At 48.0% G+C, this 122,695-nt stretch overlaps 2 protein-coding genes and 1 long non-coding RNA gene across 4 annotated transcripts; 1 reads left to right on the top strand and 2 right to left on the bottom strand.

The window, feature by feature from the left end:
* Nucleotides 1–2,895: 2,895 nt before the first annotated feature.
* Nucleotides 2,896–7,618, bottom strand: LOC123377886. Its single transcript, XR_006582375.1, has 3 exons — nt 7,605–7,618; nt 5,716–5,758; nt 2,896–3,059 (listed from the first exon to the last, which is right to left on the bottom strand). It is a non-coding gene; the product is annotated as an uncharacterized LOC123377886 (long non-coding RNA).
* A 4,828-nt stretch (nt 7,619–12,446) lies between these two features.
* NUP62CL (nucleoporin 62 C-terminal like) lies at nt 12,447–30,930 on the bottom strand. Its single transcript, XM_045030997.1, has 13 exons — nt 30,778–30,930; nt 29,525–29,816; nt 28,674–29,056; nt 26,247–26,357; nt 25,249–25,374; nt 22,079–22,174; nt 20,565–20,676; nt 20,080–20,224; nt 19,562–19,611; nt 19,268–19,402; nt 18,447–18,558; nt 17,332–17,398; nt 12,447–13,330 (listed from the first exon to the last, which is right to left on the bottom strand). The coding sequence occupies exons 2-13, from the start codon at nt 29,800–29,802 to the stop codon at nt 13,239–13,241; spliced, it is 1,707 nt and encodes a 568-aa protein (XP_044886932.1). The 5' UTR covers nt 29,803–29,816; nt 30,778–30,930; the 3' UTR covers nt 12,447–13,238.
* A 91-nt stretch (nt 30,931–31,021) lies between these two features.
* Nucleotides 31,022–99,698, top strand: DNAAF6 (dynein axonemal assembly factor 6). 2 transcript variants are annotated; one of them, XR_006582458.1, is made up of 8 exons: nt 31,022–31,129; nt 34,027–34,138; nt 36,830–36,899; nt 45,389–45,494; nt 48,195–48,291; nt 49,472–49,557; nt 98,075–98,211; nt 99,314–99,698. XR_006582458.1 is itself a non-coding variant. In XM_045031621.1 (7 exons), the coding sequence occupies exons 2-7, from the start codon at nt 34,040–34,042 to the stop codon at nt 55,280–55,282; spliced, it is 588 nt and encodes a 195-aa protein (XP_044887556.1). In that variant the 5' UTR covers nt 31,022–31,129; nt 34,027–34,039; the 3' UTR covers nt 55,283–56,329. The 2 variants fall into 2 exon arrangements, 1 of the variants encoding a protein (XP_044887556.1); XM_045031621.1 differs by lacking the exons at nt 98,075–98,211; nt 99,314–99,698 and adding an exon at nt 55,153–56,329.
* Nucleotides 99,699–122,695: the final 22,997 nt, after the last annotated feature.

Genomic DNA, 122,695 nt, shown 5'->3' with positions numbered 1-122,695 from the left:
AAATGGCATCCCCCCTCGTCGGTTCAGCAACTACTTGATGAAGGAATTCATCAGCTATCACGTCTAGGAAAAGCTGAGCCCTATTATTATTACTAGCATTTGTTTCCCAATCTATATCTGAGAAGTTAAAGTCCCCCATGATCAAACAGTTCCTATTAGTATTTACCTCCTTAAAAACATTAAAGAGCTCTCTATCCATATCCAGGCTAGATCCCGGCGGTCTATAGCACACCCCAATCACTATCCCAGGGGAGGCTCTAGTAGTTTTCTTCCCCAATGTGACCATTGCCCAGATAGACTCCATATTATCCATTGCATTGCTAGTTATTTCGTTACATTTCACCTCATTATTGATATACAATGCTACTCCCCCACCTTTACCTTTGCATCGGTCTTTCCTAAACAGCACATACCCTTCCATACCTGTACTCCAGTCATGGCTACCGTTCCACCATGTTTCGGTTATTCCTACGATATCCGGTTTCAATTCTCGGACCAGGAGCTCCAGTTCCTCCATTTTGTTACCTAAGCTTCTCGCATTGGTGAACAAACATCCTAATTTTTGCTGATTGGCTCCTCTCACCCTTTTCACCCAACTTGGTAGGGACACAGTACTACCAGTATGACCTGTCGGTCTAGTATCCGTCCCCCCCACCCTCTTCCTTATACCTAACCGTCCCCCTCTGGCTATATCTGTTGTTATCCTGTTGTTCTCACTCCCAATGTATAAATTTGGCGTGGAGAGTACCTGGACCTCTCCCAACCGTCTCCCCCCAGTGTCTAGTTTAAAGCTCTTTTAATCAGATGAGCCAGCCTCCCTCCTAGAAGTCTACTTCCTTCCCTACTTAGGTGGAGCCCATCCCGTGAGAACAGCTCTCTGTCCCCAAAAGCCTCCCAGTGTCCATACATCCCAAAGCCCTCCTTGTAACACCAGTCCCTCAGCCAACTATTTATCGCCACGATCCTGTCACTCCTTTGGCGCCCTTCCCTAGGGACAGGTAGAATCCCACTGAAGATCACCTGAGCCTCAATTTCCTTGAGCGTCTTACCCAACCTGGCATAGTCTCCCTTGATTCTCTCTAGCGAGAATCTAGCCGTGTCATTTGTTCCTACATGAAGGATGACCAAGTGTAGTAACGGGAAACAGAGACGGTGTTGCAGTGAGGCGTCCTAGGATAGTCCCGGACCGCTTCTTTTATTCATCTCGTATACACACAGGTTATTCATTACTACATGATTGATACACCTGTTTACTTCATTCTGATTGGTTAAGGCTGGCTCTCCTCACCGGCCTCACCGGGCCATTGTCCTGAGTGACTAAAGCTAGCATAACAGAATGTGCATGCTGTACTGTTCTATTGAATGGTTCAATGCAGAGACAGCGTGGCTTGCCAGCACTTGTACCTACATCTCACCCTTTTTTGTTTTGTTAACATGACTAATACTTACGAGGGGGCCCTGGGTTGGTCCACGGACAGCCCTTAATGAAGAGAGAAACAAATGAGGGGACACACTGAATGCCGCAGCAAAATAGCACAAATAAGAATACAGTGAGTCCTCCAAAGGTGACAAGCTGATGCAACCACCCAGTGTTAGGAAGCCATGAGGAGAGCCAATCCCACCATCCCGAGAAGGGGTCTGGATTGTATCTGATTTGATCTGTTAAATTTTTAATTATCTTGAGTTGATTTTCAACTGAATGATGATGATCAGAAATATTAAAGCAACACATATCATTAACCTTTTCACATCCATAATGATGCAGCATAAGTAAATAATCTATAGCCGCTCGATTTTGCAATACCCCATGGCGGATGTCTTCCTGCTCATCATTAAGAAGGGCTATAGCGGTAGATGTTGCATTCAAAGCCTTAGTGGCTGCACAAGCTAAACCATTGATTCGCATACTATTTCCTGAGGCCAAACCGGGGACCCCGACAAGAGAAACAGCCAAAGCAACAGTCTCGGTTTTAGAAAGTAAATGTACATGGCTATCACAGGAAGCATCCAAAGGAAGGCTGCGACTAACTCGTGAAGTATTTAACAGTTGCCTTTTGGTTGGTAATATGAGCGCAAGTCAGCTTAGGCAACAACAAGTGCCATCACTAAGATTGGCGGGCATATAATTGAAAGTATATCCTGAGCATGTCCAAAACCACCCATCCGGCAGCTGTACATGCTTATATATATAAGAAATATTTGTTACAGCAGAACAATTCATAGCTGGAGCAGGAAAATGCTTACAATTACTCATAGTACAGTTAGTCATGTGGGCACAGGTTATGTTATGTGTGGCAGCATAGGGGGTTCGAAGGGCAAGCGCATTCCTAGGTCTACGAGGTGTTTGAGGTCCCCAATTATGATAGCCAGCATAACCCAAACCATGAATGGTGGAATTGGGCTCCAGATTAGAATAAAACCAAGTAGCATTTTCAACATCATTAGGATTATGGCATACAGGAATCAGACAAGTACCTAAAATCTCTCCCACCGTAACTTGCTGGGAGAGGCAAAAGGATGTCTGATTCAAGGTGTGAATAAATGTCTCCCACACATTGGTGGAAGGGAGAGGGGTTGCAACACCTTGCGGCAAACACAGAACGGTCACCCAAATATACATAACCCAGCAAAGAGAATTAGCATTTAAGCTGGCTATTAGCGCAAGAAAATAATTTTCTGTAGTCTTATCCGCCTTAGTTTGCTCTAATACATGTTCAGCCTGCCGTGATAAAGCTTTGACCTGCCCCCAAGTTATGGCAGTGTTAGGTGTGCCACGCTTTCGGGCCTTGTCAATCTTGTCTGCCCTATCCGTCAGGGTTAGACTGAAATCCGGAATGGGATTCTTTAGCCCCTGATGCCAGGCCATCTCTCCACGGCTTCACAAAGTGAGCGGGAACCCACACAGGGCCGGTTTCAGTTGACACTGCTGCGTAGCCCCGGCCCCAGGTGATGAGTGGCACAGGCAGGCTCCACTCTGGTCCTGGCAACTTGCGATATATCACCTTCGGCGCCGGAAGGGGCTCGGTCTGTCTATAATGGCGCTGGGCTCTAGATAAAAACTGATTATTAAACAAAGTTAAATTCAAATGATTCAGAGTAAACAAGACACGAGCCAGCCATTCTTCCTTATCTGGCAAGGACAGGGGCACTCCTCCTTTTTGTTTTTGTTTAATAAGGGCCTCCTTCAGGGTACGGTTAGCCCGCTCAACAATGGCCTGACCCCGGGAATTATAAGGAATGCCGAATTTGTGGAGAATGCCCCACCGGGCACAAAATGCGGCCATGGCGGAGGAACAGTAAGCAGGACCATTGTCGGTTTTTAACTCAGCGGGGCTGCCCATTACCGCAAAACTGCGAATCAAGTGATTACAAACATGTTTGGTAGCCTCCCCTTTTTGGGCAGTTACCCAAGTGTAGCCAGAAAACGTGTCGATGACAACGTGCAGGTATTTCCAAGGGGAGAAAGGGGGAAAAAGGGTGACATCCATCTGCCAAAGTTGATTGGCTCCGAGACCACGGGGATTTACCCCTATGGGAGGACCCTGTGGGTTAAGGGTACATTGAGGGCATTGTTGAACAATACCTCGAGCATCAGAGAGAGGGATCTGAAATTGTTTAGCCAATGCCTTGGCATTTTGATGGTGTAGGGCATGACTTTCTATAGGGGTACAAGGGAACGCCCTGAGTTGGGCATCCGCCTGGGCATTGCCTTCTGTCAACATGCCAGGGAAAGGTTGGTGGCTTCGAATATGAGCAATAAAAAACTGATCGGTACGGGAATGAATGAGATGTTGCAATGCTAAAAACAAAGCTAGCAAATTTTTATCTAGCGCTGGTGATACATAGCTACCACTAATATTTGAAACAACATTGGCTACATATAAACTGTCGGTGATAATATTAAACGGTTGCATAGAAAAACGATTAAAGGCTAAAATTACTGCAGCCAGCTCAGCACGCTGGGCGGAGCTTTGGGGTAGGGTAAACAGAGAACACCAGTGGGTAGTAGATGGGTCACGCCAAGAGAGAACCCCACGGTGTGGACTTCCGTCCGTAAATACTGTAAGCACATCTGGCAGTGGGGTTGGTGAGAGCAAATAGCAAAAGTTAAGGGGTAATCGCTGCGTCATGCCAAAGCGGGGGTCCTTTAAGGTATGAAAGGTAAAGGTTCCTGTATAACCCGCACACGCACATTGAACCTCAGGAGTTGTTTCACAAAGGGTTTGCCATAAATGCAGGGGAATTGGAAGAACTATTTCTGCTGGATCAATAGCAAAAAGCACTAATGCACGTTGGCGCCCTTTTGTAATTAGGGAAGCAAGCATGGAGGGAAGGGGAGTAAGGGTATTTGCTGGGGTGTGGGCGAGATAAAGCCATTCAAGGATTCGTACCGTCCCAGCCTCGGGTGCTTGAAAGAGGGCGGCACAAGGTTGGGTCACCCCTTGAAGACAAGCAAGACGTGGAGGCTCGTTATCCACGGCACGATCCACCCAAACCTTTGCGAGAGATTGATTCACCTGTGCAATGGCATCTAGTTGTGTTTTTGTGAGAGAAATGATATCGGAGGGGTGACGCCCCTGCCGAAGAGCTTCAAATAGAGGACTTAACATGTTGGTATCAAGGCGATAATAGGGACGTACCCAATTAATTATGCCGAGGACTTGCTGAAGGGTGACGTAATTAATGTTGGTTTTCAAGGCAATTTGCGGGATAATCGGAATGGAATAAGCGGCCATCATTTTATGTCCCAGATAAAGGAAGGGCTCTATACATTGTACCTTTTCTGGGGCTATCTGAAGGCCGTATTCCTGGAGCATATTTTGCAGGTCAGTTTTCCACGAGGGAGGGAGTTCTGGTCCTGCTATGAGGATATCATCCATATAATGGTAAACCTTAAGCATAGGGTACCGTTTGCGAAAAGGTAAGAGAGACTGATTTACGTAATATTGACAGAGGGTGGGGCTGTTTAGCATACCCTGGGGAAGAACCTTCCAATGGTAGCGTTCTGTTGGCTGACTATTATTCAAAACAGGGATAGTAAAGGCAAAGTACTTTTGATCACGGGGGAGGAGAGGAATAGAGAAAAAACAATCCTTAAGATCGATTACTGCTAACTGATAATCATGTGGTATAACATTCGGATTCGGGGTCCCACATTGAAGGGCTCCCATAGGTTCCATAATTTTGTTTATAGCTCGGAGATCATGTAATAATCGCCAGCGTCCAGATTTTTTCTTAATAACAAAGATCGGAGTATTATATGGGCTAGTAGTAGGCTCAATATGTTCCTCGGTTAATTGTTCCTGAACTAATTCCTTAAGGGCTATTAATTTTTCCTGAGGGAGTGGCCATTGCGCAACCCACACTGGGACGTGGGTTTTCCATTCCAGTGGGAGGGCAGTGTGTGAAGAGCATTGACGTGTCATGGCACCACTAGGGAGGCTCCCAGCTGAGACAATAGGTCTCGCCCCCAGAGATTAAGATCAATTGGCAAAATGCACGGACGAATTTTTGCAACCTCTCGCCCCTCTTCACTATCCCATACTGAGAGCCAATTGGTGCTTTGTCGGGAAGATTGCGGGCCTCCCACTCCCCAAACAGAGGGGGAAACTTCGGAAGGCCAGGAAGGGTCCCAATGCTTTTGTGCAACTACTGAAACATCCGCTCCAGTGTCTAGCAACCCATAGAGCTCCTTACCGTTGATGATATACTTACGGGTCGGTTTGTGGGTTCGGATGTGTTGTAATACTGCAGCAATCTGTGGATGAAAAAGGGGACCTTGCTCCAGATTAACGCGAGTAGAACCAAATCCGCCAGCACGACTTGCTTGGCTGGGTCCGGCCGGCGTTGTGTAAGGTAAGATTAGCAGTTGAGCCCATGAATCTCCCGCCTTTAGTTGGAGGGGAAGATGACTCCAAATTTGAACATAAATAATACCGGTGTAATCAGAATCGATAACTCCGGGCACAATCATAATAGACTGACTACTGGCAGAAGAACAAGGCAAAATTAACCCAAATGTGTCCGGGGGAAGCGGACCCGAAAGCTGCGTAGGCATGAGGAGTACGTCACCAGGAAGAGGGGATTGCATATCTACTGCATTAATAAGATCCAAACCAGCACTGCCTTTAGTGGCTGGTCGAGCGGCCATGGCAGGCAAGGCTCCCTCCTTTAAACCGGGGCTGAAGGGGGGCCCGGTCGAAAGTTTCCCGAATTATCTGGGGTTGAGGAGCGACATTGATTAGCCCAATGATATCCTTTATTACATTTTGGGCACTTTTTAGAAGGACGGCCCCCGGTGGTGTTAGTTCCGCCCTTATGAGCGCCACCTCCTGGGGCCCGGCACTCCTTTTTGAAGTGTCCAGGTCGCTGGCAGTTAAAGCAGTTACCTGTAGGTTTGTTACCTTGACGGATTGCTCCCGCCAACAGTGCCATAGCGTGGGTCTGAGTGCCCACTTCGGCACATGCTTGTAACATATCAGCGAGTGTATAATTAGGGCGGTGGATGATAGTTTGGAGAATTTTCCGACAGTCAGCATTGGACTGCTCATACGCTAAGCATAAAAGGAGTTCCGTCTGAGCATCTGGATTGTCAATTTGGCGTTGAACAGCCTCCTTGAGGCGATCAACGAAATGATGATAAGGTTCCGTAGCTTGTTGTTTAACATTTGTGAATGATCGAAGGGGCTTGCCAGAGGCCGGAACGCGCCGAAAGGCTCTTTGAATACACATTGCCGTGCGGTGAAAAGATTCCATGGGCAATATAGATTGTTGTTCTATGGTGGCAAAAGCTCCCGTCCCATATATTTGCTCAGCAGTATTCTGCGCGTTACCGAGTGCTAGGCCTGCCAACCTAAACTCATTATCCCATACCACGTACTGTGCAGGGGAAAGGATCATACGAAATAGATGTTTCCAATCCTCCGGGATCATGGTATAACCACTGGCGATCCCTTCTATCATACCCTGCACATAAGTGGAACGCAGCCCTGACTCACGTACAGCTTTGTTAAGCTCCCGAAGAATAGAGTACGGGATGGTGGAGTGTCGAGCTACCACTTCACCTGCCTCATTGGGAGGGTCATAAGACAGAGGAAACACCAAAGGGATTTCTCCCTCCCATTCTTCCAATAAGGGGTCCTGCCCGCTTGCCCGCGCCGCCGCAAGGGCGGCACAGACAGCGCCCTGATGAAGGGACTTCTGCCCCAGGGTGTCCACCACTGGTGTAGAAGTTTTTGGTGCTAACAAAGGGGCTGGTGGGAGCACTCGGGGATAGGTGGGAGGTGCCTCCACCGAGAGCAAGGGAGGTGCGGAGGGGGACGCCTCTTTTCGTAATCTCCCCACCGCAGCTGAACAGTGCTGCCACAACAGAATATGTTGGATCTCGGCTCGAGGTTCCCTAAACAACGCCTCTCCGATCTTTATCCAATCGGAGTGATCTAGGGAGCCTCGGTTCGAGTACCATGGGCACTTATACTCAATCACTCGGAGCAATTCCTCCAAGTGCCGTAACGATACTGCAGTACACCCGTCCTGTTTGATAAGTTTCAATAACTCTTTTGCGTGATCTTTTGCTCAATGGATAAGTCCCCCCCCATACTCACGAGGGAGCGCGTTGCGCTGTGATGCACCAAGGCTAAGCCAGCCGATGAGTCGGGGGTCTTGCGTCTGGATCACGTCGGGGTCACCAGATGTAGTAACGGGAAACAGAGACGGTGTTGCAGTGAGGCGTCCTAGGATAGTCCCGGACCGCTTCTTTTATTCATCTCGTATACACACAGGTTATTCATTACTACATGATTGATACACCTGTTTACTTCATTCTGATTGGTTAAGGCTGGCTCTCCTCACCGGCCTCACCGGGCCATTGTCCTGAGTGACTAAAGCTAGCATAACAGAATGTGCATGCTGTACTGTTCTATTGAATGGTTCAATGCAGAGACAGCGTGGCTTGCCAGCACTTGTACCTACAACCAAGGGGTTCTTACCTGCTCCTCTTAGGATCCTTTTCAACCTCAGGTCCACATCCCGTATTTTAGCGCCCGGTAGACAGCACACCCTTCTGTTCTCCGGATCGGCCCTGGTCACAGGCCTGTCCAACCTTCTCAGTATGGAATCCCCAATCAGATAGGCGCATGAGGATGTGGGGTATATAGGGCCTGTGGCAAACCCAGGCCAAATGGCTACAAAGGGAGGGGTAGGAATTAGTCCCAGGGGGGTTAAAAGGCCTCTCCCTATCCATTGAGGAGAGATAGCCATGAGAAATTAGGTTCAGCTGGAACAGGGGTTACCAGGGAACTAATTAGGTTCAGCTGGCCCCAATTGCTGGCAACCTTTTTAAACCCTCCCTGGCAGGGAAATGGGAGGGGGAGAAGCTACCAGCGAGTAGGTGCAGCAAGACTCTGCCCTCTTCCAGCAAGGAAGACTGCACTCTGTCCCCAGAAGGGGAGAAAAACAGCAAGGTACTGACCGAGAGGAGGATCAGCCAGACCTTGCATGACCGGGAAGGACTTTGCTTTGCCCAAGCCTGTGTCTCCAAGGCAAAAAGGGACTGAGCCAGCTGAGAAGCAGGTACTTTGCCACACGTGGTGTCAGAAGTGGGATGTGATAGTGAGTGAGGCTCTGTGGCAAGCCACCTCAGGGCAAGGTAAATCACACACACAAAAAAATGGAAGACGTAGTGAAGGCATTGTTACAGGCCACTGCGGCCCAGCAAGAGGCTACCAGAGTACAGGTGGCGGCCCAGCAAGAGTCAGTACATGTCCAACAGGAGACAAACCAGCTGCTGATGAACCAGGCGGCCCAAGATCGAGCCACCCTGAATGAAGTAGTGAATCATTTGAAAGCCCTGGCCACGCTGATGCACGAGGCCCAGGGGACCCGGCTGCTACGGGCGAGCAACTATTTACAGAAGATGACAACAGACGACGATATAGAGGCACATTTCCTTGCATTCGAGAGGACGGCCCTGCGGGAGGCCTGGCCCCAAGACCAGTGGGCAGGCTTCCTGGCCCCATTCCTGTGTGGGGAGGCCCAGAAGGCCTACTTTGACTTGACCACAGAAGCAGCTATGGATTACCCCCCAGCTGAAGGCGGAAATCCTGGCGAGGACAGGCGTGACGCCGGCCATAAGGGCCCAGCGCTTCCATGAGTGGAAATACCGGGATGACAAAGCACCAAGGTCCCAGCTATTTGACTTGATACACCTCGCCCGGAAGTGGCTCCACCCCGAGACCCATGGGCCGGAGAAGGTAGTGGAAATCCTGGTATTGGACAGGTACATGAGGGGGTTGCCGCCAGACATACGAGGGTGGGTCTGCCAAAATGATCCCTCCTCTTATGATGAACTAGTTGCTCTCGTAGAGAGACACTTAGCAGACCAAGAACTTTCTTGGACCACTGAGGAAAGGGGGCGCCAGAATCAGAGACCAGTCTCTGCGCCGAGGCCCCTTTTGCCCTAGCGCCAGGCCGGACAATGGAGGGGAGGAAGGAGGCGGGAGAGCAGCCGGCAGTCCCGGGGAGACTGGAGGACTGGGGGAGAAAGACTCGGGGGATAAATCCCAGCAGCCTGAAAAATAGGGGGCTGCCCCAAGTGGGATACCGATGCTATGCCTGTGGCAAACTGGGGCATATTGCTGCCCAATGCCCAAATCTAGGAGAGCCTATGCAATGTGAACTGGGAGATATAGGGGGACCATGCGATCTAATAAGTCTGGTCGGGGTTGCGATGGTCCCTCATAGATACACTAGGCCCGTTAAGATGAACGGTATAGAGACCACAGCATTAATAGACTTGGGGAGTGCAATCACATTAGTCTCGGGGAAGCTGGTCAGGCAGGATCAACTGTCCCGGGCCAAACGCTCGGGAGTATCCTGTGTGCATGGGGATGTCAACTATTATCCAACCATCCCCGTAAGCATAGAAGTTCTCGGAAACCCCACTAAGTTGACGGTGGGAGTAGTTCCGAAACTCCCTTACCCTGTCCTTATCGGACGAGATTTCCTGGGGTTTGATGGCCTACTCCCTGGGGACAAGGTAGAAGAAAATAATGACCCTGGGACCCAAGGTGTGGTCCAGATAGATGACCCTTCCCCAGCCTTCCATGAGTTTAGCCAGAATTTGTTCTCCCCGCCGGGGAAGCCCAGGAAGACTTGGAGGGAACGGAGGGCGGATAAAAGGAGGGGGACGAGGATCCTGACCCAGTACCAGAAGTCTACGCTGGCAGGGGAAAGAAGGGGCTCAGCTGACAGCGGGACTGGGTCGGCCATCAACAACCCTATCGTTGGACCTGGTTCCCCAGGGGCTTTCCCCGAGGGGGAGACAGAGGTAGACCCCCCAGGCTGATCACTTCTGATCGTTGTTCCGGAGTCTATGAGAAAGGGACCAGGCAGCAGTGGGAGAAGCGTGCACCACACAACACCTCAAAAGGCACCTGCTGAGCGCTCGCCAGTGGCACTAGTTCCTCCCATGTCCTATCCCAGCCAATGGGAGCTGTGCCTGTGAGCAGGGCAAGCATACAGACATCTTTCTCCCCCCCCTCCCCCCACCACGGCAGCCCTTAAGGCTAGGAGCTGGACATACCAGCTGCTTTTGGACCCGGGAGCCACATGGGCTGCAGCACTAGGAGGGAGCTTGCCAGCCCTGCTGCGGCAGCGCAAACCAGACATTCAGCGGTGCTGACCGGAGCCATCAGGATTCCTTTTCGACCGAGTGTTCCAGTCCAAAATTGGACACCTGGTCACCCTAGCCCCAGCGTAGGTATGGCCCTGCTATGCAGGCTGGCCTGCTAGTAATCATCACATTGATTATGGTAGGTCCTAGGCACCAACCACAATCAGGGCCAAGTGCTGTACAAAGACAGACAAGTCCCTGCCCCCCTTATTACACTAAATCTTCATCCAAATAGGGCAGTAAGCCCCTGGGGGCCGGGGCTGTTCCTTATGACATTTGTATAGGAACTGAAGGCCTGATTCTGACCTCACCTTAGTGAGTGGCAAGAATAACTGTTAAAGTCAGTAAATATCAGGAGACTTAGGCTCTTACTATATCGCAGGTGGCAACTGGAGCGATGGGGCAAACCAAGTGAGGAAGAGCAGCATGCATTAACATCTATTTTATTAGCATTGGTCTGGAGCAGGGGTAGGCAACTTATGGCACGTGTGCCGAAGGTGGCACGCGGGCTGATTTCAGTGGCACTCACACTGACCGGGTCCTGGCTACTGGTCCGGGGAGATCTGCATTTTAATTTAATTTTAAATGAAGCTTCTTAAACATTTTAAAAACCTTATTTACTTTACATACAACAATAGTTTAGTTATACATTATAGACTTATAGAAAGAGACCTTCTAACAATGTTAAAATGTATTACTGGCACGCGAAACCTTAAATCAGAGTGAATAAATGAAGACTCGGCACACTACTTCTGAAAGGTTGCCGACCCCTGGTCTGGAGATATCCATGTATACTTAGTAAACTGGAGTTAAAGAGAGTTGGGTAGGGAAGCTGCTCCCTTCTCCATCAGCAAATTATGGTACAAATTAAGATCAATCCAGTTTCACCACATTCCTACAAATAACAAAATCAGTTTAAAACCACATAAAAAAGATAGATGTCTACTGCCACTTACCCTCACAATCCATATGTGGTATAGAAGAGCTCATTGACCACTACAAGTGCTAGAAGATAAAGCCCAGATCCACAAATGTATTTAGGTTCCTAACTTCCACTGAAGTCAAATACCATTGTGAATCCGGGTTTAAGTTTTCCAAAGTGCCAATTTTCCTCTGGAGAGAGGTGGGTGAGCTTTTGAGCTACACCAAGACCTGAAGAGCTCTGTATAGCTTGAAAACTTGTCTCTTTCACCAACATCAGCTGGTCCAATAAAATATATTACCTCACCCACCTTGTTTTCTAGCATCAGGGAGCAACACACCTACATTTTCCCTGTAACCTGCTACACCATCTTTGAAGTTATGACACCTCAGAAAAGATTTGTGGAGTATAAGCAGGAAGGGAGCACCCAACTTACTGTAGACAGCAGAATGCAGACCACGTTTTCAGAAGTGAAACAGGCCCAATTTAGGATGGACTGATTTCAGTCTTGCACTTGTATTTTAGTTTGCTAAAGAAAGGTTTATTCTTATTAGTTGGCTAACCACTAAAACATGACTTGCAATAAAATACAGCCTATACACTAAACATTATACTTTTTGCTCAGCAGGATATGCTATATTTATACACATTTAAGTAATCTTATATCAAATTAATATTAATATTTACAGTTAGAAAATGATGAATAGTGTATTTCTTTAGTAGATTAATTTTTCACTTGTGATTTTTGTCAAGCTCCATTTGGATGGAATGTGGAATTCAATTATAAATGCCCGCTCCCCCCCACCCCAGCATTTTAAAATTTTATTTAACCAAAGAAAAAACAGACAAGCAAGCTTAAATGTGCTGGATGAATTTAAAACTTATTTATTAAAACAAAGGAAGTATTATCTGTACTTAATGAATGGAACTAGTTGTTTCTAGTCACCATCCACTCATACTTGTCATAGATTGGAAGAGAAAACAAGCTTCCCTGTTTTGTTTTTCAACTCCCAATCATCTTAACATTTAATGAACTAGTCATTGAACTGAACTAGTTGAATAAACTGAAATGAAGAAAATATTCTTTGCATCTGCAGAAGAGGCTATTGCTTTCAAAAGCTGGCTTAGCACTTCAACAAACTGGTTCCTGGTGCTTTGCCAGTGACTTCCACCAGTTTAATGATCTGACTTCCTTTAAAATTTCAGCAGCAAACATGTACTGCTTGATTTTTTTTAAATTTTACTAGCACATACTAAGTTTAGGTCTTAATATAGGTCAACATAAGTCCGATTTTAAAGCAAAATTGAGCTGGAGAGGTTAGTCATGTGACATCACTGTAGTTTAAAACACGCTAAAGACAGCAAACCAGAACTGAGTAAAATACATGAAACATATGTACAAAAACCACAGAACAAGGACACAGATGCTGCGGAACTAAGAAGCTCCATGCAATCTCTACAGTATGAGAGAATGTGAATTCCAGTAAGGTGGATATTGCAGACAATAGTAGGTTTGGCATGAAAAAGCATTTTATTGAAACAAAAAGAACAATGTGATATTACAATTTTTACTCCATTTTTCCTAAGTTTTTACATAAATGGCTATCAAGTGAATATTACAGCAGTAGGGATTTCTTGGATCACTCAATCGAATGTGATCCGAAAACTGCGTTCCTGTTCCTTTCGGCGGCTCTCACAAACCTTTGTCACCTCCTCCACCTTCCTCTGCAGCAGGGCTGTGGGGAAAGGGGAAAAAACATAATACACACACATGAGGATCACATGAACATCATAAGAGACAGCCCTAGGCAGTACAGGTCTGGAGGAGAGAAGAGTGTCTCAGAAAGAGTAAAGATCAATGGTTAAGATAGGTTTGGGAACAGAAGGGGAGAGAAAAAACCCAGCACGAGATTCTGCTGAACTGCAAAAGGCTCATCGGATGGCTATGATGGCAGAAACTCTAGCAACACCAAGAAACAAGTGGACAAGCCCAAGAGGACATTTTAGCCATCACTCCAATCTTCCTTGCTGACCCAACTTCAATTTGGTTTACGTTAATTTATGTTATTTCATTTACATTTTCAACAAAAGTTTTACAAAGTTAGAAACTAAAGACTTGCTGAACTTGAGTAGCTGGAACAGGCTCCATATTTGGAAATACACAAATCATGCGTGCGCACACATACACACACTATCCACTCTGCCCCTTCATGACCTAAAATCTGTTCTCAATTATTGTCTGTAAAATAAGTAAATTGCTTTAATAGTTCTGTACGCTGTAGGCACTGCACTGAAAAAGCCTACTCTTTCTGAAAGCCTGTAAATGACTCCTCCAGAATAATTTCACCAATCTTTATCATAAAGCTGCACTATGGGTCTGTAGAATGGAGACACTCTAGTCTAAGTTCTTGTAATACATCTAACATGCAATACCAGACTCTTCCAGTAGTACATTAAGTGACCTGATTAGCATTTGGGATGTTTTCTCTCTTTCCTCTTAAAGAGAAAATTATATATGGGCTTATTATATATACACATTTTAATGAACATAAAATATGCTATATGTTTTTATTAATGAAGGCAGGTTGAAACGCATTTTGCACTTGGAACAGAAAGCAGCATGTTGTGTGTTGGTACTTAGAGTCTGCAGGAGTTCATTCCAATCTTAAGCTAGACTCCACGAAAGCTCTGTCTCCTGGACAAACAAGCTTCCCTTTGCAGTTAATGTGCATTAGAAGCGTTAAAACACATGCAGTGGTCCATATTTTCAAGAAAAAATAACTCTGCAAATTTACATACCCTTTCAAAGCTCCATATTATACAGGGCACTCTTTTTGTACAGCAAGTTTTAGCCCCACTATCAGCTACACATATATGCATCTCAAAATTTAATAATCCCATTACAAAGCAGAGCTCTCACCAGTGTCCAGTCAGCTATGGTAACCCTCGAACATTTAATAAGAGAAATAGAAGAAAGTAAAATTCCTTGGAGTTCTTTTGGCAAGAGGAGAGATTTAAGATTATCTAGACTATACCTGTGTTCCCCCAGCTAAGATCTTGTCATCTTAGGGTACCATGGTGTGCCGAGAAGGAGTGGACTCATTGGAAATGGGAAGCAAATTAGCCAAAGATCTCAGATCTCAGCAACACGAGAGTTTGGAATCTACTAGGTTCCATATTTTAAACCCCCCACACATTTACTGAGCTGAGCTAATACAGCTCTCTGGATGCAAATGTTAAAGTTACATAAATCTTATTACAAAACCCCTCAGCAAGATAACAGATGTTACAATTATTATCTAGAAAAGCTACTTTGCTTTTATGAAGTGGCCCTGAATGTGTTTTAAGGGAATGGAATTTAGAAACTTGTGAACAGTTTCTATGTTTTACATTTTTTAAATCAAGAAAAATATAATCTTAGAAGCTCCACTTCTCCGAGTCCTGCCAATGGGACAAGCCATTCTGGCTGTTGCCGAAGGGGGGCACATAATGGGTAAGTGTAAATAGGAACAGGAACACTTAAATTTGCTAAACAGCCCAAGGGAACAAAGGAAGTACATGAATCATTTAGGGAAAACAGTACATTTTGTAACATCAACTGCTCCTACCCCTGCTTGAGGGACTTGCCCTACCATACTAAAGTTGGCAGGTTCCTCTTTGAAACTTGCATATCCCCTAAAAATAGACATTGGACTATTCAATTAATCTAGTGATCTAATTGGCTTAATAGCCATGATTTATAATTAGGACCCTACCAAATTCAGCCATGAAAAACGCATCATGGACCATGAAATGTGGTCTTGTGTGCTTTTACCCTAGGCTATACAGATTTCACGGGGGATACCAGAGTTTCTCAAATTGGGGGTCCTGATCCAAAAGGGAGTTGCAGGGGGGGTCACAAAGTTATTTTAGGGGGATCGTGGTATTGTCACCCTTATTTCTGTGCTGCCTTCAGAGCTGGGTGGCCGGGGAGTGGCAGCTGTTGGCCTGGTACCCAGCTCTGAAGGCAGTGCCCCACTAACAGCAGCACAGAAGTAATGTTAACACAATGCCATACCATGCCTCCCTTACTTCTGCGCTGGTGCTGACGGTGGCTCTGCCTTCAAAGCTGGGATCCCGGCCAGCAGCCGCCACTCTCCAGCTGCCCAGCTCTGAAGGGAGCCACTGGCTGCAGCAGCGCAGAAGTAAGGGTAGCAGTACCACAACCCTCCTAACCCCCAACTCCTTTTCAGGTCAATTACACCATGAAATTTCATGGTGTAAATAGCTGAAATAATGAAATTTACTATTTTTAAAATCCTATGACCGTGAAATTGACCAAAATGGACCGTGAATTTGGTAGGGTCCTATTTGTAATACAAGAAAAATTCTCACACTGATGGAACAAATTGCAACCCCTTTAATAATCATCTTCAAAAGAAACAGGCAACTGCTTTACACCAGACTGACATTTCCAGATACTTCCTGCAACTGGACCCACAGATCTGCTGCTACAGGCGACATCCCAGAAGCTGTCAAATCTCATCATGACGACAAGCACTGGGTACTGAGAAGTTAACACCTTTTAGGAATCTGGAAGCCAAATACAGCTCTGGTATAATCAGACAAGTCTATTTAAATCAAGGGAGTTGTGCCTTCTTTCAAAAGGGATGAATAATAACCATGGGTTTGGGGACATTCACAGCTTTGCAGGAGTTGAGAGTGCAGCAGAGCTGGTGTACCTGAGTCCTGGAAAGAGCAGCACCACATCACTCAACAGTGTCCCCTTGTGGCTAAGTAGGTTTAGTTAAGGAGAGTTGCAAACTAGCTAGAATACTCAGGATCCTTTACTGGGAGACAGATGGTTCCTGGTCATGAAAACTATGTGTAATAACTTTAGAAAAAGCAATTAAACCCTGGAAGCATCCCAATATTTTCATGAAAAAACCCAGTATCTGAAGAGCAATCTTTCTTTCTAATACCAAGCACAACATTTGTTCAGTATTATCTTTTCAAAGTTACTCTGCAACTTCCACAGTGTCCCTCAGAAAATGGAGTTACTGCACCTGCAGGGAAGGAACGTTTGACCTCAGCTAACAGTGTAAGAAGCAATCTTCCTGAGCTGAAACTCAGGAGAGAGGGGGGCCACAGGATAGATACTGAGGTAGGAAGGCCAGTGGAGGTGACCAGAGCATTTTAAAAATTGGCCTTTGTGACCCTCAAAAGACATTTTCCATAAAGAAAAGGTTGATAACATCGTAAAAGCCCATGCTCAGACTATCAATAGGGAAGTCATTTTCTACTGATAGTTTTAGAACACTGATTTTCCTAACATATTTAGCAAATGGCCAGGAACTTCATCCAGAAACTACTGAGTCTATAGGGCTTTAATGGAGAATGAAGAGAGAGGGGAATCCAAATTATATTAGACTAGGTCCTTGGGGAAGACTCCTCATGTATCTTTCTGAAGTGATCTATGGTCAAAAAACACACACACTAGAATTGCACTTAGTACTTTAACTTTATAACAAGTGATTGTTTTGCACAGTCCACTACCAGTACCTGTCAATGTCTAGCTGATCTCTCAACCTTCAGTCTCTCCACTACGCACTGAATAGAGAGGCCAGTAAGAGATTACACTTCCCCTCCTCCTTCAAGATATCCAAACTTCCTTCCTAAGTGCAGTTCAGACCTGACATTTTGGCCAGTTTTTTTTTTTTTTAAATGAAGCCTCTTTTTTTTTCCAAAAGGTTCTTACCAGAGTTCTGGTCAATCCACTGCAATGAATCCATGTGTGCATTCAAAATTTTACAGATCTGCTGGAGCTGGAGAGAAACAGATGCAAGATTTTAGGCGTGATTTATTCAGTTGTAACACGTGAAAATGAACAACAGTGAGAGAAATACCAGTTAGACACCAGTCTAGCCTGGTCCTCAGGGCTTGCTGTAGCAGTCAGGGCTAAGTACTCCATACATTTAGCAAATCTAGCAGTCACTTCACCCAGGTGAAGCTGGTACGGAAGTAGCACATAGCTCAGCTGTATGGGGGACCTCTGGTTTGGAAAATATCCTTGCGGCCTGGGCTTTCTTAGGCTAATAGGTCAGATACATCATATACCCATAAAAGGTTTACTCTCAAGGTGGTGTAGAAGAGGCTGGGAAAGCTCCCTGCTCTGCAATGTTCAGCAAAACGGAAGTTCTCCACTGACAAGCCTATAGGCAAAAACCATGATGGAGATTAAAATCAAGTTGATATATAGGAGAAAGATGAGAATTCAGGTCTGAATTAGAAGATGAAGTACAACAGAAGACGGAAATAATGACAGATGTACATAGGAGAATTCTGATCCGTCACAAGGAATATGCAAGAAGCATAATAGTAAGCAGGATTACAGCCACGCTATCTGTGGTAAACATACATAGTATTTAGTCCTAAACTCAGGCAAGAGATGGCCTGTTGTCCTTGGGGCAGCTGAGTGGCGCACAGAGGACTATCCAAAGTTCACACCCAAAATCTGATCGGTCTGCAAAAGTCTACAATATGGTGGGAAATATATATTTTTGAAGTCTGGAAGATATGTATATAAAAGATAAATACAACAGGTGAGTGTTTGCAAAACCTCCCCACGCAATCTCTCTGCTGGCAGCTTTTATAATGTTCATGTGACCCTAGAGTAAGCATAAGGGAGCCACATTGGCTTGTGCTGGAACAGGAGTTTGGCCAACAGAAAAAAAAAACTAGGGAGTAAAAGCTGTAAAATCCTCTTCAAATACTGAAAATACGAACAACAAGAGGAGTAATTCAGAACTACACAAGTTAAATGGCCCATTTGAGATTTTACCACCTTCACAAGAGTATTTGGCTCATACTCACTGGGTCGCTGGTATCGGCAGGGCCCCCAGATGTGTTCAGGTGCTCAATGATGTCTTTGAGATCCTGTGCCATACGCTTCAACTGGGCATCTATGTTTTCAGCCAATTTATAGCTGCAAAGTACATAGGAGTAGATGTGGTCAGAGTGTTTCAAATCAAACAGATATACCAGGTACACCAGGGGAACATTTTGCCCCACCAACTAGGCAACACCAACATTCTTTCATAGGAGAGAGACATGTGAAGACACTGGGAACAGAGATGTCTTCAATGCTCTTTGACATTTAAGATTCAACAGAATATTCTCCTCACACCCTGCCAGAGGAATGAAACAAACCAACTGGTCCAGATCCTGGAAGACATCTCTTGGGCAAGTCAGACACCCTCTCTGGTTGCCTTACTAGAACTCACCAGTCCTTGCCCTAAAATGCTTGCATTACTTGAATAATCACACACACTGCTTCCCTGGCTCTAATCAGCACCCATGGGACTTCACTTTCAGTAGTATTAGAGAGATCATTCCAAAAATGAAGAGACTGACCTCAAATAGCTAGTTAAGTCCACATCCCCCAAAAGAACTCCATTTATGCTATCTAATAAAATATATTGACAGCTCTACTTCCCCATTCCTCTGTCTACACTTCCAATATGGGAAATGCAAGCCACTGGGAAGACTATGTTCCAGAAAAAGCTGTTACTAGTTTCTTCATCCTATAGCAACCCCCTAGAATGCCCTGTAGTCCAAGTTTAGTTCTTCCTGTTCGCAAATTTTACTACATTAGCTCTGGCCTATCATGTGCTTAACTAGGGTCACTTCCTTACGTTCGCTCCCGCTCCTCATCTGCGTGCTGCAAGTAGATAGTCCCACTCTGTTCCTTTACAGACTCCTCCAGAGGAATCAGCAAATCTTCCAGCTCCTTCTGTTGCGACAGGATGAAATCAAGTTCCTGATCCAACCTGCAAAAAGACAAATAAACAAGTGTGCTACTGAAATCAACTTAGGGGAGAGTTATATGTGGTGTATAAACTCTTCATCATCATAAGGCTGCAAGGAGATGGAAAGAACACTATCCCAGGAAAACAAAACACGTCACTAAAGCACTCAGTCTCTCTTACCTCTTCTGATCCAGCTTCACTTTCTCCACTTCTCTGTGTAATGAAGTAATCTACAACCAGACAGGAACACAGCATTTAGCAGACTGTAGTAACAGAATTCAGAAATCATCTGTCAGGATGTAGGGGTAGAGGGAAAGGGGTGGGATTGAGAAAAAAAACCATGAAAATTGTGTACTAGAAAGAGGAAATAGTGGTATAAATGTTTATAGAGAACATTTTAGATTTAGCACTGGAGTTATGGCCACAAAAGCCAACTTCTAGGCAACAGGCTGGCTTAAGATTTCTCATCTTATCTGGGCAACTCTTAATCATGCTGGGCCAATTTGTAAAGTTGTCTAAGCAGCAGATAGGTGCCTAGTGGGATTTCCTCCTCCCCGCAAAAGACTCACCAGTGGAAGTTCGGCGTCTAGCTACTTTTGAAAATCCCACTGGGTGCCTATTTGCATCTTTGGGCACTCAAATACCTTTAAAAATCTGGCCCTATGTGAAAAGCAGGTTGATAAGGCATGTCATCTCACCTTCTCTCCATTCTCAATCAGTGTCCGATCCCAGGCATTGACCTGTGTAGCCTGATGAAGAAAATGTTTCTCCTGGTCCTCCAGTTCTAGGCTCCATTTATTAATCAGACTCTCCAGCTGAGCATAAGTCATCACTGGAGGAGCACTGGGGTTGGGGAAGTTGAGAGAGCATTAAGCATTAGAATGAATACAAGGTCAAAAATGACAGGATATAAAGCTGACAGCACAGCTAGCATTAACCGCACAACCACTGAATTACAAACAGACCCCAACAGAACATCCTTGCCAGGATATAGTATATCTATGATACTCACTGTACTGCTGCATTCTAATCGCACCACAGTCTCTTTGTCTGGAGTAGCCGATTCTGATTCCTCCACTCAAAATCCAATAAACTGACTATATCATGAATTTGAACACTCTCTCAGTACCCAGCCACTGAACTAGAACAGTTGGCAGTAACTCAATTGGCTGAAAGTACTCACCTGGTTGTTGTGGTAGCTATAGTAGCAGTAGAAGTCACAGCACCAATGCTACCAGTGGTGGTCAGTGGTTTAAGATTCAAGGCAAAACCTGTGCTAGGGGCAGAAGAAGTGCCTGCAAGGAAAGGTTTAGTGTCACATCATACATAAAAGGAGAGGAATGAATACAGAGGAGAGGTCAGCTGTGATCTAGCAGATTGGACGCAAGATTGGAAATTAGGAGACATGAGTTCTATTCACAAATTATCTTGAGTATGTGATCTAGATTAGCCACTTCACTTGAGTTTCTCCATTTGTAAGATGTAGATAATGCTACTTATCCACCTTTGTAAGACGCTGTGAGATCTTTAGAAAGCTTTATTCTGTATAAGCAGCAAGTGGTGGCTTATTTCTCTTAGTTTTCAAATCATAGAGATATATAGAGAGAAGACGGATTATAAATAAATCAATTTTGCTACAATGGACAGGGATGGACTGAAGATCCCCCAAGTTCCCTTCCAACCCAAGTGGCTCTATTAAAACGAGGGACTGAAAGCACATATTTAACCAGGTAATACTGAGAAAGATACAATGCAAACTCTGCACATATCTCTCTCAACCCAGATCTGCAGGACCCCAACTACTAGAATATTGGATCTACACATGGCTCTGCATGTGCATCACCACTCTTCTTTTGGAATTGGACTTCTTATAAGCAGAGCTGGTGAACTAAAAAAAAAGTGTTTTAGTGATGCTGATGAACATCTGTTAATAAAACTTGACAGTTATACAGCACCTTCTGTCCCAGGATCTCAAAGCTCTTTATGAACCTGAAGGAAACAAGCCTCAATGCTTGTTGGGCAATACTACTCTTTTGCAAAAAAGCAAGCTAAGACAGACAGGCAAGGATCACAAAGCAACTGATTGGCAGAGTCAGGAACAGGATGCTGGGTCCTGGATCTTGGTACTGTGCTATTATTAAGTCTAGACAAGGACTTCTCAACCAGTCGGGTGCAACTCAGAAGTTGAAACAACCCACTGGTTGACGGAAGTGGGGAAAAGGCTTCAAAATTCTGCATTCTCTAGGATCCAGGGCAGGGAAGAAGCTAGATGCTCCCTTTCTATCCTATTTCCACCTCATCCTAGTCACCCCAACTAATCCTACTGCAGCTCCTTAATCCTCCCTATTTCTCCCTCCCCTCTATCCCTACAGTGTGCAGCTAGAGCCACGGCCTTCTGAAGCAATGCTATGCCTGCTGTGTAGGAAGGCTGGTGAGGGAGATGCTACCCCAGTAACAGCAGCCCCTCACCAACCTTGTAAACCAGACTGCCAAACTCTTACAGCCCCCAGCCAAGACCACCCGTGGTTTCTTACTGTGAACACAAGTCCATAATGGCCACAAAGAATTGTGGAACCAGATGTATCACAACACAGGATGGTTTTCAGATACTGGGTAGAAAGAGACTGAGAACCATGGGACTATACAATAGTGTTATCAGCATGACCATTCTCATTCTTTTCAGAATCTAGTCCTTACTCGTGGTAGTGATGGTTGCAGCAGTCGTTGTTCCAGGGACCTTTAATCCAAATCCAAGAGTACCCAGACTGGTTGCTGCAGTTGAGGTGCCACCAACTGCGAACAGAAGAGAACAACACATTTTCCTGTGTGTCCCACTGAACAGGGATCCCCTTTAGAAAGTTACTGTGCTCTGGTCTCTGTTTTATCTGTACTAGCAATGAACCAATAACTAAGTGGGCTGAGGGAACGTCCAGGCACCTAGGTGAAGACTGGCAGGTTGAAACCATGGATACATGCAGAAGGCCTCACAGCTGTTTTAAGAGTTCTTCTCAATTCAGCTACAAAGCTACTAACTATTATATTTGGATAATCGGAAACATGCAACATTCAACTGATACAAACTGGTAGAACAGCCAATATGACCCAAACACCAGGCTCAAGGTAGCTTGGGAACACAATCTAGGAACTATAAGTCCTCAAAGGCTAAATGAGAGTGAGAATTCTGAGTAACTCGTTACGTAAACAATCCACTCTATCAAATATAGCATCCCGGATATGGCTAAACTCAGAAGACTATTTTGCCAATTTCACTAAGCCCCACAGAGATACAACTTTGGAAAAGGGATGCCAAAACATAAGCAGAATGAAGGCAGTAAGCCAAATTCATTTCTGGTAGAACTCCACTAACTTCAATGGTGTTACACCAGGGACAAGTTTGGTCCCCACGAGGCGCATGATTGACTCCATACTCACTGAGTTTTTGCAACATGTAATGTAATTTGGTTGGAGCGATCTGTGTTCATAGGAACACAGGCTAAAGATCTCAAAATACCGTCTGGTTTCTTCTAAGGCAAATGAGTTGCTATTTCTTACTTCAGGTGGCTCAGTTTTGCATGCTGTCTCTGGTAAACTGCACTGTTTCTCTCTTATACAGAAAATGAAGGTGATCCTGAAGTTATGTAGCGTATGTATTTACTGATGGACTCAACTTTCTGCTTTTATGTCCTAACACCTGAAACAGCTGAATAATATTCAAAACAAAATTACTCTGGTCCACAGAGTAAAGAAAGTGTCATCTAGGAAAAAAAACCCTCCACAAACAGTGCAGCCAAGATACAGGCCTTTATCTAAAAAAGAAGAGGACACCTGATTGTCATGAGCAAGCCAAAAGCCCTCCTTCAAGCTCTTTGGAAGGGTAGGGGCAAAGAAAGTGAGCATTCTGGAGAGCTTGAATCACAACTGATTAGACCAAGAACCACCTTATCCTGAAGCTTCAAGAAGCTTTAACTACATGTAATACTGTTGCCAAAAAAATTAAACATCATTCTGGGATGTATTATCAGGAGTGTTGTAAGCAAGACACAAGTAGTAATTCTTCTACTCTACTCAACACTAGTAAGGCCTCCGCTGGAGGACTGTGTCCAGTTCTTGGCATCACACATCAGGAAAGGTGTGGATAAATTGGAGAAAGTGCAGAGGAGAGCAACAAAAGTAATTAAAGGTCTTGAAAATAAGAACTAGGAGGAAAGATTGAAAAAAAATGGTTTGTTTAGTCTGGAAAAGAGCAGACAGAGGAGACATGATATCAGTATTCAAGTGCATAAAAGATTGTTATAAAGAGGAGGGTGATAAATTGTTCTCCTTAACCACTGAGGACAGGACAAGAAGTAATGGGCTTAAATTGCAGCAAGTGAGATTTAGGTTAGATATTATGGAAAACTTCCTAATTTTAAGAGTATTTAAGCACTGGAACAAAATTACCTAGAGAAGCTGTGGAATCTGTCATTAGAGGTTTTTAAGAACAGGCTGGACAAACACCTGTCAGGGATGGTCTAATACCACAGTGCAAGGGACTGGACTAGATGACCTATTGAGGTCACTTCCAGTCCTACATTTCTATGATTCTATGTTTTACATCAAGTACTTGTAGAAAATCTGGTAAATTATGTTATTATTCATACAGGAAATACATAAGCTACTAAAAGTTACAGGTGGGCAATCAAAAAAAGATATTCTCCAGTAGCCAAAAGGACTGTAGTGCAATAAACCCACACTTTCACTTCCCCAAAGGACTTTTAAAACATCTCTCTGGCTAGGTACAAAGTGGTGTTTTTCTACACAAATAGCTATATTAACAGCAGAAATCACTCCTTGTGGCAAAATTCTTGTAGTCAGGTTTATTTCCCCTTTGTTGACTATGACTGTTAACACATTTATAGGGTTGGAAATTGAGAGAGCAGTTGGACACAGGGTGAGATTAACTACCCTAAAGTGGGCAGAAGAGGGTTAGTATTTCCTGGTATGAAGTAACTGACAGCAGCTAGCACATCTTCTACTACAAAGGAATTACCTAGATAGGCAGCATATTAAACCCACCAAATATTCACACACATTTCCCCAAACCAGCACCTCACTTGAAAATGGAATGTGAAGATCTGAGCATCATAAACACTATCTCAGAGATAATAGCACAAGGGCAAATCTACACTACAAAATTAAGTCAACTTAAGTTACATTGCTGTGCAGTCACTGTAGTCATTAATTTTTTCATGTCCAAACTTCCCTCCTGCTGTCAGCAGTGCACGTCCTCAGGAGCGCTTCCACCAATTTAACTGACAGCCATAACAGTCAATGCAGTGTCTATACTGACACTGCATCGACTTAACTACACAAACCTAAGCGCTACACCTCTCGGGGAGGTGGAGTTATTAAGTCAGTGTAGTGAGCGACTTACATCAGCAGGAACAACATTGTAATGTAAGCACTCACAGAGTTAGGTCGATGTAAGCAGCCTTATGTCAACCTAACTCTGTAGTGTAGATCACACTTGAGGTTAACACATGTAATCAGAGTCACTGGCATGTTCAGCTGTGATGATAATATCAGGAGAGTAGACAAAAAAAATCAGAGTTAGTTAAAATTGCCACTCTTCTCACATGCATTATGTTCTGGACATAAGTTTCTATGCAATGAACAGGTTACATCACTGACAAGATTTTTGCCCTGAAGCAGACAAAGACAAGCTGACACTATCAAAGACCAAAATAACTGTAGTAGTACCTTATGATTTCTCCACTTTAGTGAAAAAGCACCATCACCACAGACAGAACCTGCGAACCTACTCCTTGACCATCTACTACGAGGCTAGACTGTAAGGAAAACTGTCTGATACATGTTCTGTGACTTACGTGAGAGGCCTGGGGCGGCAGAGGAGTTTGGCGCTGAAGAACTTGCTATGGATGCAAACAAAGTAGGCCCAGATGAACCAAGAAGGGAAGCTGTGGTGGTAGGAGCTGTGGATGTTGCAGTCAAGCCTAGAACAGAAAAAACCAAAACCCATACAAACATATCCTTCACTGAAGCTTCAACACACATACTCAGAATAAACAAAGCAGAGAATGGGACCTTTTCTTTGACACACCTTCTCTCCATTCAACTACACCAATGGTTCTCAAACTGTGTGTCATGACCCCATTTTAATGGGGTCACCAGGGCTGGCATTAGCGTCTCTGGAGCCCAGGCCTGAAGCCCAAGCCCCACCACCGAGGGCCGAAGCCTGAGGGCTTCAGCCCTGAGTGGCAGGGCTCAGGTTACAGCCTCCCCCGCCACCCTATGATAGAGCGCTTGGGCTTTGCCCCACCCGCGCCCAGGGCACCGGGGCTCAGGCTTCAGTCTCCCCCTCCCACTGGGGTCATGTAGTATTTTTTGTTGTCAGAAGGGGGTCATGGTACAATGAAGTTTGAGAACCCCTGATCTACACTAATCTTCTTTCTATTGATGCAAGAGTCTCCTCCTCTGCAGCTTCTGTTTTCTGAAAGTTTTCTTTTATTATGCCTCAGTGCTCCATAACTTTTGAAATTTAATTTTAAAGTATCTCCCCCCCAATCACCCTTAAGCTCCTCTTTCTGTTTTATTTTACCCCATAAAGAACTGTGAAATATAGTTTTCATACGCAAAACTCTGTACAAAGTAAAAATTGAGCTGTACAGTAAAATAAGAAGGTGCTTAGAGAACTTAAAGAATCTGACCAAGGAGCAAATTCACTTAAGAAAGTATAACGCGTCCACTCCACTTTTATTTTGATCTGTTCTCCACACTCCAACAAACAGAACTACTTCAAGCAGGGTGGTCAGAGCCCCTTCACCCTGACTCATCCTTCAGTCACCATGCCCCAGTCCCCACCTACCTCCGAGTTTGGTTCCAAATGATAAACTAGGTCCCTGGATGGTAGTAGCTGTCAGTGTTCCTGTGGGTGCAGAGGTGGCTGCTGTTGAGGCCAGTATTCCAAAATTTAAACCTGGATTAAGAAATACAAAAAGAATGAAACAAGAGCAAACAGTTCTCAAGCAGAGACTCTGAAATACCTGCAACTGTGGAGAGAAACTGAAAAAACCCACAATATCCAAAGGGGTAGAGCTAAGAGTGTCTATTATCAGATTAATATCGATGTCTCTCTGACAGACCTAGACCAAGCACTGTCAATGAGATTCACTAGATCTAATACATTCTGTCCACAACTTTTAGGATTTGCTCTAATGCAGACTAACTGCAGCTGACATCACCCACCCAGGCTATAGACTTCCCCCCACTTTTTAATGTCTAGAAGACCATCACTGTAACTTGGTGCTGATGTGTCAAGCTTTTTGCTGCTTCTACTTTGTCCCTGTTTGAGGTACTGGAACTATTCTTAATGGCCTGGGAAGTATACAGTAGTGGCTTCAAACCCCTGGCACAGAGTCCACTGAGCAACTGACTATAAATGCCAAGTCTTTTTACCCACATATAGATCTTTTTTCTAAAGAGAACTGATTTTACAAATGCAACCAATTTTCAACTTGCTGCCTACAATCAGGAGGTGGCAGAATTATTTCAGTCCTTTGAGATTAAAACCCAGCACTTACAGAAAATACAGTTCTCACAAGAGATATTCATCTGTAACAGTCACAGTACTATGGTACCAAACCCTTTCCACAAAGGTTTGTGGAACTGTGATTGCAAAGACATTCCAAATCCTGCAAAATAAAGGTCAGATGCTCCCACTGTCATCTCTGCAGTCTGTTTCTTTCTAAACTCTTATATCATCCCATCATCTGTCTTCATCTAGATGCTCATACACAAGACACGAGTAAGTCAGTGGCCCCAGATTTAATGAGATAAGCCTGCAGACCACTCATCCCAGCATTATGGCCTTAGATTGGAGTGCTGTGAAAAATAAATTTCCTCTGCAAAATGGCCTACAAAAGACAGTGGCCTATCAATCAAGCTGGACTAACTAGGGAACAAACTAATTTGTTGACTCAGTGCATGCTCACACCCTGTCACTTCCCATTATAGCAATCTGAAGTAGCAAACAAAAACACTCCTGCTAAGGTTCCACTGTGTGTATTTTCTAAATTTCATATTATCTGGTGGGCATCAAGAAAGAGATAAAGCTGACTATCAACATTTAGAGTACAAAGTATACTCTGTAATTCTGTCACATTATTGAGACCATCCATAGAGATGCCATCTTAAAGACTACGTGAAAAAATGTTACAGATTACTGGCAACTTTGGGCAGGCATATATTGGAAACAGCATCAATTCTATTTCACAACAGACTGAAACAGCAGACTTCAGGGTCCATTTCTCAAACAAAACATCAATTCACCTGCATTATTAGAACTTTTAATAGGTAAATACCATTTCGTTTACATAGCTTCAGAAGTCAGCTGACTGGAGAAGCTTTAATATGAATATAATACAGTAACTCCTCACTTAAAGTCGTCCCGGTTACGTTGCTGATCAATTAGGGAACATGCTCATTTAAAGTTGTATAATGTTCCCTTCTAACGTCACTTGGCAGCTGCCTGCTTTGTCTACTGCTTGCAGGAAGAGCAGCCTGTTGCAACTAGCTGGTGGGGGCTTGGAACCAGGATAGACCAGCAGCCCCCCTATCAGCTCCTCGCTCCCCTAAGTTCCCTTTGCAGCAACTGCCTGCAGTTCAAAGCTGTCCCTCCCCACACTGCCATGTGCTGCTCCTGCCCTCTGCCTTGGAGCTGCTCCCTGAGATTCCTGCTTGCTGTGGGGGGGGACGGAAGGAAGAGGGGGGCTAATGTCAGGGTGTCCCCCTCCCCCCTGCACCCCACTTACCCCATCTTCCATAGAGCAGGGGGGGCACACACCAGGACTCAGGAAGCTTGCAGCAGCTGCAGTCTCAGCAAGCTGATCTAATTAACAAGGCAGCATACTTAAAGGGGAAATGCACATATCTCCCTCCATTCTTGCTGCCTTGTAGAGTGAGTGAGGGCTCAGCCAATTGCTAGTTCATCATTTAGCAGTAAGGGAAATATCCCACCATCTGACTCCTCCACCTCAACCAAGCTTCACAATCATCACCACTGTGTACCAGTATTAAATTGTTTGTTTAAACTTATATTTTGTGTGTCTCTTTTGTCTGGTGAAAATACGTTCCCTGGAACCTAATCCCCTCATTTACATTAATTCTTATGGGGAAATTGGATTCGCTTAACATCGTTTCGCTTAAAGTTGCATTTTTCAGGAACATAACTACGTTAAGTGAGGAGTTACTGTACTGCTAATACTTGGGCTTCCGATTCAAGATTGAGACTCACCTGTGGACTGTCCCCCAAGACTGAAGGCAGTGGCTGGTTGTGCAGTAGTTGCTGCAATGGTGGCAGCAGCTGGGGCTGCTCCAAAGGTTAATCCTGTAGGTGCTACTTGTTGAGTTGTATTTCCCACAGAGCTGATATTAAAGTTTGGGGTTCCAGTCTGAGCTGTTCCGCTGCTGGCAAAGTTGAACCCTCCAGTTGTCCCAGCCTGAGCAGTGGTGGTGGTAGTGGGGCCAAAAACAAAGCCAGAAGGAGCTGCTACCTGACTTGAAGACACACTGCTTGGTATAGAGCTGGTAAGGGCAGTAGCAAGTCCAAACCCCCCTGTGATTCCTGTAGTCTGAGTGGTGCCACTGCTGCCCAAGTTTAACTTTGGTACACTTCCCCTAGACAGAAAAAGAATAGCAAGATGAACTGCCCTGTTTATAATATAGTCCAGCAAGCTGCTGAAGGGCAGTTTTTTATAGCTTATCTTTAACATTTTAGATAAGCAGAGTTTCAAAAAGGTCAGCCGTTTACCAGATTTCTTTGTAGAGCATTGGATTTAATCTCAAAGAGATTACAACCCGTCATGCCTTAACTCCACTTACCTTGAGGCTTCCTTAGTTACTTCCTCTCAGTAAAGTCTACCTTTTCCACACCACTTGGAGAGTGGCTGACCCAGGCATACCTTCTGTATGGCAAACATCTTCCTTCTTTTGAATCCACCACAAGACTCAAATCTTTCAGCTAGCTTTCCACATGGATTCTCTCCACTCCCAATGTATTTTTTTTAAATTTACAGAAAAAGACAACTCAATGATGGCAACTCACAAGAACGACAAGAACAGATACTTCCTCTAGTTAGTTCTTACCCTAATGAGAATACGGTTCCTGCTGGGGCTGCAGTGGATGTGGCTGGTGATCCAAAACTGAATCCAGAAGCCTGTGCAGATGTAGCAGGGGTGGCCAGGGAGAACAGACCTGTAGACTGGGTGCTTGCTGGGGTCTGTGCTGGTGTCCCAAAACTGAATCCTGTTCCACTGCCAGGTGTGAAGGAATATGCTGTCGGTGCTGTGGTGGCTGCTGTCTTTGGAGTGCCAAAGTTGAACCCTCCCCCAGCAGAACCAGATCCAAAGTTAAACTGACTCATGATGATTTCTGACTCTGAGAAGAAAAAGAATAAAAAAAACACTCAACAGCCCATCGCACTTTGTGCCACCTTAATTTCTGACTGGCTAAGGAGTTTGAGTGTTCTGTGAATCCACATGCTGAGAGTAGGTGATGAAATATAGTTAGTATGATTCCCTTTCATTGTGCTACTGAGCTCTACCTTGCAGAATAAAGAATATTTCAATGCTTTCATTTTCCCCATGAACATTTCTACCAGCGAAACACTAATTCACCATGGTCACCAAAGGCTACATAACAAATCCATTAACTATAAGAATTTACCAGTAACTAGTGCTACAAGGATGAGCACTAATGAAATTGGCCTTAAGTTCTATGAATCTACAGAGGAAAGCAGAGGCTGCCACCCTAACCTGGGGCACACAGAAGGCACATGGCCACACCCCTTGGGAAATGCGCTATAGCAGGGTACCGATATCCCTAACTGAGCTGCAAGGCTATGCCATGAGATGCCAACAGCAGTTGACTAGGGGAAAGACCAGGGCAGGTACCGCCTGCGTGGGGGTGGATCTTACTGCAGCAGGCACCACGGGGAGCATCCACCCCCACAACAGACACCCCTTCACACCGAGAAGCCCCGTGCCGGGCCCGTAGCAGACGGGTCCCAAGGCCAGCACCCCACTGGGCTCATCTAGTTAAATGTCACGGGGGGGGGGGCGGGGTGGAAGAAAAATCGGGACGCGCTGCCCGGGGAGGGGCTGGTTTCACCCACGTGCCGCTCGGAGGGCGGCAGGACCGGGGGGGGGGGGAACAGAGAGGCCCATCAGGTCACCGCCCCCGCCCGAGCCTAGCGAGCAGGGCCAGGCCCGGGGCGCCCCTCAGGGACCGCCGAGCCCGTGCTCCTGCGCGGGCCGCCATCGCTGCCCCCACCCCTCAGGGCAGAGCGGCTCGGCGGGCGGGGCCGCGCAGGGCCCGGGGGGAGCAGGCGCCGCCTCACCTGGTCACTCAAGGCCCAGCCCCGCGTCACCGTTCTTCGCCTTACAGATCGCGCGCGCCGGCCCTGACGGTGAGAGACGACGGTGCGTGCATTGCGTGTGACGCTTACAGAACGCGAGAGTGGTGGACCCAGCTTCCGCCAATCACCCGCAGCGTTAGGGGGATCTAGCATGTTACTGGCTGAACTTGCTGCCATTCCGACGTGCTCTCGCGGGACTGGCTGAGAGGTCGAGATCCCGCCCTGGACGAGCCGCGTCGGGAGGGGGGAAAGACTCGTCGCTGCCATGGTAACGGTAGACGCTGCGCTGGAGCTCGGCTGCCCGGGGACCGCAGCAGGCGCTGGAGACCGCCAGGTATCGGGGCTGGGGAGCGAGGGGCCAGCACCCCCGGGGGGGAGGAGTCAGGGAGTGGGAGGGACCCCCGGGGGATTGGGACGGGGAGCGCGGGGGGCCAGGGACGGGGTCCCCCCGGGAAGGGGGCGGGGACAGGAGCGCGGGGGGTGACGGTGGAGGGGCCAAGACCCACGGGAGGGCTCGAGGCGGGAGCTGGGGAGAGGAGGGGGAAGGCCCGGGGCAAGCCCCTTGCGAAGGCGTCGGGAGGTGGGACAGAGCCAGGGATCGGGTCGAGCGAAACCCTCGGCGGCCCGTAGTACAAAGGGCATCGGCCGCATCGAGCCACTTGGCCCCCGTCACCGCCTCCGCAGCCCGTGGCTGCCAGGGCCCCTGGGCTAGTCGCTGGGGAAGACCCTGAAAGCATGTGCCTGCACTATCGCCAATGCCACCCCTGTTCCTCAGGCTCCTGGTTGCCTGCTGCATCCCGTGCGGATCCCGTTCTCCCGGGGGCGGGATTTTCCCCAATATCCTCTGCTTATGGGGCATAACGTGTTCCCCCCACCCCACCCCGGAGCCCCTCTGTGTGCTCTGGAGTCAAAGGTGTGAGGTCCATAACCTTTGTCCTGTGGCAGACGTCTCTGATACCAGGTGCTGTAGCATAGCTGGAACTATAGAGCTTAGACAGTTGACAGCAAATGGTTTGAAGGTCTTTGGGAGAAGAAAGAGCAAGATATGCTTCAGCCTTGGCCCTGGAGCAGGGGTAAAGAAAGAAATGTATTTGAAATGGGACCTAGCAAGAGCAAAAATGGGACAATGTCCCTAAGAAAAACAGGAGATACACCAAATGCCCAGGCCTATGAGAAACGGAGTAGTCCCAGAATCAGCCAAAGAAAGTGGTCTCTTTCCCAGCCAACCCCACCATCCACTATACATATTGAGAAGTCTGCCAGACACCTTTGAAATAAAAAGAAGCATCTCAGAAAGGGATAGAAAAGTTACTCGGAGGCCTTGTCTACACTCATATTTTTCTTTAAATTTCCCACTGAAGCATTACCACTATTTCAGCTCCAGCACTGGTAGCAACAGTGCAAGCATAGTTTAGATAGGCAACCACCATCCTTTTAACTCTATGGCTAAGAATTTCAAAGGTAGCTGCCAATTTTGCATGCCTCAATTTTTTGGTGCTCAGTTTGAGATATCTTAAAAAGGTCTGATTTTCATAAAGTGCTGAGCATCCACCCTCTGAAAAACAGGCCCTTTTAAGATGTCTCAGATTGGGCACCCAAATATTAAAGCACTCAAATCAACTAACCACTTTTGAAAATCTTGTCATAAATTATCTGTACCTTCTCTGTACAGGATTGGATGACAGTTAAAATAAAGTGGCTGGTTCACACAAGAGCTGTGCCAATGACAGCAACAATTAGACGTTTTATGAAAAACAGACTAGTATAGATATAGCCTTATAGCCTAGGAAAAGGATAATTGATGGAAGAACAACAAAATGATTCTGTATGATGCCTGTAGAAAGAGTTTAGGATTAGGTCTCACCGGCTGCGTCTACTCACGGGAATGGAACCATAGGTAGTTGATGCAGTGGGATAACACCAGCATAAGAACCATTGGTATTGTGCATCAACAATAGTTGTGTTGTTTTGTGTGTCATTTCCCTCTGTGTCCCGACTAGTGCTGTACTACATTGTTATAGTTGCATTGCCCTTTGAGTACCAATCCCACAGTTCCTGGCACAGCTAACTAAAGCAAAAACATATGGGAGATTTTGAAAGACCTTCTGAGATCCTAAGAGGATTCTGGGAGAAGAGGACAAACAGTCATCGTTCACCTCCTAAGTAGAGCCCTGCAAACCTGTGACTATTCACAGACCATGTTTTCAGATCGCGGATCAGATGTGGATAAAAATTTTGTATCCATGCAGGGCTCTACTCATAAGGTTTAGAGTTGGAGGCTTAGAGAATCAGAGAGTTTGGAAAATGCTAAGTATTTCATCTTTCATAAGATCATCTTTATTATTTTATTGTTTTTAGGAACCATATAACTTTATTAATACTATCAAGTGATTATCTCAAAATAATTATATCTAAGTAAAAACAACTGAAAAGTCAAAGTCATCTCCTTATCACAAAAAGCCTTCACCAGATTACATCAAACAAAACAAACAAAACTCACCAACATTCACAGTAAGTTATAAGACCATATAACTTAGCAATTTTCTCACATCCATAACATCTCCGTAACAGAGGTTGACATCTTCTGTTATACAGGGCTAGCTGAAATTTAACTCCAATAAGGTGTTTAGATGCTTCTGTGATCAATAGAAAGAAAGGGGTTAGGGCATGAGCCTACAACTGGGAACACCTAGGTTCAAGTCCTTGTTCCACCGCAGCCTTCCTACGTGACCTTGGACAAGTTGCTTAGTCTCTCTGTGTCTCAATGCCCCATGTGTAAAATGGGGATAATAGCACTTCCTTAGCTTACAAGGGTTTTGTTAGGATAACTACATTAAAGAATATGAGGTGTAGAGATTTTTTCCTTTTACCCCCGTTGGTCTGTCTGTATCCATTCGCTGTGTCTTGTCTTATACTTAGATTGTAAGCTCTTTGGGGCAGAGACTGTCTCTTTGTTCTCGGTTTGTATAGCATGTAGCACAATGAGGTCCTGGCCCATGAGTGGGGCTCCTTGGGGCCACAATAATAATAAATAATGAGGCAATAGGGGCTAGATAAGTACCTTAGAACGTTTTCTAAGTATCTTGCTTCATAAATAGTGGGATTGGCATGTGAGTTTCTGACCAGAAATGATCACATCTAGAAAACAAAGTGCCTTTGTATTGTTATTTTAAAAAACAAGGGAAAAGCAATTGTTCTTTCTTCAGCTGTTATGTTTGTTTCTGTACACAGGTGAGCAGTAGATATGGATCAAGACAGCGTTTCCTCAGTCTCTTCTCTGCAAGCTCTTGCTAAACTGCTTGCTGACCCTGAGGAAGAAGACAGTGATGACAATGACTTTGGGGTGAGTACCTGACAAGAAATAAAGAATTCTGTAGTCCAGTGGGTTCAAATGCGGGTCCAGTAGAAAATGCTGCAACTCCCGTGGAAGTAAAAAGTTCAAGGGCCTGATTCTCCTCTCTCTTGCTGGTTTTATGTTGGTGTAACTCCATTGACCTCTATGGAGTGATTTTAATTTTCACCAGTGCAAGTAAAAAGAGAATCAAACCTCAGAAATCTTTTCAGGTGCTAGACTGATTGAAACAGGGGAAATATTATTGCAGGGTGCATTCTACAGAGAGAGAAAAGAAGAAATAGTAGGAGAGCTCATGGCCTGGGAACAGGAGAGAAATTGAATGCTCTAGTCAAAAGGAAATGAAAACATGTATCTGAAATAGCCTCAAATGCAGACTTAGCCTTCCCTTTCTCCACAGTCTCCTATAGATGAAGGCATTTACTTCTAGAGACAAATGGCTTCATAGGAAGGGATACAAAGATGCAGTGCAACTTGAGAGTAAAGCCTGTGATAATTGAGGAGACTGAATGTACTAATTCTGTGTCTCTGAAACATTTTAGAGATAACTGATCATTCAAGTGCAATAGGTATTGTTGGAGGGGATAGAATTGGGAGAGGTGAGTAATCATTGCAAGATGAAATATTTGGAAACAATGATTAAGAAGAGAAACATCTTTGCATTCTTTTATCTCAAATCATTGTGGGACTAGATGACAGTCATGGCGTCTGGAAAGTGTACTCTGTGCCCATACTATGCTATTGTCACTGTTGTTGGTATTTTCTGAGTGTGTGTATCAGGGGAGTTATGTGTCTGGCCCTGTTTGGCTGCAGCGGGAGTCTTCACAACTCTTTGAAAAGTCTGATAGTATGGTGTACGTGTTCTGTTGTGGCATAAATAAAAATGACAAATGTCTCAGTCCTCCTTCATGACATCGCATCCACTATAGGAGCCAACTGGCTGGCCTTAAAACTTTCTTGTATAGTAGTCTGCATTTGGCATTGGATGCAAGTCCCTCACGATCCACCTTCAGTAGCGGGAGGATATGAATCCTCCACTCTCCCTAACCATCCCTCAGTTCTTCTATATCTGCCTTTGAAAGTTATTATTACAACTTAACATTTTGTCAGAAAAGAAATCTCAATAATTTGTTTATGTCTTATTAATAAGATGAATAACACTTCTGTGCCAGCAATGGAGAATTGCCCTTAGTGATACCTGTGAAGTCTGTGTCAGTCTTCTTGTATGCCATGTAGGTCCCAGGATATTAGAGAGACAAGGTGGGCAAGGTAATATCTTTTATTGGATCAACTTCAATAAAAGATATTACCTCACCCATTTGCCAATCTTCTTGGTAATTTGGAATCTTTGTTTTGATTTATTTTAATGTTCTCTGCATGTGAGGTGCTTTTATCAAACCAAGACATTTTTATATACATAGCAATGCTGTACACTGACTGCCTATTAGCATTATAGTGATTCATCATTTAAAATAAATGCTATTGCCTTGCATGGCCATTGGCGTTAAAAAGATTCTAAATGCTATGATGGGACTGCAAAGTACACAGAACTGGTATGCAGCATTGTCATGGCAGGCAAAGTGGGGCAGTTTTCTCAAGTGCCCTATAGGAAAGATCCCTCGGATGCTAGTACTTGTGGCTATAAAGCTGTAGTTATGGAGTTCTAGTTTAAATGCAGCACATCAAGGCCATGGTCTTATGGGTGAGAATGAGGAGGGAAGTGTTATATAGTGGTCAGAGCACAAGACTTTTCATTATTGCCATTGACTTGGACAAATAATTTAACTTTTGTGGCAAAGTTCCTCCTCTCCTCTAGTAGGTCCTGCGCTTATTGGCAGATTTCTTCCCCTCAGTGGCTTTCCCCTTGGATAAAACCCATAGTCTGGATCAACTACTCCTATGTCTGATTAGGAGTAGCGGGGCTAGGGGGGGGAACCCGGGCCCGCCCTCTACTCCAGGTTCCAGCCCAGGGCCCTGTGAATTGCAGCAGTCTCTATAGTGCTACTTGTAACCGCTGCAGCTCCCTGGGCTACTTCCCCATAGCCTCCTTCAAACACCTTCTTTATCCTCACCACAGGATTCCTCCTGGGGTCTGATGCTGCTTGATTGTATGGTGTTTTCCTCAATCCTCCAGCAGTACCCCCTCTTAGTTCCTTGTGTTTCTTGCTCCCAGCTCCTCCTCTCTTGACTGGAGTGAGCTCCCCCTTTTTATACCAGGTGCCTTGATTAGCCTGTCCTGATTGGCTGCAGGTGCTCCAATCAATGTAGCTCTCTACGGTGCCTTCTAGAAAGTTCTTAATTGGCCCCAGGTGCCTTGATTAGCCTGGAGCAACTGCCATTTTGGTTCCCATGGTACTAGGGATTTGCTTAGCCTGGAGCTAACGTACCTGCTCCTCAGTACTTTCCTGTAGCCATCCGGCCTTGCTCCATCACACTTTTCTGTGCTTCATTTTCTCCATCTCTAAAATGGGGATGATAATAATGCTCACAGGGAAGTTGTGAAAATGTAATTAATGTTTGTAAAGCATTCTGATATAGGTAGCTATTGCAGATATTCTCTGATGAACAGTGCTCTGTAAATACAAACTATTATTGCAAAGTATTATTGCTATTAATTGTTTATTATTATTACTGATGTGGGCAATGGGAACATTCATTTCAGCTGTATTTGGCTTTTTTTAGTCACATTCTTCTTCTGTTAGCACTGTGGGGCCCGGGAATATCGGACCAGCAAAGAAAGCAGAGCCCACAGGTAAGTTGAGTTGCAATCAAATGGTGTCAGCAAAGACATGGATCCACCATTACACTACCATAATAAAATAGCTGTAATAGCAGCTGCCTCTGACGCAGCTCGTCTCAGCTATGACTGAAGGTGGTTGCTTTCCTCTTTGTTGAGAGGGGAACAATAATATTTTACATGTACATTATATGGCACTTTTTAACCTGAAGGGTTGAAACACTTTATAAACTCTGTACATACAGTGCCACTGAAATGTAGAATCTCTGAGATGGAGCATGTCAGCCATAGAAGACACCACACTGCCTTGTTATGGGGCAAGGGAAATATTGGCAAATGTCTATTCTTACAAAAAGTGCTGTGGAATCTTTAATGCTCACACAGAGCAGACAAGAGCTTGGTTTTTAGAGCTCATCTTCACATAATAAACTGTTTGGGACTCAGTTTATCCACCCAATAAGGAGGAGAAGCTACTACCTGACCATGAAACCATAGACATCTTCTTCAACCCCCACCCTCCACCCCCACAAACCCATTTAGGAAAAAGTTTGAGAGAAGAACTAAGCTTTACTATGTTCCCTGAAGATCACCAGACTCAAACTGTGCCAGAGCAAGAGGAAAGGAAATTCCACCCCTCATAGAACATGCTGCCTCCAGTCCTCAGTTGGGAAATTGGAAATTGCAGCAAAAGTGCTGATAACTCCAGTGGTCACATGTAAAGAGAGAGATAGCTGGAACCTAAGCCCTGTAGGGCCTTATGCATTAGTGTCAACACCTTGAATTGCATCCAGGGGAAAAAAAAAGCCAGTGCATTCTTTGCAGAATGGGTGTAGTATCCTTCCTTCTGCTAACACTGTCAGATAGTCGGGCAGCTGCATTATCCACCAGCTGTAGCATTTGCATAGTCTTCAAGAATGGCCCAGTAGCAGTGAGTCATTCCAGAAGTCACAATGACATGGAGAACTGCAGTGACAGCTGTGTCCAAAAGAAACAGTCGCAAATATAATAAAAGATACTTTTAAACACTGTTTCTGCTTAGGAATCCAGAAACAATCAGGGAGCCAAAAGAACCCCAACCTGTATACTAGATGAAGGTGTGACGGGTCTGACACCCCAGCACCCCCTTGTGGCAGGGGCGGGCTGGGGGCCTAGCGCCGCGCCACTCACTTGTCCTTCGGTCTGCCACTGGCAGCCGGCGTATTACGGCCTAGCGGCCAGAGTCCATAAACGCCCCCTTCGGGGCGGGTGTAAACGGGTGGTACTCACCCCTGCCGCACCTCCTGCTGGTTGGGCTCAGATTGTCCCGCAGTTCTGCCCTGGAGCGCCCTCAGCAGGCTGGTGACCCGCCTGTTCGCAGGCCCCGGCGTCCCTCCCTGGACCCGGTGCCCCCTTTCTATAACTGGGTCTCCCCCTCCCAGGGGAACCCCCACGCTACTATCCCCACTTTGCCTCAGTAGTGGCCACTGACAGTCATGGTCTAGCCCCACACCCTGGGGCAGACTGCAGTATCAGCCCACTCATCACAGGCAATAGGGGTTTGGACCTGCTGCCTTGTCCTACCCCTGGGCTGCCCTCTGCAACCCACAGTACCTATGGCCCTTTGCTAGGCCGCAGCCTGGGGCTTTCCTGGCTGGAGCTTCCCTAGCTCTCAGCCTGTCCCCCAGCCCTGCTCCCTCAGGTATCTATTCTCAAGCCCTAAGCAGCCAGGCCCATCTCTCTCTGAGGGCAGAGAGAGACTGCCTGGGCTCTGGCTTCCCTGCTTCTTATAAGCCCCAGAGCTTCAGTTTGGGGCATGGCCTCCAGCTGCAGCCACTTCCCCAATCAGCCCAGCTCAAAGCCCCTTCCCAGGGTTGTTTTAAAGCCCCACCAGGCGGGAGCGGATAGCCACTCCGCTACAGCAGGGTAGGGCGGCCTAGCGGCCGGAGTCCGTAAACGCCCCCTTCGGGGAGGGGTAGGGCGGCCTAGCGGCCGGAGTCCGTAAACGCCCCCTTCGGGGAGGGGTAGGGCGGCCTAGCGGCCGGAGTCCGTAAACGCCCCCTTCGGGGAGGGGTAGGGCGGCCTAGCGGCCGGAGTCCGTAAACGCCCCCTTCGGGGCGGGGTATTAAGGGGTGGGGTAGGGGGACTCGGGCCCGCCCTCTCCACCGAGCCCCGACCCAGGGCCCTGATTGTGGCAAGCTCTCCTTGCCACCCGCTCGGCGGGGATCCGCCCGCAACACGCCGAGCAGTACTGCAGCTTTAAGGCTGTCAGTCTCTACAATCCCCTGGGTCACTTCCTACCCTGTCTAGCCGGACGTCGGTGTTGTGGGAGCGGTTCCCCCGTAGGTCCCCTCCGGCCAGCGTCCCTCCCCGGGATCTCCGGTACGGCCTCTGCTCGGCTGACGTCCCAGTCCAGGCTCACTGGCTCACCTCCCGCAGGAGCTGACGGTCTGCATCCTTCTCCCCCGGTGGTCAGCCCAGACTGAGCAGACCTGCAGGCTTTTATACCGGTCTGCCAGTTGGAGCATGCCCAGCAGAGCTTCCTGGGCGTGGCTTCCTCTGCTAGCAAAGAAGGGTTAACCCCTGCTGTACCAGTGCGGGGCTGTCCCGCCCCGTCACACACCCTCCCCCTTAAGACAGCCGTCGGGCCCGGCTGACCCTGGACTCCCGCCTCCCCCTCCTCCTCCCCGATGTGGGAGAAGAAGTCCGCGTTCCCATGAGCCTTGCCTGGCCGATGTGACACGCGGAAGGCGTAGGGTTGGAGGGACAGGTACCACCGCATGATCCGGTTATTCGTCTCCTTCATACTATTGATCCATCGGAGGGGCGCGTGGTCAGTCACTAAGGAGAAGGGGTTCCCTAATAGATAGTACCTTAGTGCTTCGACCGCCCACTTCACTGCCAAGGCCTCGCGTTCTATGGTGGAGTACCGGGTTTCGCGGGGGAACAGCTTGCGGCTAAGGTACAAGACCGGGTGTTCTTCTTCCCCTACCTCCTGTGACAGTACGGCCCCCAGTCCCACCTCCGAGGCATCCGTCTGTAGGATAAAGGGTTTTGAAAAATCTGGTTGAACTAGTACCGGTTCCCGTGTTAATTGTTCGCTCAGGGCGCGAAAGGCCTTTTCGCAGCCTTCCGTCCAGCATACTTTCTGGGGTTGTGTACTGCGCGTCAACTCCGTCAGTGGGGCAGCGAGTGTGGCAAAGTTAGGCACAAACCGCTGATAGTACCCGGCCAGCCCCAAGAACTGCCGGACTTGCCGCTTGGTTGTGGGCGTAGGGTACGGCCTTAATGCTTCCACCTTGTCTACGAGGGGACAGATCTTTCCCCTGCCAACCGTGTAGCCCAGGTAAGTCACCTCCTTCTGGCCCAGGTGACATTTCGCCGGGTTCGCGGTGAGGCCGGCTTCGCCTAATGCCCGTAGAACTGCGGTCAGGTGTTGCAGATGTTCCTCCCAAGTGCTACTGTAGATGACAATGTCATCGATGTACGCTGCGGCGTATTCATTGTGTGCGTTCAGCACCTGGTTCATGAGTCGCTGGAAGGTAGCCGCGGCCCCGTGCAATCCGAACGGCATCATAGTAAATTGGTAGAGTCCGAACGGCGTTGGAAATGCTGTCTTTTCTCGTGAGGCCGGTGTCAACGGGATCTGCCAATATCCCTTCGTCAAGTCCAGGGTGGAGATGAACTCGGCTTTTCCTAGCCGCTCCAGCAGCTCGTCCACCCGGGGCATGGGATAGGCGTCAAAACGTGAAATTGCGTTTACCTTGCGGAAGTCGATGCAAAACCTGACTGTCCCGTCTGGCTTGGGGACCAACACTATGGGGCTCCGCCATTCACTCCGCGACTCTTCCACCACCCCTAAGGCTAGCATCAGCCCGAGCTCCTCCTTCACTGTCTCCCACATCTTCCTGGGGAGCGGGCGATGTGTGTCCCGCACTTTGTGCCCTGGAACGGTAGCAATGTGATGGTTTGCTAACGTGGTTCGTCCGGGTCGCGTCGACAAAACCACAGGGAACGCCGCCACCAGTCGTTCTACCTGGTCCCACTGGGGTGGGGTAAGCTCGTGGCCTATGTCCGCCGTCCCGGCTGTCTCGGGCTCTCCCACCAGCGGCCCCAACTCCGGTTCTGGTGGGTATGGGGCTATCAGCAGGCCCTCTCGGTCCCTCCAGGCCTTAAGGAGGTTCACGTGGTAGACCTGGGTATCCCTCTTTCGCCCGGACAACCGTACCTCATAGTCGACCGGCCCAATCCGCCTGACCACTTCAAAGGGGCCCTGCCACTTGGCCAGCAGCTTGGACTCTGAGGAAGGAAGCAGCAAGAGGACCCGATCCCCCAGCTCGAAAGTTCGCACCTTGGCCCCCTTGTTATACTGAGCCTCCTGAGTCTGCTGGGCTCTAACCAGATTTTCGCGGGCCAAGGTCCCCAGCTCCCGGAGGCGTTCCCGCAGATGGAGGATATACTGCACCGACCCTCGAACACGGGTCTCCTGCTCTTCCCAGGTTTCCCTTAGGAGATTGAGGATACCCCTAGGCTTCTTCCCGTAGAGGAGCTCAAAGGGGGAGAACCCCGTGGATGCCTGGGGTACCTCTCGCACCGCGAAGAGGAGTGCGGGGAGTAGTTTATCCCAGTGCCGTGGGTCGTCCTCTACAAACTTTCTCAGCATGGCCTTCAAAATGCCGTTGAATCGCTCGACCAAGCCATCCGTCTGGGGGTCGTAGACGGAGGTCTTTAGTGCCCGGATGTTCAGCAGCCTGCACAGCTCTGCCATCAATCTAGAGGTCACATTCGTTCCTTGGTCCGTTAGTATTTCCCTCGGGATACCTACCCGAGCGAAGATCTGCAATAGTTCGTTAGCAATGACCGGTGCTGTGGTGGACCTCAGTGGCACCGCTTCGGGATAGCGTGTGGCATAATCGACCACCACCATGATGTACTTATGTCCTGTGCCGCTCTTCTCCAGGGGTCCCACGAGATCCAGACCTATCCGGTCAAAGGCGTCCCCCACCACTGGCAAAAGGGTTACGAGGGGGACCCTTGGTACACCTTTTGGACCGGCTCTCTGGCATTCTGGGCAGGAGGCGCAATAATCTCGTACCTCCGCATGGATGCCCGGCCAAAAGAACCTCTGGGCCACCCTTTGCAACGTCTTCTCCCTGCCTAGGTGTCCGGCCCACGGCACCGAATGTGCCAGACGGAGCAAGTCCCGTCGGAACCGACCGCGCCGCGGGACCAACAGCTGGCGTAGCTCTTCCTTTTGTCTGTGGTTCTGGTACCACCCGATAGAGTAAGTCCCGATGGATCTCAAATCGGGGCCCTTGTGGCTGGCGGTGGGGTGGGTCTTCCTCCCCTGGTGGGCTAGTCGCCTGTTCCCAAGCCCGGCTGAGAGTGGTATCCTCCTCGAGGAAGTCGGTGTCCACCTCTAGCCAGCCCGGGTCCTCTGTTGTCGGCGCTTCGGTGGGGACTTGGCTCCTTACCCCTCTCCCGGAGCTCCCCGAGGGCCCCTCTAGGGGGTCCTCGGCCGTTGGCTGGCCTAAAAATCCCGGTCGTCTAGCCCGTTTCCCAGTTCTCCTCCCTGGCGGCGTAGCCCCTTCCCTCAAGAGGTTTGTGAAGCCCGGCCAGTCACGCCCTAAGACCACAGGGTAAGCCAACTTAGGAGCCACCCCCACTAGACACCGTGCCCGGTGTTGGGCCGCCTCTAGCTGTACCCAGACAGTGGGGTAAGGCTTCACATCCCCGTGGATGCACTGTAGCCGGATGGGGGCCCCGGCGGGGCCGGTGGGCTTAATCAGCCCCTCCCGAATAACCGTCTGGCTACACCCGGAGTCAACTAAGGCCCAGGCGGACGTCCCATCCACCTTCACCGGCAGAACAATTTTCCCCGGCTCCCAAGCCCGGGCCCGGTGACCCGCCGTCAACACCTGCCCATAATTGCAATCCATATACGGGCACTCCCTCCTGAAGTGCCCTACCTGACCGCACTCGTAGCAGCGGTCCCATCTCCCTTCCTCGATAGGGTTGTGGCGGGGGCTGCCTGGCCTTGCTGGTGCCTCCTCCGGTCGTCGCGGGATATCTCCTCGGGGTGTCGCTCTAGGGCCCCGGGTTACTGGTATTCCGGGGGGTTGGACATGCCGTCGAGGGTCTCCCCCGTCCCCCTTACGTGGCCCCCGGGCCTGCCCTGGGCTCCGTCCACCGGGCTCTCCCGCCTGGGGGTTGGTCTTCAATGCCCCATCTGCTGCCTGGTAGTCCTCCATCAGGGAAATCGCGTCCGCGAGGGTCTTGGGGCGGTGTCGCTGCACCCATTCCTTCCCTCCTGGAGGCAGGGCTTGCAGGAACTGCTCTAAGGCTACCATCTCGGCCACTTGAATGCCCGTCCACCCTTCTGGCTCCAGCCACCTCCACACAGAGGTCTCGGATTCGCTGGGCCACGGCCCGCGGCCTGGCCCCTGGCGTGTATCGTTCCCGGCGGAGTCGCTGGCGGTAGGTCTCCAGGCTGACGCCAACTTCGTCCAAGATGGTGGCCTTGACCTTCGTGTAGTCCAGTGCGTCTTGGGGGTCCAAGTTCCGGTACGCCGCTTGAGCTGGGCCCGTCAGGTAGGGTGCCAGTATCGTGGCCCAATGAGTGAGGGGCCACTGTATGGCGGTCGCGACTCGTTCAAAGGTCACGAGGAAGGCCTCGGGGTCATCCCCCGGCCCCATCTTAGCTAGGCGCACGGGTAATCCCCCGAGACCCTCGCCGGGGTTGCCCCTGACGGCCCCTAGAGGCGTACTCGGTGCCGGGCCGATTAGTGCCGCCATCTGTTGAACCAGCCGCTCCTGGTTCGCCTGTTGCTGGGTTGTCAGCTCCCGGATCAGCTGCTGCTGCTGTTCCTGTCGCTGTGCGGCTTGTGCCTGCTGCTGGGCCGCCAGCTGCTGGAGCAGCTGAGTTTGCTGCTGCTGCTGTTGCGCCATCTGCTGCTGCTGATTCTCCAGCAGCCACTTCAAAAGTTTCTCGGGGTCCATATTGGGTCCTGTGGCCTTATCTCAGGCCCGTTCAGGTTCCTGGTCAGGTACCAGTTGTGACGGGTCTGACACCCCAGCACCCCCTTGTGGCAGGGGCGGGCTGGGGGCCTAGCGCCGCGCCACTCACTTGTCCTTCGGTCTGCCACTGGCAGCCGGTGTATTACGGCCTACCGGCCAGAGTCCATAAACGCCCCCTTCGGGGCGGGGTAGGGCGGCCTAGCGGCCGGAGTCCATAAACGCCCCCTTCGGGGCGGGGTAGGGCGGCCTAGCGGCCGGAGTCCATAAACGCCCCCTTCGGGGCGGGGTAGGGCGGCCTAGCGGCCGGAGTCCATAAACGCCCCCTTCGGGGCGGGGTAGGGCGGCCTAGCGGCCGGAGTCCATAAACGCCCCCTTCGGGGCGGGGTAGCGCGGCCTAGCGGCCGGAGTCCATAAACGCCCCCTTCGGGGCGGGGTAGCGCGGCCTAGCGGCCGGAGTCCATAAACGCCCCCTTCGGGGCGGGGTATTAAGGGGTGGGGTAGGGGGACTCGGGCCCGCCCTCTCCACCGAGCCCCGACCCAGGGCCCTGATTGTGGCAAGCTCTCCTTGCCACCCGCTCGGCGGGGATCCGCCCGCAACACGCCGAGCGGTACTGCAGCTTTAAGGCTGTCAGTCTCTACAATCCCCTGGGTCACTTCCTACCCTGTCTAGCCGGACGTCGGTGTTGTGGGAGCGGTTCCCCCGTAGGTCCCCTCCGGCTGGCGTCCCTCCCCGGGATCTCCGGTACGGCCTCTGCTCGGCTGACGTCCCAGTCCAGGCTCACTGGCTCACCTCCCGCAGGAGCTGACGGTCTGCGTCCTTCTCCCCCGGTGGTCAGCCCAGACTGAGCAGACCTGCAGGCTTTTATACCGGTCTGCCAGTTGGAGCATGCCCAGCAGAGCTTCCTGGGCGTGGCTTCCTCTGCTAGCAAAGAAGGGTTAACCCCTGCTGTACCAGTGCGGGGCTGTCCCGCCCCGTCACAGAAGGGAAGACACATCCCCTCAATAACAGGGGTAGATACCATCCCTGCCATATTCCCTATATGCTTTTTCCCAGTGTACATAATCACCTTTGTTTTGCATGCCCCCAATGATTTATGAAAAGGACCGTGATATATTGTCATGTTTACAAATGAGAGGAGAAAGGGGATCACTTTACAAATCATTTCTGCTCACTTAAAATCCTATTTGGAGATGTCTCAGTATCTCATAATCCCTTTAGATTTCACCCATCCCAATTTGAGGAAAGTCTGATGTTTTGTGACGTGGAGCAGAATGTTCCCTGACTTGTTCCATACAGGATGGGCAAAGGAGAGTAAAGTTTATGGACATAAAAAAATCTCCTCCTTTTCTAAATCTCCACTTAGATTGTGGCCAGGTAGATCCTAGGGAGACTAGGAATACCTTGAAATACCTTGTATCACACAACCACATCATGGTTAAACACAGCAACCCTACAAAGACAGACCTAGAAGCTGACAGTATCAAATTCTCTCTTTTACCCCCTCTCCTAGTCACCCCTGATGTGAAGTCTGGAAATAGTAAAGATATCTGGAATACAGAGGAGGTGCCAGAAGGATCAGAGTTTGATGATATCTGGGATCCAAGGGAACAACCAGAGTAAGTGTAACAGAGCTAAAACTGTGTTCATGGGTTTTGTGTAGCTGAAATACAAGCATGTTCTATGTAGCATATATATTGTTTTTAGAACAAAACACTACTGAAAAGCTTATGTCATGGAAGGGCAGAAGGGATGTACACTAGGGGTAGATTTCACTGCAATGTAAGCCCAGGGTTAGTAGGACTTGAGTCAGCTGACCCACGTTAGGGAACCTTGGGCTTTGAGCATCTACATTGTATTTTAACCCTATGTTAAGTCTTTTCTAAGCAGTGCTTGAACCTTGGGCTCTAGCATCCACATTGCTGCGCACAGACCCAAGTCAAAGTAACCATATGCCAGAGTCCTTAATGCCCCCAACTCCCCCAGCTCTAGAACCATGGTGCAGTGTGGGAAAACTTTACTGCCCATCCTGCACATTACCAGGAAGCATCTTGGCTTGATGCTTGATCGATTTGCTCTCCATTGCAAACCCAGGAGTCTCTCTGATAGTATTCTTGCAGATCGGTGATCTGAACAGAATGGGTTAACACTAACCTAAGATGCTGCTGTTTGCAAAGTGTGGGTGGCTTCCGTTTTCAATAGAGTAGATTGTAGACTGTTGGAATAGGAAGGCCTAATGAAAGTGTCCCATGGAATTGTGGGATACTGACTCCCAGGACCCGAGTCAAGTGGGGCTGTGTCTACACTCAGATCTTGGGTCCTGGCTTAACTCAAGCTTGGATCCTTCAGCCCTGCAGGGTCCTGGGGCCCTGGATTAGCACAATTGCAGTGTAGATGCAAGGGAGGTTAGGTTTGGGCCCAGGCTTACGTTGCAGTGTAGACATATCCTGATGAGCTTTGCCTCCAAAGCAGCAACAATTAAAAAATGACTTTGATCTCTTCTGTGGAGACCTTCTAATCTCATTACTGAAATTTGGAGTCTGTTATAAGATTATTCCCAGTGTCAGATGCTTGTGTAAAGTAGGATTAGGAGGGAAAGGAGGCCAATGCCAGAATATATTTGCCTTCATACATGCCAAGTTTGTATACAACATTACTGAATGTACCTGCTGCTTTTGTGACAGTAAGTGCGAGTTCCATTCTTTTGATAATGCTGTACTATATGGGAGGGGGGGTTGGATTTATATTTCAGGGAATTAAGTGCTTTAGAGGCAAATACCTGCTGTCCGACGAGTATTTTACAGTCAATGTTACTTTTCTAATGGATTGCATTCAGTCAGAGATGGATTGTAAGAGGTCAGCCTAAAAATAGTAATAGACTTCTTCCTTCCTCACCTCAAATAAAGCATTCTTAAGTAGATGCTGTCACGTAATTTAGGTTGTGAAGTGCTCTGACGTGATCTGGAAAATTCTCTAGCTCCAAGGGGCCAGATAATCCAAAAGGCAGCCTTTACATTTATCATCACAAAATATTGCACCCTGAGGGCCAGATCCTCAGTTGGTGTAAATTGGGGTAGTTTAATTGAAGTCAACAGAGCTACACAGTGTATGTCTGATTGACGATCTGGCCCAGAATTTCCACTTTTCTCTGTGCATAAATACAATTAGCCACTCAGTTGCCTGATCTAGGAACTAGGCTGAGTTTCTCCCTTTAAAATTAGACCTTAAAAATGAACATTTTTGACAGCGCTTTGTGTAGCCTCCACTTATGCACCCACATACACTTGTGCGCACATTTTTATTTAAAACTATGACTTTTATTATCCTGTCAAGGTAAGGTAAATCTATCCAATGCTGATATGAACCAAACTCTCTGGACCCATTCAGTCTCTGCTGAAGGAGGTGCGGCTTTTCTCTAGCCCTGAGCAATTACGTACTGTGTAGCACAGATAAAATGAGTATAAATCTTTGTAATAGGTCAAATTAATGCATGGAAAAAGCTGTGAAAGGTAAATCTAGAGCTATTATTAGATAGATTTTATGTTGACTGAGAGACTAGAATTGTGTTACATGCATGCATGACTGCTGGAGATGAAAAAAAAAGTGCTTCTTTCCATACAACTTTTCAACAGTCTAGAGAAATTGCTCTATTTATTTTGCTCAATTTACTAAGAGTGTCACATGTTCTAAATACAATCTTAAGTTGTGTTTCCTCATTTATTAAAGACCAACAGAAAGAGAACATAGAATTCCAGATTTTGCTGCATTCTGAATTAGACAGACTGATTTGGAGAGAAAAAAATCAATGTATGTAAAATGGAATATCATTAAAATTAGCAGAGAAAGCTATATAATTTTTGGGCTCCAGGAGTCAAAATGATAGACAGGAAGTTGTTTGCAAAATAATTACTTGACTGCACCCTTTTCACATTTTCCCCCCAGGGGGCTATCTAGGAGGTCTAGGAGATAAATATCACATCCACATGGTTCAATTTCCAGCTCCAGTGTCTTATTCCCTGATCCTGCAAAGGCTGATTGTGCTGTTGAGGCAGCATGCCCAGCATCTGGTGACAAGTGAAGGGTGACTTCATCATGAGCCCTCCTGCCAACTATGAGAGACAGTGATGGTTATGAATAGAGTCCAAAGCCAGGTGTCCCTTTGAAGGGCATATAAAATGGAGGAAAATGGGGAATCCTAAGAGTGCCAGCAGAGATAAAAGGACCTATATTCCCAGAGGAAACAATATTATACTATTCTCCTGCCCTCTCTTAATATGGAGATTCATACAGGGTTTGATGACCAGTTTTGTCTCTGCTAGGTATGAGATTTTATTCAAGCAGCAGGTAGGAGCGGAGGACATCTTCCTGGGGATGAGCAGAAAGAACCCGTCCACAGCCTGTTGCGAGGACATGCTGGTGAGCATGACCCACATCTCCAGTTGCTTCCTCCCCTTTCCTCACTGTCTCCTTCAATGTAGCACATACCTACACAGCAGCTCTATTACTGTCTTTGGGACTATGCAGGATCTGCTAAGTAAATTTCAGTGAATCTGCCATTGCCACTGACCTGTACTAACCTGAGTAGTCATCAGCTCCTTGAGAGCTGGATATATTCAGAAAATACACAACCTGCCCAGTTCTATGGGCCAGGTTCAGACCTGGTGTAAGTGGATGCAGGTCCAACTGGATGCTGCACCCACTTACCTATGACCCTGTGTGGTTGGGGGTTTTTTTACACTTGCATAAACTGATTGAAGCAATAGTGCAGTTAATGAATAGACTGTCACAGCCAGGTTGTGGGTGGCAGACCAATTAGTCAGAGCCATAGTCATGAGACAGGAATCAGCTGCATCAGGTTACGGGGAGGTCAGAAGCAGGATACAAACTGGAGATCAGCAACCACAAGTCAGCTGCCAAGAGTCAAGCCAGGTTAGGGTGCCAGAAGAGCAGGAGCAGGATGGAACCCAGTTGTTCAGGCAACTTCCCATTCCTGCTGCTGGCTTAAATAGGGCCACTGGGCCAATCAGCTGCTCTGGGACTTCACCAGTCAGTGCTCAGGGGCAGAGCCTCATACTAGGGCTGGACTTCATGCAGCCTAGGTAAGCTACTGTTAGCAGGCTGCCAGCTGGAGGGTTGGAGTGTGGATGCTCCTATGAACCCTGTGGGTCATGGCACTGCGTGAAGTAGTGGAATGTTACAACATTGTGACAGTCCTCAAAGTCACATGTATCTGAGCCTCTCCCCTTATTATAGGATCAGTGACCTCCCTCATCTGCAACATTCATGTATATTTTATTCTAGTTGGTGCAAGGCGCTACGGGCCTTTACCAGAGATGGGGCTTTAAGTGACTGCAAAAGATCTTTCACGTAGGCTTTCAACTATGGATTTCTGTAAAGGGTAGGGGTATCTGCAGACTTCATGAAACCATTGAAAGAAATTACTACTTCATCTTTCTTCTGATAGAAATCACCTCTGCAAAGTGCTGGCTCTGATCTTCTATAGACCATAGTACTGCAAAGCTCATCCCAGTCTCCAGTGTATCCCCCTGCCATTACCTCTCCCACCCCTCTGTCTTACCTGTACCTGTCTTTTCAGATTAAAATCAAACTGCCAGATACAAAGTCCTCAGACATTACACTTGACATCCAGGACAAGATTCTTGACCTTCGAACCCCAAAAAAGTAAGTGAAGCAGAATTGTTATAAGTTTTCTCTCTAATGGAATTTAACAAAGGCTTCAGGGGGAATGATCAGCAGCATGCAAAGGTGTTGATGCAGATGTGATTATTTAATTGCAAAGAAAAAATCTGTTAGATTAATAATGGGCTGGGTTTGGGGCCCTGTAGTGAAGCAAGACTCACTGGTGCAGCACCTCCTGCTGGTCATCTTGAGAATTAGCTCTTGTCCAGGCCAGAGTGCCTTCTGCAGGCCAGAGTCTTGCCTGCCTTAAGGCCCCCGTGTCCCTCCCAGACCCCAGTGCCCCTTTACCTCAGGTTTCTGCCCCACAGTATCCCCACACTCTGGGTCTCCCCTCCTAGGGGAACCCCCAACCCTCTACATCCACCTCATCTCAGTGATGACTGCCAGTCATCATCTAACCCCCATTCACTGGGGCAGACTGCAGGGTAATGGCCACTCATCATTGGCAAGGGAGGTTTGGACCAACTGCCTTTCCCTGAAGACCAGTACCTCTCTAGGCCTTCCTGACAGGCCACAGCCTGGGAGGTCACCGGGCCTCAGCTCCCCAGCACTGCTCTGTCAATGATACCCTTTGCTCCTTCAGGCAACTAGGTCAATCTCTCTCCAATACTAGGGAAAGACTGTCTGCCTTCTCCCCAGGAGCCGTTCTTATACTGGCCCAGCCAGGCCCTGATTGGCTGCCTCAAGCCCACCCATGATTGGCTCCCCAGGGCAGCCCTTTCCAAGGGCGGTTTTAACCCCTTCAAGGTCAGAGCAGGGCAACCACCTCACTACAGGCCTGTAACAGGGTTCCACATCCCACCCCTCTTCCTGGGGCCCGCTTGCTGCCCCCAATAAGGCTCAGAGAGGCTTCAGGGTTGTGAAACACGTGTGTCTTTATTTATATAAGGTCTTCCCACCACCAGTGTCTATCTATACAAGTCTTGCAGGATTAGTCACCTCCTTTACAGGCAGAGTCAGCCTTCAGCAAAGAGGCCTCCAGCTCCCTCCCTGACTGACTGCTCCCTGGCTGCCCCCCACCTTTTGGCTCCCTCCCAGCCTTTATAGCTCTTGGCTTGTCAGACCAGCAGGTGTTGCCAATCCTCAGGCCAGCATCAGGCCTTTTCCATCAGCCCCAATCTGCTTCCCCTGATTGGAGCTGACTGGGCAGGGGCTAATTAGGTGCTTTTGCACCAGCACCCTGCTACAAGGCCCCTAAGATTAACCTCTCTGGAGACCTCTATAATCCTTCTCTGACAAGGATAGCCTTAAAACAGCAAACCCTATGGGCCAAAATTGTAGTCCTCTAAAACTGGGCTTACGGTTCTGAATGTCTACTTGGTTATTTGGCCACAAATGCCACGTGTACATGCATACAGCTGTGCACACACAAAGATGGAGGGCCATCTGCAAGTGGATCCAAGAGGTGTGATCTGGATTACGGCCAGAAGAAGGTTGTCCCTAATAGGCTAACTATATAATACCACATAAAGGGCCAGCTTCATATCCTTCCAAAAGCATTTCAAGCTTTGCGTAACCTTTATATACAGAAATCAGATGTTTTTTCTATCTTCCACCCACAGGTTAAGTGTTTTGGGTATCCATGATTAGTAGGTTGAACAGATACACCCAGCTCATATTCTTCCTTATTGAAAAGATCCAAACAGCCCCAGTGTTTATTTTGAAGTTGATGCACAAATACACAGAGCTTCAAAGCACATATTTTGATAAATGCTAAAGAAAAACTTTATTTTAAACATTAAAAATATAGGAATTGCCACACTGGAAACAAAAGTCCATAGGGCCTTCTGAGCACTGATCAGAGCCATTGAAGTCAATATAGTTATACCAGGGATGAATTTAAGCAAAAGACCTATGAATACTGGAAGGTCACACTAAATTAATGTGGCCACCAAATTTTCCCTTCTGAAATGCAACACTAGCCTTTGGAAGTGATGCCAGTCGAAAAGAAGGAGAGATGCATATTAAGCCAGCAACTACTGGCTAGGCAAAAACTCCTAGTTGCAAAATCAGACTCTAAGTATACACTGAAGATGTAGGGAAACCTCAACATGCTGCTTCTCTTGTGATCCAGTTTCTTTGCTGAGTCAGGGATTTGCCATATCTTCTTTGCTTCTAGACATTGCAAGTCCTGAGTCCAGCAAATAAAGAAATTTTCAGTAAATCTTAAGGCTGTATGGGGCACTATCTGAACTAGTGTTGATTTCCCAAGTGTAGATGCAATTCCTTGCACTATGAAAGAAAGTAAGATTTTCGGTCCTATATAGAATCATAGACTTTAAGGTCAGAAGGGACCATTATGATCATCTAGTCTAACCAGTACAATGCAGGCAACAGAATCTCACCCACCCACTCCTGTATCAAAATCCTAACCTATGTCTGAGCTATTGAAGTCCTCAAATAGTGGTTTAAAGACTTCAAGGTGCAGAGAATCCTCCAGCAAGTGACCCGTGCCCCACACTGCAGAGGAAGGTGTAAAACCCCCAGGGCCTCTGCCAGTCTGCCCTGGAGGAAAATTCCTTCCCGACCCCAAATATGGCGATCAGCTAAACCCTGAGCATGTGGACAAGACTCACCATCCAGACACCCAGGAAAGAATTCTCTGTAATAACTCAGATCCCACCCCATCTAACATCACATCACAGGCCATTGGGCATATTTACCACTAATAGTCAAAGATCAGTTAATTGCCAAAATTGGGCTATCCCATCATACCATCCCCATCATAAACTTATCAAGCTTAGTCTTGCCCCCTCTGCTCCCCTTGGAAGGCTGTTCCAGAACTTCACTCCTCTGATGGTTAGAAACCTTCATTTAATTTCAAGTCTAAACTTCCTGATGGCCAGTTAATATCCATTTGTTCTTGTGTCCACACATTGGTACTGAGCTTAAATAATTCCTCTCCCTCCCTGGTATTTATCCCTCTGATATATTTATAGAGAGCAATCATATCTCCCCTCAGCCTTCTTTTGGTTAGTCTAAACAAGTCAAGCTCTTTGAGTCTCCTTTCATAAGACATGTTTTCCATTCCTCAGATCATCCTAGTAGCCCTTCTCTGTACCTGTTCCAGTTTGAATTCATCCTTCTTAAACATGGGAACCAGAATTGAACACAATATTCCAGATGAGGTCTCACCAGTGCCTTGTATAACGGTACTAACACCTCCTTATCTCTACTGGAAATATCTCGCCTGATGCATCCCAAGACCGCATTAGCTTTTTTCACAGCCGTATCAAATTGGCGGCTCATAGTCACCTTGTGATCAACCAATACTACGAGGTCCTTTTCCTCCTCTGTTACTTCCAACTGATGCATCCCCAGCTTATAACAAAAATTCTTGTTATCCCTAAATGCATGACCTTGCACTTTTCACTATTAAATTTCATCTTATTACTATTACTCCAGTTTACAAGGTCATCCAGATCTTCCCGTATGATATCCCAGTCCTTCTCTGTATTAGCAATACCTCCCAGCTTTGTGTCATCCGCAAACGTTATTAGCACATTCCCACTTTTTGTACCAAGGTCAGTAATAAAAAGATTAAATAAGATTGGTCCCAAAACCAGTCCCTGAGGAACTCCACTAGTAACCTCCCTCCGGCCTGACAGTTCACCTTTCAGTATGACCCATTGTAGTCTCCCATTTAACCAGTTCCTTATCCATCTTTCAATTTTCATATTGATCCCCATCTTTTCCAATTTAGCTAATAATTCCCCATGTGGAACCATATCAAATGCCTTACTGAAATCAAGGTAAATTAAATCCACTGCATTTTCTTTGTCTAAGAAATCTGTTACCTTCTCAAAGAAGGAGATTGGGTTGGTTTGGCACGATCTACCTTTTGTAAAACCATGTTGTATTTTGTCCCAATTACCATTGACCTCAATGTCCTTAACTACTTTCTCCTTCAAAATTTTTTCCAAGACCTTACATACTACAGATGTCAAACTAACAAGCCTGTAGTTACCCAGATCACTTATTTTTCCTTTCTTAAAAATAGGAACTATGTTAGCAATTCTCCAATTATACGGTACAACCCCTGAGTTTATAGATTCATTAAAAATTCTTGCTAATGGTCTTGCAATTTCATGTGCCAGTTCCTTTAATATTCTTGGATGAAGATTATCTGGGCCCCTCAATTTAGTTCCATTAAGCTGTTCAAGTTTGGCTTCTACCTCGGATGTGGTAATATCTACCTCCATATCCTCATTCCCATTTGTCATCCTACCATTATCCTTAAGCTCCTCATTAGCCTCATTAAAGACTGAGGCAAAGTATTTGTTTAGATATTGGGCCATGCCTAGATTATCCTTAACCTTCACTCCATCCTCAGTGTTTAGTGGTCCCACTTCTTCTTTCTTTGTTTTCTTCTTATTTATATGGCTATAGAACCTTTTACTATTGGTTTTAACTCCCTTTGCAAGCTCCAACTCTACATGGCTTTTGGCCTTTCTCACTTTATCCCTACATGTTCTGACCTCAATAAGGTAGCTTTCCTTGCTGATCACTCCCATCTTCCACTCCTTGTAGGCTTTCTACTTTTTCATAATCACCTCTCTGAGATGCTTGCTCATCCAGCTTGGTCTACAATTCCTGCCTATTAATTTTTTCCCTTTCTTGGGATGTAGGCTTCTGATAGTCTGCAACTTTGACTTGAAGTAATTCCAGGCCTCCTCCGCCTTTAGATCCACAAGTTCTTCAGTCCAATCCACTTCCCTAACTGCAAATGCTGGACACAGCTGAGGAGGGGGAGCACAAAGGAACTGTGCGCAGCAATCTGGTCCTGGGGCTGGTTCTATGTCAGTCCACTGTAAAGCTGCTTTAGGCTGCTCTGAACTATGCCAGCTCCCAGTGGCCCATTCCAGCAGCTAGGGCACAGGGAATTCAGACTACACCCCTCTGCCAGTGACCCCTATTACAGCAGAGGGCCAGGAGGGGCATGATATAGACCCAACATGACTTAGAGCATAGTTTAGAGCTGCCATGAAACTGTGCTGATTCTATGTCAGCCAAGGATTCCCCCATGCTTGGAGTAATTCTTGGCTAGCCAGATCCCCTGGGTTCAAGGTCTCTTGTGTCATTGGGGTGGCCAAAGCCTTTAATCAGGATGCTCCTAGTATTTTTCCTTCATTGGGGAAGTTAGGTTACTGCTCCCTGTGCTACATTTTCTTCAAACACATGTTCAGACTGTATGCATTATTCAGATTTTTACCACTGTGACACCATTGGGGATGTGTCTTATTCTCACTCTGCATCTAAAATGCACCACTATGCAGCAGCAAGAGCTGTGAGAAGCCCGACAATCCATCACTGGAAATCTTTGTCAGAGCACAAAGCCAAGAGCATGTTGAGAGAGAACCAGATTTGGAATTATTTGAGGGCCCAGTGGGGCAGATCCCCAGTAGTTCAGTGAGTCCCACCACCTCACACTGTCCCACCACCTCACACTAAATTAACGTGGCCCATCACATTCTGGTTTCTGAATAGCAAACACTAGCCTGGCGCTAGTAATTTGCATTCTCTTCTCTAATGCCTACTTAGGGCTGGGACTGAAAAATCCCATTTCCTGTTTTCTAGGAAGCTGCTACTGCATCTCCCCCACCCTGTGGACAGCAAGAATGGCAAAGCTTGTTTCATTTCAGAAAAGGAGACCCTTGAAGTCACCTTGAGGATGAAAAGAGAGTTTGACTTCATCAACTTTGCCTAAGGGAAAATGGGGAATGTTTTCAAAAGTGATCTATATGGCTACCTGATTGATAGCCAAACGTTGGCCTGTTCCCCTTGGGAATGGTTCAGGATTGATCTTTCCACTGCAGTTCCTGGTTGTGCAGTTAGGCAGTGTGATGAACCACCCCATATGTCTATTGGGGGTGAATAGGAATCAGAGGTGTCGGAGCAAGTATAGTATAGTATTTCTATCTCTATGCAATTCTATCCCTGAGCTTGGGATCCCAGCCTTACCATATAAATTCTCTGAACCTCTGAATTTTCTCTGAACTCATCTTGGTGTGTGAGCATGACCCAGAACACCAGCTGCAATGGCCAATGGAACAGGACTGTGAGACACCTTTTCTGCCTCTTAGATAAAATCCTGCAGAGATCATAGATGGAGATGATCCCATCTTTAGCCTCTCCTGGAACTCTACTGTTTGTTGTGCGGGGTTCCCAGGTTAAGCTTGATCTTCTCCTGTTAGATAGCACTCATCATTGCATATCTCAGAAAGGAGATGCCCGTGAGTATGTGTTTTGGAATAGAAGCCATGGATCTGATCCAAAACCCATTGAAGTCAACGGAAACACTCCTATTGACTTCACTGAGCTTTGGATTAGGCCTTAGATGGTGGTGCATCACTTGGTCCAGAGGGCAGGACCAAGACCAGACATATATATTTGGTTTGAATTATTTGTCATTGGGTTGCTGCTGTTAATGTGATGCTGTAGTCTACACTCCATGCATAATTAAAATGTTACTCCTACTCTAACTAAAATGCTTGCATTGACACCTTTTTGGGGAGATCGGGCCCTGAAACCAAAACATATAATGGCTGGGAAAAAATGGGACAAACTTACTCAGTAATGGGACAAACTTACTCAGTCAGTTTGGTTTCCAAATCATGTAAAGCGCCATCATACCAAGGTTCAGTTTTAATTTACAGATATAACAGTGTGCATATTTGTAAAGTACCATTACGTTTAAAAATAGGAATGTAAGTAATTTCAATAAATAGATTTGAAACATGCATAAAGTTATAAAAAATATTGAGGAGAGTCATGCAGTTGGCATTAATGCATTTAATTTGGGAGTATTTTGATGAGAACGGGACTTAAAATACTCCACCGGGTAAGATACAGTATATATTCTATGTCCCAGATTTAGAAGGCCTCTTCATAGCATCTGTTCCAAATAGAAAAACTGGCCAATCTGCAGTATTTAAATATATATTTTCATGTATACTATATGTGCAACAAATGTCATTATTTATAGAACAAATACGTGGAAAATATATGGTGTCTTTATGGCTGATGCCATGTTATAAACCCTCAGTTATTCTATTCCTCCACTTAGGCCAGGAATGGAGAGGAAGATGGAATGGTGGTGTTAAACCATCTGTGCTTCCTGTGTTCTGGGGCTTTGCAAGAGGCCTGCCTGATGCCCAGGCAAGCTAGAGCAGCCTCGGGGCTCCTCTAATTTAAAGTCTGCTTACCATGGTCCCTGAGAATCTGAGAAGAGTAGATTATAAATTCTTTGGGACAGGGAGTGTCTTTTTGTTCTGTGTTTGTTCAGTGCCTAGCACAGTAGGCCCTAGTTCATGAGAGGAGCTCCTAGGCAGTATTGCAATATAGATAAATAATAACAGTGTAGTGCTCTCTGGCTACACCTCCAACTACCCTCCAAATGCCCTCTCCCTGAGCGGCTGGGAGTGGGCTAGCACGGAACGCTTATTTCAGCTCTCCACTTGCCGCGTAGGCCTTCTGTGCTATAGAGGGACATTTCCACCAACTTCAATGCCCCTTGGAGTAGGCAGGATAATGTAGCATGCACTTTATTCTGACTGTTGAACCTCTTGGCTTTCAAAAACAGTTTACTGAATTGTGTGGTGCAGTGTTAGCTACCCACCTTGCCGTGCCTCCACCTCTACCCTGATCTGTCTGATTAAACGGGAAGTACATGCTGTATGAATTGTGCCGATCTCCTCCTACCTCTACCTCTCTCCAAAGTGGGTTCCCTGTAGCCCTGGAGTACCTTCCAGAGACACAGCGGTGTGTACTCAAGAAACACTCCTCCTTCACTAGCAGCCAGACCAATAAATCCTAGTAACACTCTACAGACCTGCGCTGGAGTTAATCATCCAAGAAGCAAACAGGTATCTACTCCATGATTAGAGTGGAGAGAGGACAAACTGGACCTGGGCTTTGATGGATTGGATATGTTTAACAACCAAGATCTTGTAATCAGTTTAACAATACAATGTCTTGGGGCTGCATGAAAGTGGAGGAAGGAGATTGAGTGTCTCCGCTGTGACCAGTGCCCATGCAGCTAATTTCATGACAGGTTGTAAAGGGAAGATGGATCCCTCATGATAGAGATGACACACTGCCAATGAGCTCCCACGAGAAGCATTTTCTGTTGGATCGATGACAATTTGCAGCCTTCAGTGTATGTCTCTATTAGGCTGCGTCACATCCTAGGAGAAACCGAGGTGTGTCAAGGCATTTCAACCACTGCCTTTAAATTGGTCCCTTTGCTGAAACCCGGGTATCAGTACCCACTGCTATCGTGTTAATGTTCTGTCTGGAAAACAAAGGAAAATTGCAGTTTAGAGCATCTTAACTTCTGGCAAGGCCTAAGGGCCTCCTGAATTTCTGTTTGCCAGAGAACTTCAGTAAATCACACCAAGCACTGGCTCCAACTCTGAGAATCAATGCACAAGGAGATTGTGCTGGTGTATGAGAAAGCTGAGCTCATTATTTCTGGCTGAGTATATACGGGCTGCTGCTGCCAGAAGTTAACAGCACCAGCCCTTCTTGGAAAAAGGCTAGCTTTGTGGTCGTTTGACAAAACGATGCTACCTCTGTTATATAATAGGAATTGTGTTTATGATAGGGCTGTAAAGCGATTAAAAAAATTAATCGCGAGTAATCGCACTGTTAAACAATAATAGAATACATATGTTTTCTACATTTTCAAATATATTGATTTCAATTACAACACAGAATACAAAGTGTACAGTGCTCACTTAATATTTATTTTTGATTATAAGTATATGCACTGTAAAAAAACCAAAGAAATTTATTTCAGAGACGCACTGAAGATCCTCCAGACAATAAAGGATATTTGGTCACTGCCACCGTAGGACAGATTTGAACTAGTGGTGTCTGAAGGCAACAAGTTCTACTTAAATAATTGATTTACAGGTTCATTTGTTATTAATAATCTCTTGGAAGTGCAAGACTGCTTTCAAATCCATGAGGTAAATCTCGCCCATTGTGTTTTTATTTGCTTTATTGGTAACAGAGTAGATCCCTATTTATCTGGAGGCTTCTGTGTACAGTTTATCATCCCAATCAAGTGCATTTCCCTAATTCTGAACAGAAACTACTTTAAGTGACTCTCAAATTCTCACACCCCTCCCATCAAGGGTGACAGAAGCCTGCCACTGAAGGGATTTTGCCACAAATTGAGCTGAAATGCAATTGGACTGGAGGGACAGAGGCTCTGCCAAGTCTCTGAGAACCCTTGGTCTGCTGTCCACCTGAAGGAGTTAAATTTAAGCAAGGGCATTGTCGAAGTTTTGCTTTACTGAACCAGCACCTGCAGAGATCTTTCAGAAGGGACACAAAGCATCATTTGCCTCTAGAACATCACAGCAACTTACCACTTCATCACCTGCAGGCATCGGCATCATCATTAACCAAAATTACCAGCCCAGTCAAACAGCAGCACTAACCATTAAGTATGGCTTTATTTGGCTGCTTGAGAAAATTAAGAATATAAGAGCTGCCATAGTGGGTCAGATCATGGTCTATCTTGCCCAGCATCCTGTCTTGAACAGCGGTCTGTACTAGAGCTCAGGATTAAGTGTGTCTGTGAAAGAGTGTAGTACAGTACACCATTAAGGGACAGGCTGGAGCCTACAACCAAGACAGTGTGGGTATAATCCTGGAGGCACTTGCCCACCCTGGGGCTGGGCTATTTAAACAGGAATAGGAAGCTAAGTGAGAAGAAGGGACTAGACGCCATGCAGGCTGTAGTGGTTGCTGTCTCAGGCTCCTGGAGACTTGACTGATCAGGGTCAGAGATTTTGTTTTGTGGACTAATTTAAGTTTGGGAGTGCTGAAGCAGGGTCCTAAGGTGAGGGCTTTATGAATGTGGTTAAACTGTTCCTTCCCTGAGACCTTATTAAAGAGGAACTCTGAAAACATGTCATTGCGAGTGCGTTTTTTTCACCTTCTAATCTGCAATAACCTCAGGGACAGAGATGATACAGGGAGCACAGAAACATTTGCACCTGCACGAGGGATAAAAAGGGAGAGTAAAATTTAAGAAGATATATTTCTGAGAACAAAAGGGAGACTCTTTCACAGTGAATCAAGCAATTCACAGCAGACAGCACATGTGCTTTAGGTACAAGGTCTCATTTTGCCTTTTATATTGAGCGCCTGCCGGTATGGTGACACATCATACGCTCCTGGGCAACAGAATTCGGTTTCCAGGCAGCCATGGTAAGCCAAAGGGTACGCAGGGTTGGCTTCTAACCAGGGCCGCCTGGGGAGGGGCAAGTGGGGCCCCCATGAGAGTTTTTCGGGGCCCCTGGAGCAGGGTCCTTCACTCACTCCGGGGGCCCCAGAAAACTCTCGCGGGGCCCGGGGCCCCGGAGCTTCTTCCGCTCCAGGTCTTCGGTGGCAATTTGGTGGCAGAGGGTCCTTCCGCTCCGGGATCCGCCACCAAAGTGCCCCGGAGACCCGCAGTGGGGGGGTCCTTCTGCCCCGGGACCTGCCGCTGAAGTGCCGGGTCTTCAGCGGCAATTCGGCGGAGGGGACCCCAGGCCCCCTGAATCCTCTGGGCGGCCCTGCTTCTAACACTTTCATAACATGTGGGAATAGTTTCAAACTGCAGCTCCCTCCTTTCCGATAGCAAGCAATGCCGGTTGGGTTTGCCATTTAAAAGGAGGGGGCTGCAGTTTTGGGTTGGATGTGCAGCACACCTCTCCCCCCACTGCGTGGTTATTCTCAGGGATAATCCCTTTTGCCAAGCGCAAACAGCCCAGCATGAACAGAGTCCTTTTATTGTTCCCTTACAAAAATTCCCCTATTTCAACCAGGTGACCATGAATGATAGCACTCTCATGAGGCTGACACAGAAAGATAAAGACCGAATGTTGCATGAATGCAACCAAAACCCAGGACCATTCACTGCCATGCTTTGTGCTGCAGTGATTCCAGACAACTTGCTACTGGCTTGGCATGGTAAACTGTCCTACCATGGAGGATGAAATAAGGCAGACCTGCCCAGAAACCTTCTGCACAGGCTTTCAGAGTACCTCCAGGAGAGCTTCATGGAGATGTCCCTGGAGGATTTTCCCTCCAACCCCAGACACATTAACAGACTTTTACAGTAGCTGTATTGGCTGCAAATGCATCCCCCAATTCTTCAGGGCAAATCAAACATTAAACACAATTGCTTTTAACCCCTGTAGTGTAGTTACAATTGTGCACTCACCAGAAGTGCCTTCTCCACCTTCAGGGTCCGGGAACCCACCATGGGAGGGTATTTGCTCCAGGGTGATGAAAAGGTCCTGGCTGCCAGGGAGAACGGATTCTCCGCTTGCCTGATGTGCATTCTCCTCCTCCTCTTCCTCATCCACAAACTCCTCCTCCATGTTGTGTGAGACTCCCCCTTGCAGGTGTCCACGGACAGTGCTAGGGTACTGGTAGGGTCCCCCCCTAGAATGGCATGCAGCTGATCATAGAATCGGCATGTATGGGGCTCTGACCCGGAGCGACCGTTTGCCTCCTTTGTCTTGTGGTAGGCTTGCCTGAGCTCCTTAACTTTCACGCGGCACTGCTGTGTGTCCCTGGTGTAGCCTCTTTCCACCATGCCCTCTGCGATTTTGGCATATATATTAGCATTTCTTCTTTTTTATCAGAGTTCTGCCTGCGCAGATTCTTCTCCCCATACAGCAATCAGATCCAGTGTCTCCTGTTCACTCCATACTGGAGCTTGTTTGCAATTCTGGGACTGCATGTTCACCTGTGCTGCTGAGCTCACCACACTGACCAAACAGGAAATGAAATTCAAAAGTTCCCGGGGCTTTTCCTGTGCACCTGGCTAGTGCATCGGAGTTGAAAGTGCTGTTCAGAGTAGTCACATTGGAGCACTCTGGGATAGCTCCCGGAGGCCAATACTGTCGAATTGCACAACGCTGTGTCTGCACTACCCCAAATTCGACCCAAGAAGGACGATTTTAGTGCTACTCCCCTCGCCAGGGAGGAGTACAGCAGTTGATTTTAAGAGCCCTCTAGGTGAGGGGTTCTCAAACTGGGGGTTGGGACCCCTCAAGGGGTCGCAAGGTTATTACATGGGGGGTCGTGAGGTGTCAGCCTGCCCCCCAAACCCCGCTTTGCATCCAGCATTTATAATATATAAATATATATATATGTTCAATATATAAAAAAATGTTTTTAATTTATAAAAGGGGTTGCACTCAGAGGCTTGCTATGTGAAAGGGGTCACCAGTACAAAAGTTTGAAAACCACTGCTCTAGGTCAACGGAACAGGGTTGGTTGTGTAGCCGCATTGCTTATAAAATTGACCTAATGCGGCTAAATTCGACCTAACGTCATAGTGTAGACCATGGCATAGATTGGTTTGCTCTGATGTTGTAAGAAACTCTCTCCAATGGACTCTGAAAATCTTCCACAGGCATTTACTTTGGAATGAGCTGATCTTATCAATTTCTGTTGTAAATGTACATGACTCTGCTCTGTAAAGGAGGACAGACATAATGTTGGTGTTAAAAATTTGTGGTTTTGTATCAATGTCAGTCATGCTATTTTTCCAAATCTTTTCAAGATTATGAAAGTTGTTTGCTGCTTTTGATATTTGTTGCTTGACATCTCACTCCATAAATAGGTAAAAGGACTTACTTCTTCTAGAGTTTCTCCATCTCTGATGGTTGCTTTTGAGACATTGATATATTTTGTCTTCTCCTTGCCCCAACTAAGTAGAGTGTTCGGTGATAGCAAAAATGGAAAGGAGGTAGTTTGTGATTACATCCTGCTACTCCTAATTCACAAGCATTGACAGGTTGCCCTGCTGCCTTGACTACACATCACATCCTGAATGTGTATTATTATGTATGCTCACTGATTCACTGTTTTAAACTACACCTGCCAGCTTGAATGATTCCTACTGTGTATCTCAGCCCTGGTCTACACTGGGGGGGGGGGGGCAGGGGGGAGGGATCGATCTAAGATATGCAACTTCAGCTATGAGAATAGTGTAGCTGAAGTCGACATATCATTACCTTGCATCCTCACGGCACGGGGTCGATTGCTGCTGCTTCCCCGTAGACTCCGCTTCCGCCTCTCAGCAGTGGTAGAGTTCCGGAGTCGATGGCAGAGCAATCAGGGATCAATTTATTGTATCTACACTAGACGCGATAAATCGATCTCCAATAGATCGGCGGGTAGTGAAGACCTGCCCTCTATGAGACTTTTTTTCTGCCAGTTCAACTCTGCTCCAAGTCCCTCTCAGCCACAGAAAGAGTGGATCCAATTCTGAGTTCAGTGGCATAGGTGTAAATAACTCGCTGTTAGAGTTGTTTTAGATCATGTTCAGTGATAGACAGCTCATTCCATCCTCTTCTTCCTGGGCTGTCTCTCTTATTTAAAGTGCTTGGACCTTTTGCCCTGTTGTGGCCTTCTCCTGGTCATGTGCTCTCTCTCCTTTTGTTTGTGTTCTTGGGCCCAAGTTTGACAACAGCTTCGCAGGCAAATTTTCCCAGGGAGAGATACTGAGTTGCATCTGACAAAAGAGGTGACATTAGCTGCTGCCAGCACAGGGAAGTGAGAGCTCTCCAAGTTACCCACACCCACACTTGGCTCCAGTCAAACCTCTCTCTCGGAACTGGGGTTGTGTTCAGACCTCTGTCCTCCTCTCTTTATTGCCATCCTTAAGGCGTCTCCTCCCTGATCTCAAGAAGCAGGAGTGCAACAAGTTATGATTTTCCAGGGTTGTCAGGCCATACAAGAAAGGTTCACAACATAAGGCCATTGGGCCAGATCCCAGCTGTTGTAATTTGGTTAAACTCCTTTGAAGTCATGGAGTTAGGTCGATTTACACCAGCTGGCCCACTGAGTCTTCATGTCTTGACACGGCTCAGTATTATGTTTATTGTGAAGCACTAACAACATGACTGATGCTGGATAAGACATAGACAGGAAGTCTGTCTCTGCTTCAAATAGCTCAGCTTGTGAAGTCATTCCACCTGAGCAAAGTGAGGGATAAATGCTAGCAGAAATGGCAGCATTTTATACACACTTCGTACTCAGCATAGGTGTAAATGACTGAACAAGATGCACTGGAGTGTCAGACCCAAAATCTTTAGTGCCTTTACAACATATTTTCTGGTACTCATCAAAGGGAACGAGCCAATCAGAAAATGCCCTGATGGTGCTGAAGGGAGCATTGGCGTTCTGGCAGGCTTTGGGAGGATGCTAATCCCTCTTGGAAATGAATCATATTTGGCATATTCCCTTACATCTGTAGATCTCAAAACACTTTACAGAGAGCCCTGCAAGCAAGTACTAATGATCCTATTAATGTTGGTTATTGGGCAGTAGAATATCCTGGAATTATCTTGTTGCATTTCTCTGACCAGGGCTTTGAGGCAACCAAAGTGAAACTACCTCCCAATGAATCTGTCATAGGTTTTACCCAAGAGCTGGCGCAGTCGCCTTGGCTATTTACCTCATAGGCAGCCTAGTAAGATGCATCCCATAAACCTGCTTGCTCTTTAACGCTGAATATTAGTGTATTAATTAGTTGCTGTGAGTAACCTGTGACACAACTGTGTTTTGAAGGTGACTCTCCAGAGTTTTTAGCACCCCTCTCCAGGTCCCCTGTGAGTCCAGGGTAGCTTGGGTTTGTTTTTTTAAATTTCCTGCTCTCAGCTTTGGCCACTAAAAACCTCCATTTCTGCTGCTGCTGGACAGGTGCTGGCTCTTGTGCTGATGCCCTGCCACCCCCTGGAGAGGAGGAAACAGTTCCTCTAGCCCAGGGGTGGCCGACCTGTGGCTCTGGAGCCACATGCAGCTCTTCAGAAGTTAATATGCGGCTCCTTGTATAGGCACCGACTGTGGGGCTGGAGCTACAGGTGCCAACTCTCCAACGTGCTGGGGGGTGCTCACTGCTCAACTCCTGGTTCTGCCACAGGCCCTGCCCCGACTCCACGCCTTCCCGCCCCCGCCCCTGAGCCTGCTATGCCCTCGCTCCTCCCCCTCCCCCCAGAGCCTCCTGCATGCCACGAAACAGCTGATCAAAACAGCTGTGGGGCGGGAGGGGGAGGTGCCGATCAGCGGGGCTGCCAGTGGGCAGGAGGCACTGGGAGCAGGGGGCAGGGAAGCTGATGGGGGGGCCGCTGACATATTACTGTGGCTCTTTGGCAATGTACATTGGTAAATTCTGGCTCCTTCTGCGGCTCAGGTTGGCCACACCTGCTCTAACCCCTTGGCTACTCTCCTTCTCAGTCATGCAGGACAGGCGGAATAGACTTGCTCCAGCCTCAGAGGGAGAGGACAGTGAGTCTACCAGCTGCCCCCAAGCTATCCCAGTGGTCAGCAATAGGCCAGTAGGGCCTCCCGTTGAGAATACACGAGCTGGGGGGACCAACATGTGGTGGAGGTTAGGGATGGTTGGCAGGTGGAAAGGTAAGGGAGGGGAGTCTTGTGGGTAGTCCATACATTTGGAGAAGCACCCGGTCGTTAGGGGTTTTCCCATCGCTGGTTCAGTATCTATTTGTACAATATTTATCCATGGTTTGTGTACTTTGGTACATTTTTCATTGTGCTCCCTCCCATTTCAGTCATGGTACAATTGCCTGGAGCAGAGAGTGTAGGATTGAGTGGACTTGATGGGAGAACAGGTCTTTTAGGAGAGTCTGAGCACTGTCTGAGTTCTGAGGGCCTAAAAATTAAGATTGTCTTATAAAATAGCCTAAAATGTACTGCAATCCAAAGCTAACCCTCCAGTGGCAGGGTCTGCCCCCACAGCTCCAGTGCACCTGGAGAATTATTGCTGCATTTTTTCATATATAGGCCATACATGCCAACAAGCTACATTTTTACTGCCACATTTGTGGGCATAGCTGCACAAACCCTATTCATGACAATTGTATGGCTAAATCCCAGTCTGCTCACAATGTACTCCTAGATTTAAGCAGTATACAGTGAGGGCTGGTGGAGAGAAGCCATGCTTACTTTCTGTGAGTTACTATCTAACTGTGGTGCTTATGCCCTGTCAAAGGACATGCATGCCTTGTGGCACCCCCTGCTGGCCAAGCATGGCTTTGTAGCACCCTGCTTCATGTTCCCCTTCATAGATTCATAGAATCATAGAATATCAGGGTTGGAAGGGACCTCAGGAGGTCATCTAGTCCAACCCCCTGCTCAAAGCAGGACCAATCCCCAACTAAATCATCCCAGCCAGGACTTTGTCAAGCCAGGCCTTAAAAACCTCTAAGGATGGAGACCCTCCCTAGGTAACCCATTCCAGTGCTTCACCACCCTCCTAGTGAACATTTTTTTTCTAATATCCAACCTAAACCTCCTCCACTGCAACTTGAGACCATTACTCCTTCTTCTGTCATTTGGTACCACTGAGAACAGTCTAGAGACATCCTCTTTGGAACCCCCTTTCAGGTAGTTGAAAGCAGCTATCAAATCCCCCCTCATTCTTCTCTTCTGCAAACTAAACAATCCCTCAGCCTCTCCTCATAAGTCATGTGCTCCAGCCCCCTAATCATTTTTGTTGCCCTCCGCTGGACTCTTTCCAATTTTTCCACATCCTTCTTGTAGTGTGAGGTCCAAAACTGGACACAGTACTCCAGATGAGGCCTCACCAATGTTGAACAGAGGGGAATGATCACATCCCTCGATCTGCTGGCAATGCCCTTACTTATACAGTCCAAAATGCCGTTAGCTTTCTTGGCAACAAGGGTACACTGTTGACTCATATCCAGCTTCTCGTCCACTGTAACCCCTAGGTCCTTTTCTGCAGAACTGCTGCCTAGCCACTCAGTCCCTAGTCTGTAGCAGTGCATGGGATTCTTCCGTCCTAAGTGCAGGACTCTGCACTTGTCCTTGTTGAACCTCATCATATTTCTTTTGGCCCAATCCTCTACTTTGTCTAGGTCCCTCTGTATCCTAACCCTACCTTCCAGCATATCTACCATTCCTCCCAGTTTAGTATCATCTGCAAACTTGCTGAGGGTGCAGTCCACACCATCCTCCAGATCATTAATGAAAATATTTAACAAAACCAGCCCCAGGACCAACCCTTGGGGAATTCTGCTTAATACTGGCTGCCAGCTAGACATTCCCAGGAACAATCCACAAAGGCTTGTGTCCAATAACAAACCTGCTTCTTAGGGACTGGTTTATGAACATTTAATGCGCCCAAATGAAAGTCAAACCAAAAGCAAAGTCTTTGCTATCTTTTCCAACACATCTCCTTAGGTCTGTCTGGCTCCAAGCTTCCCCACAAGGCACAATTTCTATCCCTCTCAGGCTCTTCTCAGGCTCTCCCCTCTGCTCACCATGGGCACATCCATCTCCAGGCCCATAGTCACTCCCTCTTACAGTCAGGGGGTTGCACACGCCTTCTCCTGGGGCCTGGGTTTCTGGACTCTCAGCTGCTTCCTCTTCCTGTTTCCCTTTTTATAAGGCCCAGGTGCCTTCACTTAAGCCCATATGAGCAGCCTATAATCGGTCACAGGTGCACTGGACACCCCCTCTCTTAAAATACACCACGTGGCAGTAGGCTGACCAGACAGCAAATGTGAAAAATCGGGACGGGGGTGGAGGGTAATAGGAGCCTATATATGAAAGGGGTTGGACTAGATGACCTCCTGAGGTCCCTTCCAACCCTGAGATTCTATGATTCTATGGTTCTATGAAAGACTCAGAAATCGGGACTGTCCCTATAAAATTGGGACATCTGGTCACCCTACTTGACAAATCCCTGTTGCCATGGTATCTGAACACACCACAATCTTCAATGCATTTATCCTCACAACACCCCAGTGAGATCGGACACTTCCATTATCCACATTTCACAGATGGAGAACAGAAGTGTAGAGAGACTAAGCAACTTGCCCAAGGTCTCAAACAAAGTCTCGCAAAGCAGGAACTTGGACCTGGGTCTCCCAAGTCTGATATTAGTGCCTCAACTACTGGAGAATCCTACCTCTCATCCATCCCCCATGGCCACTCTCAGTTTCCACTTCCCAGATTCTTACAGCTGTTTTCAAAAAGAGCGGTGAGATTTATATTTGTATGCTTTCTGCTGTGTGTGAAATACTGCCTACCAGTATCTGCCTAGGGAGGCAGAAAGAGGGGTCAGTTACCACAAAGTTTTATATAAAATGACTAAAATGTATCTAGAAACACTAAACCATCCTAGTAACTATCCACAGAAAGGATCTTTGGGAGAAATGTGTCAGACAGGGTCAGACACAGGCACAGAGTAGTGCTCTAGTGGTTCGTTGGCTCTTTGCCTACTGTGGTAAGAAAGGAAGGGGGGTAACTGGGCCTTGCACTTCCTCCATATAAACCTGGGCCTCCAAAAATCCAGTGCCAGCAATGCTCACGCGAGCCCAACAGGCACAGCTTTCTGGAGGTTCCGAAGACTGATGTAGACACCATGAGTGATTCTACAGAGGCAAAAAGAATGAGGAGTACTTGTGGCACCTTAGAGACTAACAAATTTATTTGAGCATAAGCACAGTATGCCAAAATTTTTATGGCTGACTTAGAACAACGCTTCCTCAGATCTCGTCCCCTAATGCCCCTACTCTACTTGCGCTACATTGATGACATCTTCATCATCTGGACCCATGGAAAAGAATCCCTTGAGGAATTCCACCATGATTTCAACAATTTCCATCCCACCATCAACCTCAGCCTGGACCAGTCCACACAAGAGATCCACTTCCTGGACACTACAGTACTAATAAGCGATGGTCACATAAACACCATCCTATATCGGAAACCTACTGACTGTTATACTTATCTACATTCCTCCAGCTTTCATCCAGACCACACAACATGATCCATTTTCTACAGCCAAGCTCTAAGATACAACCACATTTGCTCCAACCCTGAGACAGAGACAAACACCTACAAGATCTCTATCAAGCATTCTTACAACTACAATACCCACCTGCTGAAGTGAAGAAACAGATTGACAGAGCCAGAAAAGTACCCAGAAGTCACCTACTACAAGACAGGCCCAACAAAGAAAGTAACAGAACGCCACTAGCCGTCACCTTCAGCCCCCAACTAAAACCTCTCCAGGGCACCATTAAGGATCTACAACCTATCCTTAAGGACGATCCCTCACTCTTACAGATCTTGGGAGACAGGCCAGTCCTCACTTACAGACAGCCCCCCAACCTGAAGCAAATACTCACCAGCAACCACACACCACACAACAAATGCACTAACCCAGGAACCTATCCTTGCAACAAAGCCCAATGCCAACTCTGTCCACATATCTAATCAGGGGACACTATCATGGAACCTAATCACATCAGCCACACTATCAGAGGCTCGCTCATCTGCACATCTACCAATGTGATATATGCCATCATGTACCAGCAATGCCCCTCTGCCATGTACATTGGCCAAACTAGACAGTCTCTACACAAAAGAATAAATGGACACAAATCAGATGTGAAGAATTATAACATTAAAAACCAGTCGGAGAAAACTTCAACCTCCCTGGTCACTCAATTACAGACCTCAAAGTCACAATATTCCAACAAAAAAACTTCAAAACCAGACTCCAACGAGAAACTGCAGAATTGGAATTATGGTAATTTGCAAACTGGACACCATTAAATTAGGCTTGAATAAAAACTGGGAGTGGATGGGTCATTACACAAAGTAAAACCTATTTCCCCTTGCTATTTTCCCCCTACTGTTACTCACACCTTCTTGTCAACTGTTGGAAATGGGCCATCCTGATTATCACTACAAAAGTTTTTTTCTCCTGCTGATAATAGCCCACCTTAACTGATTACTCTCATTATAGTTAGTATGGCAACACCCATTTTTTCATGTTCTCTGTGTATACATATCTTCTTCCTGTATTTTCCACTGCATGCATCCGATGAAGTGGGTTTTAGCCCACAAAAGCTTATGCTCAAATAAATTTGTTAGTCTCTAAGGTGCCACAAGTACTCCTCGTTCTTTTTGCTGATACAGACTAACACGCTACCACTCTGAAACCTGTCTACAGAGGAAGTCCTCAAAGAAACACAGTTCCTGGTACGTAACCACTCTATCTTTGCTCCTTCCCCATAACACTCTCAGCCCAGATTTATCACTTATACTTTGGAATTTTCTCCTTCCAGGGCCATTGCCAACTGCAGTTAGTCATCCTCTTGTCTGTCTGTCATCTTGACCCCAGGAAAGCTGCCTGGAATCTATCAAGGAGATGGCTTCTTTGGTTTCTATAATCCTCCAAAATAACTTTCTCTTTGTCTTCTTGTCCAAATGGATTTGACATTCATCTAGTGACACTGAATAGCCAGTCTCCTCTTTCCTGTGGGTCCTTCTTCCTCTTCTCTTTCCCTTTTCCACCCCTGTTTCTTCCATTCCCCTTCCCCTCTGAGATTTTCATTTCTTCCATCTCATCCTCTCTTCTCCATGTCCTCGCTCATTTTCCCTCTGATTGCTCTAACACTAGAATGTCTCTCATCAGAGTTTATGGCTACAATAACTGACCTTGACTGGATGTGCTAATTGACTCCTTGTGACCCTGGACACCCCTGGATTCATGTCCTACACGCTACTGCAATATTATTTATATAAAATATGCCATGCGAAGGGCCAGATTAACCTTTTGTGGGCCCAGCGTCAAACTTATTTATGGGCCCCCATGGGAGCAGTGGAGCATGGCACAGGGAGGTCAGCCCCAAGAGAGAGGGGCCAGCCAGGGGCAATGGGGCATGGCATGGCAGGGGCGGCCCAGCTACAGCCAGCCCAGTGTGAGGGCAATATTTACATACCGGCAGTTACCAGACACACAGTGGCCCACCCGGCCCTGTGCTGCCAGCATGCCCCCTCCCCTCAGGGGCAGGCCCATGCTGCGCCACACAGCCCCCCCACCCAACATCCTCCTGACTCCCTATGGCCAGAGCCCCCCCAGACCCCACCACACAAATGCCCAGCGCCCTGCACAACATCACCTCTGCCCAGCACCTCCCTGTCCACAGCCCCACCACAACTCCCCAGCACCCCCCACAGAACCCCCACTCCCTTGTGCCCCAACACACACATCTTCCCTGCCCACTCACAGCCCAGCACTGCCCCCGCAAGTAACCCACTCCTCCACACCCTGCCTCCTGGCTGCACTCACTGGCCCTGCCAGGCTGAGCCGGCAGTGCAGCCAGAGCTGGTCCCGGGGCAGGGAATCGCTCCAGTCCCTCAGGAGTGGTGTGATCAGCCAGGCCAAGACCTGCCCCGGTCAGACTCCCTCAAGATGCATTTCCCCTGGAGGGGCCCAGCCAAGCTCCCTGCACTGTCCCCTTCCCCATCCCACCCCCAGCTGAGACTGGTCAGGCTTCTGCACGAGTCCCAGGCAGCTCAGCTCCAGAGAGACAGGTGGGATCCCACAGGTGGTAGGAAGCAGAGTGTGCCCGGAGCCAGAGGTGCACTGGGGTCCAGCCAGGGGGCAGAGAGGAGCGATGGGGGGGGGCAAGGAGGCAGCAGGCGGGCAGGCCAAGAGGAGCAAGAGGTGGGCAGTGGGAGCCAGAGGGGTCTCAGGGCGCAGTGCAAGTGGAGCAGGCTGGTGCCCCTTCTGAGCATGGGCCCAGCTCCATGGAGCCACTGGAGCCATTGTAAAGCCGGGATTGGCCATGTGAGGGATGATATGAACACTATTAACATGCTGGGTATTAATAGTGTAAAATGCACATGTTCACCTGATATGTGAAGTTATGAATTCCCTCTTTGTAATGTTACTAGAACATGTTTAAGAGAATGACAGACTAGTCTAGATAAAGGTGATAAACAAAGTCTGTCCTACACAAAGGAATGAGTGAGGGTTTACTCAATGTACATAGTAGCCATAAACAAATCTATGAAGCTAAATCAGCAGGGGTTATCTTGAGCCTGAACTATAGAGACAGAGAATTGACATGGCTCCTGCACCCCAGAGAGGCCCAGAAGTATGAATCCCCAGAAGCCTTGCTGGCTTGTAAAACAAAGACGTCCCTTTGGGAATATGAGGAACAGAGAGAGATTCCACCTTGATTTTTCACCTCAAGGAGACAAAGAAATTAAGAAATTTGATCTCTGTGTTGGGTCCCTGGCTAGGAAAGCTGGAGAGAAGACTGGGAGTGAGCAAACCCATCTTCAGCAAAGACTGTCTCGTCCTAGATTAAGTTTTAGACTTCTAGATGCGTTTTCACTTTTATTTGCTTGTATCTGTCTCTAACTTTACCTTTTTTTACTTGTAATCACTTAATCTATACTCTTTTGTCAGTAAAATTTATTTTTACTATAAAGCAATGCAGTGTTGTGTTTGAAGGGAAGGGTGTGTTTACCCCAGTTAAATTAATAAGCTGTGATGTACTGACTCTTTAATAAAGCGGTGAACTTAATATCTTCTGTGACTGCACAGAAGATAAGGACAGTGTGTTGCAGAGAAACAGCTCTGAGGGGCTTGGATGCTGGAGTTTGCTCATTGTTACCTGGTAGGCAAGGTATGGGCAGGGATAGTCATGAGGAAGATGGACAGGTGTGGCAGGGAGTTGACACACAGTCTCATCCTCCACAATGCTCACTCTCGCTGAGGCAGAGAGGGAACACAGCGGCTCACAGCTCTAGGTATCCCCCGCAATGGGTTACATGGCCTCTATCAGCAATACGTGCACTCTGTCTCCCCCACTCAGCTTAATGTGGGGACAAAAGACTATTCGTAGTCCCTGTGTGTATAGTATGTGTGCACATGAGGGGCAGAAATGTACTGCCGGTCAAAACTGAGGTACATTAACAGAATTGTATTGGAGGTCCAGGACTAAATCAGTAGCAGGTGCTGTGAGTCAAGATGGAGGTGCTGCAACAGCAGGGACCATGCAGTTCAGGAGTGAGGGGTACTGGCAGAGCTGGGGAGGAGCACATCTCTGAATGGACAAACAAACCAAACTGACCCCACCACTCTAATGTTAAAATGAGTTTGACTATGGACATGAGATGGGTGACCCAGTTCAGATAAGGTAAGAACCATCCTGAACCACAGGCGGCATTCCGGATACTTTTTTTTTTTTGCTTGGGGCAGCAAAAAACCTAGAGCCAGCTCTGCCCCCGCCCACCATGTAACCCCCTCCTACCCCATTATCTTTTGAACCTTCCTCATTGTGGGGTCCAACAACCCTAGCAGCCCGTCAGCTGGACCTTACTGATGGTGGATTATCTTCTTTCATGATCTGGGGCACATAGCCCCAAAAGTCTGTAATATTTTAATTCAGTGGCTGCCGGGGCCAGCAGAAAGACTTCCACAGCTGCTTCTCTCTTGCAGCTGCCACCTCCAAACAGCCCTCTCCTTGGAGATTCTTGCTGGGGAAGGGACTATGTCAGGACAGTCACATATAGGAAGGGGATGGGGAGGGGTTGGTTGCAAAGAGGGAGGGAGCTGGCGATGGTTTCACTGGGGTCGGAGACCTCGTGGAGTGTGAGAGTGCTGCAAGAGGGGGCATTGCTGGGTGATTGCAGGTTGGGAGCCTTAAAATATGTGGATAGGAATGTTTATCTGAAGTGAGTCTCTTGGGGCTGGGCTGTGCCCAGGGAGGAAGATCCCTCCTTACACCTTTATGTGGGTTACCAAGATCTTGGGCCCAGGTGTGTAGAGTAAGCTGGGCCCGTCCCTGGAGCCTTGCCTCCATTGGCCTTAACTCGCTTACCAGAATAGCTGAGTCAGAACAGGGGGCAGGCTAGTAATTTGCTGCTGCTAAAGACCAGCATTAGGTCACTACCCCTGGAGCAAGGAGGAAGCAGGGAGGAATTGTGACTCAGGAGAGTGGGGCTACTCCTTGGGCAGTGCAGCTTACACACCATCTTTTCTCAGAGCTGTGTGTAAAGGCACAACCTAGCACTTTGCCCCATACCTTTGCCCCATACCTAACACTTTGCCACATACTAACAGAGGTTGCTGTCAGGCCAGGAGAATTGTGCATCTGTAGAGCTTTGTTGGGGGTTATGGGCAAGGTACAGCAGGCAGTGCTGCTGGTCATGGCAGAGTTGTATTGCCAGAACTATGTGAAAGCTCCAGGACTAGAGTAGCGGGGGGAGCTGTAAATCAGGACTTGAGGGCACTGGTAGAGCTGTGTGGAGCGCCCAGGACTGGAACAGCGGGAGGGGCTACAGGTGAAGATTGAGGTGCAATAGGAGTGCTGCTTGTCTAGCCAGGAGGAGACATGAAGGCTAAAGTGGATGTGTGAGATGGGGAGAGAGACTGTACAGTTACTAACTGGGAGGAGAAAAGAAGTCTCTACAGTCACAGTGCTGGAGGCAAAGGTCAGAGCAGACTGATGAGAAAGCCAAGCCAAGAGGGTAGATGGGAATCCTGGGCACAAAGGATGAGTTAGTGGAGGGAGCCTGTGCCATGAAGGTCACTTGGTCTCTGAGAAGAAGCTAATGCAAAGGCTGCACAGATCTATCCAGTCAGGAATCCTCCCTTCCCTAGGAGCTCATCCAAGGTAACACTCAGAAACTACCCCAGCCAACACAAGAGGAAGAGGGGAATCCTGGAAGCAGCCTGGAGAATAGAACTTGTGTGTTCTGAGAAGATGGGGGCCAGAAGGAGGTTCTCAGAAGGAGGGGGCCAGAATTCATGCACTTCCCCAACAAAAGCCCTGCTTAAAGCAGCTTGATATTCTGTGATGTCCTCACTCTTTGTATATTTTTCTGTCCTGGTCAAATTCATGTGTGAATTGCACAAGCATTGTGAAAGAGACTCTCCACCAAACTAGGGCCAATGGACAGTTCCTGGGTCCTAGAACCATAGCCAGATGCATCCTAGATTCTGTTCTCCTTTCTCCATTGAAAAAGGACCTTGTGAGGCAGGTTTGAGTCCATCAGTGGCGCACTGTGGGGGCAGCTCAATTCTGAAAGTGTGTGAAGACCACATTCCCCTCTGATTCTGCAGAAAGGAGGGCCCTGCAAATCAAGATTGTGGGAGTCTATTGAGAGAAAAGTGTGTGCTTGAAGTCCAGTACAGGATGGACATGACCGCTGAATTTCTCTCTCACAATCAGGGAGGATCTTCCAGACTAGGGGTGGGCCACTACTGTGGCAGTGTGAAAGTGAAACTGTGGATTGATGGCTTGATCCAAAGCCCATTGAAGTTAATAGAAAGATTCCCATTGACCATTTGCCTTGGTTCAGGCCCTGAATGGAGCGCGAATTCCTTTCTTGCCCTGAGTGAGGACGGTTGGGAGGCAACAGAGCACAATCGCCTCCATTCTCTCTTTAACCCTGAGATCTCTGGCTCCCGCTCTGTGAGTTTAGTTAAATCAGACCTTTGCCATTATTGGCAAACAATTTTGTTCTTTTGATTAAAACATCTCCCCCAATGCTGTCACCCCTGCCTGAGCCACAGAGAAGTGGTATCTCGGCCTACTCCTTTAAATCAAGAGAAAATTATTTGTGTCCTTGGAGGCTGGGAGAATAACAACCAAAGAAAGCCAGGCGCCACGGGAGGAATTCATTTGTAAGTTAATGAAGATTGTGCAGAGGGGGCGGAATGAGGATAGGGGCTGTTTCTGGGCAGTGTTTGCCAAGCTAAGCCTCCTTCTGTTGGCACTGCGTTCCCCATGGAGAGACGGCTGGACGGTTTAAATACCACTTGCGTAACTGAGGGGCAGATGATAATGAAACATTTCTTTACACAACGACATCCGCTGTGTCTCAGCCTGAGACTCTCAGGGGGGAAATCCGGCACGACAGGGAAGAAGAGATGGGGGGAAATGAAGAGGGAAAAAAAACTCATTCCCTAGTTTTGTGCCATATCATAAAAATCAGCCATCTGTGTGATATTTTTCATATAGTTTGCAGTTTGTCGCATTGAAGCAGATTCATCCCTCATTGAAGCCCATTGAAGTTGCTGGCAGTGCACAGGGAGGAGTCTGGTCTGCACTGTGCGTTGTGCGTGCAATCCATTGTATGAAACACAAAACATATGAATGGGATGGAAGTAAACATGCCCCTAGGATTATGCTGCTGGCCTCCAGGCAGGAGGGAGGGCCAGCAGAATGGAGAGGAGGCAGGAAGCAGCAGCTCATACTCCAGACAGTGCGGGTGTCTCGATGAGTCTTTTCCAGGTGCTGTTTGGTTCGGATGAGGTCATTGTGGGCTCTGACCTTGTTCCATTACTGCAGTTTGTGCAGGCTGCTGAAGGGGGACTGGGATTGGGTGCCCAAAAGCTAGTTGGTCTTGTAGAGGCAGCAGAGTATGTGCCTGGGTGCCATAAATTCTTGGGTTCAACTCCCAGTTCTGCCACTGCCTTGCTGCTTGGACTTGGACAGTCATTTAACTGCTTCAGCCCTCGGTTTCCCTGTCCGTGACATGGGGATAACACCACCACCAGCTCTTGTCTGGCTGTCGTGCAGATTAGTTCGTATCTGTACAATACCTAACAGCACAGTCATAGTAAATACTGCATTTCCCTCACCCACCCCTCCCTGCCAATTCAGGAAGAATAAGTGATAGCGTAAGAGAAGCTGTATGATAAGAGATTTGCTAAGGTGTGTACATGTGGCCTGCTCTTATCTGGACATCTGTGCTGATGGGACTCGTGTGCTGTGGACAGAGAGAGAATAAATATCCATCAATAACATTAATCCCTAGTCCCGGTGCACACATGGCCCTTCAGACCTCTGCAGTAGCACTTAGCACCACCTAGGTGGTCATTATCAGCCAAGTGAGCCTGCAGAGAGAAAAGCGGCAGTGATAGGGTGCGACAGTGGCCTTTAATAACGGAAAATAACAGCTGCATGGAAGGCATTACCCCCCCGCAAATGAGCTTCAGTGCAGTCAATGTAACCAGGCACTGGGTGTTCGGGGAGAGAGAATGGACAGGTTAGGAAGGGAAAACCTATTATTAACTGCGGTTTACTGGCAGCGGAGACACTAGAGCGATTGCTGCTGTTGAGTGAGGGAGAGAAAGGGGATGTCACACTCACCTGATCCTCTTCATGCAATTCCCTGATTAAGGAGCAGCAGAGGATTCAAGTACTGCTTAGTAACAACTTCACATTCTCTAGGCAAAAAAGGAAGAACCTTACCCAGAGCCTCAGCTGCTGTAAATCAGAGCCGTCCTGCTGAAGTCAATGGCACTGTGGCGACATACGCTGGCTGAGCATCTGGCCCATTCGCTCACAGGCTGAACTCTTCCTAGGAACGAGATGCAGACTTGATTTCCTTTTGTTTCCTGTGTAGACAACCCTAGAGCTCAGAGTCTCTCCTAGACAATAGGGCAGTCATGTAAACTTTCCCAAACAAACCACCCCCTTCATGGATGTGCCTCAGCCTTCACTGTTGTTTTACAACCAAGATTGGAACCCCATCATCTAACAGACAGAGGCACAGAGAGATGACGTGACTTGCACAAGGTCATACAGCTGGGCAGTGATGGAGCCATTCTTTTGACTCCCATTCCAGTGCTCTATCTGCCTCTCACTGACCTGGAGGAACCATCTCTAACAGCAAAAGAGTATCAGAGGAGTAGCCAGGTTAGTGTGGATCTGTAAAAAGCAACAAAGAGTCCTGTGGCACCTTATAGACTAACGGATGTATTGGAGCATGAGCTTTCGTGGGTGAATACCCACTTCGTCAAAAGAGTAGTTCACTCTTCAGGACCCATTCAGTGCTTGGTACCTCTTCAGAGTCTAACAACTAATCACAGTGTGGGAATGGTTTCTGGACGTGAATACCTTTCTAACTGGAGGTGGGCTCATTTCAGGATGGTCACTGAACAGCCATCAGGTGGTAACCACTTGCAGTTGTTAGCAGCCTGGCTGGGTGCTACACAGCACCTGGTGAAAGTCTCTTTTCCCCACTACTCAGTCCCTGAACCATCTGTTCCCCCAGATGCAGTCTTACATCTTGCAGCGAAGTCAATGGAGATTGGTTGATGAGGAGGGAGGGCAGGGAGTGGGAAAGGCACCATGCACAAAGAATGTGAATATTATACCCACTGCCATCCCCTTTTCTGCTTCTGTGGGGTTGTAATGAGGCTTCCATTTACTATCTTGGGGCTCTACTGGATGGGGAGGGAACACAGGCTCTTGGCTTAGCATGCAGGGGTGCTAGGAGGTGTGCAGGTTCCATGTGATTTTACTGACGGATGCTTGTAGTGATCATTTGGCTGGTTAGATCACATCTTACTTTCCAAAAGCCAGTTTCCATGTGGCCTAATAAGCTTTCCCTTCACCTCAATTGCTGTGTAGGGCTGTCCGTTATAAGATCTGATTGGAACTGCTGCAGATAAATAACATTACACCTAGTGGGAGTAGCAATGTGAGCCAGCTCTGACCCAGTTAACTTGTTTTGGCATGATAGGGACTAACAGAATCAATTTGCCCTTCTGAGATGGAGATTTTCCTTCTTTTGCTGTGTCTGATTTGGGGAGATGACTGTTCATTCAGATGGCAAGGACAAAAGAGGGGCTGCAAAGTTCATCTTTTTGACAGAAGGTGTGTGAGATTTAATCATAGATATGCCTGAGTTTTTCAATATATGTATGCTTTGGCCATGTTTATAGGTGTTTGAGTGTGTAGAGGAGCTAACTGTGGACTATTGGTACCCATGTTCTTTATCTGAAGTGCCATGGGGGTATGATTCTGTACATATATGTGAGGGTTATCATATATACAAGTGTGGTTTTAGACCAGGTGTTCGGGTGGATTGTGTATATGGACCTGTGTATGTACATTTGGATGAGCTGCATACATTGTGTGTGTGTGTGTATGTTTGGAGTGCTTATGTGCATAGGTATGCCAATGGACCGTGCACATGTGAGGGTTAATCATGTAAATGTTCTTCTTCAAGTGGTTCACATGTGTATTGCACTCAGATGTACACGTGCCCAGTGTGCCCAGAGCCGGAGAATTTTCTGTACCATTACTGGACAGGGAAGCATATGCACTCCATGCCTCCTGCTGGCCCCTCCCAAGGCTATTTAAGGGCACCACCACCCCGACCCCCCCTCGGTTCTTTCTCACCGCCCCAGCCTGATTCGGAGCTCCCTGTGTGGTTTACCTCATGATTAATATGCAATTAGTGGGTTTTTTTCTCTAACCTGCTAGTGTTTGTTAGTTAGTGCAGCAGTAGTACCCAGTAGCTAGTAGTTTAGGTAGTTATTTAGGTTAGATTACAAGCTGGTGGCGTGCCATCACTAGGCTTCAAACATTGACTATCACATGGGGTAGCTATTTTTGACAGTGATCCCCACCTGCGCTGCCTCTAATGCCTCAATGAGGGCATATTAAAGAGAGGTGCAATATCTGTCATTCCTTCACAAAGAGGGATGCAGACTTGTAGAGACTTATGCCTGAAGCAGCACCTCTTGGAACAGGCAATGATGCCTGTGGGCCTTGCCAGGGAATACATCACATCTCTCTATGTGAGACAGAGGCATTTATATCTATCATTTTCTATAGAGGGAGAAAGATAGTCATGTACCTTTATTTGCTATTTTTCTCACTATGTGATAGTATTAAAATGGAAAAAAGTCAATGATGGTTATGAAGGAGATTAGAGAGATACGTCTGATAGTAAACAGTCAGGATGAAAGTTTTAGAGTTCACTTAAATAGCTGAAAGCTAAGAAATAAAAATGATGTCACAAGATGACAAAGTGCCAGCTTTAATTTTTAAAGCAAATTTTACTTAACATTTTCTACTGATGCCCAGGCAAATTTCTGTCTATGCAGAGCCCTTCCCTTCTATGGTGACAATGAACACACGATGTCAAGTAACACACAGACCGAAACAATGTTAATGGCAGCGTTTGCCTTTTGGCCCAGCTCCCCCGGCCGGAGCCCCGCTGCCCCACTACCCTGCTCAGAGCTCCGCAGCCCCGCTCTCCCAGCCGGAGCCACGCAACTCCACAACCCCGTAGCCCCGCTTTCCCGGCCAGAGCCCCGCAACCCCGTAGCCCCGCTCTCCCGGCCGGATCCCCGCAACCTCGCGATCCCGCTCCCCTGGCCGGAGCCCTGCAACCCCGCAGTCCCGCTCTCCCAGCCGGAGTCCCGCAACCCTGTGGTCCCGCTCCCCCAGCCGGAGCCCGGCAAGTCCCGCTCCCACGCTGGAGCCCCGCAACCCCGCAGCCCCGCTCCCCCGGCCGGAGCCACGCAACCCCGCAGCTCCCGGCCCGAGAGTGGCAAGTGCGGCTGCCCAGCTCCCACCGCCGGAGACCCGCGGCCCCGCTACCGCGCAGCCCCGCTATCACCGCCAGAGCTCGGAAATCCGAAGTGCCGCCCGGAAAGTACATGCCCCACGAATCGGGCCCCGCACTGGCTAAAGCCGGCCCTGTTGCCGCCGGATCCTTAAATTCTTCATCTGGCCCCTTAAGCAACATCCAAGGCTCAGACGAGCCTCTGGACTCAGACTCCTCTCCACATAGGAAGAGGGGTCGATTTTCTTCTCCGGGCCTTCCATGTGAGAGGGCCCATGAGACAAGCAGGAGTTCCAGGTCCAAGAAAGGTTCCCCTCTTTGTCAGAGAGGGATTCCTCAGGTGCACAGGCCAGAGCCCGGCCCTCATCCTGTCTCTCCCCAATGCTGAGAAGGGACTGTATTGTTATGCTGTGGATTCCAGCACTGTCACAGAGATGGCCAGTGGGTCCAGTACCAACAGACTCGGCCTTGGCACCAGTCTGCGGTGCCAGTTCTTTTGGTAGCATCTACTCTACGGGCATTTCAAGCAGCTTCCAATCTGCTTAGTCTCTCAGTTCCAAATTCTTCAATGGCACATGAGGACCTACTTCCAGCCATGTCAGGTCTGTTGGGATTTGTAGCCTTGGAATGGAATCCACTGATGGTACCAATATCAGCATTGACTAGGAGGGACAGCAAGGGTGCTTCCTCAGCTCTGGCTTAGGTACTGTCACCTCCAACTTCCATGATGCCAGCACCAGTGGAAAGGCCCTGCCTGGCAACAACCATTGACATAGCCCCTTCAATATCTCGGGGTATGTTTCTGGTACTGACCCCTGTACTGTCATCGTTACCGACATTGCTGCATTCCCACTGGCTATGGCATCATTGGGACGTTTTATAGCTCCCCTGGGCTTGGCTCTTCTGCTGCCTTTGGAGTACTCAGAGGGTTCCTCAAAGTCTGGGTCAGAATCTTCCCCCGCCTCTCTCTCAGCACAGGTCAACAAGAGCCTTCAGATTACCTTCTGAAAGGCAGCGTTGGTACCAAGAACAAAGACTGCTTTGGTATGTGGCGACAGGCCATCTTGTCTGAGTCCATTCTGGCTCCCAGTTCCATAGGCCTTGCCTCGGTGGTCTGACTGGAAACCTGGGGGGTTCCCAAGGCTTCAAGGTCACGATCATCAACACACTCTAGGGGACGGCCCCCATCAGTAAGTTGCTCCCCACAGCCTATCTTTTGAGAAAGGTCAGCCAGAGAGCAACTAGCTAAAGTCTCAAATGGAAGGCCCATAAGAGCTCTGCTTAAGTCCCACATGGGAACAGGAGGCTAGAGATCAATAAAACCTGTGGGGAATCGACCTAGCATTGGATCAGAGAACAATGACTTTCCCTCGAATGGAGGATGGATCACTGAGATTGCAGCTATGTGGACCCATAGGGAACTGAGAGAGACCTGAAGACTTGAGGTGTAATACGTACTCACGGATATCCTGAACCGGGGCTGGGTACCTTGAGCAGCTGACCAGATGGAAAAGTGCTTCCATGTAGGCAGGTAGGTGGACTTAGCAAATTGTTTTCTACTGGTTAGCAGGACCAGCTGAACTGCAGTTGAACTGTGCCTGGCTTGGCTATTCAACAGCTCTGCTGTGAGGCTCAGGTTGCTCAAGTTCGGGTGCCATATCTGACCATGGTGTTGTGACAACATGTCCGGAAGAGCCCTGGGGGCCAAATCAAGGGCCTACTTATGGGATGTTTCTTCTAGACATACATAGGGCTGTTATGTGGTCCTCTGTAAGTCCCTTATTCAGCACTGTCATGACGACTGCTTTCAGATCTCACACAAGTGTTGAGAAAACAGTTTTGAGTTGCTATTCAGGTAGACTCTGAACCCTACCACCTATCCAAACATCTTGGGAGTCACCTGAGTGGAATACACCTGTGAACCATTAAAAAAAGAAAGAATGGTTACTTACTTGTAACTGTTGTTCTTTGTTTATTCGAGAGTCCCCTCTGCACCAGAATTTCTAGCCTCGTATTGCAGTGTAAAGGAACTGAGGGGATTCTGGTGGGAGGGTGCCCTTCAATAGTCTTGAGAAGGGCCACAAAGAGGCGTAGGGCACATGCACTGCTTCATCGGATGCTGCTATGGAAAATTCTCCAGCTTCAGGCGCGCTAGGTGTGCACACGCCTGAGGGGAATACAACAGTTACAGATAAGTAACTGTTCTTTCCGGAGAGAAAGAATCATAGCCATGTGGGGCTCTGTCTGTATGCAGGGGTGTGTCATGTACACACGTGGACACATCAGGTATGTGTAGGGTTGTATGGAGGTGGGTAATTTATAGGTTGTGAGAGCCAAATACATACCTGGTGCAATCAGCTGCAATTCCATCAAAATCAAAAGTTGCACCAGCAGGTCCCCAGGATAAATTTTGTGTCATATTTGGGTTGCCACCTATGAAAGCAAGCAAGGGAGTCATGTACATGTATGTCAAGTATCAGAGGGGTAGCCGTGTTAGTCTGGTTCTGTAGAAGCAGCAAAGAATCCTGTGGCACCTTATAGACTAACAGACGTTTTGCAGCATGAGCTTTCGTGGGTGAATACCCACTTCTTCGGATGCAAGATCTAACCTCGTTATCTCTAGCTTGCTTCTTGCTTGCTTATATATACCTGCCCCAGGAAATTTCCACCACTTGCATCCAAAGAAGTGGGTATTCACCCACGAAAGCTCATGCTGCAAAACGTCTGTTAGTCTATAAGGTGCCACAGGATTCTTTGCTGCATGTACATGTATGTGCCTCACATATATGTTTGTAGGATAATCATGTGCATATGATGGTCCATGTAAATAGCATGGTTTATTGGACAGGGCACTGGACTGGGATTCAGGATTCCTCAGTTCTGTTCCCAGGTCTGACACTGACCTTCATCTATGCCTGTATTTCCACTCCTGCCTTTGTTTGTCTTGTCTGTTAGACTGTGGGCTCTTTAGAGCAGGGAATGCATCTTATAAGATGTTTGCATGGTGTCTGGTGCCAGGGGCCCACCCTCAGCTGGCTTTTGTAGGTGCTACTGTGGAGGTTGTGGTTTATATGTCAGAACATGTGAGAAGGTTTACTGCAGGGCTGGCACAGGACTATGGAGCTGTGTGACCATGAGTGAGAGTCTGTCTCTGCAGCTATTCTGCACCAGCACTCCTCCAGGCGTACCAAAGACAATGGGGGTTGTTGGCTCTGTGGAGGGACTGCAGATCATATGGTGTCAAAAGAAAGACTGCAGCTGCAGCAGGACAGTGAAAACATCCCGGACTCATGGCCAAGGCAATCTGTGTGTGAAGAGCTGAAGACAGATCAAATAATTATCAGCGAAGCTGTCCAAAGCAGAAAAAGGGGAGAAGGCATTTTAAACAAGAGATTAAAAGATGCTGTGTGGAAGATCAGATACAGCCCCTCCTACCATCCTTAATTCGTTTTCTCTCTCTTTTCTGCCCTCCTTAATTTCTATCCTGTTCAGTGCCCTCCCACTTATTAGCATGCAGCATGGCAAAGGTTACAGTATTGTCCCCAGAGCAATTCCCAAAGCAGGCGAAGCTGGTAAAGTCGATAACAGACGGATTATTGTGTTTTATAGAATTATCTTATTATAGAATTAAGTGGCAGTGTGACAACCAGTATGTGTGCGGCCCCCATCTTCGCGCTCTCATGAGTCATGGAGAAGACCAGACCCACTGGGCTTGTAACCAACAGCTTGATCTCATCCCTAAGTAGGCAGCATTGCCTAGTGGATAGAGCACTGGATATGGGGAAACCTGGGTTCTAGTCTTGACTTTGCCATTGGCCTGCTGGCTGGCCTCGGATAAGTCACTTTGCCTTGCATCTGCTGCTGGAATGTTTGACGCCTAAGGTCTGCGCATGATTAAGATTTCAATCTACTTGGGGCAGGGGCCATCCTTGCAGGTGTGAGGCCAAGCACAGTATTGGCTTTCAGTGAAAAATAATTAATAGCAGAGCTGTTTTGGGGGATCCAGTAGAGGTTCTTCTTCCTCTACTTGTTTATGTAATTCAGACAGGCTTCTGGTCTAAAAGAGTCAAACCACTGTCATCCTTCCTCTGGCGAAAATGAGGCAGCACTTCATTTCGTGACCTCAGTTTTATCCTCTGCCCTTCATCAGCACCAGCCGTCTCTGTCTGTCTGATAGGGGGCTGCTAGCCTCTCCACATTGCTGGGACAATACAAATAGTGCTCAATTAAATGGTAATGTTCCAAATTTAATTATTCAATTAATATTGTAATTGAATTATTTCAGTTTAATTACTCCATTAGGAATTGTCTCTCTCTCTCTCTCTCTCTGTTTCAAGTCTCTGTCTCTCCCAGTGGGATGGCTGCACAATGCAGCATCTGGCCTTGAGAGGAGAACTGGTCTCATTCAGACGCTGAAGGGGCACTAATTAGGTTCAGAGAATTCTGACATTGCTGAGACACAACTGATTTGCTCACGTCCCAGCTGAGGTGAATGCACTATGATGGTATTGCAGGCGCCTTTCCTTTGTTTTCCTTCAGCAAGAGCATTTTGACATGCAAGAATGTTCGGGGGAAGAGAAAGAATGGGGAATACTCATGCGACTGTGCACTTGCATGGGAATCGGTGCCAGATGTGTTTGGCAGCCATCTTCTGGGCGTGGATGTCATCCAATAAAACATCAGACACAATGTAATCTCTTTTAGATGACCAATCACACAATGCAACTGTCAAACCAGGACTAGTGAGCACTCAAGCGATGGTCGCTCGGATTTGTTCATGATGAAGGTATTGCTCAAGACAGCAGCTGACTAATTCTGAATAATGAACCCGTCTGTGCAAATGGAAGTTTCTCTGTAGAGGGTTTACAAGCAGAAGAAGGAACTACGGCTGAATTAGAAAGGCAATAGGAATTGGGCATCTAATTCTCTTAGGCCCCTTTTGAAGATCCCAGCCTGTCTGTTGAATGAATTGTCTGCTGGGATTAGTTTTTCCAGCTCTCCTCAAGACATTCCTGAGGCTAATGGGACTGTCCGAGCCCCCCTTCCTCACCCCCCAAAGCACTGCCATAAATATCCCCAAATTTCCCATTGTGAGCTTTTCAAATTCCAGAGTGTTGAACATTTTGACTTGCATAGCATTGGCCCTGGCTCTTACTCTTGTTAGTGTGGGACAATTGGAGCAGTCTTCACTTAACAGCTCAGGGGTTCAAGTTCCATGGACAGCCTGGGCTTATGCTTAATGCTGACACTGCAGCGTAATAGTGGGAGAGGGTTGGTATTACACCATTCTTCCAAGGTCTCTTTGGCCTGTTCCTTGTGGGAGTGAGGAAGAGGAGGAATTAACCTAGGGTACGTCTAGAGTACCTGCCATATCGGCGGGTAGCGATCGATTTCTCGGGGATCGATATCGCGTCTCATCTAGAGACGGCAGTAGCAGAGTCAACAGGGGGAGCTGCGGACATCGATCCCGCGCCGTGAGGATGAGAGGTAAATCGATCTAAGATACTTCGACTTCAGCTACGCTATTCACGTAGCTGAAGTTGCGTATCTTAGATCGATCCCCCCCTAGTGTAGACCAGCCCCTAGTATCCTGACCAAGGTTCCCTCCCAGTGAAACTGGCCCTTTGTGTGAGGCAAGGCTGAGCATGTGTGGGCTGCTGTGTTTGCCCGCACCCACTCACCTCCCATATCCTGTCTGTCTGTGGGACTCAGGAGGCAGCGTGGAAGAAGCATTGACCCTCATGGAGGGGCCAAGCACATTGCTGTGCCTGGGCACACCTGGACACAGGAACTGCTCCCTGACAGCTCCCCCCGCTGCACTAGCTACCCCAAAAGGATGGGGGGACCATCGCACTAGATAGCTGTGCCGGCTGTCTAGGGAGGAGAGCATCCTCTACACCCTCCCAATTGGTGGAGCTGACAGCAGCAGTGCTCCCACTCAGCCTTGGGAGATATGGCGCAGTGCCTGAGGTACATGCCTCCCATAGTTCCTGTGGGGGCAGGGGATGAGGGGTAGCTCCCATGGCCTTTATTATGGGCGTGTACCGTAGGCACTACTGAAATAGAGCCACCTGGAGAGCGGAAAGCAGCCGTGACATGGTGACAACCCTGCACAAGAGGTTAAGACAGGAAGTGATGAATGCCATAACCACCTGAAACCACCGGGGAGGGGGGCGTGTGAGCGAGTACAGCTGCTGGACTTCTGCCAGGGTGCTGGCGGGCAATCGCTCAAAACTTCCAAACTAATGACATGGGATTATTATTTTAAAAGTGCCTGTGCATTGAGGTGTTACTCGTCTGATAGCCCTGGAGAAGTAAATCCTGCACTTACGCCCAGAATGAGTAGTGACAAGTACACTGCTCCCCTTGCGCCTCAATCTCATCCTGTGGGGTGAATTGGGAGTTGTCTCCATGGCCCACTGTCTGCTTGGCCTCTCTGCTGAGACAGCCACCATAGCACTGCATACTGGACTGACTCCAGCAAGCTCCTTTCCCCACAAGGTCTCTAATGGCCATGTGCGATCAGGGCCCCTGGTTTACATCACATCTGCAAGGAGGGAATACACTGGATGAAAAGAGCTAACGTCTCCACTCATCATGCAAAATGCATGGTGTAGAATTGCAAAGTACCATTCAAAAATCCATCGAAGCTGGGCAGACTGCAGTACGTTCCAAACAGACGGGGCCAAATCCCCCCTGCTGTAACTCCAGTGACGTCAGTGGCTTGGCATCAGGGATGCATTTAGCTCCTGGGGCCGGGCCGGGTATTTTAATCTCCTACAAGCTGGCTGATTTTATATTAATTTCCATATTCCCCTATATTACAGTTCCTTATGGGCTCCCTCAGTCACACGCCTCCCACCCGCTCTCCTGCATCTATGACCTGCAGCCTTGTCTCTGTTCTAGGGCCTTTATCCTATCAGCATTATCTTCAAAGCACTGCCTTTTCCAATTTAACAGGGAATTGGATTTCCTTAGCCTGTGGTATCTCAGCATCTCTCCCTTCCCCACTTCTCTCCTCTCCCCCCCGCAAGCACACTTTATTTTTATATACACTGTATATCAGGGATTCTCAAACTTCATTGCACCGCGACCCCTTCTGACAACAAAAATTACTGCATGAGCCTAGGAGGGGTGTGTGACATTCTGTACCTTGGGGGAGCACGCTGTAACCAGGGCCGGCTCCAGGCACCAGCTTATCAAGCAGGTGCTTGGAGCAGCAACTCCGGAGCGGGGTGGCACTTTCAGGTATTCGGCGGCAATTCGGCGGAGGGTCCCTCACTCCCGCTTGGAGCAAAGGACCTCTCGCTGAATTGCCACAGATCGCGATCGCGGCTTTTTTTTTTTTTTTTTTTGGCTGCTTGGGGCGGCAAAACCCCTGGAGCCGGCCCTGGCTGTAACCTCCCATATTCCTCATCTGTATGTCATTGTGATACTACATATAAAGCATGCCTTGTAAGGTATCGGGAAAGAGTATGATCTGCCGAAAGTCATTCTCTATCCATATATGTATATGAAGTTATGAGAATTGTGTGGTATGGTTGTCACTAAAACATGCTGTAAATTGGAGGAAATCAGCCAGATATTAGCTCCCCAGAGGCAACTGCAAGGAAAGTAACCAATGCCCGGGCAGGGTGTCAAACAACCCATGAACAGCCACTGTCCAGCAAGGGAGCCACAATGCAATGACTCACTTGCATGAGGCCACACCAGGGGAATTGCTCAACCTTGCCTGGGGACTCAGCTATGCCCCCCAGACATGCCTGGACTTGTGTTTTCCAAGCACATGGACTGAGGGTACAAAACCAAACACAGGGGGTCCATGCTGGGCCTTTCTCCTTTACCCACCTATGCTGCAAGCAACAAGGACACTCTGAAGACTCCAACTGAGGGGACTGGCCCACATTTCAAGGGCGAAATCTATGTACTATGAATTGCAATAACCAGTGGGGTGAGAAAAACTGCTTAATCTAGATGTTGCCGAGTCTAACAGGGTTGAGAGTTTAGACTGCATACTTATATTTTCTTTTCTTTTGGTAACTAAGTCTGACTTATCACTTAAAATCCATCTTTTGTAGTCAGGGGTGGCTCCAGGCACCAGCACAGCAAGCGCGTGCCTGGGGCGGCAAGCCACGGGGAGCGCTCTGCTGGTTGCCGCAAGGGCAGCAGGCAGGTTGCCTTCGGCGGCTTGCCTGCGGAGGGTCCGCTGGTCCCGCGGCTTCAGCGGACCTCCCGCAGGCGTGCTGCCGAATCCGCGGGACCGGGGACCTCCCGCAGGCAAGCCGCCGAAGGCAGCCTGCCTGCCATGCTTGGGGTGACAAAATACCTAGAGCTGCCCCTGTTTGTAGTCAATACATTTGTTTTACTGTTTATCTTTACCAGTGAGTCTATATGAAGTGTGTGGCAAATCTGCTCAGGGTTTGCAAAGGCTGGTGTATGTCCAATTTCCACTGATGAAGTGGTGAATCAGTCAATAAATCTGCATTGGTCATCTTGAGCAGTGAAAGACAGTATATTCCTGGGGTACAGTACTGGGAGCTGGGGGATATGGCTGGTGCCTTTCTCTGTGTGATTCATGAGTTGCTCTGGGAGCATTCATGCAATATAGCTGGGTGTGAGGCTCCACATGCAGTTGTGCTGAGTGATAACAGCACCTGGAGGGGTTTGCTGCTGGTCACTAGCAAGGCATTGTGAGAGTCAGCCCAGGCTGGAGAGACCAGGAGGCACAGCGGTCCCACAGTCCCAGGTTGCACCCCAGGGATCCCATCAAAGGGGGACTGAAGCCAGAGTCTGCCCGAGCCCTGCTGCCCCAGGTGGGGGAGCCAAAGCCCAAGGGCTTCAGCCCTGAGTGGGGGGCTCTTGGGCTTCGGCCCTGGGCAGTGGGGTTTGGGCTTAGGCTTTGGCCCTGACAAGTCTAACGCCAGCCCTGGTGACCCCATTAAAATGGGGTCCCGACCCACTTTGGGGTCCCGACCTACAGTTTGAGAAGCGCTGCTATATATGATGGCTCTGCCGCTTTGGAGGAGCCGTCATTGGCCTGCATATGAGTTAGGTTCTTGGGGACAGATTTTCAAAGGTATTTAGGCAGCAAAAGATGCATTTAGAAAAGCTGCTTTTGAAGATCTTTTAGAGCCTAAATACCTTTGAAAATCTGGCCCTGAGGGACTAGAAAAGGAAATGTACAGGTTGCTGTGGTGGAGGATTCACCTCTCAGTGCCTCTTCTTTTACCCTCATCTCCCTCCCTTTCTCCTTTCCTCTCTCCTTCCTTTCCCTTCTGTGCACTTTGTTCCTTAATCTCTTCCTTTCCTTTTCTCTGCCCTACCATCTCCTCCATGCCTTTGACTGTACTAAGCAGTGGCCTCTTTCGTGGGCCCCACTGAATCTCAAGCTCTGGCAGACAATTCTGCACTCCATCTGAAGGAATAATTTCAGTCTTCTGTCACCTATTTTACTGGACCTGATCCATCACCCACTGAACTCTATGGAAAGACTCCAGCTGAATTGGATGGGCTTTGGATCAGGCCATTTGTTTCTGATACGTCTCCCTTAGGCAACAGAAGCCAACGACACCTGCAAGTGCATAGACATAATTGACATGTCAGAAAGGTGCCTTCAAAGTCAATTTAAAGCAGCACATCATAATCCATGTATTCTGCAGCAACCCAGCCCTGAATTCTGTGCAAAGGCGGCTGGTTTCTGCAGAACTCTCCCACAGTAAGGCCAGTGGTTAGGGTACTAGTCTGGTGCCTGGAGATCCGGCTTTGATTCTCTGATGCGCCACAGATGCAGTGTGTGACCTTGTGCAAATCACTTCCCCAGCTGTAAAATGGGAGTAGTACTGCCCTCCCTCGTAGGAGCACTACATAAAAAAGGGGGGGAACCCCATACTACAGCAATTGGGGCCACCTAAGAATGGAAATTCTGTGGCAACTCCAGAGAAATTAGCAAATGGAATGTTTTCTTTAGTTTCATAGAAAAATGAATAATAGAAGCAGGAGAGATTTCCTTATGAGATTAATCATGAGCCAGAGTCTGCTCATTGTTACTCATGCTGAGTAGCATCTTGTTGCACAGATATTCCCCACCGACTTCAGTAGAATTATTCATGGCGTAAGGTACCATATTCAGTGTGATATCAGAATGTAGCGCTTTGATGTGAAATTCAGTTCCTTTGACTCTGTCCCTGCATTTTAGTTTTTCACCATACTGGGCAACTTATTACTGCACTGAAGAAATCAAGGGGACGCTGGAAGTTTTTGTAATTGACATCAATAGGCTTCAGAGTTAACAATTATTGAGTTAAATGGGGCAGTTCATACATATCATAGTTCGAAACAGGGTTTTCAGAAGTGCTCAGCATTGGCTTAAGTCTTCTCCTAGTGAAGTCTACTGAGTTCATGGACAAGACAGGACAGTACTGAGTGCTTTTCAAAATTCCATCCATTTTTTAAATTTTATTTATTTCTTTATTTTAAATCAGAGCCTTGCTTTTGGGACCCAGTTCTGTGGCAAAGGTTAGATTCTGCCACAAAGTCAGTGGTTGTCGACTACACAGGGCCTTGATTCAAAACAAAATAGGTGGTGCCGCCTGCCCTGAAGAGCCTCCGCAGTCTACAGAGACATCATCAATTTAAAAATCACTCTTCTGTCTGGAAATATTCAGTCTCCCCTTGTCGCAGGCAATGCCTAAGGTCACTGTAACAGAAAGAGATTTTATTTTTGCATTGTTTTCCAGTGTGTTTCACTTTGGGCCTCTGGCAGCGCTTTGTGCATCTTACGCTTCTCCCCCGCTATGGTCAGTCAGTTTCTCCTGTTGGTGTGGGTCTTTCACACACACACCCGGAGGAGAGAAATTGAGTGTTAAAATATAGGAGAGTAGGAAGGTAAAACTCCAAAACCTGGCAGGGAGGCTTAGGGATAGGGCACTGGTCTAAGACGCAGAGTCTGTGGGTTCAAGTCCTGTTATAGCTACAAACTTCCTGTGGGACCCTGGACAACTTAATGAGGGGAACATTTCAAAAGTGTCTATGTGACTTAGGAGCCTGTTTCACTGAAAGTCAATGGGATTTCAACTCCTGTTTGAAAATCCCAGCAGGCATCCAGCTGCATCTGTAGGTTCCTAAAGGCCTTTAAAGATCTGGCCTTCAGGAGTCTAAATCCCAGTGAGTGAAACAGGCTCCTCAGTCACTTTTGAAAATGGGTAACACTTAAATCTCTCTGTGCCTCAGTTCCCCAGCTGTGAAATGGGCTAATAGTACTAGCCTCTCTCGCAGGGGTTCTGGCGGATGAATCCATTCATGAGGGTGAGATACTCAGAGCCTATGGTGATGAGGAGCCTGACAAGCATTGAGATCATAGATCATATGTTTCTCACCAACAGTTACAGCCTGTTTCTCACCTGAAATCAATTTTTATTCATTTTTTGAAATTGATTTTTTTGCTTACATTCTCGGTGTCAAGTCTCTCCCCCTGCCCCTCAGCTAGAGGATCCAGTCTTGCAACTGTTAGCCGGGGTTCTTTCAACCCAAAGCTCTTGGTAACTTTACTCTGTGCGAGGAAGCGTCAGGAAATAAATCAGGGGAGACACAGTCATCCAACCGATAGATGGCTGGCACAAACAGGACAACACAAGAGTGCTTTCACTTAAAGCTAAACTTTACTAGTCTCAAGCACTTACACACGTCCGCAATAAGATTAGTAAAAGACCCCCAACCCTTGATAATTACCAAAGCTGAATGTGGCTCTTGAGTGATACAGCGGCAGCCTGTCTTCCCACTGGGGAACATAAGATGCATCCAGAGGGAGAGGCCAGTCTCCAAAGAGTCCCCCAAACGAGTCCCCTTATTTATACATTAGTAATAGAATGACATGTCCCTTAAAGAAACCTTGTTAAGTAAGCAGTTTCAAGCAAGAGGTTCCTTCTGATTATTGATTATCCAGGTGTGGGTTTTTTCCAGAACTTGCAGCCTTGAGACCTCAGTAGACATTCCTGGGGCATATCCTACTCTTTTAAAACACATGTATCAGCAACTTCAACAAAATTCTTATCAGGAAGGACGCGGGGTCAAGCCGCCCTTTCGGTGGCATCCAAAACCCCCCTCCCCTCCTGCCTTGGTCAAGCTGAGACTTGCTTTTAATAGCTTGCTGACTAGGCTGTCTTTAACAATAAGCCATAGTGGTTTCAGGCACTTTACTGGTTTGCCAAAGTCTCCCCATACACAACCATTGCTCCCACTGATATCAACTCACCAGAGAAAGGCTTATTCACATGAGTATGGATTGCAGGATCGGGCCCCAAGTCTTTGAAAGGGGCTAGAATTGCAAACAAATCTGCTCTGCGCCTGTCCCAGCCACAGGGAGCCCACACACTAAAAGAAGTGTCCAGCATTTCTCTGTATTCGTGATCGCCTCACTGATGCTGTTTCTAGTTATTCTTCAGATCCTTTCTTTCCTTCCCTGTTTCAGTCACTATCACGTTTCTTCATCGCTGTAGATTATTCTTTCCAGTCTCTTCAATAGCCTCCTCTCGTCTCTTAAGTCTTTTCATTTCACCTCATTTAAATCTTGCAGCCCATTCCAAAACCCGATAAGGCCGAGTGAGATGTAGATTAGGTTTTAAATAAGTATGCAGAAGAAAAGCTTTCATTCTCCCCCAGGAGGTGCTGAAATTATTTTAAATATGGAGGCAGGATTGTTAAAGGGGAAAATCACTTTAGCAGTGATACTACACTGATTTACACCACTTTGAGTCCACTATACAGTCTTCGGAGGGCTTGAGCCATGTATCACATGACCTTTGGCTCTGATATCACCATCTAAGAGAGGTTGTGCCAAGCCAGGCCTTGCATATAAGGCCGCCAAGGACGGCCCAGATGTTGCACTCTTTCCACTGGTCTAGCCTGGTGCTAGGGGATGCTGTGACATTGACAGAGTCTTTTAGAGGAGGCCATGTGCCACTTTTGTTTCTTTTCCCAATGTGGAGATTTCTAACCCTATGGTCCCAGCCAAGTTCCAGCTGGAGTAATTACAGTTGTTCCTTTCCCCTTACTGTTCCGATGTACACAGGGACACAAGATGAGCCTATAGTGACTCTGGGAAGAAACCTTCCTCTTCAATTTTTTTTAAATAAACCACATCTTATCCTCACATCCTGGTATTCCTTAACTACCTAGCCCTTCTCAATTCACCCAAAAGTTTTCCATTTTTCTCTGCACTGCAGGGGGAGTTTAATCTCCATTCATTATTTCCTTAACACAGCGAACACTTCGTGCTGTGATTTAAACACTTAGTGTTAATTAGTATATCCTTTGGGGCCTGTTGTACTTCATTTAATGCATAGCTTTGAGGGCCTCTCACCCAGACAATGAGACAACTTACCCGCACCCTGTCTTTTGGATGAGAGCTTGTATTTGTAAAGTGCCTTCCATTCTGAAAGATGTCATTGCTTCTCACCAACTATATGTGTCTCGTTTCACTCACTCGTTGCTGAAATCTAGCCAACTCTGGGGGAGGCCTGTAAAAGCAATTCTCCATCAATAACACCCACAGCAGTTAGAACAGGATGTTAAAAAGAATACTGCATCCAATTACATTTGTCTTGCAGTTCCACTTGTATACAATATTTTTACTTCCTGTGCTAAGCTAATGTGCAGGGTTACAGAGCGTAAGTTGCATCCTAGTATAAACAGTTCTACCAGAAGGCCAGTTCATGCCTAGATGGCCAGGACAGCAGCCAGAGAACTGGGACCTAGATTAGTGCCAGAGATCCCCCAGAAACCAAACAAGGTGAAGCAGGGAAGAAGCAGCTAGAAACAACAGCTGAAGGACTATCTATAGGTTAAGTTTGGGAGGTGATGTGCAGACTGACTGGAAAAGGGAACTCGGAGTCAAGAGTTCTACATTCCATTCCAAGCTCGGTTACTGACTCACTGCCTAACCCTGGGTAAAAGTCACTTTCTCCCTTGTGTCTCAGTGCCCTCATGTGTAAGATGGGGAGGACACCTGCCAGATGGGGGTTGTGAGGTTAAGTCAGTGCTTATAAAGCAGGTGTGGATGGAAGTTGATGGAGAAATACCCAGTATTACTGTCATTAAATATGGGCATAAAATAGCCAGAGAAGAAGGTGAGAGAAACATCAGTGCTATGTTTATAGCACAAGCATAAGAAACGTTTGCATCAGTGACTGTCAGGTTGACAGCAGGGCTCAAACTAGGGGGAAAAAGATCCCACTCTGTCTCCGACCATGTTCCAAGAATAGCTGGATGCTTTTACTACAACCAGCAGCAGTGAAAGAGTAAACAGGGTTGACATTTGCACTGTAATCATTAGTCTTCAGACTGAACACTCCCCTGAAATGAAGGGAGTAGCTCACCCTTTCCAGGGTGGTTTCTGTTTATCCACAGACTCATGAAGAGAGCACAGCAACAGGGCACACTCAGTAAGAGGTATCTCTGCCACCAAAGGCTAGCGACTGGTTTTCATTAATGAAAGCTTAAACGCTGCAGCAACTCATGGGGTCACCAGACAGATAATTTTCAACAGTTCTGCCTCAAGTCCAACTTTTGGTCAACAGCGGTACCCACTGGGCCATTCATTGTGGCTGGATTTGATGCAAAAGTGTGAAGAGCCCTTGGATTCAGATAGGGGCAGGAAGACTCGCCATGTTCAGAGGACACAATGTGATGAATATCAGACTGAGAGTTAGTCAGTAGCAGAGCCAGAAATAGAACTCCCATCTGTCTCTGTGACCCTGGGCAAGGCACATAAAGTGGAAAGTACTGTTACTTTATTCTCAGTGGCTCAGCCTGTCCCGGTCGTGTCAGAGCAGACAGGTGGCTGGCACCATTTCAGACTGCTTTACGTGCAGGAGGAGTGTTTGCCTGCATGCCAACACAGCCGTGTGGGGGGGAGACCACCCACCACTCCCATTCCCAGCCCTTCTAGACTGGTACATGGAGGAGGCTGCATGCAGCTCTCTGCCCAGGCACTCTCTTCTCAGGGACAGGTGCCAAGGTGGATGGAAGGCAGAGCGGTCATCCAATATTGTTACTATTATTGTGCCTGAAACAAAGGGAAGTGAATGAGAGCCACAGAGCAGAGCCAAGAGCCTTGGGCACATGAATTGTGCGACAGGACAGTCAGACAACAAAAACTTAATTGAAGCTAATTAGTATGGGTCCAGCTTTCTTCTGCCTGCCTGAGACAGACCGTCTGGACAGGCTCCCAACAGGGCTGAGAGCAGAGTGGGAGGAGGAGGCAGGCATGGTGGAAATGGACAACGGACAGGTTGCAACAGGAGAGAGGGACAGGCCCACGCGGGTCTCTAAGGACTGTGGGTGCCATGGCTAGTGCCCTGTGGTGCCAGTGTGTGAGTGTTGCCAGTCAAAGGAAGCCCCAGCTTGAGAACCGCCTTGATTAAACAAGCAGCCCCAGACAGGTTAAATCCACACACATGCAAGGCACATACCAACCCCATCCCAAACAGAGAGCAGCCTTAGCATAACAGAGGCTGCAGGGGGTTAACAACAGCCACCTTGGTAATTGCCACAGCATGAAATGGAATACTCCAGTCTCCTGACTGGGGCTTTGAAATACCATTAATGGAGCAGAGCCTGTTTCTAGCACAGAGCCCCAGCCAGGCAGGCAGTGGAACAAAATAATTGATTGCCTTCTCGCTGCGAATTCAAAATGGTTTTTGATGTCGGGTCATTCATTGTCGTAACTGGAATAATAACACAATTCATTTTAGCCACAGCCCTGCAAATGGATGGCTTTAATAATGGCTAATTTGGGATGATGAATGAGCCATTTGGCATGACATTATTGCTGAATAAGGAGAAGGGAGAGGGGGAAAGGGACTGGCAGGGGAAAGGCTGCACTAACCTCAGACAGGGGAGGGTCGGTGCCTCTGCCTTCCCGAAGAAAATCCAGAGTCACTTCCTGGGGTGTGCAGCAAGGAGAGCATGTGACCGGGATGGCTACATGGACAGCTGAGTGCGTGTGTTTGTACCATGGTGCGATGTCTGTGGTAGTGTATCTGGGCTACCTGTCGGTGCTAATGGACCTGTATAGGGGTTTCCACACTGTGCACACACGCAGGGTGCATGACTGGCCAGGAGAGGTGGGCATGCTATGGGTGTGTAAGGAACGGAGGCCAGGCCTACAATAGTAGCACTTAGCTGGGAGCTAGAGCACTGCTATACAGTAACTCCTCACTTAAAGTCGTCCCGGTTAACGTTGTTTTGTTGTTATGTTGCTGATCAATTAGGGAACATGCTCGTTTAAAGTTGTGCAATGCTCCCTTCTAACGTTGTTTGGCAGCCGCCTGCTTTGTCCACTGCTTAGAAGAAGAGCAGCCCCTTGCAGCTAGCTGGTGGGGGGTTGGAACCAGGTTGGACCGGCAGCTCCCCCTATCAACTCCCCCTATCGGCTCCCCGCTCCCCTAAGTTCCCTGTGCAGCAGCTGCCCAGCAGGCTAGCAATTGCAGCTGTCCCTCCCCCTACTGCCATGTGCTGCTCCTGCCCTCTGCCTTGGAGCTGCTCCCCGAGACTCCTGCTTGCTGTGCGGGGGGGAGGGAAGGAAGAGGGGGGCTAATGTCAGGGTGTTCCCCTCTCCCTTGCTCCTGCACCCCGCTTACCCCATCTTCCATAGAGCGGGGGGGGGGGGGGAACACGACAGGGCTCAGGACAGAGGGAGCTTGCTGGTAGCAGCAGCTGCAGTCTCGGCAAGCTGATCTAATTAACAAGGCAGTATACTTAAATGGGAAATGCACATCTCTCTCACACACACACAGTGTGTGTCTCTGTCTCTGTCTGCGATGCTCTCTCCCCTCCCTCCATTCCTGCTGCCTTGTAGAGTGTGAGAGTTAACCCTTGAGGGCTCAGCCAATTGCTAGTTCATCATTTAGCAGTAAGGCATTCCCTGGAAAATATCCCACCTTCTGACTCCTCCACCTCAACCAAGCTTTTATATATATATATATAGTCTTTCATCTGGTGAAAAAAAATTCCCTGGAACCTAACCCCCTCATTTACATTAATTCTTATGGGGAAATTGGATTCACTTAACATCGTTTCGCTTAAAGTCACATTTTTCAGGAACATAACTACAATGTTAAGTGAGGAGTTACTGTACTGTACTGGCACAGTGTTCTTAGCCAAACTGCACTTTTACCAGTATATCTTATCCAGCGCCTCCGAGCAAAATAGCCATTATAACTGCCTGTACACTACGGGATTCTGCCAGCACAGCTGTGGTGGTCAAGGATCCCACCCTGACTGGCATAACTATTCCAACAAAAGTTTGCAGTTAGCGTGTGTGCACACATCCGTGATATAATCCGGAGAGGGGTCTGTATGTGGGCACGCTCTTTGGGGCTGTTTGCCAGCTGGGTTGAATTGATGCAGTTCCATTACAGCCAGTGGAACAACGCTGATCTCCAGCAGCTGAGGAACTGGCCCTTTGTGTGAAACCCAGGTAGGGGTCTGTGTGTCTGGGCTATCATTGCGCATGATTGTGTGGCTGTCTGCACTAGCATCATTAGCTCCTGCTGAGACTGTGGGCCAGCGCTCAGGCTTGAGCAGAGCTGAAGAACTGAAGCAAAGCACCTCAGTAAGGGGCCTTTGTATAAGCAAATAGGAATAGTTGGTCAGGTTTTCAAGGCTGCAGTGACTCAGGATAAGAGCATCAGAGGACTCACATCCATCTGGAGGGCCTAGAGGACATGAATTTGGGGGGCTCAGCACAGTTGCAGTGGACAGGTGTGAAACTAGCCATCTGTTGACTAGGAGAGTCCTGGGACTGATCTGAACAGAGACGGGGCACTGACCTGTTTGTCTCTGCAGCTGGAGGTAGGCCAGGCTCTACAGGGGAAGTATGGGGTAAACCTATGTCTGTGAGAACACGGAAGGAGGATTTTCTGCTCTTTCCCCATCTGAGTGGGGCAGGACCAAGCCCTCCAGGTCAGGGGAGTTTGTCAGTGAGTGAAGCTCACACTCTGGCCATCCACTTGTGCAGTATCCGCACTGTGCATTGAGAGCCAGTGAGTTCAGTTCCCATCCCTGCTGCTCCTGGAGCCAGTTATAAAAATTAGATTTTCTTAATTAGATTTTCCCCCAGGGTTGTCAGCCCAGGCAGGTAAATTAAAGACAAAGATGAATATGAAAGAGGGGGAGCAAGAAACAATAAGATATTGAAAATACTCCAGGAGAATGTTCATGCTAATTAGAAGTGGGCAGAGACCGTGACACATAGTTCCATGAGCCTCCATCTGAATCTAAAGAGGAATTTGTTTGTGTCCCTTTTGGGTTGATTTAGGAACTATTGGACCTCATTCTCCTCTCTTTTACACCTGTGGAAGCACATGGGACGTCTCTGAAGTTGCTCCAGATTGACAGAGAGGGGAGAATCTGGATAATTGGGCCAGACTCTCCCCTGCCCTGCACCAGTGCAAGGTGGGTGTAAAATATTACCATACCAGGATAGTGTCAATGAAAATGATGCCACCTGGGCCTGGATTCTTTGGTCCGTCCATATATGGGTCTGTGATGGGCTATGCAGGCACACACCAAAAAGGAAGAGGTTAGATGCTGCGCTGGGCCCTGGATTGAACAGGGTGAGCATAGGTTCTCCTACCAGCCCCTAGGCGGTGCAGAAGGCAGAAAGGCTACCCCAATATGGGGAAATCAGGATGAGAGAAGGCCCCGAAGGGTAAAGACCCCAAGACCTTGGTCCTGGGGAGGCTGGAAGCCCTTTGCCTGACCACAGGGCTATCCTTTGCCAGACTATATATCCTAGAAGGGGTGGACATAAATACCTGACCTAGCTAGAGGGCTGAGTCACCGGGGACAGGGAGAGTAGACTGCTGAGCTGCCCCAGCTGTTGGCAGGACACGCCAGGGAAGTGGAGGAGAGCCTGCCATGCCTGGCCACCAGAGAGCACCTGCAGTGAGTAAACAGCTTCACAGACTCACAGTGAATTTACTCCGGAGAGTCTCCGGGGAGAATGCCCCAAGTAGCGAGAACCTCTGCTGGGAGGCATCAGAGGCAGTGCAGCCACCTCTGCCACCAGGTTCCAGCTCCTGTGCTGGGATTCTACTGCTTGGCCTAAGTGGAGGCAGGGTGCATCAGGGGGCAGGACTGGGGAGTGTCAGAGCAAAGCTCTGCTATGCCCGATTCCCTAATAGTGCTAAGTCCCAAGTGGCTTTACCAGTGCTCCAAGCTAAACCTTCCCCCTACAGCTTTATTTATACTGGGATTGGGTTACTCTGAACTAGGGAGCTGCAATCACCTGTCACCCCCACTGGGACATGCTGGAGAAACAAGCCCTGGGAGCAAGGCAGTGGCTTAAATCCATCCGGTATGATCCGAATGAATGCTAGAGGAAAGCCAGCACTAGGCTCCCACAGCTGTGCATTCGCCCCAGAAATGGCACATGTGTCCGTGTGTCTAGGCATGATTTTATTTTAGACAGTCACTGGTAGAGAAGAAACCTCTCACTTCTATTTATTCATCCCATTGTTTCATATTTTTATCTATCTTTTAAATAAAATTACAGTGTGAGGGTAACAAAAAGAAACAGATGTGCAATAAGATGCTCATCCTCACAAAAAACTCAACCCTCTCAAGAAGTCCAATAAAACGCATGCGAGGCACAAAGAAAATGAAGAAGCAATTCAAAGACAAGATCGAAAATCATTAAAGTGACAGATACCTGCAAGATCAATTTACTATCAAATGTGTCAGCTAGTCAGGTAACAAAGCAAAACAGCCTCATCCAAACAGCCAACCTCATCAGAACCCACGGCATCATCTTATTTTGAATAGCTTTCTCTTGACCTAACTTCATGTGTAGGAGGGCTTTGGCATCATCAGAGCAAGAACAAACCCAAACTCATGTATTTTTGAAGCTTCAATAATGCTTCAACTGTGGGCATACATGCTTCTGGCTTGTTCCTGTCAATGACAAGAATACAGGGCCTTAAATTTGCATCTAAGTTTTCGGTAATTCTCCTACTACAAGGAAAAATAAAGAACTTTCTATCTAAGATTTGTATATAACTGTTCTTTCTCCAAGCTGTTATCATGGTACATTCCAGGCTCGTGGCAGTGCCAGAATCCCTGTAACCATTCAAGATGACATGGATGAAGCAGGCAATGATTTAACTGGGGGAGATTTGCAGTCTATGCAGCATTGCCAACTCTTGCTATTTTATTGAGGGATTTGCAATATTTAGTGGTTTATTTAAAGCCCCAGCTCCCAGAGTCATGTGATTATGTGACACTCTTAGCTTTCATTTAAAAATAAAATGAAGCTTCTAGCCCCCTTGACCTTTAGCTCCTTTCTCAGTGCTGATGCCACAATGGGACAGGGCCAGCTGGAAAGAACCTCAGTAGCAACAGGTTTTTTAAGATACAGCCAGAGACGCGACGCTGCTTGAAAACAGCAGGGTGATGGATTCGTCAAGCACCTCTCTCAGGATTGTAAGCTCTTTGGTACAAGAACCATCTCTTTGTTCCATATCTGTATAGATCCTTGTCCCAGGTGCTACGGTAATACAAATAATAATGAATAATAAAGACCCCGCAGAGGCAGTCACAGACACGAGGCAAAAGTGACCTCTCCCTCTGCAGTCAGGACTGCTCATGTACTCACAGTCACCGTGTGAAGGTGATGAGAGAAAATTCTATTTGAACTCTGCCCTCGGTCAGTAAACCTTAGGATACATGTAGACTGTGAGCGGGGGGTACAGACATACTCCTGTGAGCGCTGATCAAGCCAGCTTACTAACAATACAAGGGCAGTCACCACAGAGGGAGTGGCAGGAGGGGCTAGCCGCTCCAGGACAATCGCATCCAAGATGCTGGGCATGTACTCAGGGTACTTGTGCAGTGGCAGCTACACTCTATGTTTAGTGTGCTAGCTCTAGCATGGCTCCTCAAGCTGGGACTCACACCTTCAGCTTGAAGTGTAGACATACTCTCAGAGTAATCTAATTTTCCCAGGGATGATGCCTTGGGCAAGGCTTGCATGGCCCTGAAAGGAAAAGCATTAACTTTCTCTCAAGTTCCCTCCTCTTGCTCTCTCTCCCTAAGAGATCCAAATCTCCAGTGGTTATTTCCTACCCTCCTTCTGGTTATCAGTTACGCTTATCCAGTGAGGGAGCAGAAAAAAACAACACATGACTGGTTACCCATCATAACTAACCAGTATAGCGCCAGCATTGACTATCGAATGGCCTTGCAGCAAATGCAGTACGGCCAGCCCCAAAGATTCAAAACAAGCCATGAGTCAGGGTCCCAAAAATGATCAGATTGTTTTAAAAATTCCTTAGATTTTTAAAATAATCAATGCTGGGTTCTTTCCATTTTTCCTCTAATTTATGACCCTTTAGGATTTGCATTCTCCATCTTTCCTGTGCAGTCATGAGGTCTAGAAACATTATTTGTTACAAATAGTGAAATCTCACTTTGACATGTAATCTTGTGACTCCAGGAGCTGGGGCTTTGAGAAAAAAACCCCACAGCAACTATCGTGAGATGCTCACTAAAATTGAGAGAGCAGGTGTGATGGGATGCCTGCCACACACTGGGCTCTAAGGGATTAATAGAGCGCTTGGAAGGCTGCGCAGGAGGCAGCCAATCAGAGAGGGGCTGCGAGGAGCAGCCAATCAGGGCTGGGATGGCCAATATAAGAAGGGCTGCAGAGCAGCTTCAATCACTTCCTGGAACTTAAGGAGGGAGGTGGATTGGCTGCCTTGAAGGCACCCTGGACAGAGCAGTGCTTCAGGTAGAGACGCAGGGAGCTAAATGCAGCTCCTGGTGGGCTGCAGGAATTACCAGACTGAAGCCCTGAGGCCAGGGCAAAGAGGATGCTGGGGCCGTGGGGAAGTGGCCCAGGGAAATCTATTGAGGAGTTGGAGGGGGTGCTGCAAGCAGCAGCCATCTACAGGGTCCCTGAGCTGGGACCTGGAGTAGTAGGTGGGCCCGGGTCCCCCCACCACCACCACTGAGGAAGTGGCTGGACCAAGGGACTGTGACATTCCTCTGGAAGCGGGGAAGCACAGAGTGCAGCTCAGCCAGAGGGCTATGTTATGAAGAAGATGCTGCACTCCTGGGAGTGGTGCGGGTCCTGGAATGAAAGTGACGGCAGCAAGGTACCACCAGAGGAATGTGCCATGGTGAGCAGAGCTAATTCCCATGACCACCAGCAGGAGGTGCCAGAGTGGTGAGTCCCACCCCATCACAACAGGTAACTGTTTGGGATCAATCTATAGAGAAAACTATGTTGGCTGCATTTGAATAAGGAATCCACTCGAGGAAATAGCTGTGTTCTCAAGGGACACTCCAACAGGTAAATTCCTCAAATAAATTATTAACTGCACATTATTCACTCAGCTATGAACAGAACATGACGTTTCTCTAATGCCTGTGGCAGGGGATCTCAGGGAACGTTCCCACTCTTAGTGAATTAAAATTCAGAACCTCCCAGTGAGGTAGGTCAGGAAATACAGGGATCACTCACTATTGCTCACTGAAATATACCCAGGCCTGAGATGGAATGTGGCAGCCATTTAACCATGCAAACAACACTGCACAACAGTCCAGGCGCAGGAGATGCTAAAGAACAGGAACATCATGGGAGAGCAGCAGTATGGAAGGCTGCCTTTTTGTCAAGCCACTCATGGGGTCAAGGGGATTTATGTGTCATTATCTTCCAATATCCATGTGACACTTTGGGATGGTACATGTAGGTGAATGGGGATGTAAGAACTGAAGCTGTCTCCCTGAAAGCCTTTGTGAGAGTGCTAAATCCTCCAAAGGCGAGGAGGTTTCTCCCTTCCCTGCACAGCTATAAATTGGAGAGTTAAAGCTGGGTCTACAAAGATCAGCTCTGGTATGGAAATGCCTTTGTTCACAAGCACCACCCTAGTTGTTTGTACTAAGGTTACTCGAATTAGAAAACAAGGAGTGTGATGCTTGCTTGATGCCATCTTTAATTACTGTAATGAACTGTCTGGTCAGTGTGTGCGCATATGTCTGTATTCCGTACAAAACAACTACAGTACATTCAGACATGGAACTGGGAGCCCTTGCCTATTCCACACATGCTTTCCTGTCATAGGGAAGAAGGCAGGACTCCTTAAAGCCCTGCCCGTCTCCTTCCACAGGCACCTTGACAAGTGGCATAGAAGACAGCTCACAGCCCAGGAATGCTGTAAGCTCTGCACACATGCATACTTGACAACAATCAGGTAGCTGGTGTGCAGAGACCACTGCCTGTCATGCTGACCAATATTGTTTCATTGCTTCCTTGTGCTTCCCCATCTCTCTGTATCTACCTCCTGTCTTATTCTTAGATTTGAGGCAGGGATTGTTGTTGTTTTTTTTTGTTTGTACAGCACCTAGCACAATGGAGTCCTGGTCCATGACTGGGGCTTCTATGTGCTAGGGTAGTGGTTCTCAGCCAGGGGTAGGCATACTCCTGGGGGTACTCAGAGGTTTTCCAGGGGGTACATTGGCTCATCTAAATATTAGCTTAGTTTTACAAGAGGCTACATAAAAAGCACTAGCAAAGTCAGTACAAACTGAGAAAATAAGCAATTTTTCAATAATAGTGTGCTGTCACACATTTTTAGGTCTGATTTTGTAAGCAAGTAGTTTTTAAGTGAGGTAAAACTTGGGGTATGCAAGACAAATCAGAGTCTTGAAAGGGGTACAGTAGTCTGGAAAGGTTGAAAACCACTGGGCTAGGCCAACATAAGTGATTAATAACGATAACAGCAATTAATAAATGTGCAGAATCAAAAGAACACCAGCCAGCCATTCAGAGATCTCAGCACAGAACCCAGAACATTTCTAAATGCCTTATCGCTTTTGGCAAATCACAACCCGTTTTCACCAGACTTCCTGAAAGCACACCTGTAAGCAGGGGACTACTTCCCTGTCACATTTCAAGTTTCTGCTGTCTGCCACTGATATAATGGAGCTGTTAAAAAAGAAGTCACTTTTTCTAAAGTAAGAAGAAGAGTGGTTTTTTATTCACTCTTTTCACTCTTCAGAACGGCTGGCTGAAAATGTTTCAGGGTATATCTATACTACCCACCGGATGGCGGGTAGTAATCGATCTATTGGGGATCGATTTATCTCGTCTCATCTAGATGCAATAAATCGATCCGCGAATCTAGGTCCATACTCCACCTCAGGAGGAGGAGTAAGCAACATCAATGGGGGAGCCACGGCAGTCGACTCACTGCCGTGAGGATGGCCAGGTAAGTCGAACTAAGATACTTCGACTTCAGCTGAAGTTGCATATCTTAGATCGATCCCCCCGCCTCCAGTGTAGACCTGCCCTCAGTTCAAACTTTCCAGAAAAATTCACTCCCATATCGAGCTCAAATCTGCCAGATTTCAGCCAGAAAAGTCAGAGACTGGAAGAGTTTTAGGCTACCCAGAAAATTACCCCTTAGGGCTTGTCTACACTACAGGACTATTTCGAATCTACTTAAGTCGAATTTGTGGATTCGACCTTAATAAGTCGAATTTGTGTATCCATACTAAATACACAAATTCGAACTTCTGAGTCCACATTCACGGGGCCAGCTTCGACTTTGGAAGCGGTGCACTGTGGGAAGCTATCCCACAGTTCCCGCACTCCCCGCTGCCCATTGGAATTGTGGGATTTCCCCCCAATGCATGCTGGGGGAAAAATGTGTCGTCATTGAACCGTCAATCCCGCCCTCCCTGTCTTCCTTGAAAGCGCCGGCGGGAAATCTGTTCGCGCCCTTGTCTGGTCGGTTACAGCGCGGACGCCACAGCACTGCGAGCATGGAGCCCGCTGCGATCATCGCTGCACTTATGGCCGTTGTCAACTCCTCGCACGTTATCGTCCACCTCTTCCACAGTCAGATGCTGAGAAACCGGGCGAGGAGGCTCCGGCAGCACGGTGAGGAGAGTGGCGCAGACCTCTCAGAAAGCAGGGTACGCCGGGCAGTGGAGATCATGGTGGCAATGGGTCAAGTTCATGGTGTGGAACGGCGATTCTGGGCCCGGGAAACAAGCACAGACTGGTGGGACCGCATAGTGCTGCAGGTCTGGGATGACACAGAGTGGCTGCGAAACTTCAGGATGCGTAAGGGCACTTTCCTTGAACTGTGTGACTTGCTGTCCCCTGCCCTGAAGCGCCAGGACACAAGGATGCGAGCAGCCCTGAGTGTGCAGAAGCGAGTGGCCATAGCCCTCTGGAAACTTGCCACGCCAGACAGCTACCGGTCAGTAGCGAACCACTTTGGCGTGGGCAAATCTACCGTGGGGATTGCTGTCATTCAAGTAGCCCACGCAATCGTTGAGCAACTGCTCTCAAAGGTAGTGACTCTCGGAAATGTCCAGGTCATCACAGATGGCTTCGCCGCGATGGGATTCCCAAACTGCGGTGGGGCTATAGATGGGACTCACATCCCTATCCTGGCACCAGCCCACCAGGCCAGCGAGTACATTAACCGAAAGGGCTACTTTTCAATGGTGCTGCAAGCTGTGGTGGACCATAGGGGACGTTTTACCAACATCAACGTCGGGTGGGCGGGCAAGGTTCATGACGCGCGTGTGTTCAGGAACTCTGGTCTGTTTAGACGCCTCCAGGCAGGCACTTTCTTCCCGGACCACAAAATAACGGTTGGGGATGTGCAGATGCCTACAGTGATCCTCGGGGACCCGGCCTACCCGCTAATGCCCTGGCTCATGAAGCCCTATACAGGCGCCTTGGACAGTGAAAAGGAACTCTTCAACTACCGGCTGAGCAAGTGCAGAATGGTGGTGGAGTGTGCTTTCGGACGTCTCAAGGGGAGATGGCGGACCTTACTGACTCGCTCGGACATCAGCGAAAAGAATATCCCCGTAGTGATTGCTGCTTGCTGTGTGCTCCACAATCTCTGTGAGAGCAAGGGCGAGACCTTTTTGGCCGCTTGGGAGGTTGAGGCAAATCGCCTGGCTGCTGTTTACGATCAGCCAGACACCCGTGCTGAGAGAATATCCCAGCGGGAAGCGATATGCATCAGGGAGGCTTTGAAAGCGAGTTTCCTCGCAGAGCAGGGTAACCTGTGACTGTCCACTTGATTTTAAGAGAGCCTGATCATAAACCAAGTTTCCCCCAGTTCCGAAGGACGTTTTAAAACTAAGGACATGTTTTAGTAATTAATAATAAATCTTTCGTTGACTTTGCATTTCTCTTTCTTCGTTGAAACATGGAAGCACTCTGTGCTGGTTAAGGTGTGCACTGATGGGTGGGTTTGCAGGAAGGGGCGAGGGGTGCCGTCTTTGGATAGGGGTTAACATGACGGCTGTGGGTTTGGGCGTTGGAAGGGGTGAGGGGTGTGGGGGAAGGGTGAGTATCTGCCCCTGGATGAGGTCTCTTTTTGGGGCTCAGGGCACCGGGGAGGATCGTGACTACGGTCCAAGTGCATGTGAAGGGAAGCCTGCCTTTACATTCTGGGATGTCAGGCACCAGGACCCTGCACAAGCATACACATCAAGGAAAGACCCGGGGCAGCATACACCACACAGACTGTCCCTGGTGCCTAGTGACTGCAGTCTGTGTGTGCCCTGCAGTTGACCCTGCAGCCAAGTCTGTAGCATGGCACTGTGGGCTATGCAGTGAAATTACAACCCCCCCCCCCCCCCTACAGAACAACAGAAAGTCTTCTGACACCAGAAACGTGACGGAAACAGTCAGTAACACAAAACCGCTTTTAATAATGTAGTACACAGTGGGGGGTTTAAACTTGGAGTTGGGACTGGTTGATGCTTTAAGGAAAGAGCTTGTACAAATTTACAGCGCGACAGTTGTCTCGAACATTATCGGTGTGCTGCGGTGCAGGGACAGTTCTCACGGCCCCTACCGCCCCTCCGTCTTGTCACTTTGGGTGAGGGGGGGACAGGACTTCTTGGCGTTGGAGGGCGGTTGCAGATGCACTGCAGGGGGGCTCTCTCCTCCTGACTGCGGTCTTGCAGAACATCTACAAGGCGCCGGAGCGTGTCCGTTTGCTCCCTCATTAGACCAAGCAGCGTTTGAGTCGCCTGCTGGTCTTCCTGCCGCCACCTATCCTCCCGTTCCATGTGTGTGCGATGCTGCTGACACAGGCTCTCCCTCGACTGTCTCTGCTCTGCCGCCTCCGCTCTGGAGCTGGCCATCAGTTCCTGGAACATGTCGTCCCTTGTCTTTTTCTTTCGGCGTCTAATCTGAGCCAGCCTCTGCGAGGGGGATGGCGGGGCAGTCCGGGAAGGACCCGAAGCTGTGTGATGCGAAAAAGTAGGTGATTTCCTTGAACAAATACATGTTTGCCAACAGTAAACACAGTCTAGTCAGTTTCAGTTAAGAAGACCAAACAGGGAACCAAGTCTCAGGAGATCTCGGAACTAGTCCGAGATTTCGGAATACGCTCTCATTGGCGGCGCGATTGCACTGGATAGCGCACAAGCGAGGAGAGACAGCTGCATCCCTCTTGCACAAAGTCCTGGTAAGCCTTACAGTACAGAGTGCTTACCAGTTACTGCTTAGCTGTGCTCTCCTGCTGGAGGCAATGTGCAAAGCAGAAAAGATGAGCGTTATGCGGCACCTCCCGCCAGTGAACGGGAAAGACCCCTGTATGCGTTTCCTCTGTGGCCTGCAACACGTGGCTGTTAAGCGAGGGTCATTCTTATGCAAAGTAAAACTCTGTTAAGCGAGGGTCATTCTTATGCAAAGTAAAAGTCTACCATGCACAATAGTAACAGTACACTAATTCCACTAATTAGATGCAGCACTTCCACAACGACATCACCCTGAGGCGTGTCAGGCGCACACAGAGAGAGCGGATGCTAACAGAAGCCCTGCACAGACCAGGACCATACGCTGCCATGCTCGTCGAGGCGATGGTCCCCCTGTACCTGAGGATGGCCTGGCGCGGAAGAGTGTGCTTCAACGGAGCACCCAATAAAGCACCTCTCCCAAGAAACCTCTTGCTGAGGCTTTTCCAGCTGCTCTCTGAGAGCTTTTTTGAACTATCCCCAGAGGACTATTGCTCCATTGCTGTTTGTGTAGACCTGCTGTTTGTCTAGTTTCATATTTAAAAATTGTTATATAGTATTTCTATTTTTTATATATATCCCTGTTTCTTAAAAAAATAAATGTATCCCTGTTTGTAGCACTTACCGCCTGATCCTTTCCCTGATTCCGAGTCCGGGTTAACGGGCGGGGACGGTTGGTAGGGGATCTCTGTGAGGGTGATGAAGAGATCCTGGCTGTCAGGGAAAGCGGGAGTGGGTTCGATGTCGCCTGCGCCGTCCTCAACAGACCCTTCCTCATCTTCCCCATCGGCGAACAGGGAGGGGGAACTGTCCCGGTACACTATTCCGTCCTCGGAGTCCACCGTCACTGGTGGGGCACTGGTGGCAGACCCACCTAGAATGGCATGCAGTGCCTCGTAGAAGCGGCATGTCTGGGGCTGGGCTCCGGAGCGTCCGTTTGCCGCTCTGACTTTTTGATACCCTTGTCTTAGGTCCTTCACTTTCACGCGGCACTGCATCGCATCCCGGCTGTATCCTTTGTCTTTCATGGCTTTAGAGACCTTCTCGAAGGTCTTCGCGTTCCGCTTGTTGGAGCGCAGCTCCGAGAGCACAGACTCCTCGCCCCACACAGCGATCAGATCCTGGACTTCCCGGTCAGTCCATGCTGGGGACCTCTTTCTATTCTGGGATTGCCCGGACTCCTCTGCTGGAGAGCTCTGCATCGTTGCAGGTGCTGCGGAGCTCGCCCCGATGTGCAACCAGAACGTCAGATTCAAACCGCCCAGACAGGAAAATGAATTCAAATTTTCGCGGGTCATTTCCTGTGTGGCTGGCCAGAGAATCCAAGCTCGGAATGCTGTCCAGAGCGTCAACAGAGTGGTGAACTGTGGGATAGCTCCCGGAGCTGCTAAGTTCGATTAGCATCCACACCAAGCCTAATTCGAGCTAGCAAGTGCGAATTTAGCGTTACTCCACCTGCCGGGGTGGAGTACCAAATTCGAACTAAAGAGCCCTCTAGTTCGAATTAAATGGCTTCCTGGTGTGGACGGTTGAGCGGTTAGTTCGAATTAACGCTGATAAATTCGAATTAAAGTCCTAGTGTAGACCAGGCCTGAGAATGAAAACTCTTGTGCAACCTTAACTGAATTGCTATTATCAATACTGTTATGGGGTGTTCACTCCACACTTGCCCTTAAAGGATTAATGTTGATTGAGAAGAGGTCTAATTAACCTGACAGGCCATAGCTGAGGGGAACCAGGTAGCTAAGTAATCCCTGGACTGAGTGAGGGAGCCCAGTTGAGGAGGGATTAGCTGGGGTGGGATTATTAAAACAGGAAATTGGCAGCAGAGGGGGCTGTTGGGAAAGGCTGCAGTCACTCCCTGAGAGGAGTGTTTAGAGCAGGGGCGGGCAAACTGTGGCCCGGGGACCACATTCGGCCCTCCAGAAGTTTTAATCTGGCCCTCGAGCTCCAGCTGGGGAGCAGGGTCGGGGGCTTGCCCCACTCTGCACGGGTCCTAGAAGCAGTGGCATGTCCTCCCTCCAGCTCCTACGCATAGGGGCAGCCAGGGGGCTCCACCCCCACCCCAAGCACCACCTCCGCAGCTCCCATTGATCGGGAACCATGGCCAACGGGAGCTGCAGGGGCGCCACCTGCGGACAGGGCAGCATGCAGAGCTGCGTGGCTGTGCCTCTGCGTAGGAGTTGGAGGGGGGACATGCCACTGCTTCTAGGAGCTGCTTGAGGTAAGTGCTGCCCGGAGCCTGCACCCCTGACCCCCTCCTGTGTCCCTACCCCAGCCCTGATCCCTCTCCTGCCCTCCAAACCCCTCGGTCCCAACCTGGAGCACCCGCCTGCACCCCCAACCCCTCATCCCCAGCCCCACCCCAGAGCCTGCACCCCCAGCCGGAGCCCTCCCCACCTCCTGCACCCCACCCCCCAATTTTGTGAGCATTCATGACCCGCCGCCATACAATTTCTATACCCAGATGTGGCCCTTGGGCCAAAAAGTTTACCCGCCCCTGGTTTAGAGCCTGCAGAGATATAGATCCTGCATCTGCTTCTTGGAAGGAGGGAGTGGTGAGGCTGGAACACCCAGGGGAATGCCAGATGGTAGGGAAAAGGTTCGGGGAAAAGTAGTAAGGCCAAGGTGGGAACAAATCTTTGGCTGTTGGCTAGTGGGTCCCTGAGCTGGAACCTGGAGTAAAGGATGTCTCTGGGGTTCCCCTGCCAGCCACTGAGGGAGTGGCACTGTGCAGCAGTGAATGGCGAGATTGCCCAAGTTTGCTGAAGGAAGACTCTGGTACCCTGGATGGGGACACCACATAGGGTGACCTGGTAGGAGGGCCAAGTCATGAAGAGGCTGCAGTGTGTGGAGAGAGGTGGAGAGATGGTGGAAGGGGGTGCTGGCCTCATGAGCTGTTCCCCAGTGTGACCGGGAGTAGATACTATCCTGGCAGTGAGTGGAGCACCCGCTCAGATACCTAGGATTATAGATGTGTACCACTTCCCTCTACTGGATAGAAGCAGAACTGCTCAGCTGTGTCATAGGTTCTCTATGGCTATATGAAGAGTCTCTCCTAGCTCTAGTAGGAGGGGTCTGTGCTACTGCAACAGGAAGAGCTGAGCATCTCTCTGCTACTGGCACTAAGTCCTGAGTGCTTGGGAGGTGAAGGTCCTGGGGCAACTGATTTATGGGAAGGGTTAATCATATGGTTCCATGCATTTGCCCTTTCCACCACGACCCCCCTGTTACTTTTCTACTAAAGCTACAGCCACAGGCAGGAGATATTGAAAGTGGGATGGGGGGCTGTCAGAGGAGAAGGGGAACATCTCTGTTCTCATCTTCACAATCTGGCTATGCCACAGCATGATTGAATACAGCCAGCACACAAGGAGTTAACTGCCCCCACTCACATTGCTACCCCCACTTTCATCCGCTCTCCCACACATCCATGTGGAACTCCAGCCTCTATTCCAAGTTAGCAGGAATGTGAGGGCTCCACTCCCAGTTGGCAGCAGCAGGCCCTGCAGCATTTTCTGGTGCCAGCGATAGGACCTCCATAAATTCAACTGCATACACTAGAGCAGGGGTCGGCAACCTTTCAGAAGTGGTGTACCGAGTCTTCATTTATTCACTCTAATTTAAGGTTTCACATGCCAGTGATACATTTTATCATTTTTAGAAGGTCTCTTTCTATAAGTCTATAATATATAACTAAACTATTGTTGTATGTAAAGTAAATAATGTTTTTTAAATGTTTAAGAATCTTCATTTAAAATTACATTAAAATGCAGAGCCTCCCAGATGGTGGCCAGGACCCAGCAGTGTGAGTGCCACTGAAAATCAGCTTGCGTGCCGCCTTCGGCACATGTGCCATAGGTTGCCTACCCCTGCGCTAGAGCAAGAGACAGTGCTTGTTTCAATGACAGTTAGTTTCACAGTAGCATCAGCCTGGAGGCTCTTTAGAGGCAGCAGACTGATGTGGCTGCTGGGGTTTTACCTATACTCGCCCATCCTGCTTCCATGCAGCTTCACTAATGGCAAGGAGATAAAGTTCCTCAGATCAGTGTTTTCCCCAGGAATTGAAATTAGGGGAGGTGTTTGAATTTATGGGGGGGTGGTCAGGGTCGATGAGGGGTGAGACCCTGAGGGTGAATGTGGGCTCTATGGCACTATAGTAAAAACTGAAAAATGTTTCATGACCATTTTATTAGATTTAACTCATGTTTTAAAATCATCACACAAATTAAAGTTGGCTACTCAAGACTTCTATGAAGCACTACATCTACATCCTTCTTGGTTTCTTGTTATAATTTTGCACAGTTCTGGTAATGAACTTCTTGAATGCAATGTGTTCATCTTTGGTGGCTTCTCGTGTGTCCAGTACGTCTATTCCTTCAATTGATATCCTCATTAGTTCATTCACATGATCAGGCAGGCAGAAGGCAACTTCTTTCAGAACACACAATTCTATTCAATGATGAAAAAGAATGCTCAACTGTAGCTGTTGTGACTGGGAGTAGCAAGAGATGAATTCCTACTTCTTTCAGCCCAGGAAACATAACACAAAGATTGGGTCAAGCCACTTGTGATGATAAAAAAGAAGTTGAAGTCAAATCTTCATTCATTCACCGTATGATATTCCACTCTGTGTTCAAATTCTCTATTCTGTCCTGAGCACATGGCAGCCCCATTGCTGGTAGTGCCTCACTCCACTCAACTGTCAGTATTTTATAGGACAGGGATCTGTAAGAGCTATGTAGAGGTTGAGTAGAATCTAGAAGTCGTTGTCATAGATTTTTAAGAATCAAGTCTGTGTACTTTTTCAGTTGTCTTAACAAACACTTCTTGTCCTCTTCACTTAGAGATTCAATATAAATGCCTTCATTAGTCAATTTCTGGACTGAAGTCTTTGCTTCTTCCAGTACTTTTTCAATGGATAGCTCTCTGGTTGATCCAAATGTAGCTTCTATTTCTGGACAAAGATCTACTACTGTTGTAGCAGATGCCTGGATGGCACTGTTTAATGACCCAAGTGGTTTCAACAGCAGACTTACAAGAGAGAGAATAGCAATAGTCTTCTCTGAATGTAGTAGCAAAAGTAATCCACCAGCCTCACTACTTAAATCCAACCCATCTTGGTAGATACTTTCCAAAGCCAGTAATAATGGCTGGAGTAATTTTAAGACAACAGCCAAGGATTGCTCATGAGGGTTTTCCCAGGTTGGACTAATTTGAACTTCAGTCCCAGTGTATCTTCTACATTTTCCAGGATATTCAGACTTTTTGGACTCTTGCTGAAAAAAAGAATATAATGAAGACATTAAATTTATAGCTTTTTAAATGTCTTTTGAAGAGTATGCAGCTTGTACTAGCGCTAGTTTGAGTAGATGGCTTCTGCAGTGTGTATAGGAGAGATTAGGGTTACACTTTTCTCTGAGCAAAGCTTGTACTCCACCATCTCTTCCAGAGAAGTTTGCAGCTCCATCAAATGCACAAGCAGCCATTTGTTTGGAGTCCAATTGACAAGCACTTAACTCTTCTAAGATGTGGGTTGTCACAGATGCAGCCGATGTGTCTTCTATAATTCGAACATCTAGAAATGCATCTACTGGCTACCACTGACATCAAGATAACGTACACAATGACTTAATACTTGATGCCTATTTGCATCGGTGAATTCATCAGCCATGTATGCAAATTTTTTTTGTAGTGAGAGAGTTCTTCACTTTTTCAACTGTTGAGTCATGCTTCTAGCCAGTCAGTTGAGTTTCTTGCAGAAAGATAGTGAGCATTTGCTTGTCTTGTTCAGAACCAGTGTTCAACTTCAGGATGAAAGTGACAATGCACTGAACATTGGCCTCCAGTTTGTAGTGTGTGGTATCTCTTGCTTAAATAGAAAGTATGATGCCACAGCTGTGTTTGTTCGCATGAATTGTGTTGTGTCTCCAGCATTCTTAACAGCCTCATTAACACTCACCAGTGTTGTCCTTGGGCAGTAGAGACTCAGAGTTCAGAGGTGCTTTCATATAAGTTCACCTCCCAGGTGGGGGGCAAGAAGGCACCTTGCTCATTCCTCCAGCTGCTCACTGTTCGCTCTGGCCACTGTTGTTCATTGTGCCACTGTTCAATCCATCGCTCTGTTGCCAATGGCCCTGCACTGTCACCTTCTGCTGCCACTTGCCACTGTGACCTCTGCTAGTTGGTCTCTTGAGGTTCCACCCAGCTCTCAGTGATTTCAGCTGAGCTCTCAGTGGGGGAACCTCGCTGCTAGTGCAGACTGGGCTGTCTCTTCCACAGAAACACTGTCCCACAGGAACACTGTCCCCACAACAGGACTAAGCACTTAGCCCTGATTTCAGCTGTAGTGGTCACTTAACAAAACAAAAGACTATCTATGGAGCCTAATCAGCTCTGTCTTTAAACAGTGGAGAGGGGCAGGTCAAATAGTACTTGTGACTCAGGCAGACCATCAAGCAAAACACCTGTCCCCACCCTCTCTCGATGCCCTCAATCAGCACAGGCTAAGTACAGTTCTACTGCCCTTTACTCATACAATAAGAATAACATTTAATTACCTCCCATCCTGCATTCAAGTGATTTGTGACCCAACCCCAGCCAAAATCTATCACTTGGGCAAAGTAGCTCTGTTTTCTGGATATCTAGGTAGATTAGGTGTGAATGTAAATACAGTCTGGTCCTGAAGCCTTTTCCCCCTGCCCCTAGCTCATCACTAGCTGTCAGGGAGAGCTCATTTAGATTTTGCTTACAAATCATCATTTGAAATTATTAGGTTGGCCAGCATCACCGAAATGAATGCACTGACATTGTCATAAAAAACAACAGCTGCATAAGGAAGCTAGTCTATGTTTATACTTTTTAAATCTATTATACTTTTTCAGATACACATATTTTATCATACATTGTATATGCTTTTAAAGTGTGTATTAATGTTTCAATTCCCAAACAATCACTAAACTGGCAACACTGCATGTAACTAGTTCACAAAACTGGGGGGCGGTGTTGGAGAAATTCAGGGGGGGTGTACATTCCCCTGGCGGGGGGGGGGGTAATAGGGAAATCGCTGCCTCAGATAGTCATGCTCTAAGAGCAGAGCCCCAGTTCCTGGGGAGATAGAGGAACTGGCAATGGCCTTCTGGATAATTAGGGAAGATCAGTTATCTAGGTCTACCTGCCTTTTAGGGTTGCTAGCCATAAAATGCAGGTACTGAGATGACAACACTTTAACAGTCACGCTCCCCTTCACATGCTGTCTCACCTTTCCACCATTAGGAGGTGACACTGCCCTATGGAGTCTGCAGAGGAGTAAAGTATATCCATTTCTTCACCATCAACCCACCCACTGTGGATTTCTGTAGGGTTACTGTCTCAGGGAAGTAGCATGAACTGCCAAGTGCCTAAATCCTGAACTAAAGCCATTAAAGGAAGGAATAGAAGACTAATTCTCTCTTTGGTCAATGCATGGTCAGAGACAGAGTTCAGCTGAGGACAAAGCAAAGGTGCTTACCTGAGGTAGACTGAAAATACATTGCAAAAGAAAGAAATTGAACTTCTTTTTCTTTGTCTCTGAAACCTGCCTCTCCACCATCTGATTTGAACCTGTGAGAGCGACATACAAGGAGGATCTCTGGGCCTGATGGGAGTTAATGGAAAGACTCAGTGACTTCAGAGGGCAGTCCCCAAGGTGAATAGCACATCATAATTTAATTAGCAAATGATCATTCAAACTACAGAAAAATAGAGAGGAGATGGAGACAAGTACGAGCCATGTGCTCCTGCTGTTATTCCCCAAGCAATACCCAGTCCCTAACCGCTCTCCTAGCTGCAGAATCCATCCCTAGCCCACGGACCTGTTCCCTGCCTCTCTCTCAGCATGTTCCCAGGCACCATCTCCCTACACTCAGTTCAGTAGCATTCTTAGGCTCAGTGCTACTCTCATCAGGTCACCATAGAGCAAGACAAGGTTCACCCTGTTAACCACATAAACCAGTACATGTATTGCTGAGCATTTAAGTCCCATCTGAATTTCCATTCTTACTGTGCTGGGGGACCCTAACAGTAGAGCAGTCTCTGATGCAGTTAAGATTGATTTGGCTTTGCAGCAGACACAGGACCAACCTTGAACTGAATCACACTAGAGCCTGAGCCAAGCCATAACAGTTAGACCATGGCCTGGTCCCACCAACACTGCAGTTTGGGTCCATGGCCTTACCTTGTTGTCAGGGTGGAACTGTCACCACCATGCTGGAATTTACAATGCAGACAGGACCTTAGAGCAAGTGGGGGGGGTGAGAACGAGCATGCATGTGAATATCCTCAACTCACTGCTGCAAATAAATCACTGCTCTCTCTGATTCTAATTATTGCTCTTGCCCCAGGTATGCACCAGCTTAATAAGGAAAGACTCTGCAGGATTTATTGCTTCTGCTCCTTGATGTTTCATTTTTTATACTAAAATATGTTTAATTCATTGCAGCATGGAGTCAAATAAGTAAAACAATGGCTGGATTCCAATTGCATTTCTGGAGAATCTGATTTCCTTTTCTGCTGTTCAAACCAGGGGCAGAATTGTGCTAGCTACAGCTGTGTTCCAAGCTAGTTGTCAAGCATGGTTCTGGCTGAATCATGCTTGACAACTGTTTTCCACTGTCTGTGGACAAGGATTTCTGGTTGTATAGACAACTCTGCTAGCAGAGGCTGTGCTGGAAATACATTATCCCTCTTAGGGTGACCAGACAGCAAGTGTGAAAAATCGGGATAGGGGGTGGGAGGTAATAGGAGCCTATATAAGAAAGACCCAAAAATCGGGACTGTCCCTATAAAATCAGGACATCTGGTCACCCTAATCCCTCTAGACAGGGAGAGGCAAGTTTCAGCATTGCTTGTAACCATGTTAGGCACAGGGAAACTGTTAGAAACATTTTGTACAAGGTCTTAAAAACACATGACCACATTCTCTGCTAGCGTTAATGGGTGCAGCTTATTGATTTCAGTAACGTATCACCTATTTACACCAGCAGAGATTTTGACCCATGCTGTCAAATTTAAGGCCACTCTTCCACCATGTGACAGTATTACTAATGTGCTGTAGAAATATCTTTGGGGTTCTAAATATTGGTTCTTTTTAAAAAAAGACTGCAGCACTGTACTGCAGATAAACAATGCTATTGGCTATTTGTAGAGGCCCTACACAAAAAACAACTGTGTGTGATCCATCAGCAGCAGTTATGTGCCGTAACAAACACCGATCATTCTGTGCATGAGCATCATAAACCAAAGGAATGAATGTGGGCTGCTTTCAGCTACATTGGAAACACCCAACGCAAGCACTGTTTACCAGCTGGGGAAAGAGAAAACCCAGAGGATGGGGAATGTTAGGACTAGTCTACAGTGGCAGCGCTTTAACATGGCTTCTGTAGTGGCTCTCCCAGCGCTCTAAAAAAACCACCTTCACGAGAGGCATAGCTCCCAGCGCCGGGGCACTGTTTACACTGGCGCTTTACAGCGCTGAAACTTGCTGCGCTCAGGGGTGTGTTTTTTCACACCCCTGAGCAAGAAAGTTTCAGCGCTGTAAAGTGCCAGTGTAGCCAAGCCCTTACTTTCACTCTTCCAGCAGGTCTGACAGTTGATGGGCCAAAGCCTGAGGTCTTGACTCAGGCAACGGCAGCCATCTTTCAAAAGTTCACAGGCATAACGCCTATGCGAGTGTTCATGCTTATAAATAAAAATGACTTGGTCAAAAGTGTTCTGCCGTAGATTGTACTGCGGCCACTACGTGTGTGGTTCTCACCTGTTTCTGTAATGGACCTCTCCCGGGCAGCCAGGATCCAGCTGGGACACCCCTCCGATCTAGCCGGATGGGAAGGGCAAGGTGGTGTCGCTCCCTGACACGTCTGCAACCCCCTGGTTGAGGAACCCAGCACTAGACACTGAATAATACAAAGGTTTTTTTCCTGCATCGCTGGGCACATATGTGGGGGTGAGGGAAATCCGTTCTCCCAGTTACACAGGGGCCTGCAGGCAAAGGAGTTGGGGGACATGCTAAATCTGGTGGGCTGTGGAAAATGTGTGTAAAATGAGTGGCCCCAAGTGCTCACCTGTATGCCAGATAGAGCCCAGGAGCTGGTGAGGGGTGGGACCATAGATCGCTGCTGCCAGGCTCTTGGATTTCATCGGCCCCTCAGGCCCCCTTTTGAAGTGCCATTTCCACTCCTTTCTAGTCTTAGCCTTGCCTGGCTGGGCTGTGAGGCTGGCTGGTTGTTTCAAAAGCTCCAAGGAGGCTTGTTTTCCAGTGTGGGCTGTGCTTTGTGGCTCCTCATTGTTTCCGTGTAACTGTTTCTGATCACTCTGTGCTGCCGGGTGGCGAGCGTGCTGGGCTCTGCTGAACAGAGCCGGAGTGGGGGAGGTAGTACCTGCTTGAGAACACTAGCGGGCGCGTGGAGAAGAAGTGGGAGGAGAAAAGTGAAGGAAGAGGATACTAGAGGCCTTGTCTTTGTGTTCGCTTGAATGAAGAATCCACTTTCCTCCTCCTCACTGTTTGCAGTGAGTGGTTAAGGACAATGAGGGATCTGGGTTCCCATCTCCCTATACAGAAGTGCCACCTGACAGCGAGCCCTGGCATTGCAACAACTCCATCCACCTTATCTCCCCTCCTCCGGACTCCAGCTGTCTGTGCACTCACTTGGTCCACCAGCCAGCTCCCCCTACAGCTCTGCTCCCTTCTGGGGGACCCTCGCATCCCATATAAACCCCAAAGAAACATAAAACTCTTCTGGGCTCAGCTCTCTGTTCTTTCCTGCTCCCTGACAGAGCGCTGCCTCTTCAGGCTCTCTCAGCTCCTCCCTGAGCTACGGACTGCAGGGCTGCTCCAGGAGTCCTCCCCTAGGCTGACCCCTTTTCCCAGTCTCCCTCCAGGCCTGCCACAGGAGACTCTCCTCCCTCCTGTGGCTCTCCTCTCTGTGCCCTTCGATTGCCCTGCAGTCCTTCCTCTACAGGAGCCCTCTAGCCTGGTTTCCGTGCCCCCCTCCCCTGCTGCCTCTATACCTTCCTTTCCTGGTGCCAAAGAGTGGGCTAACTAGGCTGTGTGGTGCCTCTCAGGCCTGCCCGTAGGGGTTAGACACCCCATCGCCAGCTGGAGTCAGAGAGCATGTTTTTGGAGGGGTCTCAAGTACACTGTAATTCCTGCCTCACACAGGGACAGCCAGGCGCATGACAGGGACACAGCCATTGCAGACTGGGGCACAGCAAGGGTCCGCCTAGTTCAGTGCCCAGCCTCTGGCCTCTGCCAGCAGCAGCTGCTTTGGGGGAAGGTGCAGGCCACCCCCTCAACAAGAGTTAGGGAACAACATGTGCCAAGGAGAAGTTTCTTCCTGATCCGTGGGGCTCGGCGGCTCCGTCCTGAGTGGAGAAGGGCCTGGCTGCAGCAGGCTGGCTCCAAGGGGAGCTCCAGTCCCCTCCTGAACTGTCTGAGCCCCCTCTGATGCTTTCACAACTTCCCCGCTGCCCCTCTCATCCTATGAGCCATGGGTCAGCCTGCTCCCTGCCCCTCCCCTCCATCCCACAAGCCAGGGGGCAGCCTGCTCCCTACAGGACCTGGCTTGGGAAGTGGGAAGAGCCCTGGGTCCCCTGGACCTGGCTTCCAGGCCTGAAATAGGGAGAGGGAGCCGCACTGCAGCTGACCCAGGCTTTGCAGAGAGGAACCCAGGAGCTGCAGAAGGAGCACAGATGAGGCTTTTTGTGGGGGGGATCAGAACTGTAGTCACATGCTGGAGAGGCTGGCTATATGTGGGGGCAGTGCTAATTGCTGGGCAGGGGATGAGAGGTCCTGCAGCAAGGGCCAAAATCACCTTAAGCAGCATGGGGGAGGGGGCAGCACTCCTTGTCTCACACACAGATGGCGGGTAGGCGTGGAGAATTCACCTATCAACAGACAGACCAAAAAAACACAATATTATACTTCTAAAAATTCTCACGATTTTTTTGCTCAATCTTGTGATTTTGGGGGACTGACTCATGAGTTTTGAACCACAGAGACTGATAATACTGCTTATGTTTGAAGCATAACAGGTTATATCCCTTCTGAACAATGTTTACTCTCGCTGCGGTAACTGTGGTTGTTCTCATTAGCTAGATAAATGTCCAAGCTTTTCTTGAGTCCTAAAACTCTTGGCCTCAATGTTACCTAGTGGCAGAGAGTCTCCCAGGGTAGTGATGGCTTGTGCAAAAAAGCATTTCCCTCTTCCAGTTTTAAATATGCTGCCTCTCAGTCACCGAATAACATCCCCGTCCTCTTGTATTGAGGGAGGGTGTCCAGCTGATCCCTCCACCATCCATTATTTCATAGCCCACTCTCATGTCTCATCTGTCTTGACTCCTCTCTAAACACAGTGCTAATCTTTCCACTCTACCATCATATGGAGTTCTCTCCAGGCCTCCAGTTGCTCTGATTGCACATCTCTGGACCCCTTCTCTTTCTGCTATATATTTTTGAGATAAGCCAATATTCCCGTCAAGAATGTGCCATTAGTTTATAAAACAGCACTAAATAATTTCAGTACAGTTCAGGGATTGATATAGCAATGCAGACGGCTGTTTAAACCATGCAATCAAATTCTGCTACTCCCCAGTAAAGTGCAATGCTTTAGCATCATTCAGGACGGCAATGAAAGTACAGTTTGGTCTTTCCTGAATTACAAGACCAAACTGTGTCTTTGCTGGGTCAGAGAACCTCCTCTCCCAGTGCGGACAGGGCCTAACCACATTCTAACACGGCTTATAAAATCATCCAACAGGGTAGGTGTGACCAGGACCGGCACCTAAGAGGGCCCCGCGCCCAGTGAGAATCCCTTCCCTGGCTAGAGGTGCCTTTTTAATTTTTACTCACCTGGCGGTGCTCTGAGTCTTCGGTGGCACTTTGGTGGCGGGTCCTTCGCGTGTTCTGGGTCTTCCGCGGCGGGTCCTTCAGTGTCGCCAAGGCCCTGGAGCAAGTGAAGGACCCGTAGCCGAAGTGCCGCCGAAGACTCGGAGCACTGTCCAGTGAGTACAAGCCCCACATGTTTTTTTACATGTGTTGTTTTTTTTTTTAGTCATCCCTGCCGGGGGCCTGTCGAAACTGTTCGAATTGGGCCTCGCACAGCCGGCCCTGGCTGCAGGGAATACATCACATCTCTCTATGTGAGACAGAGGCATGTATATCTATCATTCTCTATAGAGATAGAAAGATAGTCATGTACCTTTATTTGCTATTTTTTTCACTGTCTCTGATACTATAGGATAGTATTAAAATGGAAAAAAGTCAATGATGGTTATGAAGGAGATTAGAGAGCTACAATGTCTGATAGTAAACAGTCAGTATGAAAGTTTTAGAGTTCACTTAAATAGCTGAAAGCTAAGAAATAAAAATGTTGACACAAGATGACAAAGCGCCAACTTTAATTTTTAAAGCAAATTTTACTTAACATTTTCTACTGATGCCCAGGCAAATTTCTGTCTATGCAGAGCCCTTCCCTTCTATGGTGACAATGAACACATGATGTCAAGTAACACACAGACCGAAACAATGTTAATGTCAGCGTTTGCCTTTTGGTCCCGCTCCCCGGCTGGAGCCCCGCGGTCCCGCTCCCCCGGCCGGAGCCTGGCAAGTCCTGCGGTCCCGCTCCCCCGGCTGGAGCCCCGCAGCACTGCTCTCCCAGCTGGAGCCCTGGGGCCTCACCACCCCGGCTAGAGCCCCACAACCCCGTGGTCCCAGCCAGAGCCCTGCAACCCCGCAGCACCGCTCTCCCAGCCGGAGCCCAGAGGCCCCGCTACCCTAGCTAGAGCCCCGCAACCCCGGAGCCCCGCTGTCCCGGCTGGAGCCCCGCAACCCCGCAGTCCCGCTACCCCGGTCGCAGCGCGGCAGGTCCCGCAGCCCCGCTACCCCGGCCAGAGCCCCGCAACCCCACGGTCCCGCTCCCCCGGCTGGAGCACGGCAAGTCCTGAAGCCCTGCTACCCTGGCCGGAGCCCCGCAACCCCGCATCCCTGCTCCTTCTGCCGGAGCCCCGCAACCCCGTGGCCCCGGTCCCCCGGCCTGATAGTGGCAAGTGCGGCTCCCCATCTCCCACGGCCGGAGCCCCGCAACCTCGCGGCCACGTGGTCCCGCTACCACCGCCGGAGTGCGGAAATCTGAAGTGCCGCCCGGAGAGTACATGCCCCACGAATCGGGCCCCGCACTGGCTAAAGTCGGCCCTGGGTGTGACCTATGTGCAATAGACCTTAACGTGGTTTTATGAGCCTCACCTAGGCTCTAGCACGGTTCAGAAAAGATTTCAAGTTCGGTCTGGCCGCATCTACGCTAGCTGCTGAATTGTTTCAAACTGGGTGGTGGGGAGCCACGTCTGGCCTGGGGCTGGAAATGAATTTCAAACAGGGCTCCTGCTAGCGTCGATTGGGGATGGACTCAACCAAATCTCTGGATCCAAACTGAACTTGGAAAGTGTTTCAAACCCAGAGTCCCAGATGCTTTTTGTAACTGGCCAACATCTCCAAACCAAACCCCCTGACCTTGCCATTTGGATCATTCTCCCAGGCCTATACACTACGCTCAGAAGCCCACTGCTATGGCGTTTGTCCCTGCCTTTCCCCTGTCCCATCAGCTTGAGAGTCAGCAAGCAGGGTCTGAAGCTGGCTGTTGGGCATGTGGCGCCAGGGAGCTGCATCTCGGGGGGGGGAAGGGGAGGATCAGTGAAATTGATTGCAAAGCCTTTTTCAATTAGGGTCTTCCCCTTCTCTCTGTCTTACCTTCCCTGATAAATATCTGTTTAGAGCTGCAGCCAGAAGTGCTGCCTAGCTGTCAGTGCTGCTGGATGGTCGTTTGGAATTACTGTCACTCTGTGCACATTCAGCTCACACTCGGTGCTGGACGTGAGCTGGAGCCAAGCTCCAGCCATTTGCTCACTGCAGGGGCCCAGGGCCAGCCCCTCTCCTGAACTTTCCACTGCAGAAACCTCTGGCTCATGCAAAGTTTGGATATGAAAGTGAAGAGAAATCAAAAGCAAATGAGAGCGGGAGCAGTCTCGGTTGGGGTGTTTGGTTGGCCCTGCTGCCTGTGCACTGCAAGCTGGCTCAAAGCTGCCTGGTGGCATCCGTGCTCAAACTAGCATAGGTCAGAGGCTAGTGAGTGAGTATCAAACCATTCATGACCTTAGTTGGGGTTTTCAAAGGAACCAAAAGGGAGGGAGTGTTGCCTAGTGGATAGAGCACTGAGCTAGGTTTCTATTCCTGCCTCTGCCTGGGTGACCTTGGGCAAGTCACTTCACCTTTCTATGCCTAGTGTCCCCATCTGTAAACTGAGGCTAATGATACTGACCTCCTTTGTAAAGCACTTTGAGATCGAATGCT

Source organism: Mauremys mutica, chromosome 9, assembly GCF_020497125.1.
Source record: "Mauremys mutica isolate MM-2020 ecotype Southern chromosome 9, ASM2049712v1, whole genome shotgun sequence".
NCBI classification, from domain to species: Eukaryota; Metazoa; Chordata; order Testudines; family Geoemydidae; genus Mauremys; species Mauremys mutica.
The sequence above is the reverse complement of the archived record's forward strand: the minus strand, read 5'-3'. Positions and strand labels throughout refer to the sequence as shown.

Bases quoted from the DNA above. Each gene is read 5' to 3' on its own strand.
- DNAAF6 (XM_045031621.1), top strand. From the start codon at position 34,040: ATGGATCAAGACAGCGTTTCCTCAGTCTCTTCTCTGCAAGCTCTTGCT. The intron at 45,495-48,194 runs GTAAGTGTAACA...TGTCTCTGCTAG, and splicing joins GATCCAAGGGAACAACCAGA to GTATGAGATTTTATTCAAGC. The intron at 49,558-55,152 runs GTAAGTGAAGCA...CCTGTTTTCTAG, and splicing joins GACCTTCGAACCCCAAAAAA to GAAGCTGCTACTGCATCTCC.
- NUP62CL (XM_045030997.1), bottom strand. From the start codon at position 29,802: ATGAGTCAGTTTAACTTTGGATCTGGTTCTGCTGGGGGAGGGTTCAAC. The intron at 26,358-28,673 runs GTGAGTCTCAAT...TTCTTAATCCAG, and splicing joins TCTTGGGGGACAGTCCACAG to GTTTAAATTTTGGAATACTG. The intron at 20,677-22,078 runs GTAAGGACTAGA...CTTTCCTTGCAG, and splicing joins TGCAACCATCACTACCACGA to GCACTTCTTCTGCCCCTAGC.